The 144,179-nt window shown below is 45.7% G+C and overlaps 2 pseudogenes; one reads left to right on the top strand and one right to left on the bottom strand.

Moving 5' to 3' along the window:
* Positions 1-89,305: 89,305 nt before the first annotated feature.
* LOC134912389 (5S ribosomal RNA) lies at positions 89,306-89,423 on the bottom strand (annotated as a pseudogene).
* Positions 89,424-91,088: 1,665 nt separating this feature from the next.
* LOC134912388 (5S ribosomal RNA) lies at positions 91,089-91,206 on the top strand (annotated as a pseudogene).
* Positions 91,207-144,179: the final 52,973 nt, after the last annotated feature.

Raw genomic sequence — 144,179 nt, 5'->3', positions numbered from 1 at the left:
TCTGTCACACAACTGTGGCTGAAATGACTGGTTGGTTTGGGCCCCCACCAAAAAAGAAGCAATCAATCTCTCCTTGCACAAACTGGCTCGTATGCCGATTGCTGACAAGGTGACCGGCTGCACTAAACACTCTTTCGGAGTACACACTGGAGGGGAGGCAACTTAGTTAAAATAAAGCCAGTTTGTGCAAGGGCCTCCAAATTGCCTCTTTTTCCTGCCAGTATACGTACGGACTGTCTGACGTGCCTACTTGGATGCAGTGACTCATATAATCCTCCACCATTCTTTTATTGGTGGCAGAATCATATGCAGTGACAGTAGACGACATGTCAGTAATCGTTGGCAAGTCCTTCAGTCTGGACCAGATGTCAGCACTCGCTCCAGACTGCCCTGCATCACCGCCAGCGGGTGGGCTCAGAATTCTTATCCTTTTCCTTACAGCCCCAGTTGCGGGACAATGTGAAGGAGGAGCTGTTGACTGGTCACGTTCCGCTTGACTTGACAAGTGTCTCACCAGCAGGTCTTTGTACATGTGCTGACTTGTGTCTACCGGAAAGAGAGATACAACATAGGCTTTAAACCTAGGATTGAGCACGGTGGCCAAAATGTAGTGCTCTGATTTCAACAGATTGACCACCCGTGAATCCTGGTTAAGCGAATTAAGGGCTCCATCCTCAAGTCCCACATTCCTAGCGGAATTGCTCCATTTAAGCTCCTCCTTCAATCTCTCCAGCTTCTTCTGCAAAAGCCTGATGAGGGGAATGACCTGACTCAGGCTGGCAGTGTCTGAACTGACTTCACGTGTGGCAAGTTCAAAGGGTTGCAGAACCTTGCACAACGTTGAAATCATTCTCCACTGCGCTTGAGTCAGGTGCATTCCCCCTCCTTTGCCTATATCGTAGGCAGATGTATAGGCTTGAATGGCCTTTTGCTGCTCCTCCATCCTCTGAAGCATATAGAGGGTTGAATTCCACCTCGTTACCACCTCTTGCTTCAGATGATGGCGGGGCAGGTTCAGGAGTGTTTGCTGGTGCTCAAGTCTTCGGCACGCGGTGGCTGAATACCGAAAGTGGCCCGCAATTCTTTGGGACGCCGACAGCATCTCTTGCACGTCCCTGTCGTTTAAAAAAAATTCTGCACCACCAAATTCAATGTACTGTATGTGCAAAACATGGGACGTGCTGGAATTTGCCCACATGTAATGCACGTACAATATTGGTGGCATTGTCCGATGTCACAAATCCCCAGGAGAGTCCAACTGGGGTAAGCCATTCTGCGATGATGTTCCTCAGTTTCCGTAAGAGTTTGTCAGCTGTGTGCCTCTTATGGAAAGCGGTGATACAAAGCGTAGCCTGCCGAGGAACGAGTGAGCGTTTGCGAGATGTTGCTACTGGTGCCGCCACTGCTGTTCTTGCTGCGGGAGGCAATACATCTACCCAGTGGGCTGTCACAGTCATATAGTCCTGAGTCTGTCCTGGGCTGTCACAGTCATATAGTCCTGAGTCTGCCCTGCTCCACTTGTCCACATGATGCTACTGGTGCCGCCACTGCTGTTCTTGCTGCGGGAGGCAATACATCTACCCAGTGGGCTGTCACAGTCATATAGTCCTGAGTCTGCCCTGCTCCACTTGTCCACATGTCCTTGGTAAGTGGACATTGGGTACAACTGCATTTTTTAGGACACTGGTGACTCTTTTTCTGAGGTCTGTGTACATTCTCGGTGTCGCCTGCCTAGAGAAGTGGAACCTAGATGGTATTTGGTACCAGGGACACACTACCTCAAGCAATTCTCTATTTCCCTGTGAATTAACGGTGGATACAGGACACACGTTTAACACCAACACAGCTGCCAAGGCCTGAGTTATCCGCTTTGCAGCAGGATGACTGCTGTGATATTTCATCTTCCTCGCAAAAGACTGTTGGACAGTCAATTGCTTAATGGAAGTAGTGCAAGTGGTCTTCCGACTTCCCCTCTGGGATGACAATCGACTCCCAGCAGCAACAACAGCAGCATCAGCAGCAGTAGGCGTTACACTCAAGGATCCATTGGAGGAATCCCAGTTAGGAGAGGATTCGTCAGACTTGCCAGTGACATGGCCTGCAGGACTATTGGCGTTCCTGTCTAAGGAGGAAATTGACACTGAGGGAGTTGGTGGTGTGGTTTGCAGGAGCTTGGTTACAAGAGGAAGGGATTTAGTTGTCAGTGGACTGCTTCCGCTGTCACCCAAAGTTTTTGAACTTGTCAATGACTTCTGATGAATGCACTCCAGGTGACGTATAAGGGAGGATGTTCCTAGGTGGTTAACGTCCTTACCCCTACCTATTACAGCTTGACAAAGGCAACACACGGCTTGACACCTGTTGTCCGCATTTCTGTTAAAATAATTCCACAACGAAGAGGTGATTTTTTTTGTAATTTGACCAAGCATGTCAATGGCCATATTCATCCCACGGACAACAGGTGTCTCCTCGGGTGCCTGACTTAAACAAACCACCTCACCATCAGAATCCTCCTTGTCAATTTCCTCCTCAGCGCCAGCAACACCCATATCCTCATCCTGGTGTACTTCAACAGTGACATCTTCAATTTGACTATCAGGAACTGGACTGTGGGTGCTCCTTCCTGCACTTGCAGGGGGCGTGCAAATGGTGGAAGGCGCCACCTCTTCCCATCCAGTGTTGGGAAGGTCAGGCATCGCAACCGACACAATTGGACTCTCCTTGGGGATTTGTGATTGTCAGGAATCGACTTACCAGGCTGACATCCGTCCGCCGCTGCGGACTCCGTCCTGGCTCCCTGCGGTCACCTGTCGCCTATGCCCCTGCCATGGGACATCATCAAGGTCCTGGGAACACTCCTGAGACAGTGGGCGTGTAGCGCGCCGCGTCCTCGCTAGGCCGTGGCGTGGGCGCCGCCATGACAGTCTGCAACAGCCAGTATACTGCGGCCAATCCGGTGCTTGGCCGCACCCACTTTTCCTTCACTCACCCAATCCCTGTGCACCATGGGGTACATAAGAGGCTACAGGTTCAGTCTACAGGCATCCTGGACTTTGTGTCTTTCCAGCGACCTATGTGAAAGGATCGGTTCCTGTTTCTCCTGAGTTCCTGGTTCTCTGCTAAGAACTTGTACTCCTGGTTACTCTGCACTCTTCCGTGGAACTTCAAGGCCCAGCAATACCTGCAACCTGCATAAGGCTTCACACTCATCACCACCTTGTGTGCTTCAGCCTGCAGTTGAAGACTGACTCCAGGTGTGTTCATTCCTCCACCTGTGACACAGCTTGCTGCTGCCAGTGCCTCATCACCTGCACTGTGAAGTCAGACTCCTGCTTATGCTCAGGTTTGCCATTTCCATCTACTGCCTAAGTTTCCTGTTTTAAAACCCTGCACTGGTTTCCAAGCCAGAATCATTTCATAAACATTTGTTCTTCTGATTATATATTTCCGGATATTATTTCTCAATTCATCTGTCATCCATTGCCATAGACTTTCAGCTACCATACTGAGTGATTGACTTTTCATCTGTTATTATTGTTTCTGCTTCAATACTGTTATTATCATCTGCCTAATAAAATACCATTGCGCTCATGCGCAGGAACGTTATCCAACCTCCTCGTTTCCTTCCTTCTACCTCCACTGACCCACTAGCGCCCCCTCCGGGAACACAGACCAAACACAATCTGACAGTAAGTCCAGGATCGATGGACTCGGATGGTGGACGGAGTGTGGGGTCAGAGGCCTTGCAAGATCTGGTCTCCCGTCTGGATGGTCAAGAGGTTGCGCAGCAGCAGATGCTTCACTTCCTGCAAGGGATGTCCTCCCGATTGGATACACTGCAGCAATCCCTGCCTAGTGTACTCTCACCTACTGTTCCTGTTACTCCAGCACCTGCCAGTGCTGTAAGTTCTTCTATGTCGGCTGCATCAGCTCCAGTGTCACGTCTGCACCTGCCCGTGCCGAGCAAATATGATGGCAGTCCTAAATTATGTCGCGGGTTTCTCAATCAGTGTGAAATACAGTTTGAGTTATTGCCACATAACTTTCCCACGCCAAGGTCCAAGGTTGCCTACATCATTTCCTTGCTCTCTGGATCTGCTCTGAGTTGGGTGTCTCCTCTGTGGGAACGTGCTGACCCTCTGATCAACAACTACTCAGACTTCGTGTCAACCTTTAGACGGATCTTTGACGAGCCTGGTCGTGCAACATCAGCTTCGGCAGACCTGATCCAACTTCGTCAAGGTAACCGAAGCATGGGACAATATGTCATCCAGTTCCAGACGTTGGCTGCAGAGATTCAGTGGAACAACCAAGCTCTGGTAGCAGCCTTCTGGATCGGATCAAGGACGAACTGGCAACCCGTGACATTCCTGTTCAACTGTCTGATTTAATCTCCCTGTGCATTAAGTTGGACTCTCGCATCCGCGAACGCAATAATGAACGCGCTCGGAGTGAGCCTCGCAGATCAAGGTTCATACCTTCTGTACAGTTCCAGTCTCCCTCTTCTGACGAGCCTATGCAGATAAATAGGTCCCGCCTAACTCCTGAAGAGCGGGCAAGAAGAATACGTGAGAGACTCTGCCTATACTGTGCTGCTGCGGGCCATCAAATTAACTCCTGCACGATGCGTTCGGGAAACGCCAGATCCTGACTTGTAAGGGAGGAGTCAAGTTAGGATCTTTCAGTCAAGCTCCTTCTCAACAAGATCTCATTCTTCCAGTGACGCTAGAGACTTCCGTTGGGCTCCAGTCTGCGTCAGCATTAGTGGACTGCGGTGCTGCAGGAAATTTTATCACCCAAGCTGCGGTAAATAAATTTTGCCTATCTACCTGTGAACTTTCTTGTCCAGTGTACATTACTGCTGTGGATGGTAGTAGAATCTCCAAGGGGAACATTTCACATCAAACTACCCCAGTGGTTCTGGGAGTTGGATTTCTCCATTCAGAACTGATCAAGTTCCTGGTCATTCCTCAAGCCACCCAGGAGATTGTCTTGGGCATGCCTTGGCTCCAGCTACATAACCCGCAGTTTGACTGGACAACGTTGCAGCTTACCTCATGGGGTTCACACTGTCATCTATCCTGCTTAGCCCAAGTGTGTCCTATTAAGTCTACCGAAGTAAAGACACAGCTAAGTCTCCCAGCAGCTTATCAAGACTTCGCAGACGTCTTCTGTGAAAAGGCTGCTGATATTCTGCCGCCCCATAGGGAATGGGATTGTCCCATCGATCTCCTTCCTGGCAAGAAGCCACCTAGGGGGCGCACCTACCCTTTGTCTGTTCCTGAAACTGAGGCGATGAGTAATTACATCAGAGAGAATCTTCAGAAAGGATTCATCCGTCCGTCATCATCACCCGCTGGTGCAGGTTTCTTCTTTGTCAAAAAGAAGGATGGAGGACTGCGTCCATGCATTGACTATCGGGGTCTCAATGACATTACCATCAAGAATAGTTATCCTTTACCACTCATTACCGAACTTTTCGATAGAGTTAAGGGGGCCCGCATCTTCACCAAGTTAGATCTCCGCGGTGCCTATAATCTCATCAGAATCCGGAGTGGTGACGAGTGGAAGACAGCTTTCAACACTCGAGATGGCCATTATGAATACCTGGTAATGCCATTTGGGTTGAGTAATGCTCCAGCGGTATTTCAACACTTTGTGAACGAAATTTTTCGTGATGTCCTGTATAAGTACCTCGTTGTTTACTTAGATGATATTCTTATCTTTTCCCAAGACCTTCCATCTCATCGCCTACAAGTCTGTGAAGTTCTCCGACGTCTTCGTGAGAACCGTCTCTACGGGAAACTATCTAAATGCACCTTTGAAGTTCCCTCTATACCCTTCCTGGGTTATATAATTTCCGGATCGGATCTTCAGATGGACCCGACAAAATTGGAAGCTATTGCCAATTGGTCCATTCCAAATTCCCTCAAGTCTATCCAGCGGTTCCTGGGTTTCGCCAACTACTATAGAAAATTTATTCGAGGATTCTCCACTCTCATCGCTCCTATTACCAACCTGACTCGGAAAGGGGCAGATCATTCCAACTGGTCAGAAGAAGCCTTGGCAGCCTTCCGGAAGATCAAGCTAGCCTTTATGTCTGCTCCAGTGCTGTCGCAGCCAGATGTCAACAGACCGTTCGAGTTGGAGGTAGATGCCTCTACAGTTGGGGTTGGAGCTGTTCTCTCCCAGAAGGGATCTGATGGGAAAGTCCACCCTTGTGGATTCTACTCTCGCAAGTTTCTTCCTGCTGAAGCTAACTACTCCGTGGGAGATCAAGAGTTACTGGCAATTAAGCTGGCTCTCGAGGAATGGAGATATCTCCTAGAAGGGGCCAAACATCCGTTTAACATCTTCACGGATCATAAAAACCTGCTATATTTAAAAGCAGCTCAGTGCCTTAACCCTCGCCAATCCAGGTGGGCTATGTTTTTCTCACGTTTTAATTTTAAGCTTCATTTCCGCCCAGGTTCACAGAATGTGAAAGCCGACGCATTATCCCGATCCATGGAATCTGAAGAGGGAACATCTGACTCTGTGCCACATTCCATCCTAAGTCCCGTGGTTTTCGCTGCCTCTCAAGTCTCCCCAGCTCCTCCTCCTGGTAAGACTTTTGTTTCCCCAGAACTCCGTCCCAAGTTGCTATCTTGGGCCCATCAATCCAAGTTCACTGGTCATCCTGGTGTCCTGAAGACATTCAAATTCCTTTCTGCGTCATATTGGTGGCCAAAGATGAAAATGGACATCCAGGATTTCGTGGCATCCTGTCCTAAATGTGTGCAGCACAAGACTCCTCGTCAGTCTCCAGCAGGTCAGTTACAACCCTTGTCTGTCCCTAGTCGTCCTTGGTCTCACCTGTCCATGGATTTTATCACTGACCTTCCTCCTTCTCAGGGACATAATACCATTTGGGTTGTAGTGGACAGATTCACCAAGATGGCTCATTTCGTTCCTCTCCAGGGTCTCCCTTCTGCCCCGAAACTTGCCCAAATCTTCCTACAGGAGATTTTCCGCTTACATGGTTTACCCTCTGAAATAATATCTGATCGGGGGGTACAGTTTGTAGCGAGGTTTTGGACATGCCATGCAGGTTAAATTGAAATTCTCGTCATCATACCATCCTCAGACGAATGGGCAGACAGAGAGAGTCAATCAAGAACTTGAGACTTTTTTAAGGTTATATGTGTCATCTTCCCAGGATGATTGGTTCAATCTGCTCCCATGGGCCGAGTTTGCCCATAACTTTCGATACCATACTGCTACTGAAACGACACCATTCTTTGCAGTATATGGGCAACATCCCCGTGTACCTGAATTCCAAGAACTCCCTCATATGGATGTTCCTGCTGCCACTACTGCTCTGACTCAGTTTTCATCCATTTGGAAAAAAATTCATGTTTCCCTCAAAAAGGCCTCCAGTCGATACAAGATCTTCGCCGACCGTAAGAGACGTGCGGTTCCCCATTTGAAACCTGGGGACAAGGTTTGGTTATCAACCCGCAACCTTCGTCTCAGGGTCCCATCCATGAAGTTTGCACCACGCTTCATTGGTCCTTACCCTATCGAGAGTGTCATCAACCCAGTGGCTTACAAGTTGAAATTACCATCTTTCCTTCGTATACCTAACGCTTTTCACATTTCTCTCCTCAGACCTCTAGTCCTAAACCGCTTTCAGAATACTCTTCCAGTAGGTCCCAAGGTTCGAACTCAGCGGGGCGTGGAATTCGAGATCAACAAGATTCTGGACTCCCGTTGCCGGTATGGACGTCTCCAGTACCTGGTCGATTGGTTCGGTTATGGCCCAGAGGAAAGAAGCTGGGTGAATTCATCTGATGTCCATGCTCCTAGGTTGGTCCGTGTCTTCCACAGCACTCATCCCTCCAAGCCACGTGGGTGTTCGGTGTCCACCCCTAAAGGAGGGGGTACTGTCAGGAATCGACTTACCAGGCTGACATCCGTCCGCCGCTGCGGACTCCGTCCTGGCTCCCTGCGGTCACCTGTCGCCTATGCCCCTGCCATGGGACATCATCAAGGTCCTGGGAACACTCCTGAGACAGTGGGCGTGTAGCGCGCCGCGTCCTCGCTAGGCCGTGGCGTGGGCGCCGCCATGACAGTCTGCAACAGCCAGTATACTGCGGCCAATCCGGTGCTTGGCCGCACCCACTTTTCCTTCACTCACCCAATCCCTGTGCACCATGGGGTACATAAGAGGCTACAGGTTCAGTCTACAGGCATCCTGGACTTTGTGTCTTTCCAGCGACCTATGTGAAAGGATCGGTTCCTGTTTCTCCTGAGTTCCTGGTTCTCTGCTAAGAACTTGTACTCCTGGTTACTCTGCACTCTTCCGTGGAACTTCAAGGCCCAGCAATACCTGCAACCTGCATAAGGCTTCACACTCATCACCACCTTGTGTGCTTCAGCCTGCAGTTGAAGACTGACTCCAGGTGTGTTCATTCCTCCACCTGTGACACAGCTTGCTGCTGCCAGTGCCTCATCACCTGCACTGTGAAGTCAGACTCCTGCTTATGCTCAGGTTTGCCATTTCCATCTACTGCCTAAGTTTCCTGTTTTAAAACCCTGCACTGGTTTCCAAGCCAGAATCATTTCATAAACATTTGTTCTTCTGATTATATATTTCCGGATATTATTTCTCAATTCATCTGTCATCCATTGCCATAGACTTTCAGCTACCATACTGAGTGATTGACTTTTCATCTGTTATTATTGTTTCTGCTTCAATACTGTTATTATCATCTGCCTAATAAAATACCATTGCGCTCATGCGCAGGAACGTTATCCAACCTCCTCGTTTCCTTCCTTCTACCTCCACTGACCCACTAGCGCCCCCTCCGGGAACACAGACCAAACACAATCTGACAGTGATTTAGAAGAACGCACAGTTCTTTGCTGTGCTTTTGCCATCTTACTTTTTAGTTATCTAGCAGGAGGATGAGTGCTTCCATCCTCATGTGAAGCTGAACCAGTAGCCATGAACAAAGGCCAGGGCCTCAGCCGTTCCTTGCCACTTCGTGTCGTAAATGGCACATTGGCAAGTTTACGCTTCTCCTCAGACTCTTTTAATTTAGATTTTTGGGTCATTTTACTGAACGCTAGTTTTTTGGATTTTACATGCTTTCTACTATGACATTGGGCATCGGCCTTGGCAGACGACGTTGGTGGCATTCCATTGTCTCAGCCATTATTATTATTATTACATTTTATTTATAAGGCGCCACATGTGTTTCGCTGCGCCGTACAAAGGACAGTACAGGGGACAAAACATTGCATTACAGTAAATAAATAACAGAAATAGAGTACAGGTAACAGAGCACCATACATTCTTAAGACATAATACAGCTAAGATGTAAGTATTGAGGGAGTGATCATCGTACTACTAGAGGCTGGTGGCCATAGATGGAGATGAGCCTTTAATAGCAGGATAAAGATGGTCGTTGAGTAGGGGAGAGCTGTGAGTGAAATGTGTTGAGACGAGGACTTAGATAACAAGAGGAAAGAGGGCCCTGCTCTGAAGAGCTAACAATCTATTGGGGAGGGGCGACAGACAGATGACAAGAGGTGCAGGCAAGTGGGAGGTAGCCTGATGGCAGTATGCCATGGCAATAAGCCATGACTATTGGCAGCAGCTTCAGCACGAGGTGGAAGTGGATCTTGATCTTTCCCTATTGTACCCTCCACATTTTTGTTCTCCATTTTTTATTTGTGAAATTATATGCCAGTATATCAATAGCAATGGCCTACTGTACTGTACTATATATGTTTACTGCTGGTCACCAAAATGCTGCACTGTCCTACTATATACTGCTCACATTAATGCAGCACAGAGATAGTATACTTGACACAGAGCTGCAAGATACAGCAATGGCCTACTGTACTGTACTATATATGTATAGTGCTGGTCACCAAAATGCTGCACTGTCCTACTATATACTGCTCACAATAATGCAGCACAGAGATAGTATACTTGATACAGAGCTGCAAGATACAGCAATGGCCTACTGTACTGTATTATATATGTATACTGCTAGTCACCAAAATGCTGCACTATCCTACTATATACTGCTCACAATAATGCAGCACAGAGATAGTATACTTGACACAGAGCTGCAAGATACAGCAATGGCCTACTGTGCTGTACTATATATGTATACTGCTGGTCACCAAAATGCTGCATTGTCCTACTATATACTGCTCACAATAATGCAGCACAGAGATAGTATACTTGACACAGAGCTGCAAGATACAGCAATGGCCTACTGTACTGTACTATATATGTATACTGCTGGTCACCAAAATGCTGCACTGTACTACTACATACTGCTCACAATAATGCAGCACAGAGACAGTATACTTGACACAGAGCTGCAAGAGACAGCAATGGCCTACTGTACTATATATGTATAGTGATGGTCACCAAAATGCTGTATTGTCCTACTATATACTGCTCACAATAAGCAGTACAGAGATAGCATACTTGACACAGAGCAGCAAGATACACCAATGGCCTACTGTACTGTACTATATAAGTATACTGCTGGTCACCAAAATGCTGCTCACATTAATGCAGCACAGAGATAGTATACTTGACACAGAGCTGCAAGATACAGCAATGGCCTACTGTGCTGTACTATATATGTATACTGCTGGTCACCAAAATGCTGCACTGTCCTACTATATACTGCTCACAATAATGCAGCACAGAGATAGTATACATGACACAGAGCTGCAAGATACAGCAATGGCCTACTGTACTGTACTATATATGTATACTGCTGGTCACCAAAATGCTGCAATGTCCTACTATATACTGCTCACAATAATGCAGCACAGAGATAGTATACTTGACACAGAGCTGCAAGATACAGGAATGTCCTACTGTACTGTACTATATATGTATACTGCTGGTCACCAAAATGCTGCACTGTCCTACTATATACTGCTCACAATAATGCAGCACAGAGATAGTATACTTGACACAGAGCTGCAAGATACAGCAATGGCCTACTGTACTGTACTATATGTATACTGCTGGTCACCAAAATGCTGCACTGTCCTACTATATACTGCTCACAATAATGCAGCACAGAGATAGTATACTTGACACAGAGCTGCAAGATACAGCAATGGCCTACTGTACTGTACTACTATAATTATATACTGGTGGTCCCCACAATGCAGCACACTGAACACAGATATTTGCAGCACACTGAGCACAGATATGGAGCGTTTTCAGGCAGAGAACATAGATATTTTCAGCACACTGAGCACAGATATTTGCAGCACACTGAGCACAGATATTTGCAGCACACTGAGCACAGATACGGAGCTTTTCATGGAGAGAACGCAGCCACGTCCTCTCCGTTCAATCTCCAATGCACGAGTGAAAATGGCAGCGACGCGCAACTCTTTATATAGAATACGAATCTCGCGAGAATCCGACAGCAGAATGATAATGTTCGGGTGCGTTCGGGTTAACCGAGCAAGGCGGGAAGATCTGAGGCTGCCTTGGAACCGTGTAAAATAGGTGAAGTTCGGGGGGTTCGGGTCCCGGAGAACCGAACCACTCATCTCTAATTTTAACAACTGCACCTCTGAATTTTTACAGCATACAAGACAGGGCCAGCACCCCTGTATTTTCACAGCATACAGGACCAGTGTGCTTTTTTTTTTTAACAACTGCACCCCTGAATTTTTACCGAATACAGGACTAGAATGCTTTTATTTTAACAACAGCAGCACCCCTGATTTTTTACAGCATACAGGAGGACAATGCCCCTGCCCCCTGTACAACACTATGACAGCCAGGACAGCAACATCCATGTACAGCTGCAGGACCCATAACTGCACTTGAAATACAAGTGACAGCCAGGACAGCCAGGACAGCAACCCTAACAGCACAGGTATGCCACAGTGACATTATCAGCACCCCTACGGAGCACACACTGACCCCACCCGACACCACCACCCACAGAGAGTCTGTCTCCCTCACTCTCCAAGTTCAGAGTGAAAATGGCAGCGACGCGCGGCTTTTTTATTTGGAATCCAAAACATGTGAGAATCCCACAGCAGGATGATGACGTTATGCCTCGTTCTGGTTTCCGAGTCTGGCGGGAAGTCCTGAGGCGGACTCGGATCCGGGCACGGAGCATGAAGTTTGGGGGGTTCAGTTCTCTGGAAACTGGTCTGAACCCGCTCATCTCTAATAAAAAGGCATTATATAAAGAGCAGTATAAAAATGGGGAGAGTGTATAAAAGGACAGTGTAAAACTAGGAATCATAAGAAACAGCTTCATTCAAACTCTCTATTAAGTCCACTAGGGAGTCGGGACTAAAGTTTGCAGACTGTGTATCTGCTTCATTTCAGATTGGGATAGTCTGTTGTCTGATGTCTGATTTTTGCACCCACATGAATCAGATGTTTGTTCTTATTTGTATTATTTTGATTAATGTGTGCTGACATAGGGGTAATTCAGTCCTGATTGCTAGGCAGCGTTTTCATACAGCCTGCGATCAGGTCTGAACTGCGCATGCGTATGCACTGCAATGCGCAGGCGCACCGCGTGGGTACAAAGCGGATCGCCGCTCAGCGATGGGTTTGTGCAAAGAATCCATTCGCACGGGTGAATGCAAGGAGGTTGACAGGTAGAGGTTGTTTGTGGGTGCTAACTGACCGTTTTCAGGGAGTAGTTGGAAAAATGTAGGCGTGTCCAAGCATTTGCAGGGAGGGTGTCTGACGTAAATTCCGGCACCGGACAGGCTGAAGTGATCGCAGCGGGCGAGTAAGTCCTGGGCTGCGCAGGGACTGCACAAAATCTGTTTGTACAGCTCTGCTACACATGCATTTGCAGACTTGCACAGTGAAAACTCACTCCACCTGTAGGCGGCGACTATCTGATCGCAGCAGTGCAAAAATTGCCTGCTAGTGATCAGGTCTGAATTAGGCCCATAGTTTGGGTTTCCAGACCATTTCTTATATTCTAGATATATTCTACAAGGCGGACTTTCAAATGTCTCCTGGGGGTAAATTTACTAAGATGGGAGTTCGATTTACGATAGGATGTTGCCCATAGCAACCAATCAGATTCCAGGTATTATCTTTTAGAAGGTGCTAGATAAATTAAAAGTAGACTCTGATTGGTTGCTATGGGCAACATCCCAATTTAAATAGAACTCCCATCTTAGTAAATTTAGCCCCTAGTTTTACCAATATAAGAGGACCGCATCTACATTGTAATGCGTGTACAACAGGTTTTGAATTACATGTGATGAATTAACTTATCAGGTAATTTAATCCATTTACAAAAAAAATATTTGAATTTAGTATTCCCACCAACTACCCTGCACATAAAACATAACCGGCATCGATGGAAACCTTAGCTATGAATACTTGTCATCTTATCTTCAGTACTGCTCCTCACTAAGTTTTCTTTCCAGGAAGGAGCCTTCCTACAGATAAAACATGGACCATCAGCTATTTTGTCACCTATAACAGGGTCTGTTTTCAAGATGTTCCAAATCCTTCTGATGATGGACTATTTTTTATGAGGATTTTTCATGAGGATTCAGGATTACAAACTATGACAACATGAAATATATACAGTACAGTATATGCTAGAGATGAGCGGGTTCGGTTTCTCTGAATCCGAACCCGCCAGAACTTCATGTTTTTTTTCACGGGTCCGAGCGACTCGGATCTTCCCGCCTTGCTCGGTTAACCCGAGCGCGCCCGAACGTCATCATGACGCTGTCGGATTCTCGCGAGGCTCGGATTCTATCGCGAGACTCGGATTCTATATAAGGAGCCGCGCGTCGCCGCCATTTTCACACGTGCATTGAGATTGATAGGGAGAGGACGTGGCTGGCGTCCTCTCCGTTTAGAATTAGAATAGATTAGAGAGACACTTGATTTACTAATTTTGGGGAGCATTAGGAGTACTCAGTAGTGTACAGTGCAGAGTTTTGCTGATAGTGACCAGTGACCACCACTTTTATTTATAATCCGTTCTCTGCCTGAAAAAAGCGATACACAGCACACAGTGACTCAGTCACATACCATATCTGTGTGCACTGCTCAGGCTCAGGCCAGTGTGCTGCATCATCTATTATCTATCTATATATAATATTATATATATCTGTCTGACTGCTCAGCTCACACAGCTTATAATTGTGGGGGAGACTGGGGAGCACTACTGCAGTGCCAGTTATAGGTTATAGCAGGAGCCAGGAGTACATAATATATTATATAGTGAGTGACCACCAGACACACAGTGCAGTTTATTTAATATATCCGTTCTCTGCCTGAAAAAAGCGATACACACAGTGACTCAGTCAGTCACATACCATATCTGTGTGCACTGCTCAGGCTCAGGCCAGTGTGCTGCATCATCTATATATATTATATATCTGTCTGACTGCTCAGCTCACACAGCTTATAATTGTGGGGGAGACTGGGGAGCACTACTGCAGTGCCAGTTATAGGTTATAGCAGGAGCCAGGAGTACATAATATTATATTAAAATTAAACAGTGCACACTTTTGCTGCAGGAGTGCCACTGCCAGTGTGACTAGTGACCAGTGACCTGACCACCAGTATATATAATATTAGTAGTATACTATCTCTTTATCAACCAGTCTATATTAGCAGCAGACACAGTACAGTGCGGTAGTTCACGGCTGTGGCTACCTCTGTGTCGGCACTCGGCAGCCCGTCCATAATTGTATATACCACCTAACCGTGTTTTTTTTTTTTTTCTTTATAGTCATACTAGTTACGAGTATACTATCTCTTTATCAACCAGTCTATATTAGCAGCAGACACATTACAGTGCGGTAGTTCACGGCTGTGGCTACCTCTGTGTCGGCACTCGGCAGCCCGTCCATAATTGTATATACCACCTAACCGTGGTTTTTTTTTCTTTCTTTATACATACATACTAGTTACGAGTATACTATCTCTTTATCAACCAGTCTATATTAGCAGCAGACACAGTACAGTGCGGTAGTTCACGGCTGTGGCTACCTCTGTGTCGGCACTCGGCAGCCCGTCCATAATTGTATATACCACCTAACCGTGGTTTTTTTTTCTTTCTTTATACATACATACTAGTTACGAGTATACTATCTCTTTATCAACCAGTCTATATATTAGCAGCAGACACAGTACAGTGCGGTAGTTCACGGCTGTGGCTACCTCTGTGTCGGCACTCGGCAGCCCGTCCATAATTGTATATACCACCTAACCGTGGTTTTTTTTTCTTTCTTTATACATACATACTAGTTACGAGTATACTATCTCTTTATCAACCAGTCTATATATTAGCAGCAGACACAGTACAGTGCGGTAGTTCACGGCTGTGGCTACCTCTGTGTCGGCACTCGGCAGCCCGTCCATAATTGTATATACCACCTAACCGTGGTTTTTTTTTCTTTCTTTATACATACATACTAGTTACGAGTATACTATCTCTTTATCAACCAGTCTATATATTAGCAGCAGACACAGTACAGTGCGGTAGTTCACGGCTGTGGCTACCTCTGTGTCGGCACTCGGCAGCCCATCCATAATTGTATATACCAGTGACCTAACCGTGGTTTTTTTTTCTTTCTTTATACATACATACTAGTTACGAGTATACTATCTCTTTATCAACCAGTCTATATATTAGCAGCAGACACAGTACAGTGCGGTAGTTCACGGCTGTGGCTACCTCTGTGTCGGCACTCGGCAGCCCGTCCATAATTGTATATACCACCTAACCGTGGTTTTTTTTTCTTTCTTTATACATACATACTAGTTACGAGTATACTATCTCTTTATCAACCAGTCTATATATTAGCAGCAGACACAGTACAGTGCGGTAGTTCACGGCTGTGGCTACCTCTGTGTCGGCACTCGGCAGCCCGTCCATAATTGTATATACCACCTAACCGTGGTTTTTTTTTCTTTCTTTATACATACTTACTAGTTACGAGTATACTATCTCTTTATCAACCAGTCTATATTAGCAGCAGACACAGTACAGTGCGGTAGTTCACGGCTGTGGCTACCTCTGTGTCTGCACTCGGCAGCCCGTCCATAATTGTATATACCACCTAACCGTGGTTTTTTTTTCTTTCTTTATACATACATACTAGTTACGAGTATACTATCTCTTTATCAACCAGTCTATATATTAGCAGCAGACACAGTACAGTGCGGTAGTTCACGGCTGTGGCTACCTCTGTGTCGGCACTCGGCAGCCCGTCCATAATTGTATATACCACCTAACCGTGGTTTTTTTTTTCTTTCTTTATACATACATACTAGTTACGAGTATACTATCTCTTTATCAACCAGTCTATATATTAGCAGCAGACACAGTACAGTGCGGTAGTTCACGGCTGTGGCTACCTCTGTGTCGGCACTCGGCAGCCCGTCCATAATTGTATACTAGTATCCAATCCATCCATCTCCATTGTTTACCTGAGGTGCCTTTTAGTTGTGCCTATTAAAATATGGAGAACAAAAATGTTGAGGTTCCAAAATTAGGGAACGATCAAGATCCACTTCCACCTCGTGCTGAAGCTGCTGCCACTAGTCATGGCCGAGACGATGAAATGCCAGCAACGTCGTCTGCCAAGGCCGATGCCCAATGGCATAGTACAGAGCATGTCAAAACCAAAACACCAAATATCAGTAAAAAAAGGACTCCAAAACCTAAAATAAAATTGTCGGAGGAGAAGCGTAAACTTGCCAATATGCCATTTACCACACGGAGTGGCAAGGAACGGCTGAGGCCCTGGCCTATGTTCATGGCTAGTGGTTCAGCTTCACATGAGGATGGAAGCACTCAGCCTCTCGCTAGAAAACTGAAAAGACTCAAGCTGGCAAAAGCACCGCAAAGAACTGTGCGTTCTTTGAAATCCCAAATCCACAAGGAAAGTCCAATTGTGTCGGTTGCGATGCCTGACCTTCCCAACACTGGACGTGAAGAGCATGCGCCTTCCACCATTTGCACGCCCCCTGCAAGTGCTGGAAGGAGCACCCGCAGTCCAGTTCCTGATAGTCAGATTGAAGATGTCAGTGTTGAAGTACACCAGGATGAGGAGGATATGGGTGTTGCTGGCGCTGGGGAGGAAATTGACCAGGAGGATTCTGATGGTGAGGTGGTTTGTTTAAGTCAGGCACCCGGGGAGACACCTGTTGTCCGTGGGAGGAATATGGCCGTTGACATGCCAGGTGAAAATACCAAAAAAATCAGCTCTTCGGTGTGGAGGTATTTCACCAGAAATGCGGACAACAGGTGTCAAGCCGTGTGTTCCCTTTGTCAAGCTGTAATAAGTAGGGGTAAGGATGTTAACCACCTCGGAACATCCTCCCTTATACGTCACCTGCAGCGCATTCATAATAAGTCAGTGACAAGTTCAAAAACTTTGGGTGACAGCGGAAGCAGTCCACTGACCAGTAAATCCCTTCCTCTTGTAACCAAGCTCACGCAAACCACCCCACCAACTCCCTCAGTGTCAATTTCCTCCTTCCCCAGGAATGCCAATAGTCCTGCAGGCCATGTCACTGGCAAGTCTGACGAGTCCTCTCCTGCCTGGGATTCCTCCGATGCATCCTTGCGTGTAACGCCTACTGCTGCTGGCGCTGCTGTTGTTGCCGCTGGGAGTCGATGGTCATCCCAGAGGGGAAGTCGTAAGCCCACTTGTACTACTTCCAGTAAGCAATTGACTGTTCAACAGTCCTTTGCGAGGAAGATGAAATATCACAGCAGTCATCCTACTGCAAAGCGGATAACTGAGTCCTTGACAACTATGTTGGTGTTAGACGTGCGTCCGGTATCCGCCGTTAGTTCACAGGGAACTAGACAATTTATTGAGGCAGTGTGCCCCCGTTACCAAATACCATCTAGGTTCCACTTCTCTAGGCAGGCGATACCGAGAATGTACACGGACGTCAGAAAAAGACTCACCAGTCTCCTAAAAAATGCAGTTGTACCCAATGTCCACTTAACCACGGACATGTGGACAAGTGGAGCAGGGCAGGGTCAGGACTATATGACTGTGACAGCCCACTGGGTAGATGTATGGACTCCCGCCGCAAGAACAGCAGCGGCGGCACCAGTAGCAGCATCTCGCAAACGCCAACTCTTTCCTAGGCAGGCTACGCTTTGTATCACCGCTTTCCAGAATACGCACACAGCTGAAAACCTCTTACGGCAACTGAGGAAGATCATCGCGGAATGGCTTACCCCAATTGGACTCTCCTGTGGATTTGTGGCATCGGACAACGCCAGCAATATTGTGTGTGCATTAAATATGGGCAAATTCCAGCACGTCCCATGTTTTGCACATACCTTGAATTTGGTGGTGCAGAATTTTTTAAAAAACGACAGGGGCGTGCAAGAGATGCTGTCGGTGGCCAGAAGAATTGCGGGACACTTTCGGCGTACAGGCACCACGTACAGAAAACTGGAGCACCACCAAAAACTACTGAACCTGCCCTGCCATCATCTGAAGCAAGAAGTGGTAACGAGGTGGAATTCAACCCTCTATATGCTTCAGAGGTTGGAGGAGCAGCAAAAGGCCATTCAAGCCTATACAATTGAGCACGATATAGTAGGTGGAATGCACCTGTCTCAAGTGCAGTGGAGAATGATTTCAACGTTGTGCAAGGTTCTGATGCCCTTTGAACTTGCCACACGTGAAGTCAGTTCAGACACTGCCAGCCTGAGTCAGGTCATTCCCCTCATCAGGCTTTTGCAGAAGAAGCTGGAGGCATTGAAGAAGGAGCTAAAAGGGAGCGATTCCGCTAGGCATGTGGGACTTGTGGATGCAGCCCTTAATTCGCTTAACAAGGATTCACGGGTGGTCAATCTGTTGAAATCAGAGCACTACATTTTGGCCACCGTGCTCGATCCTAGATTTAAAGCCTACCTTGGATCTCTCTTTCCGGCAGACACAGGTCTGCTGGGGTTGAAAGACCTGCTGGTGACAAAATTGTCAAGTCAAGCGGAACGCGACCTGTCAACATCTCCTCCTTCACATTCTCCCGCAACTGGGGGTGCGAGGAAAAGGCTCAGAATTCCGAGCCCACCCGCTGGCGGTGATGCAGGGCAGTCTGGAGCGACTGCTGATGCTGACATCTGGTCCGGACTGAAGGACCTGACAACGATTACGGACATGTCGTCTACTGTCACTGCATATGATTCTCTCAACATTGATAGAATGGTGGAGGATTATATGAGTGACCGCATCCAAGTAGGCACGTCACACAGTCCGTACTTATACTGGCAGGAAAAAGAGGCAATTTGGAGGCCCTTGCACAAACTGGCTTTATTCTACCTAAGTTGCCCTCCCACAAGTGTGTACTCCGAAAGAGTGTTTAGTGCCGCCGCTCACCTTGTCAGCAATCGGCGTACGAGGTTACATCCAGAAAATGTGGAGAAGATGATGTTCATTAAAATGAATTATAATCAATTCCTCCGCGGAGACATTGACCAGCAGCAATTGCCTCCACAAAGTACACAGGGAGCTGAGATGGTGGATTCCAGTGGGGACGAATTGATAATCTGTGAGGAGGGGGATGTACACGGTGATATATCGGAGGGTGAAGATGAGGTGGACATCTTGCCTCTGTAGAGCCAGTTTGTGCAAGGAGAGATTAATTGCTTCTTTTTTGGGGGGGGTCCAAACCAACCCGTCATATCAGTCACAGTCGTGTGGCAGACCCTGTCACTGAAATGATGGGTTGGTTAAAGTGTGCATGTCCTGTTTTGTTTATACAACATAAGGGTGGGTGGGAGGGCCCAAGGACAATTCCATCTTGCACCTCTTTTTTCTTTTCTTTTTCTTTGCATCATGTGCTGATTGGGGAGGGTTTTTTTGGAAGGGACATCCTGCGTGACACTGCAGTGCCACTCCTAGATGGGCCCGGTGTTTGTGTCGGCCACTAGGGTCGCTAATCTTACTCACACAGCTACCTCATTGCGCCTCTTTTTTTCTTTGCGTCATGTGCTGTTTGGGGAGGGTTTTTTGGAAGGGACATCCTGCGTGACACTGCAGTGCCACTCCTAGATGGGCCCGGTGTTTGTGTCGGCCACTAGGGTCGCTAATCTTACTCACACAGCTACCTCATTGCGCCTCTTTTTTTCTTTGCGTCATGTGCTGTTTGGGGAGGGTTTTTTGGAAGGGACATCCTGCGTGACACTGCAGTGCCACTCCTAGATGGGCCCGGTGTTTGTGTCGGCCACTAGGGTCGCTAATCTTACTCACACAGCTACCTCATTGCGCCTCTTTTTTTCTTTGCGTCATGTGCTGTTTGGGGAGGGTTTTTTGGAAGGGACATCCTGCGTGACACTGCAGTGCCACTCCTAGATGGGCCCGGTGTTTGTGTCGGCCACTAGGGTCGCTAATCTTACTCACACAGCTACCTCATTGCGCCTCTTTTTTTCTTTGCGTCATGTGCTGTTTGGGGAGGGTTTTTTGGAAGGGACATCCTGCGTGACACTGCAGTGCCACTCCTAGATGGGCCCGGTGTTTGTGTCGGCCACTAGGGTCGCTAATCTTACTCACACAGCTACCTCATTGCGCCTCTTTTTTTCTTTGCGTCATGTGCTGTTTGGGGAGGGTTTTTTGGAAGGGACATCCTGCGTGACACTGCAGTGCCACTCCTAGATGGGCCCGGTGTTTGTGTCGGCCACTAGGGTCACTAATCTTACTCACACAGCTACCTCATTGCGCCTCTTTTTTTCTTTGCGTCATGTGCTGTTTGGGGAAGGTTTTTTGGAAGGGACATCCTGCGTGACACTGCAGTGCCACTCCTAGATGGGCCCGGTGTTTGTGTCGGCCACTAGGGTCGCTTATCTTACTCACACAGCGACCTCGGTGCAAATTTTAGGACTAAAAATAATATTGTGAGGTGTGAGGTATTCAGAATAGACTGAAAATGAGTGTAAATTATGGTTTTTGAGGTTAATAATACTTTGGGATCAAAATGACCCCCAAATTCTATGATTTAAGCTGTTTTTTAGTGTTTTTTGAAAAAAACACCCGAATCCAAAACACACCCGAATCCGACAAAAAAAATTCGGTGAGGTTTTGCCAAAACGCGTTCGAACCCAAAACACGGCCGCGGAACCGAACCCAAAACCAAAACACAAAACCCGAAAAATTTCAGGCGCTCATCTCTAGTATATGCATGTATATTACACAATTTACAGGAACTTTAGTAGAACAGTTATAGGCTAATACAGTCGTTCTCAACCTTGGTCCTCAAGTATCCCCAACAGTTCATATTTTCCAGGTCACCTAGCAGTTGAACAGGTGTATTCATTACTCACTGACACATTATAAAAGACCCACAGGTGAAGCCAATTATGTCACTTGCAATCCTGTGAGGAGACCTGGAAAATATAAACTGTTGAGGGCACTTCAGGACCGAACTTGAGCACCACTGGGCTAATAGACTAAACTTGTATGAGTAAAAATGTACATTACATTTGATTTTACATTAGTTTGAATGAGTGCCTAGTACATGTTAATATTCTTCAAATATACTTTAATACATGTACTGTAAGCATACCTCCCAACATGACCCTTTCCAGGAGGGACAAAATGCTCTGTTCCTGGACTTCCCTTTTAATTTGTTATTGTCATAACCTGTGTTATACTAGTTAATGGATAAGAAAGGTGTTTCACCACAGGTGCTGGCAATCATACATTAAGAGGGAAGTCCAGGAACAGAGCATTTTCTCCCTCATGGAGAGGGTCATGTTGGGGGGTATTCTGTAAGGGAGACTTTAATACATGTACTGTAAAGGTCCATACACACGGAGCGATATAGCTGAGCGATTTTGACTATCAGTCAAAATCGCTCAGAAAGTAAGTGCATATCGCTTTGTGTGTACACAGCATCCGATAGTGATGCGCGTCCCCGCCAGGTCGCTATCACTGCTAAAAATAGACTTTGCAGGCAAGTCAATATTGGCTAGGTCGCTGGAAAAGAAAAAGCATCCCCTTGCTTAAATGAGTTAGCCAAAATCGCTGGTAAAGTTAGTCAAAATCTCCTACTGCCAGTTCAAGGGAAAACGCTCAGTCAAAATCTCTCATAGTTAAAATCTGTCCGGGTGTATGCTAGAGATGAGCGGGTTCGGTTCCTCGGAATCCGAACCCGCCCGAACTTCAGTTTTTTTTACACGGGTCCGAGCGACTCGGATCTTCCCGCCTTGCTCGGTTAACCCGAGCGCGCCCGAACGTCATCATCCCGCTGTCGGATTCTCGCGAGGCTCGGATTCTATCGCGAGACTCGGATTCTATATAGGAGCCGTGCGTCGCCGCCATTTTCACACGTGCATTGAGATTCATAGGGAGAGGACGTGGCTGGCGTCCTCTCCGTTTATAGAGAAGAGAGTGAGACTAGAGTAGAGAGAGACACAGTAGTAATTTTGGGGAGCATTAGGAGGAGTACTACTACTTGCTGAAGTGATAGATAGATAGTGTGACTGTATAATGTATATCTGACTTGTGGGGGAGACACTGACAGTGGGGAGCAGTTAGAGTCTGAGAGCAGGACTCAGGAGTACATATAACGTACAGTGCACAGTTTTGCTGCCAGAGTGCCACACTGCCATTGTGACCACACTGACCACCAGTATAATATATATTGTGATTGTCTGCTTAGGAGTACTACTTGCAAGTTGCTGATAGTGTGACCAGTGACCTGACCACCAGTTTAATAATCACCACCAGTTTAATATATTTATATATATATATATATATATATATATATATAATTGTATATAATATATATATAATATTGTATACCACCTACCCGTTTTTTTTTCTTTCTTTCTTCTTCTTTATACATACTACTATAGTAGCTTACTGTAGCAGTCTGCGGTGCTGCTGAGCTGACAGTGTCCAGCAGGTCCGTCATCAGTCATTACATAATAGATATATCTACCTGTCCGGCTGCAGTACTAGTGTGATATTATATATATATATATTGATTTCATCTCATTATCATCCAGTCTATATTAGCAGCAGACACAGTACGGTAGTCCACGGCTGTAGCTACCTCTGTGTCGGCAGTCGCTCGTCCATCCATAATTGTATACCACCTACCCGTGGTTTTTTTTTCTTTCTTCTTTATACATACTACTATAGTAGCTTACTGTAGCAGTCTGCGGTGCTGCTGAGCTGACAGTGTCCAGCAGGTCCGTCATCAGTCATTACATAATAAATATATATACCTGTCCGGCTGCAGTACCAGTGTGATATTATATATATATATATTGATTTCATCTCATTATCATCCAGTCTATATTAGCAGCAGACACAGTACGGTAGTCCACGGCTGTAGCTACCTCTGTGTCGGCAGTCGCTCGTCCATCCATAATTGTATACCACCTACCCGTGGTTTTATTTTTTCTTTCTTCTTTATACATACTACTATAGTAGCTTACTGTAGCAGTCTGCGGTGCTGCTGAGCTGACAGTGTCCAGCAGGTCCGTCATCAGTCATTACATAATAAATATATCTACCTGTCCGGCTGCAGTACTAGTGTGATATTATATATATATATATTGATTTCATCTCATTATCATCCAGTCTATATTAGCAGCAGACACAGTACGGTAGTCCACGGCTGTAGCTACCTCTGTGTCGGCAGTCGCTCGTCCATCCATAATTGTATACCACCTACCCGTGGTTTTTTTTTTTCTTTCTTCTTTATACATACTACTATAGTAGCTTACTGTAGCAGTCTGCGGTGCTGCTGAGCTGACAGTGTCCAGCAGGTCCGTCATCAGTCATTACATAATAAATATATCTACCTGTCCGGCTGCAGTACTAGTGTGATATTATATATATATATATTGATTTCATCTCATTATCATCCAGTCTATATTAGCAGCAGACACAGTACGGTAGTCCACGGCTGTAGCTACCTCTGTGTCGGCAGTCGCTCGTCCATCCATAATTGTATACCACCTACCCGTGGTTTTTTTTTTCTTTATACATACTACTATAGTAGCTTACTGTAGCAGTCTGCGGTGCTGCTGAGCTGACAGTGTCCAGCAGGTCCGTCATCAGTCATTACATAATAAATATATCTACCTGTCCGGCTGCAGTACTAGTGTGATATTATATATATATATATATTGATTTCATCTCATTATCATCCAGTCTATATTAGCAGCAGACACAGTACGGTAGTCCACGGCTGTAGCTACCTCTGTGTCGGCAGTCGCTCGTCCATCCATAATTGTATACCACATACCCGTGTTTTTTTTTTTTTTTTCTTCTTTATACATACTACTATAGTAGCTTACTGTAGCAGTCTGCAGTGCTGCTGAGCTGACAGTGTCCAGCAGGTCCGTCATCAGTCATTGCATAATAAATATATCTACCTGTCCGGCTGCAGTACTAGTGTGATATTATATATATATATATATATTGATTTCATCTCATTATCATCCAGTCTATATTAGCAGCAGACACAGTACGGTAGTCCACGGCTGTAGCTACCTCTGTGTCGGCAGTCGCTCGTCCATCCATAATTGTATACCACCTACCCGTGGTTTTTTTTTTTCTTTCTTCTTTATACATACTACTATAGTAGCTTACTGTAGCAGTCTGCGGTGCTGCTGAGCTGACAGTGTCCAGCAGGTCCGTCATCAGTCATTACATAATAAATATATCTACCTGTCCGGCTGCAGTACTAGTGTGATATTATATATATATATATATTGATTTCATCTCATTATCATCCAGTCTATATTAGCAGCAGACACAGTACGGTAGTCCACGGCTGTAGCTACCTCTGTGTCGGCAGTCGCTCGTCCATCCATAATTGTATACCACCTACCCGTGGTTTTTTTTTTTCTTTCTTCTTTATACATACTACTATTGTAGCTTACTGTAGCAGTCTGCGGTGCTGCTGAGCTGACAGTGTCCAGCAGGTCCGTCATCAGTCATTACATAATAAATATATCTACCTGTCCGGCTGCAGTACTAGTGTGATATTATATATATATATTGATTTCATCTCATTATCATCCAGTCTATATTAGCAGCAGACACAGTACGGTAGTCCACGGCTGTAGCTACCTCTGTGTCGGCAGTCGCTCGTCCATCCATAATTGTATACCACCTACCCGTGTTTTTTTTTTCTTTCTTCTTTATACATACTACTATAGTAGCTTACTGTAGCAGTCTGCGGTGCTGCTGAGCTGACAGTGTCCAGCAGGTCCGTCATCAGTCATTACATAATAAATATATCTACCTGTCCGGCTGCAGTACAATATTATATATATATATATATTGATTTCATCTCATTTTCATCCAGTCTATATTAGCAGCAGACACAGTACGGTAGTCCACGGCTGTAGCTACCTCTGTGTCGGCAGTCGCTCGTCCATCCATAAGTATACTAGTATCCATCCATCTCCATTGTTTACCTGAAATGCCTTTTAGTTGTGCCTATTAAAATATGGAGAACAAAAATGTTGAGGTTCCAAAATTAGGGAAAGATCAAGATCCACTTCCACCTCGTGCTGAAGCTGCTGCCACTAGTCATGGCCGAGACGATGAAATGCCAGCAACGTCGTCTGCCAAGGCCGATGCCCAATGTCATAGTACAGAGCATGTAAAATCCAAAACACCAAATATCAGTAAAAAAAGGACTCCAAAATCTAAAATAAAATTGTCGGAGGAGAAGCGTAAACTTGCCAATATGCCATTTACCACACGGAGTGGCAAGGAACGGCTGAGGCCCTTGCCTATGTTCATGGCTAGTGGTTCAGCTTCACATGAGGATGGAAGCACTCAGCCTCTCGCTAGAAAACTGAAAAGACTCAAGCTGGCAAAAGCACCGCAAAGAACTGTGCGTTCTTCGAAATCCCAAATCCACAAGGAGAGTCCAATTGTGTCGGTTGCGATGCCTGACCTTCCCAACACTGGACGTGAAGAGCATGCGCCTTCCACCATTTGCACGCCCCCTGCAAGTGCTGGAAGGAGCACCCGCAGTCCAGTTCCTGATAGTCAGATTGAAGATGTCAGTGTTGAAGTACACCAGGATGAGGAGGATATGGGTGTTGCTGGCGCTGGGGAGGAAATTGACAAGGAGGATTCTGATGGTGAGGTGGTTTGTTTAAGTCAGGCACCCGGGGAGACACCTGTTGTCCGTGGGAGGAATATGGCCGTTGACATGCCTGGTGAAAATACCAAAAAAATCAGCTCTTCGGTGTGGAAGTATTTCAACAGAAATGCGGACAACATTTGTCAAGCCGTGTGTTGCCTTTGTCAAGCTGTAATAAGTAGGGGTAAGGACGTTAACCACCTCGGAACATCCTCCCTTATACGTCACCTGCAGCGCATTCATAATAAGTCAGTGATAAGTTCAAAAACTTTGGGCGACAGCGGAAGCAGTCCACTGACCAGTAAATCCCTTCCTCTTGTAACCAAGCTCACGCAAACCACCCCACCAACTCCCTCAGTGTCAATTTCCTCCTTCCCCAGGAATGCCAATAGTCCTGCAGGCCATGTCACTGGCAATTCTGACGAGTCCTCTCCTGCCTGGGATTCCTCCGATGCATCCTTGCGTGTAACGCCTACTGCTGCTGGCGCTGCTGTTGTTGCTGCTGGGAGTCAATGGTCATCCCAGAGGGGAAGTCGTAAGCCCACTTTTACTACTTCCACCAAGCAATTGACTGTCCAACAGTCCTTTGCGAGGAAGATGAAATATCACAGCAGTCATCCTGTTGCAAAGCGGATAACTGAGGCCTTGACAACTATGTTGGTGTTAGACGTGCGTCCGGTATCCGCCGTTAGTTCACAGGGAACTAGACAATTTCTTGAGGTAGTGTGCCCCCGTTACCAAATACCATCTAGGTTCCACTTCTCTAGGCAGGCGATACCGAGAATGTACACGGACGTCAGAAAAAGACCCACCAGTGTCCTAAAAAATGCAGTTGTACCCAATGTCCACTTAACCACGGACATGTGGACAAGTGGAGCAGGGCAGGGTCAGGACTATATGACTGTGACAGCCCACTGGGTAGATGTATGGACTCCCGCCGCAAGAACAGCAGCGGCGGCACCAGTAGCAGCATCTCGCAAACGCCAACTCTTTCCTAGGCAGGCTATGCTTTGTATCACCGGTTTCCAGAATACGCACACAGCTGAAAACCTCTTACGGCAACTGAGGAAGATCATCGCGGAATGGCTTACCCCAATTGGACTCTCCTGTGGATTTGTGGCATCGGACAACGCCAGCAATATTGTGTGTGCATTAAATATGGGCAAATTCCAGCACGTCCCATGTTTTGCACATACCTTGATTTTGGTGGTGCATAATTTTTTAAAAAACTACAGGGGCGTGCAAGAGATGCTGTCGGTGGACAGAAGAATTGCGGGACACTTTCGGAGGACAGGCACCACGTACAGAAGACTGGAGCACCACCAAAAACGCCTGAACCTGCCCTGCCATCATCTGAAGCAAGAAGTGGTAACGAGGTGGAATTCAACCCTATATATGCTTCAGAGGTTGGAGGAGCAGCAAAAGGCCATTCAAGCCTATACAATTGAGCACGATATAGTAGGTGGAATGTACCTGTCTCAAGCGCAGTGGAGAATGATTTCAACGTTGTGCAAGGTTCTGCAACCTTTTGAACTTGCCACACGTGAAGTCAGTTCAGACACTGCCAGCCTGAGTCAGGTCATTCCCCTCATCAGGCTTTTGCAGAAGAAGCTGGAGGCATTGAAGGAGGAGCTAAAAGGGAGCGATTCCGCTAGGCATGTGGGACTTGTGGATGGAGCCCTTAATTTGCTTAACAAGGATTCAGGGGTGGTCAATCTGTTGAAATCAGAGCACTACATTTTGGCCACCGTGCTCGATCCTAGATTTAAAACCTACCTTGGATCTCTCTTTCGACCTGTCAACATCTCCTCCTTCACATTCTCCCGCAACTGGGGGAGCGAGGAAAAGGCTCAGAATTCCGAGCCCACCCGCTGGCGGTGATGCAGGGCAGTCTGGAGCGACTGCTGATGCTGACATCTGGTCCGGACTGAAGGACCTGACAACGATTACGGACATGTCGTCTACTGTCACTGCATATGATTCTCTCACCATTGAAAGAATGGTGGAGGATTATATGAGTGACCGCATCCAAGTAGGCACGTCAGACAGTCCGTACTTATACTGGCAGGAAAAAGAGGCAATTTGGAGGCCATTGCACAAACTGGCTTTATTCTACCTAAGTTGCCCTCCCACAAGTGTGTACTCCGAAAGAGTGTTTAGTGCCGCCGCTCACCTTGTCAGCAATCGGCGTACGAGGTTACTTCCAGAAAATGTGGAGAAGATGATGTTCATTAAAATGAATTATAATCAATTCCTCCGTGGAGACATTGACCAGCAGCAATTGCCTCCACAAAGTACACAGGGAGCTGAGATGGTGGATTCCAGTGGGGACGAATTGATAATCTGTGAGGAGGGGGATGTACACGGTGATATATCGGAGGATGATGATGAGGTGGACATCTTGCCTCTGTAGAGCCAGTTTGTGCAAGGAGAGATTAATTGCTTCTTTTTCGGTGGGGGTCCAAACCAACCCGTCATTTCAGTCACAGTCGTGTGGCAGACCCTGTCACTGAAATGATGGGTTGGTTAAAGTGTGCATGTCCTGTTTATACAACATAAGGGTGGGTGGGAGGGCCCAAGGACAATTCCATCTTGCACCTCTTTTTTCTTTCATTTTTATTTGCGTCATGTGCTGTTTGGGGAGTGTTTTTTGGAAGGGCCATCCTGCGTGACACTGCAGTGCCACTCCTAGATGGGCCAGGTGTTTGTGTCGGCCACTAGGGTCGCTTATCTTACTCACACAGCTACCTCATTGCGCCTCTTTTTTTCTTCTTTGCATCATGTGCTGTTTGGGGAGTGTTTTTTGGAAGGGCCATCCTGCGTGACACTGCAGTGCCACTCCTAGATGGGCCAGGTGTTTGTGTCGGCCACTAGGGTCGCTTATCTTACTCACACAGCTACCTCATTGCGCCTCTTTTTTTCTTCTTTGCGTCATGTGCTGTTTGGGGAGTGTTTTTTGGAAGGGCCATCCTGCGTGACACTGCAGTGCCACTCCTAGATGGGCCAGGTGTTTGTGTCGGCCACTAGGGTCGCTTAGCTTACTCACACAGCTACCTCATTGCGCCTCTTTATTTCTTCTTTGCGTCATGTGCTGTTTGGGGAGTGTTTTTTGGAAGGGCCATCCTGCGTGACACTGCAGTGCCACTCCTAGATGGGCCAGGTGTTTGTGTCGGCCACTAGGGTCGCTTATCTTACTCACACAGCTACCTCATTGCGCCTCTTTTTTTCTTCTTTGCGTCATGTGCTGTTTGGGGAGTGTTTTTTGGAAGGGCCATCCTGCGTGACACTGCAGTGCCACTCCTAGATGGGCCAGGTGTTTGTGTCGGCCACTAGGGTCGCTTATCTTACTCACACAGCTACCTCATTGCGCCTCTTTTTTTCTTCTTTGCGTCATGTGCTGTTTGGGGAGTGTTTTTTGGAAGGGTCATCCTGCGTGACACTGCAGTGCCACTCCTAGATGGGCCAGGTGTTTGTGTCGGCCACTAGGGTCGCTTATCTTACTCACACAGCTACCTCATTGCGCCTCTTTTTTTCTTCTTTGCGTCATGTGCTGTTTGGGGAGTGTTTTTTGGAAGGGCCATCCTGCGTGACACTGCAGTGCCACTCCTAGATGGGCCAGGTGTTTGTGTCGGCCACTAGGGTCGCTTAGCTTACTCACACAGCTACCTCATTGCGCCTCTTTATTTCTTCTTTGCGTCATGTGCTGTTTGGGGAGTGTTTTTTGGAAGGGCCATCCTGCGTGACACTGCAGTGCCACTCCTAGATGGGCCAGGTGTTTGTGTCGGCCACTAGGGTCGCTTATCTTACTCACACAGCTACCTCATTGCGCCTCTTTTTTTCTTCTTTGCGTCATGTGCTGTTTGGGGAGTGTTTTTTGGAAGGGCCATCCTGCGTGACACTGCAGTGCCACTCCTAGATGGGCCAGGTGTTTGTGTCGGCCACTAGGGTCGCTTATCTTACTCACACAGCTACCTCATTGCGCCTCTTTTTTTCTTCTTTGCGTCATGTGCTGTTTGGGGAGTGTTTTTTGGAAGGGCCATCCTGCGTGACACTGCAGTGCCACTCCTAGATGGGCCAGGTGTTTGTGTCGGCCACTAGGGTCGCTTATCTTACTCACACAGCTACCTCATTGCGCCTCTTTTTTTCTTCTTTGCGTCATGTGCTGTTTGGGGAGTGTTTTTTGGAAGGGCCATCCTGCGTGACACTGCAGTGCCACTCCTAGATGGGCCAGGTGTTTGTGTCGGCCACTAGGGTCGCTTAGCTTACTCACACAGCTACCTCATTGCGCCTCTTTTTTTCTTCTTTGCGTCATGTGCTGTTTGGGGAGTGTTTTTTGGAAGGGCCATCCTGCGTGACACTGCAGTGACACTCCTAGATGGGCCAGGTGTTTGTGTCGGCCACTAGGGTCGCTTAGCTTACTCACACAGCTACCTCATTGCGCCTCTTTTTTTCTTCTTTGCGTCATGTGCTGTTTGGGGAGTGTTTTTTGGAAGGGCCATCCTGCGTGACACTGCAGTGCCACTCCTAGATGGGCCAGGTGTTTGTGTCGGCCACTAGGGTCGCTTAGCTTACTCACACAGCTACCTCATTGCGCCTCTTTTTTTCTTCTTTGCGTCATGTGCTGTTTGGGGAGTGTTTTTTGGAAGGGCCATCCTGCGTGACACTGCAGTGCCACTCCTAGATGGGCCAGGTGTTTGTGTCGGCCACTAGGGTCGCTTATCTTACTCACACAGCTACCTCATTGCGCCTCTTTTTTTCTTCTTTGCGTCATGTGCTGTTTGGGGAGTGTTTTTTGGAAGGGCCATCCTGCGTGACACTGCAGTGCCACTCCTAGATGGGCCAGGTGTTTGTGTCGGCCACTAGGGTCGCTTAGCTTACTCACACAGCTACCTCATTGCGCCTCTTTTTTTCTTCTTTGCGTCATGTGCTGTTTGGGGAGTGTTTTTTGGTAGGGCCATCCTGCGTGACACTGCAGTGCCACTCCTAGATGGGCCAGGTGTTTGTGTCGGCCACTAGGGTCGCTTAGCTTACTCACACAGCTACCACATTGCGCCTCTTTTTTTCTTCTTTGCGTCATGTGCTGTTTGGGGAGTGTTTTTTGGAAGGGCCATCCTGCGTGACACTGCAGTGCCACTCCTAGATGGGCCAGGTGTTTGTGTCGGCCACTAGGGTCGCTTAGCTTACTCACACAGCTACCTCATTGCGCCTCTTTTTTTCTTCTTTGCGTCATGTGCTGTTTGGGGAGTGTTTTTTGGAAGGGCCATCCTGCGTGACACTGCAGTGACACTCCTAGATGGGCCAGGTGTTTGTGTCGGCCACTAGGGTCGCTTAGCTTACTCACACAGCTACCTCATTGCGCCTCTTTTTTTCTTCTTTGCGTCATGTGCTGTTTGGGGTGTGTTTTTTGGAAGGGCCATCCTGCGTGACACTGCAGTGCCACTCCTAGATGGGCCAGGTGTTTGTGTCGGCCACTAGGGTCGCTTATCTTACTCACACAGCTACCTCATTGCGCCTCTTTTTTTCTTCTTTGCGTCATGTGCTGTTTGGGGAGTGTTTTTTGGAAGGGCCATCCTGCGTGACACTGCAGTGCCACTCCTAGATGGGCCAGGTGTTTGTTTCGGCCACTAGGGTCGCTTATCTTACTCACACAGCTACCTCATTGCGCCTCTTTTTTTCTTCTTTGCGTCATGTGCTGTTTGGGGAGTGTTTTTTGGAAGGGCCATCCTGCGTGACACTGCAGTGCCACTCCTAGATGGGCCAGGTGTTTGTGTCGGCCACTAGGGTCGCTTAGCTTACTCACACAGCTACCTCATTGCGCCTCTTTTTTTCTTCTTTGCGTCATGTGCTGTTTGGGGAGTGTTTTTTGGAAGGGCCATCCTGCGTGACACTGCAGTGCCACTCCTAGATGGGCCAGGTGTTTGTGTCGGCCACTAGGGTCGCTTAGCTTACTCACACAGCTACCTCATTGCGCCTCTTTTTTTCTTCTTTGCGTCATGTGCTGTTTGGGGAGTGTTTTTTGGAAGGGCCATCCTGCGTGACACTGCAGTGACACTCCTAGATGGGCCAGGTGTTTGTGTCGGCCACTAGGGTCGCTTAGCTTACTCACACAGCTACCTCATTGCGCCTCTTTTTTTCTTCTTTGCGTCATGTGCTGTTTGGGGAGTGTTTTTTGGAAGGGCCATCCTGCGTGACACTGCAGTGACACTCCTAGATGGGCCAGGTGTTTGTGTCGGCCACTAGGGTCGCTTATCCTACTCACACAGCTACCTCATTGCGCCTCTTTTTTTCTTCTTTGCGTCATGTGCTGTTTGGGGAGTGTTTTTTGGAAGGGCCATCCTGCGTGACACTGCAGTGCCACTCCTAGATAGGCCAGGTGTTTGTGTCGGCCTCTAGGGTCGCTTAGCTTACTCACACAGCTACCTCATTGCGCCTCTTTTTTTCTTCTTTGCGTCATGTGCTGTTTGGGGAGTGTTTTTTGGAAGGGCCATCCTGCGTGACACTGCAGTGCCACTCCTAGATGGGCCAGGTGTTTGTGTCGGCCACTAGGGTCGCTTATCTTACTCACACAGCTACCTCATTGCACCTCTTTTTTTCTTCTTTGCGTCATGTGCTGTTTGGGGAGTGTTTTTTGGAAGGGCCATCCTGCGTGACACTGCAGTGCCACTCCTAGATGGGCCAGGTGTTTGTGTCGGCCACTAGGGTCGCTTAGCTTACTCACACAGCTACCTCATTGCGCTTCTTTTTTTCTTCTTTGCGTCATGTGCTGTTTGGGGAGTGTTTTTTGGAAGGGCCATCCTGCGTGACACTGCAGTGCCACTCCTAGATGGGCCAGGTGTTTGTGTCGGCCACTAGGGTCGCTTATCTTACTCACACAGCTACCTCATTGCGCCTCTTTTTTTCTTCTTTGCGTCATGTGCTGTTTGGGGAGTGTTTTTTGGAAGGGCCATCCTGCGTGACACTGCAGTGCCACTCCTAGATGGGCCAGGTGTTTGTGTCGGCCACTAGGGTTGCTTAGCTTACTCACACAGCTACCTCATTGCGCCTCTTTTTTTCTTCTTTGCGTCATGTGCTGTTTGGGGAGTGTTTTTTGGAAGGGCCATCCTGCGTGACACTGCAGTGCCACTCCTAGATGGGCCAGGTGTTTGTGTCGGCCACTAGGGTCGCTTAGCTTACTCACACAGCTACCTCATAGCGCCTCTTTTTTTCTTCTTTGCGTCATGTGCTGTTTAGGGAGTGTTTTTTGGAAGGGTTATCCTGCGTGACACTGCAGTGCCATTTCTAGATGGGCCAGGTGTTTGTGTCGGCCACTAGGGTCGCTTAGCTTACTCACACAGCTACCTCGGTGCAAATTTTAGGACTAAAAATAATATTGTGAGGTGTGAGGTATTCAGAATAGACTGAAAATGAGTGGAAATTATGGTTTTTGAGGTTAATAATACTTTGGGATCAAAATGACCCCCAAATTCTATGATTAAAGCTGTTTTTTAGTGTTTTTTGAAAAAAACACCCGAATCCAAAACACACCCGAATCCGACAAAAAAAATTCGGTGAGGTTTTGCCAAAACGCGGTCGAACCCAAAACACGGCCGCGGAACCGAACCCAAAACCAAAACACAAAACCCGAAAAATTTCCGGTGCACATCTCTAGTGTATGCACCTTAAAGGATACTTTAATACATGTACTGTAACGTAACGTTATTGTCAGAAGGTTTATAGATCTTTGTGGAAATTGTATAATTGTTATTACTCATGTTGTAATACTTACTTGTAGTTTTACATTTCCCTCCCATGGAACCATCCATAGAGGAGGTCGGAGATATCTGTAAGAAAAGTAAATGTTCTATTTAATGATACATTGAATTGTCTGGGACATTACTTATGTTATACATATAAGGAGAGCGAAATGACTGCATGGGAATGGAGAGAGTTAAACATCCTGGGAGGGGTGGACCTAGCTGTGAGGAAAGTACAGCCCATGGAAAAAGGGGGAGGGTTAATATATATAGGGAATGCTAGGCCAGCTCGGTCTCTCTTGCTGCTGAATTGCCTGGGTGAGTGCTGCATAGCAGAGTCTCCCCATTATTTGGCTTGTGTACTAATTTAGTTCATTTATTACAAGCCACTTCCCTACATTAAACTCCATTGTTTTGTCATGGCTGCATCTCGCCCTCGCCGTTCCGCCGGGACCCCAGCCCGTTACCGCTCATCAGGCGGTAGGTCTGGGCCCGAGGACGGGCTGGCTTCCTGTCCTCTGGGGCCTACGCGGGCGCTGGTGTGGACTGGGCGCGGCGGACCCGGTCATCCTGGCCGCTTGGTGCTGTGACGGTTTTGCCGGCCGGGCGCGGGCGGCGGGGAGGGCTGGGGGTGCAGGTAGGACGCCCGGAGGTGGACGGGCATCGGCCCTCACCTCCGGGTGTAGCGGTGGAAGCCTCAGTGCCGGGCGCGCGCATGCGCGCCGCGGTGGGTGGCCGTCGATGGAGCCAGAATCGTCCCCAGTCTCTTCCACCTCGTCGCGGCCGCGAAGCGGTGCCAGGCGAGGGGGGCTGAGCCGACGGGAGGCGGCGGCAAGTCGGACGAGGCCCGTCGCGGGGTCTCGTCCGTCAGCTTCTCAAGACGGCACGGCTGGGGGCTTGGTGGCGGGAAGAGGCGGGCCGCGCGCACGGGGTGCGCGCACGCCTGCGCTCTCCACAGGCGGCGCCGTTCGCGCACGTGTGCGTGCAGCGACGCAGCTGGTCTCCCTGTCTCCCCAGCTCACTCCCTTGCAGCCGGAGTCCGGCGGGAAGCGGGGGAGGGGGAGAGGCAGTGTGAGGGGCAGAATAAATTATAATGCACAGGGCAGCGGGGAGTCACGTCGCGGCGCCCTCCCAGCGGGTGGAGGGAGCTCCGGCCTGCGGGGGGAGGGTGCGCGCGGGGGTTTTGGAAGAGGGGGCAGCGCTGGCACCATGAGGCAGGCACTAGGGGAGAGCAGTGACTGGTGGGGGACCGGGCCGCTGGTGGTCAGGGGCGCTGCCGGTTCCCCACCGGGCCAGTCTGAGCTCCGGGCGTCGGGCCCCCTGTTGGCACCTGTCGGGCATCAGGCAGGAAGGCGCGCGCCGGCATCGGCAGGGGAACCCACGCGGGACGGCGATTAGTTTTGGGGTGGTCAGGACCCCTCCGGAGAGCTGGCGTCGGCCCTGTTAACGGTGGTGGCGGCATTGGGCCCGCTGGCCGCTGCCGCATCCCCGGGGGTGGCAAGCGGGTCCGGTACGCGGGCGGTGTCGGTGGCGCAGCGAGTTGCTCGTGCTTGCCGCGAGCTGGGGGCGGCTGCGGCGCAGCTGGGTCATCGTTCCGTGCGGGCCGAGCAGGGGCGCGAAGCGGGGACGCCTGCGCCCCGGGGTGCTAGGCATGCACTGCGATTGTTTTCTGGGTCCTTTGCTCCGTCTTCTTCTTCAGGTGATCGCGGAGAAGTGGAGATGGTGGGGAGCGAGGATGAGGATGTCGCATTTGCCACACCGGAGGATTCCCTGTCCGAGCAGTCGACGGCATCAGGTGAGGTAGAGCAGTCGGGGTCGGGCTCCAGCACGCGCTCTAGTTCTCGTAGCTCTTCCTCTTCTTCTTCTCTGTCGTCGCCGGCGTCCGATGTCAGTAGCACGACTCGGGCGAAAAAGCGCACAACGAAATACGCCAAGAGGGCGGCGGGTCAGCAGGAGAGATGGAAGAGACGTAAGCGGCTTAGCGAGGATGCTCGCAGGGCCAAGAATCGCCACGATTTGCCTGGGGTAGTCCACTGCGATTACACTGCCGTGATGCGGGGACTGAGGGATAGCTGCCATAGGAAAATCGGCAATGGGGATTACGTTGATATGTTCATCTTGACGAAGGACGCAAAGAAGGACTATAAGTCGGCGTCAGCAAAGAAGGGCATCGGGGCCGAGGCTTTCCGTACCTTCGACAACTGGCTGGCCGGTTTTTGTGTCTTCGCGGCTTGTTACCTTGAAGATAGACTGGACGAACATATGAACGTCATCAGATACCTGCATTTAATACATGATATGCAGCGCACATCGTCGGGCATCGAATGGCAGATGTATGACGAGAAATTCCGGGAAAAGCAGGACTGCTTGCAGGTGATAGACTTTGGTTGCAAGGACGTGGAAGTCTGGCTCCAAGTCACCCGGGCTTCTCAGCAGGCTAGGGAGCCCCGGAATCCGGGGGCGGACGGGCACCGCGCAGGATCGTCCGCCCATGGGACGGGCGCGGATGGCGGATCGGCCAATACAGGTAGGTTGTCCGTCCGTGGAGGGGGCAGACCGCCGCAAAAAGGGAAGTGCTTCGCGTTTAACAATGCGTCCTGTTCCTTCGGCAAGCAGTGTCGGTTTCGACATTTGTGCTTGCAATGTGGCGGCTCCCACCCAGCCTCTACCTGCTTTAAAGGCAGTCGCCAGGGCGCCCGGGGTAAGCAAAATTACCCAAGACCTGGCGCGAGTGGGAGCGCTCCGCAGAGCTTCAACGCCAATTAATTTGGATACAATGGCCAAGTGGTTGGATTGGTATCCAAATAGGGCGGACGCGCAGTTTTTGTTTTACGGTTTTCAGTTTGGTTTTCGCTTGCCTGTTGCGAGCAAGGTTTCGGTCCGGGCCCAACGGAATATCCAGTCTGCTCGTGCCTTGCCGTCGGTTCTGAGGGAGAAAGTGGATAAGGAAATTAGGCTGGGTAGGATGGAGGGACCGTTTATCTCACCCCCGGTGGACGGCTTGGTCATCTCCCCAGTGGGGGTAGTTCCCAAGAAGACTCCAGGTGCTTTTAGGCTCATTCAGCATCTTTCTTACCCGTTGGGGTCGTCGGTCAACGACGCGATACCGCCGGCTCATTGCTCGGTGGTGTACCAGTCGTTCGACGAGGCGCTAGAGTTGGTCCATAGTTACGGCCCTGGGGCTCTGATGGCTAAGATAGATGTGGAATCCGCGTTTCGGTTGCTGCCGTTGCATCCGGACTCATTCCGTTTTATGGGTTTTCGGATTGGAGCGGAGTATTTCATCGACAAGTGTTTGCCGATGGGATGTTCATTTCCTGCTCGTTTTTCGAACGGTTTAGCACATTCCTACATTGGTGCGTGGAGTCTTCATCAGGGGGTCACGGAGTCGCCCATTACCTCGATGACTTCCTGTGTGTGGGTCCGGCGAATTCACCACGCTGCGGCGACTTGCTGTTCAGCATCCGAGCTGTTTTTTCACTTCGGCGTTCCTGTGGCCGAGGATAAAACGGAGGGGCCGGTCTCCTGTTTGCCATTTTTGGGGATAGAAATCGACACGGTGGCGGGATCGTGTCGACTGCCTCCGGACAAGGTTGCGAAGCTCCGTGAGGCTATCTGCCGGTTCGTAAGGTCGCGCAAAGTCACGCTGCGGCAGGCGCAGTCCTTGCTGGGCATTTTGAACTTTGCTTGTCGGGTAATCCCGATGGGCAGGGTTTTCTGCCGGAAGCTGGAAAGGGCGACTGCGGGGTGTGCCAGACCGCATCATTTCATACGCTTGTCCTCCGAGATTAAGAGGGATTTGGCCGTATGGGCCTCGTTCCTGGAGGACTTCAACGGCGTGTGTATATGGCAGGCCCCAACAGTCGACAGCGCTGGGCTGCAGCTGTTTACAGACGCGGCAGGTTCCTCTGGGTTCGGTTGCTATCTGGAGGGATCTTGGTGCGCGGCCTCGTGGCCGGCGGAATGGCATCGCGAGGGTTTCACTAAGGACCTTTTGCTGCTGGAGCTTTTCCCCATTATGGTGGCGCTGGAGGTTTGGGGTGATCGTCTGGCGCATCGCAGCATCTAGTTTAGATGTGACAATCTGGGCGTGGTGCATGCGATAAATAACCAGAGGGCAAAATCGCTGGTGGTCCTGCGGGTACTGGGGCAGTTGCTGTTGACATGCTTGCATAGGAATGTGTGGTTCCGCACGCAGCATGTGCCTGGGCTGGAGAACGGAATTGCCGACGCGTTGTCACGAGGTCAATGGGAGAGGTTTTGTTTGTTGGCACCCGAGGCCGATGAGCAAGGTTTTCAATGTCCCGGTTATGTCTGGCAGGTGATCGGGCCGGACTGGAGGGTCTAGCGATGCGGTCAGTCGCTCCGAACACGCTCAAGGCTTACGGACAAGCTTGGAGCGAGTGGGAGGAGTTTGTCCAAGGACGAAGTCAACAAGGTGTGAGCGGGCATCGGCTAATGCTTTCTTTTATTTGGCAGCTGTTTGTTACGGGTAGGTCCAGAGCGGTGGTATCCCGGTACTTGGCTGGTATTTCGTTCTTTAACAAAATCAAGGGTGTCCCTGACGTGACAAAGAGTGGGATTCTGCTTAAGGCGATGAAGGGGTGGGCGCGCGTGGCGCCGCCGCCGCCTGAGAGAAGGCGGCCCATTGATGCGGCCTTGCTTCCGGCTGTCATTATGGCGGTTGGCAGTATCGCGTCGTCTATTTTTGAGTCGCTGCTGTTCCGTTTGGCCTTCTCAATGGCTTATCACGGTGCCTTTCGGGTGTCGGAGCTGGTGGCGCCTTCTAAGCGAGCAGATTCGCGCATGCTTCTCGAGGACGTGGTGGTGGGTGAGAGGTCCTTGCTGTGCAGATTGCGTCGCTCTAAGACGGACCAAGTAGGTAGAGGGCGATGGGTCACCTTGGTTTCGGCGCTGGAGGAGAGCATTTGCCCAGTGAGGTTGGCAGTTCAGTATGCGGCAGTACGGTCCGATGGTCGGGGGTTGTGGTTGCTGCATTATGACGGTCTGCCAGTGACGAAATATCAGTTTAGTTGGATGCTGGGTCGCTGTCTGGCGAGCTTGGGCCTTCCACCCGCTGCTTTCGGGACGCATTCCTTCCGCATCGGGGCTGCGACGTCGGCTGTGTCGGCAGGGTTTTCCGTGGCTGAAATCCAGGCGGTGGGGCGATGGAAGTCGTCAAGTTACAGACGATATATTCGCCCCGTCGCATGAGATGTTTGCTTGAATATGGTTTTGTTTATTTGTAGTTGTAATCGTCCTGTCCTAAAGTTCAGTACGTCCTTGTGTGGTATATCGGTTTGTCTCCCCTGTTTATCCAACTCAGGAATTAGCTACTCGCCGCTGCTGGCAGCGGGGGTCTGGAGTTCTTTTGCGATTTTTTGCCTGACTTGACGGACTGAATTCTAATCTACAATTCGGCTTATCAGTTCTAATCAAAGTCCCTCAGCAGGTTTTTACGCTTTCACCTCCAGCTGAGTTCTTACATGTTTTTCCCATTTTATACCCCCCCCTGTTTATTTTCTTAATTTAATTTTGATTTTCCCATTGTGTGTTTATGTTCTGCTTCAAATTGGTCGGAAGCTTGTGCAGATAGGCTAGGCCATTACGTCTGCAAGACACGAAAATCCAAATTTTCTTTTGGCAGATCCTTCAGGTTAATGCATTTACTCTACTCTGTTTTAGAATTTTATAACCAAATTTTTACCCCTTTTCCTTCTCTTCAGGTTGGGTAGACGATGATTTGGCAGTCTGGGTGGTTGGCCACTCTTATGTATACTAGGCAGCCAGGTTTTTGGCTTCGGAGGGGGCGCAGATGTTTCCTAGAGCTCATGGCATTCGTTGGCTTGGTTGGCGGGGAATGATGTGGAAAGATCTGAAGAGTAGATTAGTCAGTCAGGCCAGCGAGCATGGAGTCCCTAGGGTACTGGTTGTCCATTTAGGTGGCAATGACCTGGGAAAGAGGACATCTTTGGAGCTGCGGTGGGCCATGATGAAGGATCTGGCCTGTGTGGCTGCAGCATGGACCAATTGTGTTTTGGTGTTCTCAATGATGGTGCCAAGGTTGAGTTGGCGAGGTGTGGCGGACGGTCGCCTGATTGATGAGGCCAGGCAGAAGGTGAATGGGGCGGTGGCGAAGTGGGTGTTGTCCCACGGAGGCAAAGTGGTTCGCCACCCTAGGATTCGGTTTCGAGACAGTCACCTTTTTCGGCCTGATGGCGTGCATCTGTCCAATGAGGGGATGATGCTTTTCCTGGAGGATCTGTTTCTTGTGTTGCAGGAGTTAGGTTGAGGTTATGGTGGCTGTGCGAAGACTCTGGGGAGGAGTCTTTCGCTGTTGGCGGAAAATAACGGCAGGTTGTAGTTTGTCTGGTTAGCTGTAGTGATTTACAGTTTGGTGTGGTTTAGGTGCACTCACCTCCATTGACTTTTAAGGCCGCTCGACCACCCGTCCAGGGGCAGCGACATCACCCATCAGGGTGGGTAGTCACTGTGGGGGTTGAGTTGGGCACCTATTACCGATTTTATAGTTTGTATTAAAATTAGGATAGTTTTGAATTTTAACGTTTTAAGGTTAGCGTCAGTTTAATAGAGCCGTTCTTTTTTCTGCCACCATATGCCGGCTGAATCGGCATGTTAAATAAATTTTCCAATTTACAGGTTTACTAATGGTTAGGGTACAATAAATAGCTAACAATTTTCTGCCAAATTCAAGTCTCCGTGTCATTATTTCTTGGTATTAAAGGTAATGAAGGTTTTACTTTTGAATAAGGGTTCCACAAATTATCACTAGGAGGTTTAGGAGAGCGAAATGACTGCATGGGAATGGAGAGAGTTAAACATCCTGGGAGGGGTGGACCTAGCTGTGAGGAAAGTACAGTCCATGGAAAAAGGGGGAGGGTTAATATATATAGGGAATGCTAGGCCAGCTCGGTCTCTCTTGCTGCTGAATTGCCTTCCCGCCCTCCCACCCTGTTTGGTAGAGGTTCTGGCACGGAGTGCCTTGGCTTTGAATTGTTAGTCTGGTGTTATCGTTGGCTATTTGTTGGCGGAAAAGAACGGCAGGTTGTAGTTTGTCTGGTTAGCTGTAGTGATTTACAGTTTGGTGTGGTTTAGGTGCACTCACCTCCATTGACTTTTAAGGCTGCTCGACCACCCGTCCGGGGGCAGCGACATCACCCATCAGGGTGGGTAGTCACCGTGGGGGTTGAGTTGGGCACTTATTGCCGATTTTATAGTTTGTATTTAAATTAGGATAGTTTTGAATTTTAACGTTTTAAGGTTAGCGTCAGTTTAATAGAGCCGTTCTTTTTTCTGCCACCATATGCCGGCTGAATCGGCATGTTAAATAAATTTTCCAATTTACAGGTTTACTAATGGTTAGGGTACAATAAATAGCTAACAATTTTCTGCCAAATTCAAGTCTCCGTGTCATTATTTCTTGGTATTAAAGGTAATGAAGGTTTTACTTTTGAATAAGGGGTCCACAAATTATCACTAGGAGGTTTAGTGACTGTTAACAAAGCAATTAGGAAAAAAATAGGTTTTTCCCAAGCAAACCCCAAATCACATAGGAACAGTATAACGTTGTACACATAGCTTGGATGGAGGCATATATCAAAATGGGGTGGTCTTCAGTATGCCCGCGGTCGGGCTCCCGGCGACCAGCATACCGGCGCCGGGAGCCCGACAGCCTGCATACCGACACTTATTCTACCTCGTGGGGGTCCACGACCCCCCTGGAGGGAGAATAAAATAGTGTGGCGAGCGTAGCGTGGCGAGCGCAGCGAGCCCGCAAGGGGCTCATTTGCGCTCGCCACACTGTCGGTAAGCCGGCGGACGGCCTCCCGGCGCCGGTATGCTGGTCGCCGGGAGGCCAGCCGCCGGTAGATCGTAGTGAACCCGTCAAAATGTAACCAAGTCCTCAGCTGTAGTAAACAAGGGGTTACACAGTGATAAGCCTCTATAGCTGGTATATAAGTTCAGGTTTGTGGTGTAGACAACTGGTGTGGACAACTGTCTAAGTGAAATCCCCAGCAAACATTTAAATTGGGCAGACCTGCCAGTACACACATGATTAGTTATGGAAGCAATGCATTTACAGTAGTTTATTATATTAGCATAGTGATTGTCTGTTCCTTAGTATGTATGATCCCATTGGTTAGCTAGAACCTTTGTTTTAATCTTGTACTACTGCTTGTCCTACTGTCACCCTCCATTCATAGCAACGTGGAATCTTAACCTACCTAGAGAGGTGCATCTACATCATCTATAGCAGTAATGATAAGTGCATGAAGTCCAATGCGGTTCCTAATGAGGGAAGAGGATCCTGCAGACTCACAATATTACAGCCGGCACCATATATCTGTCCTCTGACGTGCAGCCTTTACCACTTACACCTTAATAAAACCTGCATCACTTTACACAGTCATTTCCTTCCTTCTACTGTACATATTCCATAAATATTATTGTGCTACAGCCTATGATACTACCTACCATCTGTTGTAAAAGGTCTTTGTATATTAATATATATATATATATATATATACATACATACACATATACACAGTATATACCTTAAGCACAATGTCACTTGTCAGTCCATTCTTTCTATCTTTATGAATTCTGAAGTACTTTTATAGAAGGGATTTTAAAGGTAGAAAACAATCTTCAGAGATTAATTATTCTAAATCAGAATTATTTTTGGTCGCATGCATTTATCTGTCCGCAATGAATTATTTCCCCCTTGTACATGGAATGAAGAAAATGTCCCCAGGTGACCCTAAGGAGAAACAGAAGAATAATCAGTCATTTGTGATGAGAGATAACTTGTTAGGATGTATTAACCATGTAACTGGCTGATATTTTTTCCAAAAATTGCTCAGAGATTGACTGTTTTGTTATGATTGAATTAGATCAAGAATCGGGATGTGCACCGGCCCCCGACATGGGTTTTGGTTTTGGATCTGTATCTCCTTTGTGTTTCAGATCTGTATTTGGTTTTGACAAAACCGTCCTTGCATGTTTTGGATCTGTATTTCGTCTTAAAAAAAATTATAAAAACAACTAAAATAACATAATTTGGTCGTTTTTGTTTCTTCAGTATTAGTAACATCAATAACATTCATTTCCAGTCATTTCCAGACAATTTTGACCACCTCACAGCTCACAATTATGTTCGCCAACATAGGCCAAAGGCTGGGTGGCTAAACCAAGCAACCGAGCAGCGGCACAAACACCCGGCAGTTACAAAATGTATGGAAAACTAGTAATGTATTAGCAATAACCAACTGAACAAACTCGCAAGTACTTTCAATTGAAAACAATCCAATACAGAATTCTACTAACAATCGTGGGTGCAATATCATTGCTCAAAACAAAAGTAGTATTAGTTAACAAGCAGGAAAAAAAAAAAACCTTGACCATGTGTAAAATAGCAACAGCACAGCAGACGTGAATGCCCCCCTAGACAAGTGCACATGTCCCCAGCACATGCCTATTCTCAGAGTGCAATCTGTACTTCCTTCCTGAGGGCCCTGGGCCACTGATAACTGGCACTCTGTGCCCATGTAAAGCCCCAATCAATTAACCTTTTTGTTAAGCAGTTTCCCAAAATATCCCCATCCATAAAAACAGTGCAGGTCAGATACAGTGCGGGTCGGATACAATGCAGATTACAGAGTGGGTCGTATACAGTGCAGAATATAGTGTGGGTTGGATACACTGTGGGTTGGATAAAGTGCAGGTCAGCTACAGTGCAAATTGGATAAAGTGCAGGTCGGAAACAGTGTGGGTTGGATACACCAATAGTGCACTAACTGTGATGGTGATGTCGGCAATGCCAGCTGTGTCCTCAGTGCGGGGTGCCAGCGGTGTTGGCATAGCGGGGTGCTGCTAATGTCAGCAGAGCAAACGTGCCAGCAGTGTCAGTGTTGGTGCATGGGTGCTGTCAGTGTCCTCAGTTTGGGACTGCTCTTAGTGTCCTCAGTGTGGGGTTGCCTTTGGTGTCGGCAGTGCAGGTTCCAGCGGTGTTGGCAGTGCAGGGTTGCTGACAGTGTTATCAGTGCAGGGGGCAGCAGTGCTGGGTGCCATCAGAAATCAGGGTTGCCGGTGGTGTCGGCAGTGTGGGGGTGTCGGCAGTGCAGGGTTGCTGATGGTGTCATCAGTTCAGGGGTTGCCGGCAGTGTCAGCAGAGCAGGGATGCCCTTGGTGTCACCAGTGCAGAGGTGCTAGCAGTATCAGCAGTGCTGTGTTGCTGATGGCGCCCAGTGTTCTTCATTCAGGGTTGCCGGTGGTGTCAGCAGTGAGGGGGTGCTGGTGGTGTCCTCCGTGCGGGGGTGTTGGCAGTGTTCTCAGTGTGTGGGGGTGCCAGCAGCAGCAGGGGTGGAGGTGGAGTCTCTTTGGGAGGATGAGCGGCAGTCGCAGCACTTTATTTTTTCAAAGTCCCATTGAGTTCAAAGGGTTACCGCTGACTGGCTGAGAGCTGTGACAGACAGCTGTCTCAGCAAATCAGCGGTAAGCCCATTGAATTCAATGGGACTTTGCAAATTGTCACCCGAATTAAAACTGCGAGATCGGACAGTGGGATGTCACGGTTTTGCCTCAGGTGAGAATATTGGGCAGGCTGAGAGATCTGAGCTGTGTCTCAAGTCCCCCTGGTTCCTGGAAGTTCAGGTGGGCTTGGTTCTCTGAAAACCGGGACCGCTCATCTCTAGTCAGGAACATGTATTTAAAATTGAAAACTTATATAACACAATTTTATTAAAAAAAAATGTAAGCACAGTATACCATAAAAACAGCAGTTTTTATGGTATACTGTAGCAATGGTACTCATTGGCTGCACATTTGGTGGCCAATGGTTTATAACCTTCATTAGAAAACATTAATAATTTAGGAACAGTGGTTGGGTATTCTGCAGGCACAGACCTTGGTCATGGTGCTGGCATCGCTGATGTTCCCATGACATCAGAGCTACCATTGATGTTAAAAAACAACAACTTTGCCATTGGACAAATACCAACAATGTTTGCAAACCATTAATGGTCAGTGTCCATCCCTAACATATTGTGCTGTGTTTAAAACTATTGTATTTAATATAGCTGCCCATTCCTAATCAGAGGCCCCATACCAATAGTATTAATTAACATGGCATTGCCAAAATCAAAATCATTTTCTACATTAATACTGATTAAAAAAATATTAAAAAATAAATAATATTAATCTGGGCTAGCTTGGGGAAAGAGGTGCTACTCTGCTTTTATTTCCTCGGAAGATCCTCTCATCCGCAATGGCAGGACTGGATTTTCCTGCCAGCTGCTTGTCCATGCACTCACTGGATATCAACAATTGAGGCAAACATGTAGCACTGGCATCTCTGCAGCTGCTGGATATACACAATGAGGGAAAGCATACATTTCTGGCTTTCCCTAGTGCACAGGTTCTCAAACTCGGTCCTCAGGACCCCACGCGGTTCATGTCTTCCAGGTCACCTGTAGATTTTTAAAATGTGACAGTTGGTGATGCACAGTGCAGCTGCTGGGTTACATGGAAAATGTGTACCGTGTGGGGTCCTGAGGGGCGAGTTTGAGAACCACTGCCCTAGTGTTTGCTCCTCTCTGCAGCTGCCATGAGTGGCAGTACCACCAGGATGCTCTATCACTGCTGGCCACAGTTGATTGGACACCCTATGGGAAAGAGCCATGGGTACAGAGAGGCCTACCTCTGAGATTGGCAGATGCTGGAAGATTATTTTCCAAGAACCGCCCATTGAGTGTTTCCGACTAGATGCATCTCATGTGACCAAGTGGTTAATGGACTAGAAAATATTTTTGTAACTACTTTTTGTACCCATACATATTTAGCAAAGCTCTTTGGAATTGATTGGTTGCAGCTATAGCCAATGTAATATTGCACAATTCCTCATTCATTTCCTCTCCTGCTACCATGCCACCCGGCCTGAGTTGTACAGATCAATGTGCATATAGCAAGTTTTTGCATATTTCCATGCCACTGAGGATGGTATGGTACATGGCTGGATCTGACTATCTGTGACATTGGGTGTTTCAGGAAGACAGCAATGCAATCACACTAAACCACCTGTCTTGTCTTGTGGGAGTGTCATGGGAGATTTGTGGGTGTGTGTCTAAAGCTCCATGTTACCACAGTTGCATGCAAATACAACCACTTTGCGTGTGACTCAAAATCTATTTCATTGTGTTACTTTATGTTGGGGCTATTGGTGAAGTTCGTATCACTCCATCTGCATCATATTTGCCAACCATATTTTTTTTTTATTCTTGCAGTCACATTAACCTGAGAGACTTATAGTCTTTGTCTTCCTTTTACGTATTCTCTTTTTTGACTGCCTTTTATTCTGCCTTCTTTTTTCGTTTTCTTCCTCTCCTTCTTGTACATGTTCCCCACATGGGGCAATTGTATTAAACATTCAAAAGAGTGGGAAAGTTACACATAGCAAGTCAACCTCTACCTATCATGTTATAGAATGCACTTGTACTTAACCCTCTTGATTGCTTTACAGTATTTCTCAACACTTTGGCATTAATTCCCATTTTTATGCAAAGTTTCTGTTAGGAACCTTCGACTTGCTTGGCATTGAGACTCTTGGACTTATTTAAAATTGTGGTTCTTGGTCTTGATGAGAGTGAATACACTTGGACTTGATAAACATGAAGATACTTAGACTTGATAAGTGTACAAATACTTGGACTTGATAGATGTGAAGATACTTGGACTTGCTTGCTGTTAAAGGGAACTCTTACCATTGGGGTGAGACACCTAGAGCCCTGAAGAGGGATTTTACCAATAGCAACTCAATGTTGCTCCCTTAGTGATTGTTGAGCATATAGGTATTTAGGGGGCCCCCTGGACTTGATACCTCCAGTGGTAGAAGCTCACCCAATAGACTGTGGACCCACTATGTAGCAGATGAGAATGAGGCACCCTGCTGCCCAAGGTCTGAGGCAGAAGATGGCTTAACCTCCATCTGGGCAGTTGACTACCCAGTGCTGATGGTATGTAGCTTCCAGCCGGGGAGCTGGCAGATGGTGATTGCCACACTAAACCTGGATGCATCAGGCTTAGGTAGGATATAGGATACTGAGAAGCAAGGATTCTGGCAGAATTTTCCACAGGACAGTGATCAGGACAGGTAACAGGACCCAGTGGTTTACACAGCAGGCTAAACTATAACCAGCACTGAGGGAGTGGCATGGAGAGGATATATAGGGTTATACAGTTACTAGATGCCCAGCTGCTCCCAGAAGGCAGAGTGGCTGCCATGTCAGGTGCTGGGCGGGAGCTGTGGACTCAGGCGGCCAGAAGTGGCGCAGCATCCTGGTCATCTGGCAATGACCGGGACCTGCATTCGAGACTGCCCACCCAGCGGGTCATGACAGTTTCTGCCCCATCATGCTCTATACCCAACCTGCTCCTAAACCTTGCCAGTTTACCAATTGCACCTTCTTATTCTAAGCTATTTATATCACATATGTTAGGCTACAATGTGAGCGTATGTTTCTGTTTTATTCTTGGCTGGGGGTCCCTTATCATCGACGCTGGTTTTTGACTAAAAGATGCTGGTCTGACAATGGTCCAGCCAGAGTGAGTATGCATAGTAATACATCCCCTCACTGATGGCATTGCTGATCCTAGCACCTGCCTGCTCCCAGTAGGAAAGAAAGCATTCCCAATGCCACTCCTCCTTTTGGTTTGGTACTGCACATCTGATACTCTTTTGAATCTCCATAGTCATCTTTGATGTGCTCCTTATTGTTCTCTGCTTTACCTGCTGGGTAGTGGGCCATTAGACAAAGTGCTGCTGATGAACCTGTTTCTCCTCAACCTGTGTTGGTTACTGACCTCCCACCCCTTCCTTCCACTAGTAGGTTTCCTAGAGTGCCAGTAGATCTATGGCTTTCCCTAGAGAGTCTATCCAGCCTATCTAAATTAAAGCTGCTATTACTTCGTCCTCATCATGGTGGCAAGAGTTCTAGCACAGGTGGCTTCAGCATCATGTACATTATTACAAAGCAATTAAGGAGATTCTGCCACCACTTCTGCTCCAAACTTTGAATCAGATTTTGGACACCTGTCATTTGTCTCAACAATCCCTGGAAGCACATGTAATGGTCATCCTGAAAAAGACTAAGCATCTTACACTCTGCTCCAGTAATTGGACCATATATTTGCTAAATATTAGTGTAAAACTCTTGGCAAAATAAATGTTATCTGCCTTAAACCACTTATCTCAGGAATAATCCATCAGGATTAAGTGGAGTTTCTCCAGGGACAAGAGACCACGAACAACACCACCAAGGTCATTAACCTCATTTACCATGTTTCCAGGTTCTCTAGGTTTCCAAAAGTGTTTTTTTTGTCCACAGATGCAGAGAAAGCATTTGACCATGTTGACTGGTGGTTTATGAATAAAGTATTGCATGGATTAACCCTTCCTATCTCTCCAAGATTCACCCCTTTACCAAACAAGCTTTGCTAAAATTAGGGTGAATAACACTCTCACAACCCTCTTCCATTTCCAATTAAATGAGGCAGGATCTTTTGTTTTACCTCTGGTATTTATTTTGTGCATGGAGGCCTTGGTTAGGTAAATCCAGAAAACTTAGATAGAGTGGACGGCAGATTCGGTTTTCGAACATATCATAACATTTATGCTGATGACCTCTTATCCATAATCTTAAATCTTATATCTCCCATGTCTCGATGGGGAGTTTAAGAGGCTTGTGTTACGTCCAACTTCAAAATTAAGCATTCCCAGTACGTTGCATTATATAGTAATGCCTCTTGATCTATTATGGAAGGCTTGATGCAGGCTTTTCAGTTGGATTCGCACCCCATTTAACAGTGTTTTTAGCTCGTTACAAAACGGTCCTTGTTTAATAGAAGTTTGGCCCCACCCTTGGTAAAATATTGGTGAACTTGCAATTCTGGGCCTCTCTATAAACTTAATGGTTAGGTCAAATTACTATAATTAAAATGCCGGTCCTCCCCAAGATACTTTATTTGTTACAAACTTTGGTTTTGCCTTGTAAATGATTGCAGCTTTAAAAATATGGGCATTCTCGCACAAAGTCCTACACCTCTGGCTTATCGTACCTTATTACCGTTACCTAATTGCCTACACACATACCACCTCCTTTCTTCAGGGATCATTCATGGGAATTTTGGAGCAGTAAAGGAACTAGTTTCAACCACCATGTCCTCTACAAATGCAATTGTGCCCCCTACAGTAGCTCATGAATTCTTTGAGTTACTATCATGCAGTTCTAAGTAGAATAATTAATTGGTGTAGAGGTTTGAAGGCAAAACAATGAATTCCAATTGAAGAAATAATCCTGAAGGTGCCTATCAAGGATGCTTCTTGAATTACAGTTATTCCAAATTCGACACGCACAATGATGCTGTACTGCTAGAAACATTGCAAATGACTTAATTAGATTTCCTCACATATGTCTTCTCTTACATATACAGGTGCAGCATTTCATGCATATGCTCATCTGTGAAATCCTCTTACCTCAGGTCATCAATTAGCTTGAATTACAGTAATGCACACTGATTCTGTGGTACTCTGATATGTTCTCTGCAATAAACAATATAAAACTGCTAGCTAAGGATAATTTTAGCTTCCTGCCCAAAATTCACTTTGACCTGGCATAGTGAACAAGTCCTTACCATTTCTGACCATCAATGGTAAAATAACTTCTTATTCACACAATGATTGTAGAGTGTTTAAGTAGTTTCAGTAGTTGAAACCCACTTTATATTTTCCAAAGTGGTATAGATAAACAAGTATAGCCTATAAATTCTTTCTAGGCCTTCCAGATGGGATGTGGTCAGGATACGGTCAGTCGTGATCCCGACAGTCAGAATACTAGTGGAATCAAGATGGTCAGAATGTCAATGGATACAAACGGTAGTGTAAGTACCGGCTGGGTTAAAGGTTAGACACTAGGGTGAGGTTTAGGGCTAGGCTGAATTGGAGGAAGATAGGGTTAGGCTGCAGGGAGGGGGGACAATTAGGGATAGGCTGCGGGAAGGGACAGTTACAGTTAGGCTGCAGGAGATGTGGGTTAGTTTTGGGATTAGGGGTAGTGTTAAAATACCTACTGTGATTCATCAGGATTTTGATTGTTGGGATACAGCTGTCAGCATTCTGACTGCCAGGATCCTGATTTTAGGGATTTCATACCCAACCCTTTCGGTATACGGTTGTTAGGTCAACACAGCTTAGGTCGACAGTCATTAGGTTGACCACTGAATGTCGACATGCATTAGGTCTTCATGGTCATTAGGTTGATGTGGTCATTAGTTCGACATGTACTAGGTTGACAGGTCAAAAGGTCAACATTCATTTTTCACTTTTTTTATTTTTGGGATTTTTTTCATACTTAACGATCCACGTGGACTACGATTGGAACAGTAACCTGTGCCGAGTGAAGTGGTAGTGGAGTGAGGCACCTTTCCCAAAGCATGGCGAAAACTAGATAATCGGTCCAGGCCTTCTCGGTGTCTAGGGACATAATATTCACGGGGATCACCTACGGTTTATGATTTAAATATGGTCAATTGCTCTCCTGGTATTATCCCTGGTTTGTTGGCCTGGGATGAAACCCACTTGATCATATTGCACTAGGTCAGGAAGAAACCTGTTCAAACAGATGGACAAAAATGTAGAATAGTGTTATATGCTGTATGTCAGCAGCCACTGGGAGAAGGGAATTGCCAATCCCTTATAACAAAGCACACAATAATAATAGATCCAAGTTGCACTTAACAATACAAAGATTTTTTAAGATTTATTAAAACAAAACACAATATCAAAGAACCTCCCAGGGGTTTATTACAGGTTGATTCACAAATATACAGTATAAAGAAACATTAAAGATACAATGTATACTAAAACTTACTAGAATGACTAGTTATTAGATACATGTCACAATATATAGCAGTCAATGTGTGGAGGCTCTTTTTCATGAATTGCAAAGTACTTCAAAGGCAGCGTAGTAAAGTGAAAGCTCCAATAGTATTGCGTGATTAAAGTAATACATATGTATACTTTAATCACGCAATACCATTGGAGCTTTCACTTTACTATGCTGCCTTTGAAGTACTTTGCATTCAACCTGTACTAAACCTCCGGGAGGTTCTTTGACATTGTGGGTACAGGATGGTTGAAAATGTCTTGTATTAGGCTGCAAAATAGCCTTCTGTGCCAGAAGCTTTAGAAGACTTTTGAGCTGCAATGAACACAGCAATTTCCTTAGTAGAAATTTTCTCGCTCAGCTTTTGGGTTACTTCTTCTGAATGTTTGGGAAGGTGGCCATGTGAGAGGAGATCGATGACAGCATCCTGCAAGGATCTGAGTCCATTGCTAAGACTAAGACTCAAGAAAAAAAAGAATGGAATCCTTGGATCATGACAGTAGGAGTATAGGAGAGGGCACCTGTTTTTTTATGGCTAGGATGTTTTTCTTGGGAAATAGATACCCTTAGCCTGGAGACTAAAAGTCTATCCGCCGTATCATGTTACTCCTTTTGTTATATTTCTCCAGTGAAATCTTTATTCACATACTGTAAATCTACCTTTCTGTTAAATCTGTCTAAAGACAGAAAAAGATTTGGATATTGATCCGTGTTAATGCATATCCTTCTACTATTAGAGTCTGTGTAAGAGCCGGTATTCATGTTACTGCACATTCCATAAGTAAGCTGATAGCATGTATGTTAGAGGAGGCGCAGGGTGAGAACCATCACGTACACACCAGCAATCTACTCTCTCATTCTAAGCCCACCTTATTCCCTCTGCTATGCACACATGAAACATTCAGAAAATGTTCAAGGTTTTTACGACAGGCAGGCCTAATGCCGACACATTTTTTGCTGTTGGTTTGTCATAGGCAGAAAAGATTGTCAGGATTCTCAATCATTTTACAGTATATGCACTTTAAATAATGGCATTTAGTGAATAGCAGCCTTTACCTTGGTATATCATTCATTCGGGTGTGGATTAAAGATAAATAGTATATAGGTACAGTAGATAACAAGTTAAAAGGTAGACACTACATGGTTGACAGTCAGTAGGTTGACAGGGTAAAAAGATTGACAGTTAAATAGACAACATTCACTTACAGTAAATTGACAGTGTCCAAATGTCAACAGGGTCAAAAACCTTCACCCTAGTGCCTTGCCCTAACCGACACCCTAATGCCTAACCCGAACCCTCCCCAAGTGACTAAATCTAACCATCCCCTTCCAAAACCTACTCCTAACCATCTCCTTCCACAGCCTACTCCTAACCATTATCTTCCACAGCCTAATCCTAACCATACACTTCCACAATCTACTCCTAACCATCACCTTCCACAGCCTACTCCTAACCATCCCCATCCACAGCCTAATCCTAACAATCCCCTTCCACAGCCTACTCCTAAACATCTCCTTCCACAACCTACTCCTAACCATCACCTTCCACAGCCTACTCCTAACCATCCCCATCCACAGCCTAATCCTAACAATCCCCTTCCACAGCCTACTCCTAACCATTCCCTTCCACATCCTAATCCTAACCATCACCTTCCACATCTAACTCCTAACCATCTCCTTCCACAGCCTACTCCTAACCATTATCTTCCACAGCCTAATCCTAACCATACACTTCCACAATCTACTCCTAACCATCACCTTCCACAGCCTACTCCTAACCATCCCCATCCACAGCCTAATCCTAACAATCCCCTTCCACAGCCTACTCCTAAACATCTCCTTCCACAACCTACTCCTAACCATCCCCTTCCGCAGCCTAATCCTTACCATCCCCTTGCACAGCCTAATCCTAACCACCCCCTTCCACAGCCTACTCCTAACCATCTCCTTCCACAGGCTACTTCTAACCATACCCTTCCACATCCTAATCTTAACTATCCCCTTCCACATCCTACTTCTAACGATCCCCTTCCACAGCCTACTCCTAACCATCCACATCCACAGCCTAATACTAACTATCCCCTTCTACAGTATAATTCTAACCATACCATTCCACATTCTACTGCTAACCATCTCCTTCCACTGACTAATACTAACCATCCCCTTCCACAGCCTAATCCTAACCACCCCTTTTCACATACTAACCCAAGCCATCCCCTTCAACAGCCTTCTCCTATCCATCACCTTCCACATCCTAATCCTAACCATCCGCTTCAACTGCCTAATCCTAACCATCCCCTTCCACAATGTAATCCTAACCATCCCCTTCCACAGCCTAATCCTAACCATCCCCTTCCACAGCCTACTCCTAACCATCTACTTCCACAGACTACTTCTAACCATCTTCTTCCACATCCTAATACTAACCATTTCCTTCCCCATCCTACTCCTAACTATCTCCTTCCACAGCCTAATCTTAACCAACCCCTTCCACAGCCTACTCCTAATCATCCCCTTCCAGAGCCTAATCCTAAACATCAACTTTCACAGCCTTATCCTAACCATCACTTTCCACAGGCTACTCCTAACCATCCCCATCCACAACCTGATCCTAACCATCCCCTTCCACTGCGTAATCCTAACCATCCCCTTCCACAGCCTAATCCTTACCATCGCCTTCCACATCCTACTCCTAACTTTCTCCTTCCACATCCTACTCCTAACCATCCCCTTTCACAGCCTACTTCGAACCATCCCTTCCACAGCCTACTCCTAATCATCCCCTTCCACAGCCTACTCCTAACCATCCCCTTCCACTGTCTAATCCTAACCAGCCCCTTCCACAGCATAATCCTAACCATCACCTTCCACAGCCTTCTCCTAACCATCCCCTTTCACAGCCTATTCTTAACCATCCCCTTCCACAACCTTATCCTAACCATCCCCTTCCACAGCCTATTCCTTACAATCCCCTTCCACAACCTAATTCTAACCACCCCTTCTACAGCATACTCGTAACCATCCCCTTCCACAGCATACTCCTAATTATCCGCTTCCACAGCCTAATCCTCACTATCCCCTTCCACAGCCTACTCCGAACCATCGCCTTCCACATCCTACTCCTAACCATCCCCTTCATCAGCCTAATCCTGACCATTCCCTTCCACAGCGTAATCCTAACCATCCCCTTCCACAGCCTACTCCTAACCATCCCCTTCCACAGCGTAATCCTAACCATCCCCATCCACAGCCAAATCCTAACAATCCCCTTCCACAGCCTACTCATAAACATTCCCTTCCACAGCCTACTCCTAACCATTCCCTTCCACATCCTAATCCCAACCATCCCCTTCCACATCTTACTCCTAACCATCCCCTTTCACAGCCTACTCCTAACTATCTCCTTCCACAGTCGAATCCTTACCAATTCCTTCAATAGCCTAATCCTAACCAACCCCTTCCACATCCTTCTCCTAACAATCCTATTCCACAGCCCACTCCTAACCATCCCCATAACAGCCAAATCCTTACCATCCCCTTCCACTGCCTAATCCTAACCACCCCTTTCCACGGCCTACTCCTAACCATCTCCTTCCAAAGGCTACTTCTGACCATACCCTTCCACATCCTAATCCTAACTATCCCATTCCACATTCTACTCCTAACCATCCCCTTCCACAGTCTAATCCTAACCATCCCCTTCCACAGCATAATTCTAACAATACCCTTCCACTTCCTAATACTAACCATCCCCTTCCACAGCCTTATCCTAACCATCCCCTTCCACAGCCTAATCCTAACCATCCCCTTCCACAGCCTAATCCTAACCATCTCCTTCAACAGCCTAATCCTAACCATGCTCTTCCACAGCATAAACCTAACCATCCCCTTCCACAGACTAATTCTAACCACCCCTTTCCACAACCTAATCCTTACAATCCCCTTCCACAGCCTATTCTTAACCATCCCCTTCCACAACCTAATCCTAACCATCCCCTTCCACAGCCTAAACCTAACATCCCCTTCCACAGCCTAATCCTAACCATCCCCTTCCACATCCTACTCCTAACCATCCCCTTCCACAGCCTGATCCTAACCATCGCCTTCCACAGCCTAATCCTAACCATCCTCTTCAACAGCCTAAACCTAACCATCCCCTTCCACAGACTAATCCTAACCATCCCCTTCCACAGCCTAATCCTAACAATCCCCTTCCACAGCCTATTCTTAACCATCCCCTTCCACAACTTTATCCTAACCATCCCTTCTACAGCATACTCGTAACCATCCCCTTCCACAGCATACTCCTAATTGTCCGCTTCCACAGCCTAATCCTCACTATCCCCTTCCACAGCCTACTCCGAACCATCGCCTTCCACATCCTACTCCTAACCATCCCCTTCATCAGCCTAATCCTGACCATTCCCTTCCACAGCTTAATCCTAACCATCCCCTTCCACAGCCTACTCCTAACCATCCCCTTCCACAGCTTAATGCTAACCATCCCCTTCTACTGCCTAATACTAACCATCCCCTTCCACAGCATAATCCTAACCATCCCCTTCCACAGCCTAATCCTATCCATCCCCTTCCACAGCCAACCCCTAACCATCCCCTTCCACAGACTACTTCTTACCATCTTCTTTCACATCCTAATCCTAACCATCCCTTCCACAGCCCACTCCTAACTATCTTCTTCCACAGCCTAATCCTAACCAACCCCTTCCACAGCCTACTCCTAACAGTTGCCTTCCAGAGCCTAATCCTAACCATCCCCTTACACAGCCTTATTCAAACTATCACCTTCCACAGCCTACTCCTAACCATCCCCATCCACAGCCTTATCCTAACCATCCCCTTCCACAGCCTAAACCTAATCATTTCCCTTCCACAGACTAACCCTAAAAATCCCCTTCCACAACCTAATCCTAACAATCCCCTTCCACATCCTATTCTTAGCCATCTCCTTCCACAACTTACTCCTAACCATCCCCTTCCACAGCCTACTCCTAACCATCCCCTTCCACAGCCTACTCCTAACCATCCCCTTCCACAGCCAAATCATAACCATCCCTTTCCACAACCTAATTCTAACCACCCCCTTATACAGCATACACGTAACCATCCCCTTCCACAGCCTACTTCTAACTATCCGCTTCCACAGCCTAAACCTAACCATCCCCTTCCACATCCTAATCATAACCATCCCTTTCCACAACCTAATTCTAATCACCCCTTTATACAGCATACACGTAACTGTCCCCTTCCACAGCCTACTCCTAACTATCCGCTTCCACAGCCTAATCCTGACCATCCCCTACCACAGCGTAATCCTAACCATACCCTTCCACAGCGTAATTCTAACCAATTCCTTCCAAAGACTAATCCTAGCCAACCCCTTCCACAGCCTACTCCGAACTATCCCCTTCCACAGCCTACTCCTAACCATCCCCTTCCACATCCTAATCCTAACCATCCCCTTCCACTGCCTAATCCTAACCATCCCCTTCCACAATGTAATCCTAACCATCACCTTCCACAGCCTAATCCTAACCATCCCCTTCCACAGCCTACTCCAAACCATCTCCTTCCACAGACTACTTCTAACCATCTTCTTCCACATCCTAATCCTAACCATTTCCTTCCCCATCCTACTCCTAACTATCTCCTTCCACAGCCTAATCCTAACCAACCCCTTCCACAGCCTAATCCTAACCAACCCCTTCCACAGCCTACTCCTAACTATCTCCTTCCACAGCCTAATCCTAACCAACCACTTCCACAGCCTACTCCTAATCATCCCCTTCCAGAGCCTAATCCTAACTATCCCCTTCCACAGCCTAATCCTAACCATACCCTTCCACTGTCTAATCCTAACCAGCCCCTACCACAGCATAATCCTAACCATCACCTTCCACAACCTACTCCTAGCCATCACCTTCCACAGCCTTCTCCTAACCATCCCCTTTCACAGCCTAATCCTAACCATCCCCTTCCATTGCCTAATACTAACCATCCCCTTCCACAGCGTAATCCTAACCATCCCCATACACAGCCAAATCCTAACAATCCCCTTCCACAGCCTACTCATAAACATTCCCTTCCACAGCCTACTCCTAACCATTCCCTTCCACATCCTAATCCCAACCATCCCCTTTCACAGCCTTCTCCTAACTATCTCCTTCCCCAGTCGAATCCTAACCAATTCCTTCAACAGCCTAATCCTAACCAACCCCTTCCACATCCTTCTCCTAACAATCCTATTCCACAGCCTACTCCTATCCATCCCCATCCACAGCCAAATTCTAACCATCCCCTTCCACTGCCTAATCCTAACCACCCCTTTCCATGGCCTACTCCTAACCATCTCCTTCCAAAGGCTACTTCTGACCATACCCTTCCACATCCTAATCCTAATATCCCCTTCCACATTCTACTCCTAACCATCCCCTTCCACAGTCTAATCCTAACTATCCCCTTCCACAGCATAATTCTAACAATACCCTTCCACATCCTAATCCTAACCATACCCTTCCACAGCCTTATCCTAACCATCCCCTTCCACAGCCTAAACCTAATCATACCCTTCCACAGCCTAATCCTAACCATCCCCTTCCACAGCCTACTACTAACCATCCCCTTCCACATCCTAATCCTATCCATCTCCTTCAACAGCCTAATCCTAACCATGCTCTTCCACAGCCTAAACCTAACCATCCCCTTCCACAGACTAATTCTAACCACCCCCTTCCACAACCTAATCCTGACAATCCCCTTCCACAGCCTATTCTTAACCATCCCCTTCCACAACCTAATCCTAACCATCCCCTTCCACAGCCTTATCCTAACCATCCCCTTCCACAGCCTAAACCTAACATCCCCTTCCACAGCCTAATCCTAACCATCCCCTTCCACATCCTACTCCTAACCATCCCCTTCCACAGCCTTATCCTAACCATCGCCTTCCACAGCCTAATCCTAACCATCCTCTAAACCTGACCAGCCCCTTCCACAGACTAATCCTAACCATCCCCTTCCACAGCCTAATCCTAACAATCCCCTTCCACAGCCTATTCTTAACCATCCCCTTCCACAACCTAATCCTAACCATCCCCTTCCACAGCCTAATCCTTACAATCCCCTTCCACAACCTAATTCTTACCACCCCTTCTACAGCATACTCGTAACCATCCCCTTCCACAGCATACTCCTAATTATCTGCTTCCACAGCCTAATCCTCACTATCCCCTTCCACAGCCTACTCCTAACCATCCCCTTCATCAGCCTAATCCTGACCATCCCCTTCCACAGCCTACTCCTAACCATACCCTTCACACATCATAATGCTAACCATCACCTTCTACTGCCTAATCCTAACCATCCCCTTCCACAGCATAAGCCTAACCATCCCCTTCCACAGCCTAATCCTATCCATCCCCTTCCACAGCCTACCCCTAACCATCCCCTTCCACAGCCTACTTCTAACAATCTTTTTTCACATCCTAATCCTAACCATCCCTTCCACAGCCTACTCCTAACTACCTTCTTTCACAGCCTAAACCTAATCATACCCTTCCACAGCCTAATCCTAACCATCCCATTCCACAGCCTACTACTAACCATCCCCTTCCACAGCCTAATCCTATCCATCTCCTTCAACAGCCTAATCCTAACCATGCTCTTCCACAGCCTAAACCTAACCATCCCCTTCCACAGACTAATTCTAACCACCCCCTTCCACAACCTAATCCTGACAATCCCCTTCCACAGCCTATTCTTAACCATCCCCTTCCACAACCTAATCCTAACCATCCCCTTCCACAGCCTTATCCTAACCATCCCCTTCCACAGCCTAAACCTAACATCCCCTTCCACATCCTAATCCTAACCATCCCCTTCCACATCCTACTCCTAACCATCCCCTTCCACAGCCTTATCCTAACCATCGCCTTCCACAGCCTAATCCTAACCATCCTCTAAACCTAACCAGCCCCTTCCACAGACTAATCCTAACCATCCCCTTCCACAGCCTAATCCTAACAATCCCCTTCCACAGCCTATTCTTAACCATCCCCTTCCACAACCTAATCCTAACCATCCCCTTCCACAGCCTAATCCTTACAATCCCCTTCCACAACCTAATTCTTACCACCCCTTCTACAGCATACTCGTAACCATCCCCTTCCATAGCATACTCCTAATTATCTGCTTCCACAGCCTAATCCTCACTATCCCCTTCCACAGCCTACTCCTAACCATCCCCTTCATCAGCCTAATCCTGACCATCCCCTTCCACAGCCTACTCCTAACCATACCCTTCACACATCATAATGCTAACCATCACCTTCTACTGCCTAATCCTAACCATCCCCTTCCACAGCATAATCCTAACCATCCCCTTCCACAGCCTAATCCTATCCATCCCCTTCCACAGCCTACCCCTAACCATCCCCTTCCACAGCCTACTTCTAACCATCTTTTTTCACATCCTAATCCTAACCATCCCTTCCACAGCCTACTCCTAACTACCTTCTTCCACAGCCTAATCCTAACCAACCCCTTCCACAGCCTACTCCTAACCATCCCCTTCCAGAGCCTAATCCTAACCATCCCCTTACACAGCCTTATACAAACTATCACCTTCCACAGCCTACTCCTAACCATCCCCATCCACAGCCTTATCCTAACCATCCCCTTCCACAGCCTAAACCTAATCATTCCCCTTCCACAGACTAACCCTAAAAATCCCCTTCCACAACCTAATCCTAACAATCCCCTTCCACATCCTATTCTTAGCCATCTCCTTCCACAACCTACTCCTTACCATCCCCTTCCGCAGCCTACTCCTAACCATCCCCTTCCACAGCCTACTCCTAACCATCCCCTTCCACAGCCAAATCATAACCATCCCTTTCCACAACCTAATTCTAACCACCCCCTTATACAGCATACACGTAACTATCCACTTCCACAGCCTACTCCTAACTATCCGCCTCCACTGCCTTAACCTAACCATCCCCTTCCACAGCCTAATCATAACCATCTCTTTCCACAACCTAATTCTAACCACCCCCTTATACAGCATACACGTAACTGTCCTCTTCCACAGCCTACTCCTAACTATCCGCTTCCACAGCCTAATCCTGACCATCCCCTAACACAGCGTAATCCTAACCATACCCTTACACAGCGTAATTCTAACCAATTCCTTCCAAAAACTAATCCTAGCCATCCCCTTCCACAGCCTACTCCGAACTATCCCCTTCCACAGCCTACTCCTAACCATCCCCTTCCACATCCTAATCCTAACCATCCCCTTCCACTGCCTAATCCTAACCATCCCCTTCCACAATGTAATCCTAACCATCCCCTTACACAATGTAAGCCTAACCATCCCCTTCCACAGCCTAATCCTAACCATCCCCTTCCACAGCCTACTCCAAACCATCTCCTTCCACAGACTACTTCTAACCATCTTCTTCCACATCCTAATCCTAACCATTTCCTTCCCCATCCTAATCCTAACTATCTCCTTCCACAGCCTAATCCTAACCAACCCCTTCCACAGCCTACTCCTAATTATCTCCTTCCACAGCCTAATCCTAACCAACCACTTCCACAGCCTACTCCTAATCATCCCCTTCCAGAGCCTAATCCTAACCATCCCCTTTCACAGCCTTATCCTAACCATCATCTTCCACAGCCTACCCCTAACCATCCCCATCCATAACTTAATCCTAACCATCCCCTTCCACTGTGTAATCCTAACCATCCCCTTCCACAGCCTAATCCTTACCATCGCCTTCCACAGACTAATCCTCACCATCCTCTTCCACAGCCTAATCCTAACCATCCCCTTCCACATCCTACTCCTAACTTTCTCCTTCCACATCCTACACCTAACCATCTCCTTCCACAGCCTACTCCTAACCATCCCCTTCCACAGCCAACTCTTAACCATCCCCTTCCACAGCCTACTCCTAACCATCCCCTTCCACAGTCTAATCCTAACAATCACCTTCCACAGCATAATTCTAACCATACACTTCCACATCCTACTCCTAACCATCCCCTTACACAGCCTAATCCTAACCATCCTCTTCCACAGCCTAAACCTAACCATCCCCTTAAACAGCCTATTCCCAACCACCCCCTTCCACAACTTAATCCTAACTATCCCCTTCCACAGCCTATTCTTAACCATCCCCTTCCACAACCTAATCCTAACCATCCCCTTCCACAGCTTACTCCTAACCATCCCCTTCCACAGCCTAATCCTAACCATCCCCTTCCACAACCTAGTTCTAACCACCCCCTTCTACAGCATAATCCTAACCATCCCCTTCCACAGCCTACTCCTAACTATCTGCTTCCACAGCCTAATTTGAACGATCCCCTTGCGCAGCCTACTCGGAACCATCCCCTTCCACATCCTACTCCTAACCATCCCTTTCCACAGCCTAATCCTGACCATCCCCTTCCACAGTGTAATCCTAACCATACCCTTCCACAGCGTAATCCTAACCAATTCCTCCCAAAGACTATTCCTAGCCATCCCCTTCCACAGCCTACTCCAAACCTTCCCCTTCCACAGCCTACTCATAACCATCCCCTTCCACAGCCTACTCCAAACCATCTCCTTCCACAGCCAACTCCAAACCATCCCCTTCCACAGCCTACTCCTAACCATCCCCTTCCACAGCCTACTCCTAACCATCCCCTTCTACATCCTAATCCTAACCATCCCCATCAACTGCCTAATCCTAACCATCCCCTTCCACAATGTAATCCTAACCATCCCCTTCCACAGCCTAATCCTAAACATCCCCTTCCACAGCCTACTCCTAACATCTACTTCCACAGACTACTTCTAACCATCTTCTTCCAAATCCTAATCCTAACCATTTCCTTCCTCATCCTACTCCTAACTATTTCCTTCCACAGCCTAATCCTAACCAACTCCTTCCACAGCCTACTTCTAATCATCCCCTTCCAGAGCCTAATCCTAACCATCACCTTTCACAGCCTTATCCTAACCATTACTTTCCACAGCCTACTCCTAACCATCCCTATCCACAACCTGATCCTAACCATCCCCTTCCACTGCGTAATCCTAACCATCCCCTTTCACATCCTAATCCTTACCATCGCCTTCCACAGACTAATCCTAACCATCTTCTTCCACATCCTACTCCTAACTTTCTCCTTCCACATCCTACTCCTAACCATCCCCTTCCACAGCCTACTTCGAACCATCCCCTTCCACAGACTACTCCTAACTATCCCCTTCCACAGCCTAATCCTAACCATCCCCTTCCACTGTCTAATCCTAACCAGCCCCTTCCACAGCATAATCCTAACCATCACCTTCCACAACCTACTCCTAGCCATCACCTTCCACAGCCTTCTCCTAACCATCCCCTTTCACAGCCTAATCCTAACCATCCCCTTCCATTGCCTAATACTAACCATCCCCTTCCACAGCGTAATCCTAACCATCCCCATCCACAGCCAAATCCTAACAATCCCCTTCCACAGCCTACTCATAAACATTCCCTTCCACAGCCTACTCCTAACCATTCCCTTCCACATCCTAATCCCAACCATCCCCTTCCACATCTTACTCCTAACCATCCCCTTTCACAGCCTACTCCTAACTATCTCCTTCCACAGTCGAATCCTTACCAATTCCTTCAACAGCCTAATCCTAACCAACCCCTTCCACATCCTTCTCCTAACATTCCTATTCCACAGCCCACTCCTAACCATCCCCATAACAGCCAAATCCTTACCATCCCCTTCCACTGCCTAATCCTAACCACCCCTTTCCACGGCCTACTCCTAACCATCTCCTTCCAAAGGCTACTTCTGACCATACCCTTCCACATCCTAATCCTAACTATCCCATTCCACATTCTACTCCTAACCATCCCCTTCCACAGTCTAATCCTAACCATCCCCTTCCACAGCATAATTCTAACAATACCCTTCCACATCCTAATCCTAACCATCCCCTTCCACAGCCTATTCCTAACCATCCCCTTCCACAACCTAATCCTAACCATCCCCTTCCACAGCTTACTCCTAACCATCCCCTTCCACAGCCTAATCCTAACCATCCCCTTCCACAACCTAGTTCTAACCACCCCCTTCTACAGCATAATCCTAACCATCCCCTTCCACAGCCTACTCCTAACTATCTGCTTCCACAGCCTAATTTGAACGATCCCCTTGCGCAGCCTACTCGGAACCATCCCCTTCCACATCCTACTCCTAACCATCCCTTTCCACAGCCTAATCCTGACCATCCCCTTCAACAGTGTAATCCTAACCATACCCTTCCACAGCGTAATCCTAACCAATTCCTCCCAAAGACTATTCCTAGCCATCCCCTTCCACAGCCTACTCCAAACCTTCCCCTTCCACAGCCTACTCATAACTATCCCCTTCCACAGCCTACTCCAAACCATCTCCTTCCACAGCCAACTCCTAACCATCCCCTTCCACAGCCTACTCCTAACCATCCCCTTCCACAGCCTACTCCTAACCATCCCCTTCTACATCCTAATCCTAACCATCCCCTTCAACTGCCTAATCCTAACCATCCCCTTCCACAATGTAATCCTAACCATCCCCTTCCACAGCCTAATCCTAAACATCTACTTCCACAGACTACTTCTAACCATCTTCTTCCACATCCTAATCCTAACCATTTCCTTCCTCATCCTACTCCTAACTATTTCCTTCCACAGCCTAATCCTAACCAACCCCTTCCACAGCCTACTTCTAATCATCCCCTTCCAGAGCCTAATCCTAACCATCACCTTTCACAGCCTTATCCTAACCATTACTTTCCACAGCCTACTCATAACCATCCCTATCCACAACCTGATCCTAACCATCCCCTTCCACTGCGTAATCCTAACCATCCCCTTTCACATCCTAATCCTTACCATCGCCTTCCACAGACTAATCCTAACCATCTTCTTCCACATCCTACTCCTAACTTTCTCCTTCCACATCCTACTCCTAACCATCCCCTTCCACAGCCTACTTCGAACCATCCCCTTCCACAGACTACTCCTAACTATCCCCTTCCACAGCCTAATCCTAACCATCCCCTTCTACTGTCTAATCCTAACCAGCCCCTTCCACAGCATAATCCTAACCATCACCTTCCACAACCTACTCCTAACCATCACCTTACACAGCCTTCTCCTAACCATCCCCTTCCACAGCCTATTCCTAACCATCCCCTTCCATTGCCTAATACTTACCATCCCCTTCCACAGCGTAATCCTAACCATCCCCATCCACAGCCAAATCCTAACAATCCCCTTCCACAGCCTACTCCTAAACATCCCCTTCCACAGCTTACTCCTAACCATTTACTTCCACATCCTAATCCCAACCATCCCCTTCCACATCTTACTCCTAACCATCCCCTTTCACAGCATACTCCTAACTATCTCCTTCCACAGTTGAATCCTAACCAATTCCTTCAACAGCCTAATCCTAACCAACCCCTTCCACATCCTTCTCCTAACAATTCAATTCCACAGCCCACTCCTAACCATCCCTATCCACAACCTGATCCTAACCATCCCCTTCCACTGCGTAATCCTAACCATCCCCTTTCACATCCTAATCCTTACCATCGCCTTCCACAGACTAATCCTAACCATCTTCTTCCACATCCTACTCCTAACTTTCTCCTTCCACATCCTACTCCTAACCATCCCCTTCCACAGCCTACTTCGAACCATCCCCTTCCACAGACTACTCCTAACTATCCCCTTCCACAGCCTAATCCTAACCATCCCCTTCCACTGTCTAATCCTAACCAGCCCCTTCCACAGCATAATCCTAACCATCACCTTCCACAACCTACTCCTAGCCATCACCTTCCACAGCCTTCTCCTAACCATCCCCTTTCACAGCCTAATACTAACCATCCCCTTCCATTGCCTAATACTAACCATCCCCTTCCACAGCGTAATCCTAACCATCCCCATCCACAGCCAAATCCTAACAATCCCCTTCCACAGCCTACTCATAAACATTCCCTTCCACAGCCTACTCCTAACCATTCCCTTCCACATCCTAATCCCAACCATCCCCTTCCACATCTTACTCCTAACCATCCCCTTTCACAGCCTACTCCTAACTATCTCCTTCCACAGTCGAATCCTTACCAATTCCTTCAACAGCCTAATCCTAACCAACCCCTTCCACATCCTTCTCCTAACAATCCTATTCCACAGCCCACTCCTAACCATCCCCATAACAGCCAAATCCTTACCATCCCCTTCCACTGCCTAATCCTAACCACCCCTTTCCACGGCCTACTCCTAACCATCTCCTTCCAAAGGCTACTTCTGACCATACCCTTCCACATCCTAATCCTAACTATCCCATTCCACATTCTACTCCTAACCATCCCCTTCCACAGTCTAATCCTAACCATCCCCTTCCACAGCATAATTCTAACAATACCCTTCCACATCCTAATCCTAACCATCCCCTTCCACAGCCTATTCCTAACCATCCCCTTCCACAACCTAATCCTAACCATCCCCTTCCACAGCTTACTCCTAACCATCCCCTTCCACAGCCTAATCCTAACCATCCCCTTCCACAACCTAGTTCTAACCACCCCCTTCTACAGCATAATCCTAACCATCCCCTTCCACAGCCTACTCCTAACTATCTGCTTCCACAGCCTAATTTGAACGATCCCCTTGTGCAGCCTACTCGGAACCATCCCCTTCCACATCCTACTCCTAACCATCCCTTTCCACAGCCTAATCCTGACCATCCCCTTCCACAGTGTAATCCTAACCATACCCTTCCACAGCGTAATCCTAACCAATTCCTCCCAAAGACTATTCCTAGCCATCCCCTTCCACAGCCTACTCCAAACCTTCCCCATCCACAGCCTACTCATAACCATCCCCTTCCACAGCCTACTCCAAACCATCTCCTTCCACAGCCAACTCCTAACCATCCCCTTCCACAGCCTACTCCTAACCATCCCCTTCCACAGCCTACTCCTAACCATCCCCTTCTACATCCTAATCCTAACCATCCCCTTCAACTGCCTAATCCTAACCATCCCCTTCCACAATGTAATCCTAACCATCCCCTTCCACAGCCTAATCCTAAACATCTACTTCCACAGACTACTTCTAACCATCTTCTTCCACATCCTAATCCTAACCATTTCCTTCCTCATCCTACTCCTAACTATTTCCTTCCACAGCCTAATCCTAACCAACCCCTTCCACAGCCTACTTCTAATCATCCCCTTCCAGAGCCTAATCCTAACCATCACCTTTCACAGCCTTATCCTAACCATTACTTTCCACAGCCTACTCCTAACCATCCCTATCCACAACCTGATCCTAACCATCCCCTTCCACTGCGTAATCCTAACCATCCCCTTTCACATCCTAATCCTTACCATCGCATTCCACAGACTAATCCTAACCATCTTCTTCCACATCCTACTCCTAACTTTCTCCTTCCACATCCTACTCCTAACCATCCCCTTCCACAGCCTACTTCGAACCATCCCCTTCCACAGACTACTCCTAACTATCCCCTTCCACAGCCTAATCCTAACCATCCCCTTCCACTGTCTAATCCTAACCAGCCCCTTCCACAGCATAATCCTAACCATCACCTTCCACAACCTACTCCTAACCATCACCTTACACAGCCTTCTCCTAACCATCCCCTTCCACAGCCTATTCCTAACCATCCCCTTCCATTGCCTAATACTTACCATCCCCATCCACAGCGTAATCCTAACCATCCCCATCCACAGCCAAATCCTAACAATCCCCTTCCACAGCCTACTCCTAAACATCCCCTTCCACAGCTTACTCCTAACCATTTACTTCCACATCCTAATCCCAACCATCCCCTTCCACATCTTACTCCTAACCATCCCCTTTCACAGCATACTCCTAACTATCTCCTTCCACAGTTGAATCCTAACCAATTCCTTCAACAGCCTAATCCTAACCAACCCCTTCCACATCCTTCTCCTAACAATTCAATTCCACAGCCCACTCCTAACCATCCCCATCCACAGCCAAATCCTAACCATCCCCTTCCACTGCCTAATCCTAACCACCCCTTTCCACAGCCTACTCCTGACCATCTCCTTCCAAAGGCTACTTCTGACCATACCCTTCCACATCCTAATCCTTACTATCCCCTTCCACATTCTACTCCTAACCATCCCCTTCCACAGCCTAATATTAACTATCCCCTTCCACAGTTAAATTCTAACCATATAATTCCATATCCTGCTCCTAACCATCTCCTTCCACTGCCTAATCCTAACCATCCCCTTCCACAGCCTAATCCTAACCATCCCCTTCCACAGCCTTATCCTAACCATCCCCTTCCACATCCTAACCCTAACCATCCCTTCCACAGCCTACTCCCAACCATCCCCATCCACAGCCTAATCCTAACAATCCCCTTACACTGCCTAATCTTAAACATCCCCTTCCACAGACTAATCCTTACCATCGCCTTCCACAGACTAATCCTAACTATCCTCTTCCACAGCCTAATCATAACCATCCCCTTCCACATCCTACTCCTATCTATCTCCTTCCACATCCTACTCCTAAACATCTCCTTCCACAGCCTACTCCTAACCATCCACTTCCACAGCCAACTCCTAACCATCCCCTTCCACAGCCTACTCCTAACCATCCCCTTCCACAGTCTAATCCTAACTATCCCCTGCCACAGCATAATTCTAACAATACCCTTCCACATCCTAATCCTAACCATCCCCTTCCACAGCCTTATCCTAACCATCCCCTTCCACAGCCTAAACCTAACCATCCCCTTCCACAGCCTACTCCTAACCACCCCCTTCCACAGCCTAATCCTAACCATCTCCTTCAACAGCCTAATCCTAACCATGTTCTTCCACAGCCTAAACCTAACCATCCCCTTCCACAGACAAATCCTAACCATTCCCTTCCACAACCTAATCCAAACAATCCCCTTCCACAGCCTATTCATAATCATCCCCTTCCACAACCAAATCCTAACCATCCCCTTCCACAGCCTAATCCTAACAATCCCCTTCCACAACCTAATTCTAACCACCCCTTCTACAGCATACTCGTAACTATCCCCTTCCACTGCCTACTCCTAATTATCCGCTTCCACAGCCTAATCCTCACTATCCCCTTCCACAGCCTACTTCGAACCATCGCCATCCACATCCTACTCCTAACCATCCCCTTCATCAAATTAATCCTGACCATCCCCTTCCACAGCGTAATCCTAACCATCCCCTTCCACAGCCTAATCCTAACCATCCCCTTCCACAGCTTAATGCTAACCATCCCATTCTACTGCCTAATCCTAACCATCCCCTTCCACAGCATAATCCTAACCATCCCCTTCCACAGCCTAATCCTATCCATCCCCTTCCACAGCCTACCCCTAACCATCCCCTTCCACAGACTACTTCTAACCATCTTCTGTCACATCCTAATCCTAACCATCCCTTCCACAGCTGTTAGGGTCTCCTGCTCTGTGCTGCCACGTCGTCATGGCAACCGGGAGACAAGTGCTAGCGGAGTAACCTGAACGTTGCTGATACTCCGGTTCGGGTCTTTTGCTGTGCAGTGGTTACAGGCTCTGTGCACGGCAGGGGATCCGGTGCTGGTTTTTGTGCTCACAGTCTGTGAGGTCTGAGTGGGGCGTGGACAGCACCTGCTATATAAATCCTCTTCTCAGGTTAGGCAGATGCAGCTGAATCTTTGTTGGTTAGTCAGTTCCTGAAAGCTAGCTAGTACTGTGTAAACTTTGTATTTGTTTGTTGCTTACTGCAAATAGGCCTTAGGATTTGGTATTACACTCTGCCAATCCAGACCTAGCAGTAAGACTGGAGTCAGTCGTTTAACCTGCTGGGGTTCTTTTGCTACTCTGTGAACCTAGCAAGTTTGCGGCTGTATTCTCAGACTTGCCTGCCAAAATCCTTTCTCACTGTGCAAAGTGTTCAGGTGTCAGTTTAGTGGCAGTAAGCTGAACCAGTGCACTGCAAGTGAAGACTAGGATTGTGGAGACTCTCCTTGTGTCTATTATTCCATCTCTGACCAAGGAGTTTACTGCCACACCAGTTGGTAACCCTTTAGGGTTTTGCTGTTGCCCTTAGCAACAGCATTTCGGGTTCTCTACGTATTAAATCACAACATCTCGCTTCTTTCCATCTGAGCATTCCTAATACTAGGGAGACACCCAGTTTCTTAGCCTTTGGGCTTCTCTGTTCACTTTGTGTTTATTTTGTTACCCTATCACCTTCTGTGTATGTAATGTCATATTCCCCAGTCTGTCTGTGAGTTCATTTGTTTTGCATCCCTCTCCGTTCAGACACCAGTACATTCCTGCTGGCACTGGTGTGCATAACCACAGCCTACGCCTAACTGTCTTCTTCCACAGCCTACTCCTAACCATCTCCTTCCAGAGCCTAATCCTAACCATCCCCTTACACACCCTTATTCAAACTATCACCTTCCACAGCCTACTCCTAACCATCCCCATCCACAGCCTAATCCAAACCATCCCCTTCCACTGCCTAATCCTAACCATCCTCTTCCACAGCCTAAACCTAACCATCCCCTTCCACAGACTAACCCTAACCATCCCCTTCCACAACCTAATCCTAACAATCCCATTCCACATCCTATTCTTAGCCATCTCCTTTCACAACCTACTCCTAACCATCCCCTTCCACAGCCTACTCCTAACCATCCCCTACCACAGCCTACTCCTAACCATCCCCTTCCACAGCCTAATCATAACCATCCCTTTCCACAACCTAATTCTAACCACCCCCTTATACAGCATACACGTAACCATCCCCTTCCACAGCCTACTCCTAACTATCCGCTTCCACAGCCTAAACCTAACCATCCCTTTCCACAGCCTACTCATGACCATCCCTTTCCACAACCTAATTCTAACCACCCCCTTATATAGCATACACGTAACCGTCCCCTTCCACAGCCTACTCCTAACTATCCGCTTCCACAGCCTAATCCTGACCATCCCCTACCACAGTGTAATCCTAACCATACCCTTCCACAGCGTAATCCTAACCAATTCCTTCCAAAGGAAAATCCTAGCCATCCCCTTCCACAGCCTACTCCGAACTTTCCCCTTCCACAGCCTACTCCTAACCATCCCCTTCCACATCCTAATCCTAACCATCCCCTTCCACTGCCTAATCCTAAACATCCCCTTCCACAATGTAATCCTAACCATCACCTTCCACAGCCTAATCCTAACCATCCACTTCCACAGCCTACTCCAAACCATCTCCTTCCACAGACTACTTCTAACCATCTTCTTCCACATCCTAATCCTAACCATTTCCTTCCCCATCCTACTCCTAACTATCTCCTTCCACAGCCTAATCCTAACCAACCCCTTCTACAGCCTACTCCAAAATATCTCCTTCCACAGCCTAATCCTAACCAACCCTTCCACTGCCTACTCCTAACCATCCCCATCCACAACCAAATCCTAACCATCCCCTTCCACAGCCTACTCCTTACTATCCGCTTCCACAGCCTAAACCTAACCATCCCCTTCCACAGCCTAATCATAACCATCCCTTTCCACAACCTTATTCTAACCACCCCTTTATATAGCATACACGTAACCGTCCCCTTCCACAGCCTACTCCTAACTATCCGCATCCACAGCCTAATCCTGACCATCCCCAACCACAGTGTAATCCTAACCATACCCTTCCACAGCGTAATCCTAACCAATTCCTTCCCCATACTACTCCTAACTATCTCCTTCCACAGCCTAATCCTAACCAACCCCTTTAACAGCCTACTCCAAAATATCTCCTTCCACAGCCTAATCCTAACCAACCCCTTCCACAGCCTACTCCTAATCATCCCCTTCCAGAGCCTAATCCTAACCATCCCCTTTCACAGCCTTATCCTAACCATCACCTTCCACAGCCTACTTCTAACCATCCCCATCCACAACCTAATCCTAACCATCCCCTTCCACAGCCTACTCCTTACTATCCGCTTCCACAGCCTAAACCTAACCATCCCCTTCCACAGCCTAATCATAACCATCCCTTTCCACAACCTAATTCTAACCACCCCTTTATATAGCATACACGTAACCGTCCCCTTCCACAGCCTACTCCTAACTATCCGCATCCACAGCCTAATCCTGACCATCCCCTACCACAGTGTAATCCTAACCATACCCTTCCACAGCGTAATCCTAACCAATTCCTTCCAAAGAAAAATCCTAGCCATCCCCTTTCACAGCCTACTCCGAACTATCCCCTTTCACAGCCTACTCCTAACCATCCCCTTCCACATCCTAATCCTAACCATCCCCTTCCACTGCCTAATCCTATCCATCCCCTTCCACAGCCTACCCCTAACCATCCCCTTCCACAGACTACTTCTAACCATCTTCTTTCACATCCTAATCCTAACCATCCCTTCCACAGCCTACGCCTAACTATCTTCTTCCACAGCCTAATCCTAACCAACCCCTACCACAGCCTACTCCTAACCATCCATTTCCAGAGCCTAATCCTAACCATCTCCTTACACACCCTTATTCAAACTATCACCTTCCACAGCCTACTCCTAACCATCCCCATCCACAGCCTAATCCAAACCATCCCCTTCCACTGCCTAATCCTAACCATCCTCTTCCACAGCCTAAACCTAACCATCCCCTTCCACAGACTAACCCTAACCAACCCCTTCCACAACCTAATCCTAACAATCCCCTTCCACATCCTATTCTTAGCCATCTCCTTTCACAACCTACTCCTAACCATCCCCTTCCACAGCCTACTCCTAACCATCCCCTTCCACAGCCTACTCCTAACCATCCCCTTCCACAGCCTAATCATAACCATCCCTTTCCACAACCTAATTCTAACCACCCCCTTATACAGCATACACGTAACCATCCCCTTCCACAGCCTACTCCTAACTATCCGCTTCCACAGCCTAAACCTAACCATCCCCTTCCACAGCCTACTCATAACCATCCCTTTCCACAACCTAATTCTAACCACCCCCTTATATAGCATACACGTAACCGTCCCCTTCCACAGCCTACTCCTAACTATCCGCTTCCACGGCCTAATCCTGACCATCCCCTACCACAGTGTAATCCTAACCATACCCTTCCATAGCGTAATCCTAACCAATTCCTTCCAAAGAAAAATCCTAGCCATCCCCTTCCACAGCCTACTCCGAACTATCCCCTTCCACTGCCTACTCCTAACCATCCCCTTCCACATCCTAATCCAAACCATCCCCTTCCACTGCCTAATCCTAACCATCCCCTTCCACAATGTAATCCTAACCATCACCTTCCACAGCCTAATCCTAACCATCCACTTCCACAGCCTACTCCAAACCATCTCCTTCCACAGACTACTTCTAACCATCTTCTTCCACATCCTAATCCTAACCATTTCCTTCCCCATCCTACTCATAACTATCTCCTAACATAGCCTAATCCTAACCAACCCCTTCCACAGCCTTCTCCAAAATATTTCCTTCCACAGCCTAATCCTAACCAACCCCTTCCACAGCCTACTCCTAATCATCCCCTTCCAGAGCCTAATCCTAACCATCCCCTTTCACAGCCTTATCCTAACCATCACCTTCCACAGCCTACTCCTAACCATCCCCATCCACAACCTAATTCTAACCATCCCCTTCCACAGCCTACTCCTTACTATCCGCTTCCACAGCCTAAACCTAACCATCCCCTTCCACAGCCTAATCATAACCATCCCTTTCCACAACCTAATTCTAACCACCCCTTTATATAGCATACACGTAACCGTCCCCTTCCACAGCCTACTCCTAACTATCCACATCCACAGCCTAATCCTGACCATCCCCTACCACAGTGTAATCCTAACCATACCCTTCCACAGCGTAATCCTAACCAATTCCTTCCAAAGAAAAATCCTAGCCATCCCCTTTCACAGCCTACTCCGAACTATCCCCTTCCACAGCCTACTCCTAACCATCCCCTTCCACATCCTAATCCTAACCATCCCCTTCCACTGCCTAATCCTATCCATCCCCTTCCACAGCCTACCCCTAACCATCCCCTTCCACAGACTACTTCTAACCATCTTCTTTCACATCCTAATCCTAACCATCCCTTCCACAGCCTACGCCTAACTATCTTCTTCCACAGCCTAATCCTAACCAACCCCTACCACAGCCTACTCCTTACCATCCATTTCCAGAGCCTAATCCTAACCATCTCCTTACACACCCTTATTCAAACTATCACCTTCCACAGCCTACTCCTAACCATCCCCATCCACAGCCTAATCCAAACCATCCCCTTCCACTGCCTAATCCTAACCATCCTTTTCCACAGCCTAAACCTAACCATCCCCTTCCACAGACTAACCCTAACCAACCCCTTCCACAACCTAATCCTAACAATCCCCTTCCTCATCCTATTCTTAGCCATCTCCTTTCACAACCTACTCCTAACCATCCCCTTCCACAGCCTAATCCTAACCATCCCCTTCCACAGCCTACTCCTAACCATCCCCTTCCACAGCCTAATCATAACCATCCCTTTCCACAACCTAATTCTAACCACCCCCTTATACAGCATACACGTAACCATCCCCTTCCACAGCCTACTCCTAACTATCCGCTTCCACAGCCTAAACCTAACCATCCCCTTCCACAGCCTACTCATAACCATCCCTTTCCACAACCTAATTCTAACCACCCCCTTATATAGCAATACACGTAACCGTCCCCTTCCACAGCCTACTCCTAACTATCCGCTTCCACGGCCTAATTCTGACCATCCCCTACCACAGTGTAATCCTAACCATACCCTTCCACAGCGTAATCCTAACCAATTCCTTCCAAAGAAAAATCCTAGCCATCCCCTTCCACAGCCTACTCCGAACTATCCCCTTCCACAGCCTACTCCTAACCATCCCCTTCCACATCCTAATCCTAACCATCCCCTTCCACTGCCTAATCCTAACCATCCCCTTCCACAATGTAATCCTAACCATCACCTTCCACAGCCTAATCCTAACCATCCACTTCCACAGCCTACTCCAAACCATCTCCTTCCACAGACTGCTTCTAACCATCTTCTTCCACATCCTAATCCTAACCATTTCCTTCCCCATCCTACTCCTAACTATCTCCTTCCATAGCCTAATCCTAACCAACCCCTTCCACAGCCTTCTCCAAAATATTTCCTTCCACAGCCTAATCCTAACCAACCCCTTCCACAGCCTACTCCTAATTATCCCCTTCCAGAGCCTAATCCTAACCATCCCATTTCACAGCCTTATCCTAACCATCACCTTCCACAGCCTACTCCTAACCATCCCCATCCACAACCTAATCCTAACCATCCCCTTCCACAGCCTACTCCTTACTATCCGCTTCCACAGCCTAAACCTAACCATCCCCTTCCACAGCCTAATCATAACCATCCCTTTCCACAACCTAATTCTAACCACCCCTTTATATAGCATACACGTAACCGTCCCCTTCCACAGCCTACTCCTAACTATCCGCATCCACAGCCTAATCCTGACCATCCCCTACCACAGTGTAATCCTAACCATAACCTACCACAGCGTAATCCTAACCAATTCCTTCCAAAGAAAAATCCTAGCCATCCCCTTTCACAGCCTACTCCGAACTATCCCCTTCCACAGCCTACTCCTAACCATCCCCTTCCACATCCTAATCCTAACCATCCCCTTCCACTGCCTAATCCTATCCATCCCCTTCCACAGCCTACCCCTAACCATCCCCTTCCACAGACTACTTCTAACCATCTTCTTTCACATCCTAATCCTAACCATCCCTTCCACAGCCTACGCCTAACTATCTTCTTCCACAGCCTAATCCTAACCAACCCCTACCACAGCCTACTCCTTACCATCCATTTCCAGAGCCTAATCCTAACCATCTCCTTACACACCCTTATTCAAACTATCACCTTCCACAGCCTACTCCTAACCATCCCCATCCACAGCCTAATCCAAACCATCCCCTTCCACTGCCTAATCCTAACCATCCTCTTCCACAGCCTAAACCTAACCATCCCCTTCCACAGACTAACCCTAACCAACCCCTTCCACAACCTAATCCTAACAATCCCCTTCCACATCCTATTCTTAGCCATCTCCTTTCACAACCTACTCCTAACCATCCCCTTCCACAGCCTAATCCTAACCATCCCCTTCCACAGCCTACTCCTAACCATCCCCTTCCACAGCCTAATCATAACCATCCCTTTCCACAACCTAATTCTAACCACCCCCTTATACAGCATACACGTAACCATCCCCTTCCACAGCCTACTCCTAACTATCCGCTTCCACAGCCTAAACCTAACCACCCCCTTCCACAGCCTACTCATAACCATCCCTTTCCACAACCTAATTCTAACCACCCCCTTATATAGCATACACGTAACCGTCCCCTTCCACAGCCTACTCCTAACTATCCGCTTCCACGGCCTAATCCTGACCATCCCCTACCACAGTGTAATACTAACCATACCCTTCCACAGCGTATTCCTAACCAATTCCTTCCAAAGAAAAATCCTAGCCATCCCCTTCCACAGCCTACTCCGAACTATCCCCTTCCACAGCCTACTCCTAACCATCCCCTTCCACATCCTAATCCTAACCATCCCCTTCCACTGCCTAATCCTAACCATCCCCTTCCACAATGTAATCCTAACCATCACCTTCCACAGCCTAATCCTAACCATCCACTTCCACAGCCTACTCCAAACCATCTCCTTCCACAGACTACTTCTAACCATCTTCTTCCACATCCTAATCCTAACCATTTCCTTCCCCATCCTACTACTAACTATCTCCTTCCACAGCCTAATCCTAACTAACCCCTTCCACAGCCTACTCCAAAATATCTCCTTCCACAGCCTAATCCTAACCAACCCGTTCCACAGCCTACTCCTAATCATCCCCTTCCAGAGCCTAATCCTAACCATCCCCTTTCACAGCCTTATCCTAACCATCAACTTCCACAGCCTACTCCTAACCATCCCCATCCACAACCTAATCCTAACCATCCCCTTCCACAGCCTACTCCTAACTATCCGCTTCCACAGCCTAAACCTAACCATCCCCTTCCACAGCCTAATCATAACCATCCCTTTCCACAACCTAATTCTAACCACCCCCTTATATAGCATACACGTAACCATCCCCTTCCACAGCCTACTCCTAACTATTCGCTTCCACAGCCTAATCCTGACCACCCCTACCACAGTGTAATCCTAACCATACCCTTCCACAGCGTAATCCTAACCAATTCCTTCCAAAGAAAAATCCTAGCCATCCCCTTCCCAGCCTACTCCGAACTATCCCCTTCCACAGCCTACTCCTAACCATCCCCTTCCACATCCTAATCCTAACCATCCCCTTCCACTGCCTAATTCTATCCATCCCCTTCCACAGCCTACCCCTAACCATCCCCTCCCACAGACTACTTCTAACCATCTTCTTTCACATCCTAATCCTAACCATCCCTTCCACAGCCTACGCCTAACTATCTTCTACCACAGCCTAATCCTAACCAACCCCTACCACAGCCTACTCCTAACCATCCCTTTCCAGAGTCTAATCCTAACCATCCCCTTACACACCCTTATTCAAACTATCACCTTCCACAGCCTACTCCTAACCATCCCCATCCACAGCCTGATCCAAACCATCCCCTTCCACTGCCTAATCCTAACCATCCTCTTCCACAGCCTAAACCTAACCATCCCCTTCCACAGACTAACCCTAACCATCCCCTTCCACAACCTAATCCTAACAATCCCCTTCCACATCCTATTCTTAGCCATCTCCTTTCACAACCTACTCCTAACCATCCCCTTCCACAGCCTACTCCTAACCATCCCCTTCCACAGCCTACTCCTAACCATCCCCTTCCACAGCCTAATCCTAACCATCCCCTTCCACAGCCTACTCCTAACTATCCGCTTCCACAGCCTAAACCTAACCATCCCCTTCCACAGCCTAATCATAACCATCCCTTTCCACAACCTAATTCTAACCACCCCCTTAGTTAGCATACACGTAACCGTCCCCTTCCACAGCCTACTACTAACTATCCCCTTTCACAGCCTAATCCTGACCATCCCCTACCACAGTGTAATCCTAACCATACCCTTCCACAGTGTAATCCTAACCAATTCCTTCCAAAGAAAAATCCTAGCCATCCCCTTCCACAGCCTACTCCAAACTATCCCCTTCCACAGCCTACTCCTAACCATCCCCTTCCACATCCTAATCCGAACCATCCCCTTCCACTGCCTAATCCTAACCATCCCCTTCCACAATGTAATCCTAACCATCACCTTCCAAAGACTAATCCTAACCATCCACTTCCACAGCCTAATCCTAACCACCCCCTTCCACATCCTACTCCTAACTTTCTCCTTCCACATCCTACTCCTAACCATCTCCTTCCACAGCCTACTCCTAACCATCCCCTTCCACAGCCAACTCTTAACCATCCCTTTCCACAGCCTACTCCTTACCATCCCCTTCCACAGTCTAATCCTAACAATCACCTTCCACAGCATAATTCTAACCATACACTTCCACATCCTACTCCTAACCATCCCCTTCCACAGCCTAATTCTAACCATCTCCTTCCACAGCCTAATCCTAACCATCCTCTTCAACAGCCTAAACCTAACCATCCCCTTCCACAGCCTATTCCCAACCACCCCCTTCCACAACCTAATCCTAACTATCCCCTTCCACAGCCTATTCTTAACCATCCCCTTCCACAACCTTATCCTAACCATCCCCTTCCACAGCTTACTCCTAACCATCCCCTTCCACAGCCTAGTCCTAACCATCCCCTTCCACAACCTAGTTCTAAGCACCCCCTTCTACAGCATACTCGTAACCATCCCCTTCCACAGCCTACTCCTAACTATCTGCTTCCACAGCCTAATTTGAACGATCCCCTTGCGCAGCCTACTCGGAACCATCCCCTTCCACATCCTACTCCTAACCATCCCTTTCCACAGCCTAATCCTGACCATCCCCTTCCACAGTGTAATCCTAACTATACCCTTCCACAGCATAATCCTAACCAATTCCTTCCTAAGACTATTCCTAGCCATCCCCTTCCACAGCCTACTTCAAACCATCCCCTTCCACAGCCTACTCCAAACCATCCCCTTCCACAGCCTACTCCTAACCATCCCCTTCCACAGCCTACTCCTAACCATCTCCTTCCACAGCCTACTCCTAACTGTCCCCTTCCACTGCCAACTCCTAACCATCCCCTTCCACAGCCTACTCCTAACAATCCCCTTCCACAGTCTATTCCTAACCATCCCCTTCCACAGCATCATTCTAACCAGCCCTTTCCACAGCCTAATCCTAACCATCTCTTTGGTGCCTAGCCCTAACCATCCCCTTCCACAACCTAATCCTAACTATCCTCTTCCACAGTCTAATCCTAACCTTCCCCTTCCACAGCCTTATCCTATCTATCCTCTTCCACAGCCTAATCCTGACCATCCCCCTGATGCCTAGTCCTAACCCTCTTATAGGTGCCTAAACCTAACCAAAGCCTATTCCTAACCTTCCCCATGGTGCCTAGCCCTAACCCTCCTCCGGGTGCCTAACGCTAACCGTCCCCCAGGTGCCTAAACCTAACCATCTTCTTCAACAGCCTAGTCCTAACCATCCCCCTGGTGAATAGCCCTAACCCTCATCCAGTTGCCTAACCCTAACCATCCCATTCCACACCCTAACCATAACCCTCCACCAAGTTTGTAATGCTAACCGGCCTTTCCAGCAGCCTAACCCTCCCCAAGTGCATAACCCTAATCCTAACCCTAACTTTAAAAATCATGAAAAAATATGTGTCTGGCTTTTCTGTGTCAACAATATGACCTTTTGAACCTGTCAACATTTCTACCCAGTTGAGATATTGACTGTCGACCATTTGGTGTCAACCTATTGACTGTCTATTTACTTTCTATCTTCCATCTGTAAACAATACACTTGTACATTTATCACATTGGGCCTGATTTATATTTGTAAGTAAAGCGAAAAAGCAAGCAACTGGGCAAAACCATATTGCAATACAGTTGGGCAGATGTAACATGTGCAGAGAGATTAGATTTGGGTGGGCTGTGTGCAAGCTGAAATCTAAATTGAAGTAGAAAAATAAAGCTGTCTAACATTTGTGGGCTACATGCAAAAGCAGCCCATAGTTACCCTGCACAGAAAGAACACAAATGTATGTGCTCCCCTTGCATGGCAACTTGGGTTGTTCCAGACACAAAGTTACTTACTTTTACTTATTTATATTCAAACATGAATAAGGTCCATTGTCATAATTCTGCATGTGTAATACTTTATATTGTTGGTAATTATACGGTTTAGTTATTGCTTCATTCTTTATATCAATCACATTGTAAGGACTGCTGTAAATGATAGCATTGTGTATGTTTACATTGACATTGTAAACTCTCATATTGATATTTCAATCAAGGCCAGCAGGGGAGTAGAGAGCCACGCAGCGCTCTGCTAATGTAATGGGGCATGGCCTAAATAGGAGACTACACCCCCCAAATTAATTTAATTAACTAGTAATTGCAGGGCCGCACGCTCCACATGGGGTGCTATTTATTCAATGGGGGGCAGGCAGGGCATGGGGGAGGGCACCCGCTTCTTACCTTGTTTGCTCAGGAAGTGGGTTCCTCCTCCTCGGCCATCTTTCCAGTGATATTTGGGAAGATGGCGCATTTGCACTAGAGAGCAAAGACTCTGGCACAGTGCCAGAGTCTTTGCTTTCATAGAGTGATGGCCATCTTCCCAATGTTGTCATTGGAAAGATGGTGCCAGCCTGCACTGGCCAGCTCGTTAGTATATTCAGGGGTTGGAACAACAGACCAGGGCTCTTCCAGCATCCCGGGACTGGGTAATTAGTACCCACTCTCTTGAACAGCCCCCCTCCCTCAGCACCACTGAAGGCAGTAGCCAAAATAAGACACCGAGGTAAGTATAGAGATGTACAGTAGAATATCTTTCCTTTTTTCCATGGCACCTGGATGAATCATCGCGTGAAGGAATATGATGCTTCAGCTGCTCATTGCCTGCTAGATAAAGCAACTGGCCATGGCATTGATGGATATTTTTACCTGTTTTTCTTCTTAAAATCAAACTTCAAAAAAATATAGTCAAGAAAGGTAATGTACCTGAATGTTTTTTTTCCATGGGTTTTGCTATCAGATCAAGTTCCTTTTCCTCTTATTTCCTTTCCTACTCACTACTTTCTCCATCCACTCTTTTCCCTGTTCATCTTGAAGCTGGGGTTGACAGTTTTTGTTGTCGTTCACTAGTGGCCGACTCTGTTATTTACTGATTATTTGTTTTTTCTTACAGGTGCTTTTGTGGACAGTAGGCCACAAAAGCACTTTTTCGTGTTTTGGATGTCTAGACCTCTTTAACCTCAAACAGTTCACAGATCCTGTTTCTTCTATGATGGGTAATGTATTTCATCTGTAAGCCAAGTCACTGGACAGGACAGGGCTATTGATGGGCTTCAAAGTTTATATTAAGCTAGCTCAAATCAACTGAAGCTACTTTGAATCAAGCCAGCCAACAAAAAAGTCCCATATAATGAGTAGCCTCCAGTGGAGGCTCAAGAGGTGGGACTGCAGTCCAAAGTTTAAAAGGGGGAGTCCCACCAACTGCCAGTGAGTCAGTTCGGGATGACAGTTGGGAGCAGTTATTTATACTATTTGAACTTTGGACTATACTACAGCCCCACATCTGGAGCCACCACTGATGGCCTCTGTTTTTGGTAAAATGCTGCAGACATCCAAGCGGACATTTTTTTGTAAATAACAAAATATGCAAAAAGCTTAAAAATAAATAAATAAAAAAAAAACAGAATGGTTCCCCACAGATTGCCTAGACTGTTGTGGATAAATCAGGGGGACAAAGAGAATAGTCTACCCCCTCATTTCCACATACCTGCTCTAGGCTTTAACAGCCATACTGTAGCTTGCTGCAATTCAGAATATGAGATACTTAGCATGCAGCGGCACTGTCATAGTGCCAACCAACCCTAAGCTGGTAAACTCTGGGCTGTTATCCTGTGGAAAGGAGTACCTGCAAAATGAAAAATGTGCACCCTCCCCAGGGACAACCAACCTTGTGTTGATAGCATGAGAACTATTCCCCAAGCCCCTTGAGTGGTGGGTTTGGGGTTAATAAATATGTTGCAATGAAAGATTGAATATTTTTATTTACTGGCTTGTCCTCTTCATTCCATTAAGGCATTACATGAACTTGGTAAAATGGTAAAAACATAAGAAAATGCAACTGCCTCAGATGAGCATCGATGTTACTGGCAGGTCACTCACAGACACAATCGTAGGAATGAGCTGGAAAGCTGTGATTGGACACTCATGAGAAATAGGTTAATATTACACTTTGGAATACACAAAATGTATGTTATAGATGGTAGGTCATCCAAAACCCCATATCTGAGGTCCCTTGCAGTGGTTTAGAGTGTTTTGTCTTTTTCTCAAATTAAGTAGATCATTTTGGGACAACACATGTTGATGTAGAGAAAGCACTTATATATAATGCTGTGATGTTGACCATGTACAGTATGTGCTATTTGCACAGACTTGTTACTGTATTTTCATAGGTGTTTATAGCTTTGTAAAACCTAACCCATTTTTACTGGTTGCTAACATGATTGTCTACATTTTTGAGAGAGCTCTGTCTATCCTGCCTCCATATGAATGGAACCTGCCTTGCTTTATTTTGTACAAAACTACTACAGTAGGATTAATTTTCCAATTTTACATAGTTGTAGCTCTACATGGACCAGCATGATGTGTAGGTAGTATCCGTATAGTAATTCCCGTTGCCCTCTCAGGAAACTGCTAAAGATTCAAAAGCTACAATATGTGGATTGTTCGCTGTCTCAATTGCAAACCTTATTTGATCATTATTCATATTGGGAATTTAAAACATCTTTGCTCTCAGGTACATTTTATTTTCTGTTCTGAAATGACACAAGGATGGCATAATTATCCTCTCCATGATGTAGAAGACTTGGTCAGAATTATCTTAAATGCCTCTTTTACTTCATTATTTCTCAGGCTGTAAATAAAAGGATTTAACACTGGTGTCATAACACCATAAACTAAGGTAAAATACTTCAAAATGGATGAAAAACTTTTGGTTTGTCCTAAATACGTGGTCATACTGGTCCCATAAAACATAGACACCACGGTCAGGTGGGAAGCACATGTAGAAAAAGCTTTAGACCTTCCACCTGCTGAGTGGATGTTTAATATAGATACAATGATTCGGATGTAAGACACCACAATGCAAACAAATGGTGTTAATATTGTAAATAAACTCATTACATATATAGTTATTTTATAGAGGCTGAGATCACCACATGCCAGCTGTAGAAGTGCCAATATCTCACAGACAAAATGGTCCAATATGTTTTCTTTACAGAACACAAGAGGCTTTGCGATTGTGGGAATAGTTGTTATAAGGAAATTTCCTGACCACATAATGACTGTAATGATATTACATGTCCTCCAATTCATACTTATGGTATAATGTAAAGGGTTGCATATGGCTATATAACGGTCATATGCCATCACTGTTAGTAGTAAACACTCGGTACTTCCTAAGAACAGAACAGTGTTCATCTGTGCCAGGCACCCAATGATGGAGATTCTCCTTCTCTTTGAAAATATATCTATCAACATCTTTGGAAGAGTGCTGGACGAGAAGAACAAATCAATGAAAGATAAATTGCAAAGAAAATAGTACATAGGCGTATGCAGCTGTGAATTGATGATAATAGTACATATCATAAAACTGTTTCCCAATATGGTCAGTGTATAAATTAGCAACAAAAGTACAAAAAGTAAAATACAAATCTGCAGGTTCTGACAAATTCCAGTGAAGATGAATTCTTTCAATAAGGTTTGGTTCCCAAATTCCATGACACAGATCACTATTAGGAGCTCATATCTGTGTAAAAATAATAATAATAATAATAATAATAATAATATTAATTTTATAAAGCAATAACAGTAGTTTGGTTTACTTTAAAAGGTTACTGAATGGCAGATTCAAACTGAGTAAATGACCTGGCTGAGCAGGGATTAACATCCTGTCCATTATACTTTATGGCTGCTTTTTGATGCAGGAAAATTGTAACACTTATAAAGTACATACTGTACCAATATCTCCACAGCTTATCGCTGTTCTTGACCAGCTGTTTGTTTCTATAGGAAGCTGAGTTTACACTCTTGGAATTTCAGTTTTCTGCCATGCTGTACATTGTGTGTCTCTTCTTATACCTTTTCTTGTTTCCAGTACTGGAAATTATTAGGTTTAAACGATAGAACTACAGCAAGTGTTCCCAAAAACTACATCAGGCAAGAAATGTGACAATAATGTCTTCCATGTGGTTGAACCCACTTGGTATGTGGCACAGTATTAAATATTAATAAGCCCTTACAATTGGACATGCCATGTCTTGCTAGAAGCTGTAGTGTACCAGCATAGGACAAGTTTATTTGTATGATTGACATTATAGTAACCCCACAACCAAACCCCCAGGGATAAAATTGCCACTTGGCCTTGTTAAACCAGGAGGGCAATACTGTACATTTTTTTTTGTACTACTGGCTACTTGTGGAACAAACCTAGAACCAACTTGCCTTGGGCTGGTTGGAAACATGGTTGGAGGGACTTCCCCACACTTCAGGTCTCCCTTATATGTTTTCATCAGCCTTTGCTGGTTAAGCCTAGTGCTGGTTAATGAAAAATTAGGAGTACCCCCATGGTCTTTGGACCATTAATATTTTTAACTAATACCTTTGGCATTTTTAGCATATTGTCAAAATTTAAAAAAATTCAGGTCTGCATATACCTTAGAGACCTGTGGAGTATAGCCTCACTTGGCAAATCTTGCTCTTGGTCAAGAAGCACTGCTAGTAAAGATGGTTCTTGTCACACTTCATGGTTATTTTTCTTTGCAAAATACCAAAAAGCAGATTATGTATATACAGTATTAAAACAATTCTCCTTTGGATTCTTCTGTAATATTGCCTATTTCAAAGAGGCTGTCATAACTGTCAGTCTGATTCTCTAGATATGTCAATCTGCAAATCGCCACCAGTGACTTATGGCTACCTCAGCATGTGTGGTTAATGAAAACCTGGTAACTGCCACCAGCAAAAGAAACACAAAACAATAATGTACGGATACCAGTCTTTTGCAGCTATCTGCATCAAGAATTATTACTTGCATACCCACTTACAATAAAGGTGCCCTAACACTTAAATATTTATCTTCCAATCTGGCTGGTTGAAATGAAAATCTTGTAATGGATGTGAGCAAATGACAGTTGACCATTTGAAATGGTCAACTGTCATTTGCTCCCATCCATGTCATTTGCTCCCATCCATTACCAGATTTTCATTATAACCATCCAGATTGGCAGATAAATCTTTGGGTGTATGGGAACCTTTAGGGATGTAGCTTCGGAATCAAAGGCTTGCAGATTCACCAAGAGACATGGGAAATACTCTAAAATTAATTATATTTTAATTCAAACAAAATAATCCAAGGTATGATATAAAAAATTATAAGATTACAAATATGAAAGGACATGCAGTACATGATTCATTTCCCAACTCCCGTGCTGAATCCCCAAATAAAATTAACCTTAGCATTGAGGGAGAAGTGAAAATATACTTTCACAGCTGTCCTCCTACCTCCCACCTTTTTGTTTTTTAACTAACTCAATGCTGAACACTGGACATGTTAATGAATCCCGCCTCACTCCAAAGTAACTGTATTCAATAAATAGGGGAGGGGGAAGTAGCGCAATGATCACAAAAATTCCAGCCCTCCCTGAAGGTGAAACTCTCATAACCTTGTTACAATTTCCAGACCTGGTCTGGTTGTTGGAGACCTCCAGTTTATTGGAGTTCTGAGTAAGATATCATTATCTAATATTCTGAGTCCAAGAGACATCAATTCCTTTCTCCAAGGCCTGTTATACATAGGGTTACATATAGAGCACATACTATTTATCCATATAGGTGAAATAAAACCATTTCTTAACAGACTCTTACATTAGGTACAATTCTGATACTGCTGACTTCGTATAACTGTCCCATCTTTGTCAGTCATACTGTTAGTAAAATTGCAAACAAAAATCTCTTATTTTCAACAGTGAGTTACACAGTTCCACCTTTACCTGTTATGTCACTGTGTGCACTACAGTGTAAACAGTAGATATTCAAACTAGAAAGAATCAGGGAATTGTGTGGTGTGCTCCCGGGGCTGCACCACACCACTATGTGATGGCTGGTCACCTGATTGGCTCAATGGGTTTTCTGTAGTTGGTCTTCTGTTTTGAAAAAGTGCTGGCCTGATTGTAAGCTCCAGCAAATGGTGACATTTTACACACAGCATGCAAAAGTGTACCATCCACTGTTCTTCTTGAGAAGCTTCCACAGTAGAACCAGAAAGCTTCTCTTTACCTGAGGTATCTGACTCATATTCATTTTCACATTTTCATTATGGGGGTATTCTGTGAAAAATTTTGATGGGAAAAAATAATTGATTCCATTTTGGAATAAGGCTGTAACATAACAAAATGTGGAAAAAGTGAAGTGCTGTGAATACTTTCCGGATGCACAGTACTAATCTCAGTCCCTGTTTCAATTCTCTTCATTTCCCAAAATAAAAGTTCTGTTGGATGTCCACCTAGAATTTGCAAAGGCTCCAGAGCTCTGTCCCTTTGAAGTGCAGTGCTTGCAAAGTGCAGGACATGGAAAACGAATAGAACTCTATGTGGGTAAATAATAGTATTATGGTATCAACTAATGGTTCTTTACTGCATTGGAATCTATCATGACATGTTTCCCAGTGCACACCAACTGTAAACATAATTTCTTATGGCCTAATCTTATTAATACCCGCTTTCTTATCGCTGCTGATCATGTGATATTTGGGATCCAATCAGATTTTTTTATTTTCAACATCAGATCTGTAAACCATACTAAAAAGTCATACACACTAATAAGTCATAGGAATGACAGATGGGCAATCATTCTCAACACATACATGACTTTAATGCCCCAAATTCGCCACTCAATGAAACACCAGCAAATGCACACTGTGCATCTACAGTAACTAGTATGAAAACCTTATTACACAGTCACCCTATGAAGACAATCATTGAGCACAGTGGTCCAACAGAGGTTACATTTGAGCAACATTTTAAACATATTGTGATGATCTGGTTTAATTTTTGGTAGAGGGGTGTGTTGGTTCAATGTGTAGGTTCTTACTCAGGATCCAAACACAGGAGTTATGGTGCTTCACTGTCAGCATAAAAAGAGCTGAAAATAACAAACATCCTAGCCTCTGTGTAAGGCAATATCTCACTTCTTCACCACTGACGATACTCGGGCAGCTAGTCTGCAAACAAAGTCTATCACAAAAGTCTCAGTCTCTGACAGGTAAAGCACCTCCTAGCTTACTCACACTCAAGGCCTCCTGGCCCCCAGTGGCACCCTAGCACACTCAGCTCTTCATTTGGGTCCTGCAGCATGACTGGCTTTCCCAACCACACCTGGGCTGTAAGTAACAGTTGCTGCAATCAAAAAGTTGCCGTCCAGAAATTGAGAAAAAAACACCCATTGCAGAAAATGCGAATGCATCCCAATATGCGGCTTTTTCACAGAACCATGCGCAATTACCAGAACATTGAAGATGTTTCCTATCTGTGCCAGGCAAGGTCGTCCACAATCTTGCGGCACAAGAGGCTGGAGGTGTTCATCGCTGATGTCAGAGGCCCTCCTTAAATACACCTGGACATGCCTGCATTTTTTCTGTCACATCCAGAAAACGGCGGGTTTACACCCAGAAACGCTGATTTTCTGTCAGTCAAACAGCGGCTGCATTGCAATCACAGTGTGTATGTGTTTCCTGTCTCTATATTTACTCGCGTTTGCGCAATGCAAAAGCTGCACATGCACAGTCGTTCGATAATCGGATGGATTGTGATTCACAAATTTTGCAATCTTTACTGAATGAGGTCCTTAGTGGATGAGAGTATCTCAAATGGGTGTCAAATGTAATACATTAAACGTATCTATGCAGTCTTGTGTCCCAGTATTCTCTTGCATCCATAAACCCAAATTTACAGTATATAACAAAAATAGAATCACTACGGGGAAGAACAATTGTGTATAGAACGCATCTTGTGTATTTTTACACTGAGCATACAGACAACTACACTACAGTATGTGTATTTTCTGTGCATGCAGTCCAGAACATACCTGTATACTAGAGGATGCAGTTTGGATGTCTAGGGTCAAAGGGGGTAATTCAGAGTTGATCACAGTAGCAAATTTGTTAGCAGTTGGGCAAAACCATGTGCAGGGGGGAGAAGATGTAACATGCGCAGAGAGAGTTAGATTTGGGTGGGGTGTGTTCAAACTGAAATCTAAATTGCAGTGTAAAAATAAAGCAGCAAATTAGTTAGGAGTTGGGCAAAACCATGTGCACTGCAGGTGGGGCAGATATAACATGTGCAGAGAGAGTTAGATTTGGGTGGGTTATTTTGTTTCTGTGCAGGGTAAATACTGGCTGCTTTATTTTTAGACTGCAATTTAGATTTCAGTTTGAACACACCCCACCCAAATCTAACTCTCTCTGCACATGTTACATCTGCCCCACCTGCACTGCACATGTTTTTTTTTAACTGCTAACAAATTTGCTGCTGCGGTTAGATCTGAATTAAGCCCTGCGTCCCCATCTGCTTCCCGGACGTTTGGAGGATTAAGTGAGTTACGTCATCCTGCAAATGGTGGCTGATTGTATGTTTTCCTAAATACCATTTTGACTGTATTCTGATATGGCCTCCAGTGGACGGTGCAGGCAGTGGTAAGCCTGCCCAGAATCCAGCATCCTCTCCTGCTGCAGCCAGGACTCTATTCATGGCATTATACTGGAGGACATTATGTGTAAGTGGCCCTATACTGGGGGACAGTATGTGTAACTCGCACTATATTGGGGGCATTACTAGTATCTGGCCCTATAGTGGGGAAATATACAGAATAATCCATTATCCAAAATACTTCTGGTCCCAAGCATATACACATATATAGAGAGAGTTTTATATATATACATTTGTTGTTACATTTCTGTATATGCATTAAATCATTTCAATAAATGTAGATATGAATGTACAGTACCGTAATCATGTTCTCCCTGGTCAGACAAATCTTTGTGTCTTTTTTTTTTTTATTTCCGAAGGACTTTTATAAGCGATTTTAGAGGGAGAAAATGCTCTTAAGAGATTAATTAATACAACAGACTTATTTTCAGTCGCAGGCATATACAGCATGTAATTGCCCACTATGAATTATTTCCCCTTTGTACATAAAATTAAGAAAAAGTCCCCTGGTGACTCCAAGGAGGAGAAGAAGATAATTTGCTTCCTTGTTACTAGACAACATTTCTCAATTCTGATATGTGCTGTTTAAGCTTAACCCCTTGCCTAGGGTGGTTGCATGATATGTGACCATACCACAAAAAGAGGATTTGATAGAGTCTGCACAGGATCACTCAATAGAGGTGATAAATGTTATAGAATGATATTATTAGAGAAAAAGCTCTAATATGTAAACCAACATCTGGCCAATATACACACAATAAGTTAGTATTAGGCGCTGGGTTGGTGGTGCTCCCAGAGATAGTTCAGTAAACTGATACACAAAAAGAGGGGGATGGTTCCCGTATAGTACCGGAGCCAAAAGAAAAAAAGAAAGACTGTATATCTTTTCTGGGGCACACTTGTAATACAGATGAAATGATAAGTTTCATTAAAATATAACTTTTATTGTCAACCTTCATAAAATATTGACTATAGGCAATGGGAGGGGGGGATAAGGAGGGCACTAAGTTACAGAAGTGGTTAAATTACTAAGCTATAGTCTAAATAAATCAAAATATTGTTATCCAGATGAATCATTAATGTAATGATGATAACAAATTGGCTTAATGGTTCTGTGAGCAAAATATAGATGTCTCCAAATAATTGATATTGTGAAAACCATGTACATTGGTATGAAATTTTCTCCCTGAAAATGTGGCAATTAAATATATAATGAAAATATCACTGGAAGAAAAAATCAAAAAACTGATGACCAAATGATAGGTTGTGCCTGGCTCAACACCGATTTCCGAATGTGTCTTGAGGGGGAAAAAAAGGGAAGAAAAAACGGGAAGAAAAGGATTCTTGGTCCTGTGTCCTGTGTTTGGATAAAAATACCTGCAGTACCCGGTATTCCCTGGTGGTCTCCCAACCAGGTACTGACCTGGCCCACAGTGCTTGGCTTCCAAGATCAGACGAGGTTGGGCATACTCAGTATGGTCTGACCGCAGGTAGATATATCCCACACCTGATGACACCAGGAACTTTGTGTCCTAGATTCTGTGGGAGTTTCACAGAATTTCCTTGTAGAGGCCCGTAGTCATGTGATGATGTTGTGGGCACTCTTAAATCTTGAAAAGGAGTGGTGTCAAATGAGATCCGATATTCTCCCACACCTGAGGGATAGCGTGAAGTCTGCCAGATCAAGGTTTCGAGGACGAAATATTTCAGTGTCACCTCTTTTCTGAGGAGAGTCTTTAAACTCAATGGTGATAGCTGAAAGTCCTATTTTTTGCAGAAGCAGTCACGGGTTATGATGTCAAAAAATATATTATGTATATCTCAAAAAATAATTTAATGGAGTATCCCAGGTTAGTGGAGGTACTGAGACTTTAAAGGTGTGGCCCTGCTGTATATGAGATGAGCAAAGGCTGAGAAGTGATAGAAAGAGAGTGAGAGAAAGAAGCGGAACTTCCGGTCGGCGGACCGCGGACACCGGCGTCTCCACGCCTGGCTCACCGTCTCCTACGGACTCTCTGAAGCTGCGATCAGCGACCAGTGAGGGTATTCCATTCCCCCACGGAATAGTAGGTCCCTGGTTTTGTTTTTTGAACTAACTTTAGTTACAATTTTTACGGACTATTTGTCAGTTGCTGCAGTTCTCAAAAATTATCAGAATATACCAGCATCTATTAGAAACGTCCTGCTTTTCCTGACAATCAAGTTAACAAACCAGGTTGACCTGCATAATGACAATATCCTAGCAGCACGAGGGCCCTATTGTTTTTGTTAACATTATTATCAATATTATTATTATTTTTCATGCATCAGTATCTATCCTATTTTCACATAGGGGATTTTTTGGGATATACTAGGCATCTGAAATGGGTTGCACACATGATCCATCTGAGTGTAATATTGTAGTATTTCTCTAATACATTTACTCAGCATATAATCACTTCCATTGATGAAGTAACTATTGCCAAGGCAAACCCATTTTTGGAACACCCTCTCATTCTGTTAAAATTTTTTGGTGGCTCTGCAATGCAATTTGGCAACAGGGCACCATTTTAGTTACAAAACAGGACAGCAGAAGTGTTCTTCTAACTTTCTTCGGCATTAGTGTCGTTTCACACCACCCTCTCATTTTTTCATTCGATGCCTTGGCAGATGATAAAACAGCAGAAGTGGTGGGTTACTGTACCTGATCCCCTTTGTTTTTCCGCTTCTTTCTCTCACTCTCTTTCTATCACTTCTCAGCCTTTGCTCATCTCATATACAGCAGGGCCACACCTTTAAAGTCTCAGTACCTCCACTAACCTGGGATACTCCATTAAATTATTTTTTGAGATATACATAATATATTTTTTGACATCATAACCCGTGACTGCTTCTGCAAAAAATAGGACTTTCAGCTATCACCATTGAGTTTAAAGACTCTCCTCAGAAAAGAGGTGACACTGAAATATTTTGTCCTCGAAACCTTGATCTGGCAGACTTCACGCTATCCCTCAGATGTGGGAGAATATCGGATCACATTTGACACCACTCCTTTTCAAGATTTAAGAGTGCCCACAACATCATCACACGACTACGGGCCTCTACAAGGAAATTCTGTGAAACTCCCACAGAATCTAGGACACAAAGTTCCTTGTGTCATCAGGTGTGGGATATATCTACCTGCGGTCAGACCATACTGAGTATGCCCAACCTCGTCTGATCTTGGAAGCCAAGCACTGTGGGCCAGGTCAGTACCTGGTTGGGAGACCACCAGGGAATACCGGGTACTGCAGGTATTTTTATCCAAACACAGGACACAGGACCAAGAATCCTTTTCTTCCCATTTTTTCTTCCCTTTTTTTCCCCCTCAAGACACATTCGGAAATCGGTGTTGAGCCAGGCACAACCTATCATTTGGTCATCAGTTTTTTGATTTTTTCTTCCAGTGATATTTTCATTATATATTTAATTGCCACATTTTCAGGGAGAAAATTTCATACCAATGTACATGGTTTTCACAATATCAATTATTTGGAGACATCTATATTTTGCTCACAGAACCATTAAGCCAATTTGTTATCATCATTACATTAATGATTCATCTGGATAACAATATTTTGATTTATTTAGACTATAGCTTAGTAATTTAACCACTTCTGTAACTTAGTGCCCTCCTTATCCCCCCCTCCCATTGCCTATAGTCAATATTTTATGAAGGTTGACAATAAAAGTTATATTTTAATGAAACTTATCATTTCATCTGTATTACAAGTGTGCCCCAGAAAAGATATATAGTCTTTCTTTTTTTCTTTTGGCTCCGGTACTATACGGGAACCATCCCCCTCTTTTTATGTGACCATACCAGTCAGGGCTTTCCCTGACATGGTCGCATCTAATATGACCATGTCAAAAGAGCCTGGTGGTGGCTGCTAGAAGCTAATCTTCCAGCAGCTGCCAGTCTTGTCCCACCCTTGATTGCCGCCCCCTCTTCTAGCAGGCTAGTCTGTGTTAAGAAGGGAGTGTGTCCTAAAGGGAACCTTTTGTGATGAGAGTTCAGAAGGTAAAAGAAAAAGGAAAAATGGAGGCTACAACAAGGTGGGAATGGTTTGCAGTGATTTTTGAGAGAAATTCCCTGACACCTGGCACAAAAGAAAGCCATGCAGAGGGGTCGTGGTTCTACAGTACCCTATATTCCCTGGTTATCTCCCAATCAGGTACTAGTAGGGTCCAACATTGTATTGCTTCCAAGATCGAATACAGTCGGGCACATTCAATGTGGTATGACTGTAGATAAGGGAAATCCCTTTTCACAGGTGTTCTATACACCTGTGAAAAGGGAGTCCAATATCTACAGTCATACCACATTGGATATCACACTTGCAAACAATGTGATGTGCAATTGTTATATACCCACACTGGGGCTCATTCCGAGTTGATCGCTAGCTGCCGTTGTTTGCTGCGTAGCAATCATTTAAAAAAATGCCAAACCTGCGCATGTGTACAGGCCGCAATGTGCATGAGTGGTGTATGGGTACAAAGAGCATCGTTGTTTTACACAGGTTCTAGCGACGATTCCATTCGCACAGCCAATCGCAAGGAGATTGACAGGAAGTGGGAGTTTACGGGTGTTAACTGGCCGTTTTCTGGGAGTGTTTGGAAAAATGCAGGCGTGGCCAGGCGTTTGCAGGGTGGGCATCTGACGTCAATTCCGGGACCTTCGTCGTGGCAAACATTGCACAGAATAAGTAACTACAGGGCTGGTGTTGTTCTGCACAAAATGTGTTTGTATCCGCTTGGCTGCACAGGCGTTCGCACTCTTGCAAAGCAAAAATACACTCCCCCGTGGGCGGCGACTATGGGTGTGCGTGGCTGCTAAAAGTAGCTAGCGAGCGATCAACTTGGAATGAGGGCCCTTGAGCCAGAACCATACAATAGCAAGGGCTATATTGGTATCCTCCTGCTTAGAGACGGCAAATTACTAAAGCAGTAAATGTGCTTGCAGGGGAGATTGCCTTGATGAATAAATATGCCACAGCCTCAGTTAAATGCTAAGTAATAAATATAGAGTTTTTGAGTATTTAGCAGTTACTGTAACTGTTCTGACTAACATCACACAAAGAAAGTAACATTTGGAAAAATACATGGTTTTACCAGGAGTTGGCTTCTGAGACAGTCCCTATAGGTAGAGCCAGATTAACAATGGGGTGGATGGATCTACAGCTCCAGGCCTCCACATAAAAATAGGCCCATCATCATGACAGCATAATGCTGACCAGCCACTAGCTGCACAGCTGGCCACACGGTCGACCACAAATCATAAGCATTAAATTGTATTTCTATTTTCCACACAAAAATTATGCATTTTTTTGTACTTTTACATATTTAGGGAGACATTGGGGCTGATAGTGTAGAGGGTCTACATGTCGACATGGCACTGGCCACGCCCACACATTATTGGTCACACCCCCTCTGCTTCTTGCAGTAGGCCCTTGTACATTTTCAGCACCAAGCCCATGAGTCCCTTAATCTGGCCCTTTATATAGGAATTAGGATCCAGTTGTTGGACGTGTGTTTAGCCAGTTTGTGGGCTTGATCACCAGTGTCCAGGAGGTGCCTTGTTGCCTCTTATATACCTAAGGGGCAAGAGTTCTCGCCGTGAGATCTAGCGATTCTGGTTCGGGCACTAATTTCAAAAATCCCATTGAAATCAAAGGGATCACTGTTTATTGGCTGAGAGAGCCGTCTATCACAGCTCTCAGCCAATCAAAGTGTTCCCATAGACTACAATGGGGCTAAATGGCAGCTCCACCACACTAATGACACCGCCGCCTGCACTGCCGCCACCGCCACACTGTATCCCGCACTATATCCAAACCACACTGTATGCAACCAGCAATGTATCCCACACTGTATCTGACCTGCACTGTATCCCGCACTGTATCTAACCCGCACTGTATTCAACCAGCAATGTATCCCACACTGTATCCGACCTGCACTGTATCCCGCACTGTATCTAACCCACACTGTATTCAACCAGCAATGTATCCAGCACTGTATCTGACATTAACTGTATCCAACACACACAGTTTCCAACCCACACTGTATCCAACCCTCAGTGTATTCCGCACTGTATCCAACCCACACAGTACCTAACCAGCACTGTATCCAACCCACACTGTAACCCACACTGTATCCAACTCACACTATATACCGCAGTTTAGCCAGCCAGCCTTTGGCCAATATTGGTGAAAACAATATTGTGAGCTGTGAGATAGTCATATTGAGTGGAAAAAACTAGAAATAAATGTTATTGAGGTTAATAATACTCTAGGAACAAACAAAGACCCAAATTAAGTGATTTTAGTCAATTTTTTTGTCGATGTTTGAAAAAAAATCTGAATCCCAAACCAGTCACGATGCTTTGGAAAATCCAAATGTAGAGCCAGACGATGAATCAGAGCAAAATCCAAATCCAGCAAAAATGGTCCGGCGCACATTTCTAATATACTGTATATATAGGTAATAGTAAATAGAAACTCCAGAGGTGCGGCACTCAAGCTTATTTATAAAAGAAAAGCAAACAAAAGTCCTGTGCTTTCAACATTTCAATTTATCAGTCAAATTGTCATGAAGAAATTTGATTCCCTGACGACAATTTGATTGATAAATTGAAACATTGAAAGCAAAGGACTTTTGTCTGCTTTTCTTCCATAAATAATAAATAAGCTTGAGTGCCACACCTCTGGAGTTTCTATTTACTATTGCCTGTGAGGGCACCGGTGAAGTTACCACAAGACTTATTGGGAGTACTTTGGACGCAATATATATATATATATATATATATATATATATATTTATTTTGGTGTGTTTTTTTTCTGTTTGATAGAAGTATTTTCTTACAGGTAAAGGGTTGCACAATGGGTTCAAGTGCAGCCTCGGATTATGCTTTTATGGTAGAAAAAGATTTGTTTTTTTTCAGAATCCTCAGAATATTGTCTTAATTACACGCTTCATTGATGATCTGTTTATCATCTGGCGTGGAACCAAGACTTTGAGGAGGTGATACAAATGCAGAGGTTAATCCGTGAGCCACGAGGCTATACGTTTTTTATATCTAAATCTCTATTGAGGGACCACATTGTACACAAAACCAACTGACAGGAATATTCTGTTACAAGCCACAAGTTGTTGCCCTAAAAGCTTAATCAGAGGAGATGGCTTACACACGGTGATATGGTATATTAGGTATGTAATTGGTTCACTCTTGTTGTAAGCTGTCAACAGTGAATAACACTGAAACATTGTTAAAGCCAGCAGCCTGCTTGTGTTCTTTTGTGAAGCCAATTTTGTCTGTGTGTGTATATATATATATATATATATATATGGAAAAACCCTCACTCACTCACTCACTGATTTACTGACTCATCACTAATTCTCTTACTTCCCAATATGTTAGGAAGGGTTCAGTATGATTTCCCAATGGACGGGATGCCAGAGGCCAGAATACTGACAGCTGCATTCCAACCATCATAATTCCGACAGCCCCCTGTGAAGTACCCTACACCTCCCCTGCCCCCTACCCTAACCCTCCCTTGTTGGTACTGAGAAAGACAGCATTATGTTAAAATAGCTTTCAGCCATTTTGTATAACAGTAACCATATGTTTGAATATAAAGAAACTCTTTTGCTTTAAGGTCATAAGTAATGCTGACATTTTAGAAATAAGTTCCTCTGAGAACCAAGGTTAAGCTAATCACTTATCTCCTGGAACATGTTTTGAGAACAGTAATGTTACGGGAACAGTGTCTACAGACTGACTCTCACGGATTGTAATGTCTCATAAATTCTATGTGTGAGAAATTACGCTTATACTTATGTTTTGTGACGTGTAACAAATTCCTGTGTATGCCTATAAGAACCCTAGACAATAAACTGTTGCAGGCTCATTCTGATCTACATAACCAAGCGTGATGTGTGTTGATTGAGTCTGCCAATCGATTGGTTACAGGTATTTAAACAGACAACCGAAAGAACTTGATATGGGAGAAGGTTTTTATCTCCAACAGTACCTAAACCAAACCCTACCCGAGGGTGCCTATCCCTTACCCTCCCGCGTGGTGCCTGACCCTAACCCTTCCTGTCCCGCAGCCTAATTCTAACACTCCCTGCTGGGTGCCTAATCCTAACCTTCCCTTTTCATGCCTAAACCTAACCTTCCCCCACCCTGCTGCAGGACGCCCGCGCATCCCACTGAATGGACATTTGGCATCCCAGCTGTCGATATTTCGATGCCGGTATTCCGAGCAGTGTCATGGATGAAAATGGTGTTGACATAATGACATCATTACCGATGCGTGGCTTGCGTTGCGAGACCGATAATGCCCAAACGGACAATCAGATCAAAATTTGGATTGTGTTATCTGGTTTATAAGTTGTATTCTGTATATTATCTTCTAATTTCTTCTACTAGATATGCATACTCTTTGTGTCTTATTATTGTAGAAGTTGGTGGATATTTGTAATCTGATGTTTCAGTGATGTATCTTTATCTATGAAATTTTTATATAGAATTTTTGTGAAAAACTAATAAAATCTAATAAAATCTAAAATTACTAAATTGGATTGCACCTCCAGTGTGTAAAATTTAATAAACTACAATAATGGTTCTGCCACTTTTTACCATATCTCCTTAGGTAACACCAAGAATGTGAATTAATATTTACTTACATAAAGATGTCTCAAATTTACATCTCTATAGGTTTACCAAATTTTTAACACTCAAATATATTTACAACCATGAAAATCAGAAACTCCTATGCGAAGAAAGGGTAGAACAACTATATATATATATATATATATATATATATATATATATGATTTTTTTTTTCATTGATGTGTGCATCCTGATGACAATTTTCTAGTAAAATTGAAATGTTGATGATCTCTCTACTGTGCTCACATAAAACTTTTATATACCTGAGTGCTGCACACATCATTGAATATTTATACCCTACAGACAGTGAGGGGACCGGGGACAGCATTCATTGAATATACTGGAGTGCGGGAACCCCTGCATGTTATATATATATAAATATGAGTTGAAGTTACTATCCTGGTGGTTGGGATCACGGTGGGAATAGAACCTGTAAGAACTTCTTACCAGTATTTACCTGGCACTACCCATAGGGTATCTACTTCTTTTAAAATACATTTGACAATTTTTTACTGTTTTTTTCCAGATGTAATTCTCTCACGGTGGGCTTATTGGTAATACTGAAGTATTCATTACCTACTGAGGAATATCTTATTTTTAATCTTTTTGAACTTTATGTATGCTGCCCATATGGCTATTTTTGGTTGCTGTGTGTAATTGTAAATAACATAGTAACATAGTCACATAGTATCTAAGATTGAAAAAAGACAATTGTCCATCGAGTTCAACCTATGTGTGGTCTCCTATTTGGTATAAAATTTTGACTGATGCTGATGTCTGCCGTTATGTTTTATCCCTCTTTTTTATAATAACTATAGTGCGTGACTATGCACCATAACCCTGGATATCCTTATCCATTAGGAATTTATCTAATCCATTCTTAAAGGTGTTGACTGAGTCCGCCATTACAACTCCCTCAGGCAGGGAATTCCAAACACTTATCGTCCTTACCGTGAAAAAGCCTTTACGCAGTATTGTGCGGAAACTCCTCTCCTCTAACCTGAGCGAGTGTCCACGAGTTCTCTGTGTTGAACTAACCAAAAACAGGTCCTGCGCAAGATCTGTGTATTGTCCCCTTATATATTTGTAGATGTTGATCATGTCTCCTCTTTTTCAATGTAAACATGCCTTGCCTTGCAAGCCTTTCCTCATATTCCAGCATCTCCATACCCTTAATTAGTTTGGTCGCCCGCCTCTGAACCTTTTCTAGCTCCAGGATATCCTTTTTGTAGTATGGTGCCCAGAATTGTACACAGTATTCAAGGTGTGGCCTCACTAGTGATTTATACAACGGGAGTATAATACTCTCATCCCTAGCATCAATTCCCCATTTTATGCATGCTAATATCTTATTAGCCTTCTTTGCTGCAATCCTACTTTAGGCACTACTGCTTTGCTTGCTATCTATGAGGACACCTGAGTCCTTTTCCAATACAGAATCCCCTAATTTTACCCCATTTAGTATGTAGGTGTTATTTTTGTTCTTGTTACCACAGTGCATTACCTTACACTTGTCTGTATTGAAGCGCATTCTCCATTTCACTGATCATGCTTCTAATTTAACTAAGTCGTTCTGAAGCGACTCAGCATCCCCCTCCATATTTATAACTTTACACAATTTGGTATCATCTGCAAAAATTGACACCATGCTCTAGACCTTCTGTTAGGTCATTAATGAAAATATTGAGCAATAGCGGTCCTAATACTGAGCCTTGCGGCACACCACTTAGCACTTCAGTCCAAGTTGAAAAAGATCCACTAACCACAACGCGCTGCTCCCTATTATCTAACCAGTTTTTGATCCAAGTGCATATTGTGCTTCCTAGCCCTATTTCTTGTACTTTGTAGATAAGTCTCATGTGCGGTACAGTGTCGCAAACCTGTACCGCACATGAGTCCCATTTGTTATATTTCTATACTGTGATGTGGAATAGTGTTGGAGCAAAATGGAGTATTAATTTGATACCTTGAGTGTCTGGATACCTGCTGAAAGTCCTTACCCACATCTATCTAAAGGGATATCATTGAGGCACAAAATATTACGATATCTGGTACGCATATCGCATTTAGCCTTTTAAAGAGGTCACTAATTGCTGCACTATCAGTATCTTCATATATGTTAATAAAATTGAACACGACTTGTGCTTAAAAAGCTCTTATTTACATCATCTGACAATTTAAAAAAATCAACAATGGAGGAAACAATATTAGTCGGTTAAGCATTTATTAGTAAATGTAACCTGTTTTTTTGTGTTCATTTTTGTTGAAGTTGAGACTTTGTGATGCCGCAACATTCCTCATTTAGTTCCTATGTAGCTACACATAGGCAAATGCAGGGGGGGGGGGGGTTCTGGTTGCCCGGAATGCCCCCTTCTCATGGCAAGGGGCTGAAATTGTGCCAACAATAGCAATAGTATATAATACGTTTACTAGAGCTGCCACCACATCATGCAGTTTAAGGGACAGAGCAGAGCTCCTGCACATGCCCAGTGGAAGCAGCTTATTGTACCAAGTATGCTGTGTGTGTGGATCTGAACCCTCAATCAGTGCACTAGACCAGAGAGTAACTGCCAGAAAGAAGAGACAGGAGCCTTACCATGAGGTGGGAGAATGTGTGCTTAGAAAGTACAGTACTGGTTCTATTGGGATCAGTACGAGATCCCGGCCTCTATTATGTTCGTGTATTTATTATGGTATGTTTAACATTTTCCTGACCACTTATTTATATAATTTAAATGTTTGATACAGCCTATACTAGAAACTAAATATTAATACTGTATTCCATACAGTATCCAGTGTATAAAAAGACCAATGTTGAAATTAATTTACAGGGTCATTACTAGAGATGTGCACTTGAAATTTTTCGGGTTTTGTGTTTTGGTTTTGGGTTTGGTTCTGCGGCCGTGTTTTGGGTTCGAACGCGTTTTGGCAAAACCTCACCGAATTTTTTTTGTCGGATTCGGGTGTGTTTTGGATTCGGGTATTTTTTTCAAAAAACACTAAAAAACAGCTTAAATCATAGAATTTGGGGGTCATTTTGATCCCAAAGTACTATTAACCTCAAAAACCATAATTTCCACTCATTTTCAGTCTATTCTGAATACCTCACACCTCACAATATTATTTTTAGTCCTAAAATTTGCACCGAGGTCGCTGGATGACTAAGCTAAGCGACCCTAGTGGCCGACACAAACACCTGGCCCATCTAGGAGTGGCACTGCAGTGTCACGCAGGATGGCCCTTCCAAAAAACACTCCCCAAACAGCACATGACGCAAAGAAAAAAAGAGGCGCAATGAGGTAGCTGTGTGAGTAAGATAAGCGACCCTAGTGGCCGACACAAACACCGGGCCCATCTAGGAGTGGCACTGCAGTGTCACGCAGGATGTCCCTTCCAAAAAACCCTCCCCAAACAGCACATGACGCAAAGAAAAAAAGAGGCGCAATGAGGTAGCTGTGTGAGTAAGATAAGCGACCCTAGTGGCCGACACAAACACCGGGCCCATCTAGGAGTGGCACTGCAGTGTCACGCAGGATGTCCCTTCCAAAAAACCCTCCCCAAACAGCACATGACGCAAAGAAAAAAAGAGGCGCAATGAGGTAGCTGTGTGAGTAAGATAAGCGACCCTAGTGGCCGACACAAACACCGGGCCCATCTAGGAGTGGCACTGCAGTGTCACGCAGGATGTCCCTTCCAAAAAACCCTCCCCAAACAGCACATGACGCAAAGAAAAAAAGAGGCGCAATGAGGTAGCTGTGTGAGTAAGATAAGCGACCCTAGTGGCCGACACAAAAACCTGGCCCATCTAGGAGTGGCACTGCAGTGTCACGCAGGATGTCCCTTCCAAAAAACCCTCCCCAAACAGCACATGACGCAAAGAAAAAAAGAGGCGCAATGAGGTAGCTGTGTGAGTAAGATAAGCGACCCTAGTGGCCGACACAAACACCGGGCCCATCTAGGAGTGGCACTGCAGTGTCACGCAGGATGTCCCTTCCAAAAAACCCTCCCCAAACAGCACATGACGCAAAGAAAAAAAGAGGCGCAATGAGGTAGCTGTGTGAGTAAGATAAGCGACCCTAGTGGCCGACACAAACACCTGGCCCATCTAGGAGTGGCACTGCAGTGTCACGCAGGATGTCCCTTCCAAAAAACCCTCCCCAAACAGCACATGACGCAAAGAAAAAAAGAGGCGCAATGAGGTAGCTGTGTGAGTAAGATAAGCGACCCTAGTGGCCGACACAAACACCGGGCCCATCTAGGAGTGGCACTGCAGTGTCACGCAGGATGTCCCTTCCAAAAAACCCTCCCCAAACAGCACATGACGCAAAGAAAAAAAGAGGCGCAATGAGGTAGCTGTGTGAGTAAGATAAGCGACCCTAGTGGCCGACACAAACACCGGGCCCATCTAGGAGTGGCACTGCAGTGTCACGCAGGATGGCCCTTCCAAAAAACCCTCCCCAAACAGCACATGACGCAAAGAAAAAAAGAGGCGCAATGAGGTAGCTGTGTGAGTAAGATAAGCGACCCTAGTGGCCGACACAAACACCTGGCCCATCTAGGAGTGGCACTGCAGTGTCACGCAGGATGTCCCTTCCAAAAAACCCTCCCCAAACAGCACATGACGCAAAGAAAAAAAGAGGCGCAATGAGGTAGCTGTGTGAGTAAGATAAGCGACCCTAGTGGCCGACACAAACACCGGGCCCATCTAGGAGTGGCACTGCAGTGTCACGCAGGATGTCTCTTCCAAAAAACCCTCCCCAAACAGCACATGACGCAAAGAAAAAAAGAGGCGCAATGAGGTAGCTGTGTGAGTAAGATAAGCGACCCTAGTGGCCGACACAAACACCTGGCCCATCTAGGAGTGGCACTGCAGTGTCACGCAGGATGGCCCTTCCAAAAAACCCTCCCCAAACAGCACATGACGCAAAGAAAAAAAGAGGCGCAATGAGGTAGCTGTGTGAGTAAGATAAGCGACCCTAGTGGCCGACACAAACACCGGGCCCATCTAGGAGTGGCACTGCAGTGTCACGCAGGATGTCCCTTCCAAAAAACCCTCCCCAAACAGCACATGACGCAAAGAAAAAAAGAGGCGCAATGAGGTAGCTGTGTGAGTAAGATAAGCGACCCTAGTGGCCGACTCAAACACCGGGCCCATCTAGGAGTGGCACTGCAGTGTCACGCAGGATGTCCCTTCCAAACCCCCCCCCCCAAACAGCACATGACGCAAAGAAAAAAAGAGGCGCAATGAGGTAGCTGTGTGAGTAAGATAAGCGACCCTAGTGGCCGACACAAACACCTGGCCCATCTAGGAGTGGCACTGCAGTGTCACGCAGGATGGCCCTTCCAAAAAACCCTCCCCAAACAGCACATGACGCAAAGAAAAAAAGAGGCGCAATGAGGTAGCTGTGTGAGTAAGATAAGCGACCCTAGTGGCCGACACAAACACCTGGCCCATCTAGGAGTGGCACTGCAGTGTCACGCAGGATGGCCCTTCCAAAAAACCCTCCCCAAACAGCACATGACGCAAAGAAAAAAAGAGGCGCAATGAGGTAGCTGTGTGAGTAAGATAAGCGACCCTAGTGGCCGACACAAACACCGGGCCCATCTAGGAGTGGCACTGCAGTGTCACGCAGGATGTCCCTTCCAAAAAACCCTCCCCAAACAGCACATGACGCAAAGAAAAAAAGAGGCGCAATGAGGTAGCTGTGTGAGTAAGATAAGCGACCCTAGTGGCCGACTCAAACACCGGGCCCATCTAGGAGTGGCACTGCAGTGTCACGCAGGATGTCCCTTCCAAAACCCCCCCCCCAAACAGCACATGACGCAAAGAAAAAAAGAGGCGCAATGAGGTAGCTGTGTGAGTAAGATAAGCGACCCTAGTGGCCGACACAAACACCTGGCCCATCTAGGAGTGGCACTGCAGTGTCACGCAGGATGGCCCTTCCAAAAAACCCTCCCCAAACAGCACATGACGCAAAGAAAAAAAGAGGCGCAATGAGGTAGCTGTGTGAGTAAGATAAGCGACCCTAGTGGCCGACACAAACACCGGGCCCATCTAGGAGTGCCACTGCAGTGTCACGCAGGATGTCCCTTCTAAAAAACCCTCCCCAAACAGCACATGACGCAAAGAAAAAAAGAGGCGCAATGAGGTAGCTGTGTGAGTAAGATAAGCGACCCTAGTGGCCGACACAAACACCGGGCCCATCTAGGAGTGGCACTGCAGTGTCACGCAGGATGTCCCTTCCAAAAAACCCTACCCAAACAGCACATGATGCAAAGAAAAAAAGAGGCGCAATGAGGTAGCTGTGTGAGTAAGATAAGCGACCCTAGTGGCCGACACAAACACCTGGCCCATCTAGGAGTGGCACTGCAGTGTCACGCAGGATGGCCCTTCCAAAAAACCCTCCCCAAACAGCACATGACGCAAAGAAAAAAAGAGGCGCAATGAGGTAGCTGTGTGAGTAAGATAAGCGACCCTAGTGGCCGACACAAACACCTGGCCCATCTAGGAGTGGCACTGCAGTGTCACGCAGGATGGCCCTTCCAAAAAACCCTCCCCAAACAGCACATGACGCAAAGAAAAAAAGAGGCGCAATGAGGTAGCTGTGTGAGTAAGATAAGCGACCCTAGTGGCCGACACAAACACCGGGCCCATCTAGGAGTGGCACTGCAGTGTCACGCAGGATGGCCCTTCCAAAAAACACTCCCCAAACAGCACATGACGCAAAGAAAAATTAAAGAAAAAAGAGGTGCAAGATGGAATTGTCCTTGGGCCCTCCCACCCACCCTTATGTTGTATAAACAGGACATGCACACTTTAACCAACCCATCATTTCAGTGACAGGGTCTGCCACACGACTGTGACTGAAATGACGGGTTGGTTTGGACCCCCACCGAAAAAGAAGCAATTAATCTCTCCTTGCACAAACTGGCTCTACAGAGGCAAGATGTCCACCTCATCATCATCCTCCGATATATCACCATGTACATCCCCCTCCTCACAGATTATCAATTCGTCCCCACTGGAATCCACCATCTCAGCTCCCTGTGTACTTTGTGGAGGCAATTGCTGCTGGTCAATGTCTCCACGGAGGAATTGATTATAATTCATTTTAATGAACATCATCTTCTCCACATTTTCTGGAAGTAACCTCGTACGCCGATTGCTGACAAGGTGAGCGGCGGCACTAAACACTCTTTCGGAGTACACACTTGTGGGAGGGCAACTTAGGTAGAATAAAGCCAGTTTGTGCAAGGGCCTCCAAATTGCCTCTTTTTCCTGCCAGTATAAGTACGGACTGTGTGACGTGCCTACTTGGATGCGGTCACTCATATAATCCTCCACCATTCTTTCAATGGGGAGAGAATCATATGCAGTGACAGTAGACGACATGTCCGTAATCGTTGACAGGTCCTTCAGTCCGGACCAGATGTCAGCATCAGCAGTCGCTCCAGACTGCCCTGCATCACCGCCAGCGGGTGGGCTCGGAATTCTGAGCCTTTTCCTCGCACCCCCAGTTGCGGGAGAATGTGAAGGAGGAGATGTTGACAGGTCGCGTTCCGCTTGACTTGACAATTTTCTCACCAGCAGGTCTTTGAACCCCAGCAGACTTGTGTCTGCCGGAAAGAGAGATCCAAGGTAGGTTTTAAATCTAGGATCGAGCACGGTGGCCAAAATGTAGTGCTCTGATTTCAACAGATTGACCACCCGTGAATCCTTGTTAAGCGAATTAAGGGCTCCATACACAAGTCCCACATGCCTAGCGGAATCGCTCCGTGTTAGCTCCTCCTTCAATGTCTCCAGCTTCTTCTGCAAAAGCCTGATGAGGGGAATGACCTGACTCAGGCTGGCAGTGTCTGAACTGCCTTCACGTGTGGCAAGTTCAAAGGGCAGCAGAACCTTGCACAACGTTGAAATCATTCTCCACTGCACTTGAGACAGGTGCATTCCACCTCCTATATCGTGCTGAATTGTATAGGCTTGAATGGCCTTTTGCTGCTCTTCCAACCTCTGAAGCATATATAGGGTTGAATTCCACCTCGTTACCACTTCTTGCTTCAGATGATGGCAGGGCAGGTTCAGGCGTTTTTGGTGTTGCTCCAGTCTTCTGTACGTGGTGCCTGTACGCCGAAAGTGTCCCGCAATTCTTCTGGCCACCGACAGCATCTCTTGCACGCCCCTGTCGTTTTTTAAAAAATTCTGCACCACCAAATTCAAGGTATGTGCAAAACATGGGACGTGCTGGAATTTGCCCAGATTTAATGCACACACAATATTGCTGGCGTTGTCCGATGCCACAAATCCACAGGAGAGTCCAATTGGGGTAAGCCATTCCGCGATGATCTTCCTCAGTTGCCGTAAGAGGTTTTCAGCTGTGTGCGTATTCTGGAAACCGGTGATACAAAGCGTAGCCTGCCTAGGAAAGAGTTGGCGTTTGCGAGATGCTGCTACTGGTGCCGCCGCTGCTGTTCTTGCGGCGGGAGTCCATACATCTACCCAGTGGGCTGTCACAGTCATATAGTCCTGACCCTGCCCTGCTCCACTTGTCCACATGTCCGTGGTTAAGTGGACATTGGGTACAGCTGCATTTTTTAGGACACTGGTGACTCTTTTTCTGAGGTCTGTGTACATTTTCGGTATCGCCTGCCTAGAGAAATGGAACCTAGATGGTATTTGGTACCGGGGACACAGCACCTCCAACAAGTCTCTAGTTGGCTCTGCAGTAATGATGGATACCGGAACCACGTTTCTCACCACCCAGGATGCCAAGGCCTCAGTTATCCGCTTTGCAGCAGGATGACTGCTGTGATATTTCATCTTCCTCGCAAAGGACTGTTGGACAGTCAATTGCTTGGTGGAAGTAGTAAAAGTGGTCTTACGACTTCCCCTCTGGGATGACCATCGACTCCCAGCAGCAACAACAGCAGCGCCAGCAGCAGTAGGCGTTACACTCAAGGATGCATCGGAGGAATCCCAGGCAGGAGAGGACTCGTCAGAATTGCCAGTGACATGGCCTGCAGGACTATTGGCATTCCTGGGGAAGGAGGAAATTGACACTGAGGGAGTTGGTGGGGTGGTTTGCGCGAGCTTGGTTACAAGAGGAAGGGATTTACTGGTCAGTGGACTGCTTCCGCTGTCGCCCAAAGTTTTTTAACTTGTCACTGACTTATTATGAATGCGCTGCAGGTGACGTATAAGGGAGGATGTTCCGAGGTGGTTAACGTCCTTACCCCTACTTATTACAGCTTGACAAAGGCAACACACGGCTTGACAAATGTTGTCCGCATTTCTGTTGAAATACTTCCACACCGAAGAGCTGATTTTTTTGGTATTTTCACCAGGCATGTCAACGGCCATATTCCTCCCACGGACAACAGGTGTCTCCCCGGGTGCCTGACTTAAACAAACCACCTCACCATCAGAATCCTCCTTGTCAATTTCCTCCCCAGCGCCAGCAACACCCATATCCTCCTCATCCTGGTGTACTTCAACACTGACATCTTCAATCTGACTATCAGGAACTGGACTGCGGGTGCTCCTTCCAGCACTTGCAGGGGGCGTGCAAATGGTGGAAGGCGCATGCTCTTCACGTCCAGTGTTGGGAAGGTCAGGCATCGCAACCGACACAATTGGACTCTCCTTGTGGATTTGGGATTTCGAAGAACGCACAGTTCTTTGCGGTGCTTTTGCCAGCTTGAGTCTTTTCATTTTTCTAGCGAGAGGCTGAGTGCTTCCATCCTCATGTGAAGCTGAACCACTAGCCATGAACATAGGCCAGGGCCTCAGCCGTTCCTTGCCACTCCGTGTGGTAAATGGCATATTGGCAAGTTTACGCTTCTCTTCCGACAATTTTATTTTAGATTTTGGAGTCCTTTTTTTACTGATATTTGGTGTTTTGGATTTTACATGCTCTGTACTATGACATTGGGCATCGGCCTTGGCAGACGACGTTGCTGGCATTTCATCGTCTCGGCCATGACTAGTGGCAGCAGCTTCAGCACGAGGTGGAAGTGGATCTTGATCTTTCCCTAATTTTGGAACCTCAACATTTTTGTTCTCCATATTTTAATAGGCACAACTAAAAGGCACCTCAGGTAAACAATGGAGATGGATGGATACTAGTATACTTATGGATGGACGAGCGACTGCCGACACAGAGGTAGCTACAGCCGTGGACTACCGTACTGTGTCTGCTGCTAATATAGACTGGATGATAATGAGATGAAATCAATATATATATATATATATATAATATCACTAGTACTGCAGCCGGACAGGTATATATATTTATTATGTAATGACTGATGACGGACCTGCTGGACACTGTCAGCTCAGCAGCACCGCAAACTGCTACAGTAAGCTACTATAGTAGTATGTATAAAGAAGAAAGAAAAAAAAAACCACGGGTAGGTGGTATACAATTATGGATGGACTGCCGAGTGCCGACACAGAGGTAGCTACAGCCGTGAACTACCGTACTGTGTCTGCTGCTAATATAGACTGGATGATAATGAGATAAATCAATATATATATATATAATATCACTAGTACTGCAGCCGGACAGGTAGATATATTTATTATGTAATGACTGATGACGGACCTGCTGGACACTGTCAGCTCAGCAGCACCGCAGACTGCTACAGTAAGCTACTATAGTAGTATGTATAAAGAAGAAAGAAAAAAAAAAACCACGGGTAGGTGGTATACAATTATGGATGGACTGCCGAGTGCCGACACAGAGGTAGCTACAGCCGTGGACTACCGTACTGTGTCTGCTGCTAATATAGACTGGATGATAATGAGATGAAATCAATATATATATATATAATATCACTAGTACTGCAGCCGGACAGGTAGATATATTTATTATGTAATGACTGATGACGGACCTGCTGGACACTGTCAGCTCAGCAGCACCGCAGACTGCTACAGTAAGCTACTATAGTAGTATGTATAAAGAAGAAAGAAGAAAAAAAAAAAACACGGGTAGGTGGTATACAATTATGGATGGACTGCCGAGTGCCGACACAGAGGTAGCTACAGCCGTTGACTACCGTACTGTGTCTGCTGCTAATATAGACTGGATGATAATGAGATGAAATCAATATATATTATATCACACTAGTACTGCAGCCGGACAGGTATTTATTATATATTTATTATGTAATGACTGATGACGGACCTGCTGGACACTGTCAGCTCAGCAGCACCGCAGACTGCTACAGTAAGCTACTATAGTAGTATGTATAAAGAAGAAAGAAAAAAAAAACAACCACGGGTAGGTGGTATACAATTATGGATGGACTGCCGAGTGCCGACACAGAGGTAGCTACAGCCGTGGACTAACGTACTGTGTCTGCTGATAATGTAGACTGGATGATAATGAGATGAAATCAATATATATGTATATATAATATCACTAGTACTGCAGTCGGACAGGTATATATTATATATTTATTATGTAATGACTGATGACGGACCTGCTGGACACTGTCAGCTCAGCAGCACCGCAGACTGCTACAGTAAGCTACTATAGTAGTATGTATAAAGAAGAAAGAAAAAAAAAACAACCACGGGTAGGTGGTATACAATTATGGATGGACTGCCGAGTGCCGACACAGAGGTAGCTACAGCCGTGGACTAACGTACTGTGTCTGCTGATAATATAGACTGGATGATAATGAGATGAAATCAATATATATGTATATATAATATCACTAGTACTGCAGCCGGACAGGTATATATTATATATTTATTATGTAATGACTGATGACGGACCTGCTGGACACTGTCAGCTCAGCAGCACCGCAGACTGCTACAGTAAGCTACTATAGTAGTATGTATAAAGAAGAAAGAAAAAAAAAACAACCACGGGTAGGTGGTATACAATTATGGATGGACTGCCGAGTGCCGACACAGAGGTAGCTACAGCCGTGGACTAACGTACTGTGTCTGCTGATAATATAGACTGGATGATAATGAGATGAAATCAATATATATGTATATATAATATCACTAGTACTACAGCCGGACAGGTATATATTATATATTTATTATGTAATGACTGATGACGGACCTGCTGGACACTGTCAGCTCAGCAGCACCGCAGACTGCTACAGTAAGCTACTATAGTAGTATGTATAAAGAAGAAAGAAAAAAAAAACAACCACGGGTAGGTGGTATACAATTATGGATGGACTGCCGAGTGCTGACACAGAGGTAGCTACAGCCGTGGACTAACGTACTGTGTCTGCTGATAATATAGACTGGATGATAATGAGATGAAATCAATATATATGTATATATAATATCACTAGTACTGCAGCCGGACAGGTATATATTATATATTTATTATGTAATGACTGATGACGGACCTGCTGGACACTGTCAGCTCAGCAGCACCGCAGACTGCTACAGTAAGCTACTATAGTAGTATGTATAAAGAAGAAAGAAAAAAAAAAAAAAAACACGGGTAGGTGCTAGGTGGTATACAATATTATATATATATATTATATACAATTATATATATATATATATATATATATAATATATATTAAACTCATAAACTGGTGGTGATTATTAAACTGGTGGTCAGGTCACTGGTCACACTATCAGCAACTTGCAAGTAGTACTCCTGAGTCCTAAGCAGACAATCACAATATATATTATACTGGTGGTCAGTGTGGTCACAAACAATGGCAGTGTGGCTGGCACTCTGGCAGCAAAAGTGTGCACTGTTCGTTATATGTACTCCTGAGTCCTGAGTCCTGCTCTCAGACTCTAACTGCTCCCCACTGTCAGTGTCTCCCCCACAAGTCAGATAATACAGTCACACTATCTTTCTCTATCACTTCAGCAAGTACTAGTAGTAGTAGTACTCCTCCTAATGCTCCCCAAATTACTACTGTGTCTCTCTCTGTCTCACTCTCTTCTCGAATCTCTATAAACGGAGAGGACGCCAGCCACGTCCTCTCCCTATGAATCTCAATGCACGTGTGAAAAATGGCGGCGACGCGCGGCTCCTTATATAGAATCCGAGTCTCGCGATAGAATCCGAGCCTCGCGAGAATCCGATAGCGTGATGATGACGTTCGGGCGCGCTCGGGTTAACCGAGCAAGGCGGGAAGATCCGAGTCGCTCGGACCCGTGTAAAAAATGGTGAGGGGGTTCACTTGGGTCTGCAGCTAATCTCCTCTAATGATTCTCTATTAGTTCCTGTTAAGATTTCCTTTGGCAGCCTCAGTTCATTGGTGTCGGCCTTCGTCGACAGTGGAGCTGCAGGAAATTTTATGGATTTAGCTTGGGCTAAGGCTTTAGGCATTCCACAAATACCCATAGATAAATGTATCACCATGCACGGCTTGGATGGGGGTCCGCTTTCCAATGGGATAATTACTCACCGCACACCTCCAGTATTGCTGACAGTGGGGGCCCTATATTCAGAAGATATAGAATTTTACCTTACACATTGTCCGGCAGTTCCAGTAGTTTTGGGTCACCCCTGGCTTGCCTTTTATAATTCCACTATTGATTGGCGGTCTGGGGAGATTTCCCAATGGGGTCCTTTTTGTGTTAAGGAATGTATTTCCCATCCAGTCCAGGTTGCGGCAGTAATCCCAGAATTTATTCCTGTGGAATATCAGGATTTTGCCAATGTTTTCTCCAAAGGCAATGCGGACGTTCTGCCTCCCCATCGGTCCTATGACTGTGCGATAGATTTAGTTCCAGGTGCCACTTTACCTGAGGGGAGATTATATGCCCTGTCCGGGCCAGAAACCATGGCTATGGATAATTACATTCAGGAGAGCCTGAAAAAAAAGGCTTCATTAGGCTTTCGAAATCTCCATTGAGTGCAGGTTTTTTTGTTGTTGAGAAAAAAGATGGGTCGCTCAGACCATGTATTGATTTTCGGGCTCTGAATAATATTTCTGTTAAGAACACCTACCCTTTGCCATTGATTTCAATACTTTTTGATCAGTTACGCTCCGCTGTTATCTTCTCAAAAATCGATCTTATAGGAGCTTACAACCTCATCCGAATAAGATCTGGGGATGAGTGGAAGACGGCTTTCAGCACTCAGTCGGGTCACTATGAATACCTGGTGATGCCGTTTGGGCTGTCAAATGCTCCTGCGGTATTTCAAGACCTCATCAATGATGTTCTTCGTGACTTCCTTGGGAAGTTCGTAGTCGTTTATTTAGACGACATTTTGATATACTCTGAGTCTATGGAACAACATATTACCCAGGTGCGTCTGGTCCTTCAAAAACTACGGGAGAATCATTTATACGCTAAGCTTGAGAAATGTGATTTTCACATCACAGAAGTGTCCTTCTTAGGGTATATTATTTCTCCCCAGGGATTTTTCATGGAACCGAAAAAACTCCAGGCCATCCTTAATTGGGCGCAACCCACAAATTTAAAAGCAATTCAGCGCTTTTAGGGTTTGCAAATTATTATAGGCGGTTCATTCATACCTTTTCTGATCTGGTCGCTCCTATAGTAGCATTGACTAAAAAAGGAGCGGATCCTTCCAATTGGTCGCCTGAAGCTGAGTCTGCCTTTCGGGCATTGAAGCAGGCCTTTGTCTCAGCTCCTGTCCTCAGACACCCTAATCCGGAGCTCCCCTTTATTGTTGAGGTTGATGTCTCAGAGATTGGAGTGGGGGCTATCCTTTCTCAGGAAGATCCGGAGTATCAGGAATTACATCCTTGTGCCTTTCTGTCCAGGAAATTCTCCTCTGCAGAATCCAACTATGACGTTGGTAATCGAGAATTACTGGCAGTTAAATGGGCTATCGAGGAGTGGAGGCATTGGCTGGATGGAGCTAGGCATACTTTTACAGTATTTACTGACCATAAGAACCTGCAATATATTGAATTAGCTAAACGGCTCAATGCTCGGCAGGCACGTTGGGCATTGTTTTTTACTCGTTTCAGGTTTATTATCACCTTCAGGCCTGGTTCCAAGAATACGAAAGCTGATGCCCTGTCACGTTGCTTTCTTCCTGTTCACAATAGCAATCCTGTTACTACCCCCATAGTTCCATCATCTGTCATCCGGGCAGTCCTCACACAGGATTTATTTACTCAGTTAATCCAGCTTCAACAGCAGGCTCCTAGACTTACTCCTGCTGGTAGTCTCTTTGTCCCTGAATTTTTGAGAGGCACTGTTTTAGCTGAGTTTCATGACAACATAGTCTTTGGTCATACAGGTATCACTAAGACCTTGGAGTTAGTCTCTCGCTCGGTGTGGTGGCCTAGTCTTTCTAAAGACGTAAGGGAATATGTCCATTCCTGTCAGGTTTGTGCACAGCATAAGGTGCCTTGTTCGTTGCCGATCGGGCAACTCATACCTTTAGCCGTTCCTCTCAGGCCATGGTCTCATATATCCATGGATTTCGTGGTGGACCTTCCCCTTTCAGCCGGATTTCGATTCATTTGGGTGGTAGTGGATCGTTTTAGTAAGATGGCTCATTTCATTGCTCTACCCCGATTACCCTCTGCTTAAGGGTTGGCAGTCTTGTTTCTCCGTCATGTGTTCAGGCTCCATGGGTTGCCCAGGGATATTGTCTCTGATCGGGGTCCGCAATTCATTGCTCGTTTCTGGAAACGTTTTTGTGCCTCATTAAGTATGAAACTCTCTTTTTAACATCTGGGTACCATCCACAATCTAACGGACAAACCGAACGAGTTAACCAGTCATTAAAACAGTATTTACGGTTGTATTCGGCCAAACTCCAGAATGATTGGTCTGAATTTCTTCCTTTAGCCGAATTTGCTTATAATAACTCTTGTCATTCTTCCACCAAGGAGTCCCCATTCTTTTCAGTCTTTGGTTTTCATCCTAGAGCCAACTCTTTTTTCCATCATTCTCCAGTCTCCTCGTTGACCTTAACCTCCCATCTCAGAACAATTTGGAGAAAAGTGCACCTTGCCCTGAGAAAAGCTGCCTTCCGAGAAAATAAATTTTCTGATAGGCTCCAATGTCCTTGCACTTTTAAGGTGGGAGATAAGGTGTGGTTGTCAACTCGCAACATCAAGCTCTGACATCCCTCAGCTAGATTGGGACCCAAATTTATTGGACCATTCCTTATCATTAAGAAGGTCTACCCAGTTGCTTTTCGGCTACGCTTGCCGAGATCTCTCAGAATTGGCAATACTTTTCACTGTTCCCTTTTGAAACAGTATTTTTCTTCCAGGAGATTTCCTCGGAGGACTTCCCAGGGTAGATCTCCGTGGATGTTCAGGGGCAACAAGAGTTCTTGGTGGAGAAGGTTTTAGACTCAAAAGTTTCCCGGGGCCAGCTTTATTTTTTGGTTCACTGGAAAGGTTATGATCCGGAGGAAAGGTCTTGGGTCCTGGAAAAGGATCTACATGCACCTAAACTCAAGAGATTATTCTTTCGGGAATTTCCTCAGAAACCTGGCTTTAGGGGTTCTTTAACCCCTCCTCAAGGGGGGGTACTGTTAGGTGCAGCGATCCGTGGCGCCGCTCGGTCTGTTTCCGAGCGACGACCGCGACTGCTGCACCTTCCTCCCTGCCCGCCCGGCGCCTAGCAACTGGGGACATCATGCGCGCTGAGCCGCCAGGTCCCTAGCAACGCTAGGACGCTTTGTGCGCCGAGCCGCCGGGTCCATAGCATCGGGGACGCCCCGTTGCAGTAATTAATTATTTACACATGTTTTCTCTGGTCGTGCAGCAAGGCAGCTGCACGACATTTTGTGTAATTAGGCTCTGTACTCTTATTGGAGGGCTCCCTGTTATATGCCTCCTCATTGCCTCACACAAACGCCGGTGATAGCTTCCTGTTTGCTGTTCCTGCCTTGCAGAACTCTTTTCCTGTAAGCTGTATTTGGTGGATCTTGCTCCCTGCCCTCTTGTACCTTGGAGATCCGAAGCCGGTGCTGGGAATCCTTCTAGTCCTTGTGAACCTGTGGCTGTCATCTGGGGTTCTAACCCGGTTTCATGAGTAGCGGCATCTGTCACGTGTTGCGGCCTATGCCGATTAGTATTTACTTCTTTGAATTGGTGCATCTGCGGAGGTTTCCGCTTTCACTGTCCTCCCCGGACCTCGGCGGTGCAGTGTGGGGGAGTGGACGGTGGTTTTCTTTGTAGTTCTTTTCCTTTGGTGGCGTGCCACGCATACTTTTAGTTTTAGGTTGGCCAGTAGCCCCTGGCCTTGTTGTTTCAGTTAGAAGGCCCCTTGTTATTACCCTGTCTCAGTTCACTCTTTGTCTCTCCTTAAGACCTGAGGGGGCATCGAAGTTGGGCAGACTTAATCCGCCCTTCAAACGCGGCTGCCATGGGCCCAAGAAACCATAGTCTCGCAAGAGTGAATTGACAGCACGGGTAAAACAACGGAGGTAGGGTGCCATGGGCTATTCCCATTCCGTTTCCCTTTCCCAGCATTACGTCCTGGTACTCAGGTCTCACCGTATAAGACCTCCCCTGTCCTGAGCATCAGGATCATAACAATCCTTGGATCAGGGTCAAGAAGACCTCTCCAGTCAGGGAATTCTCCCTGAGCCATACGTATCCATTAGGTGTGACCCAAAACCTCAACATTTAAAACCATATGGTCCAGGATGGACCAGATGGAGAAACAGAAACCTGTGAGATTTGTAACTGTACTGAACACTTTTGAAAGCCATATGTCACCTTATTACATGTTCTTTTGAAGCCCCAGTTTTAATGAGTGTTACTTTGCTGGATTTCCAGGCTACTTCATGCTTGTTTGAATTACTCTAGTTTCCTGTTAATACTTAAAACCCTTTTGCATTGCTTTTTAAATTTTCATGGCTACAGTCCTATTACCTATTCAGGTATGCTCTCTAAATTACTGTTGATTGTAATATTGTAATCCAAATCCTCATATCTCAGGCCCCTTGCAGTGGTATAGAGTGTTTTGGCTTTTTCTTTCATGAAGTAGTTCACTTTGGAACAACACATGTTGATGTAGAGACAGCACTTATATATAATGCTGTGCTGTTGACCATTTTTGTGCTATTTGGTCGTTCTTGTTACTGTATGTTCATTAGTGTTTATAGCTTTGTAAAAATTGGTGGTATGTTTTTGGTTTGTCAGTTTTCGACTTGAACCATTTTTTAACTGGTTGCTAACATTTTTGAGATAGCTCTTTCCCTCCTGCCTCCATGTGAATTGAACCTGCCTTGCTTTACTTTGTATTAAACTACTACTGTACAGTAGGATTAATTTTCCAGTTTTACGTACTTGTACAGTAGCTCTACATGGACCATCATGATGTGTAACTAGTCTCCTTACAGTAAATTACTGTTGTCATCTCAGGGAACTACTGAAGATTCTTAAGTCACTTGGACTCTTCATTGTCACAATAACCAAACTTATTTGATTATTATTCATATTGAGCATTTAAAACATCTTTGGTCTCAGGTACATTATATTTTATGTTCTGAATTGGCATAAGGATGTCATAAGTATCCTCTCCATGATGTAGAAGACATGGTCAGCATTATCTTAAATGCCTCTTTTATTTCATTATTTATCAGGCTGTAGATCAAAGGATTTTAACACAGGTGTCATAACACCATAAACAAAGGTAAAATACTTCAAACTGGATGAAAAACTTTGGGTTTGTCCCATATACATGGTCATACTCAGTGCCGTAACTAGACATTGTAGCGCTGTGGGCAAGAAACGGCATCGGCACCCCCCTTATGCAAACCGGGCAGTGCGCGCCGCTAAAATTTTATAGGGGCGTGGCTTCATGGGGAAGGGGTGTGGTCACAAAATAATAGCAGTTTATATTACGGTGCACAGTAATCTTCATTATTCAATTTACGCCGCACAGTAGCGCCACTACACCAGGTAGAGCCCCTTTTGCACATTACAGCCGACAGTGTTCCCTTTTTACACAATACGGCAGACAGCGTCCAACTTTTTACACATTACGGCAGACAGCATCCTCTTTTTTCAAGCACACAGCCACCCATTTATCACACACACATAACCCCTATAACCCCGTCCCCCCACATACACCCCATATTCTTCTAACCCCTCAAACCCCTTAGACCCCCCCCAGCCCCCCCCCCCAGTTTGGGCCGGAGCTCCTTCAGCAGTCATGCTGGCATAGGCGCGCCGCGGCTTAGTCCATGATATATATAGTATATATGTGGCACTTTAACTTCCATGTACTGAGCAACAGGTGATACCACAGTTACCATGGACAACTTAAGATATGCAGCAGGCAGTGAAGAATATACTGAAAAAGCCACATGGATATCACAGACCCTGTGAACAAGCCTGTGCAGTCAGGGCAATGGACACTGATAGAACAGAAGACGATTAGATTTGGCCAGCCTAGATGTCGGCAGAGGGCTATACTAAACAGCCTAGACTGGAGCCACAGTACCAGAGAGCAGAGCTGGATTAAGATGTCATGGGGCACTATGTAGGTCTTTGGCTCAGGGCCCCATCTGTGTGGTTGTGTATTTAATTTGCAGTACATAAATATATACTGTACATGCATACTGTGGTTGCAGTGGTACTTTAGAGCTGTAGATCTAGATTTGAAGATTACTTTTGTATACATTTGTAGTACAAACTAATTTTGTCAATGTAAAACATATATTCTGGCAACCATGGGCCCTTTTCACCTTATGTTTCTATAACTGCCCCCCCCTCCTCCCCAAAAAAAAAAAGCAACACACAAAACTTCAATACTGCTCCATCCCTCCCACAAGTGGCAATAATACAGTGCTCTATACACCTCCCAAGAAACTTACTTCTTCCTGAAGGGGCATTACCCTGTCACATCTCTGGTGCTGCAGTTTCAGAGCTGTAGAGGAGGTGAGATGAGGAGGGGCCAGGGTCTCAGGAAGGAAGAGGAAAACGGGGCAGAGGCGGCTCTAGTGTCAGCTTAGTACTGCAGTAGCAAGCAGCTACTGTATGACTGCCTGTGTAGTGTCTACCTTCTGGTGCCCCGAGTCTGTCTGAAATATGTACTAAGGCACAAGCAGCATGATCAGCGTGCCAGAGCCACCTGTTTGCCCCCTCACTAAGGACAACTAGTGTGTCCCTCTGTACACTAATCAGTAACTGAAGGAGCAATCAGCGCACCTCCGTCCTCCGGCTCATTAACTCCAGGCGATTGAGCGCAGGGACTTTACCAGCTGGCCCTTGAACGCACTTGACTCAAGTTAATTCAGTGACCCTGAGCTAAAAGTGAGTGCTTTGAGGTGATGCTTGTTAGAGAGGTCGCCTCCCTGTAACATCCGGTAGTCCATATGCACCGTCCTTCCAGCGGGGTATTGGGGAATCTGGGGGATTCATTTAGCTGTATGGGGCAGCGGATGACTCTGCAGTGGACTCTGGCCGGATGCTAGCAGCGCCTCCTCTGGGAAGGAGGGTCGAACGAAAGGAGGAGTTTACATAACACGGGGGTAAGAAGCAGTAGCAGAGGAGGTTGTTGTGGGTTCCCTGCAGCTGCGCTGGCCGCTTTGAGCTCCGGCTTGGGGAGGTGGGAGGCGGAGCTGACACTTAGACACCGGCGCTGTCTAGTATAGATAGCTGCTGGTTGCGCCCCAGCTCATCCTGCGCTGTGTGCAAGGCACACAGCGCACATAGCTAGTTACGGCTCTGGTCATACTGATGCCATAAAACATAAACACCATGGTCAGTTGGGAAGCACATGTAGAAAAAGCTTTAGACCTTCCACCTGCTGAGTGGATATTCAATATAGACATAATGATACAGATGTAGGACACCAAAATGCAAACAAATGGTGTTAATATTGTAAATAAACGTATCACAAAAATTATTAAAAGAATACCATATGTATTTGCGCTTAGACACAAACAACACAGATATACTTAACACACTGTTGTTTTTGGTGTGTTGTAAATCCACAATTCCCTGGTTCCCATATCACTCCTGATATATGTAAAATAAAAACAATAGAAGCAATATGGTGTAGTATTTTTGGATCAAAACAAGTCCGACAGTAGATAGCCACTCAGTGTATACAGCAAGAGATGAGTCGTGGGCCCTTTTTCAAGAGGTTTTCTTCCACCAATTGTTGCTGCCCTTCAATCCCTGGGAAAGACACCACGTGTACCACCGATATACATATATGCATACATAAAGCTTACTTGTAAGCCTGTTTGGTAAATGCCCATAAAGGTTTCTTTTAGTGATGTGCACCGGACATTTTTCGGGTTTTGTGTCTTGGTTTTGGATTCGGTTCCGTGGCCGTGTTTTGGATTCGGACGCGTTTTTGCAAAACCTCACTGAAAATTTTTTGTTGGATTCGGGTGTGTTTTGGATTCGTTTTTTTTTTACAAAAAACCCTCAAAAACGGCTTAAATCATAGAATTTTGGGGTCATTTTGATCCCATAGTATTATTAACCTCAATAACCATAATTTCCACTCATTTTCAGTCTATTCAGAACACCTTACACCTCACAATATTATTTTTAGTCCTAAAATTTGCACCGAGGTCGCTGGATGGCTAAGCTAAGCGACCCAAGTGGCCGACACAAACACCTGGCACATCTAGGAGTGGCACTGCAGTGTCAGGCAGGATGGCACTTCAAAAAAATTGTCCCCAAACAGCACATGATGCAGAGAAAAAAAGAGGCGCACCAAGGTCGCAGTGTGACTAAGCTAAGCAACACAAGTGGCCGACACAAACACCTGGACCATCTAGAAGAGGCACTGCAGTGTCAGGCAGGATGGCCCTTCAAAAAAATTGTCCCCAAACAGCACATGATGCAGAGAAAAAAAGAGGCGCACCAAGGTCGCTGTGTCACTAAGCTAAGCGACTAGAGATGAGCGGGTTCGGTTCCTCGGAATCCGAACCCGCCCAAACTTCAGCCTTTTTTGCACGGGTCCGAGCAGACTCGGATCCTCCCGCCTTGCTCGGTTAACCCGAGCGCGCCCGAACGTCATCATCCCGCTGTCGGATTCTCACGAGACTCGGATTCTATATAAGGAGCCGCGCATCGCCGCCATTTTCACACGTGCATTGAGATTGATAGGGAGAGGACGTTGCTGGCGTCCTCTCTCCGTTTAGATTAGATTAGAGAGACACTTGAGTTGATTGATTTACTACTAATTTTGGGGAGCATTAGGAGTACTCAGTACAGTGCAGAGTTTTGCTGATAGTGACCACCAGTTTTATTTATAATCCGTTCTCTGCCTGAAAAAAAACGATACACAGTCACATACCATATCTGTGCTCAGCCTCAGTGTGCTGCATGATATATCATCTATGTATATCTGACTGTGCTGAGTGCTCACTGCTCACACAGCTTAATTGTGGGGGAAACTGGGGAGCAGTTATAGCAGGAGTACAGTGCACACTTTTGCTGCCAGTGACCACCAGTATATTGTCTGCCTGAAAAAGTTAAACACTCCTGTGGTGTTTTTTTTATTTTTATTCTATAAACGCATTCTCCTGACAGTGTCCAGCAGGTCCGTCGTTCATTATATTATATAAATATTTACCTACAGTAGTGTTATATATTTTTTTTCCATCTCTATCATCTTTATCATCTCTATATTAGCAGACGCAGTACGGTAGTCCACGGCTGTGGCTATCTCTGTGTCGTCAGTGCTCGTCCATAATTGTATACCTACCTACCTGTGGTGGGGTTTTTTTTTCTATCTTCTTCATACTAGTAGTTTAGGAGTCTGCTGACAGTGTCCACCAGGTCCGTCATTATATTATATACCTACAGTAGTAATATATTTAGTATATTATCTATACTAGCAGACGCAGTACGGTAGTCCACGGCTGTGGCTATCTCTGTGTCGTCAGTGCTCGTCCATAATTGTATACCTACCTACCTACCTGTGGTGGGGTTTTTTTTCTATCTTCTTCATACTAGTAGTTTAGGAGTCTGCTGACAGTGTCCACCAGGTCCGTCATTATATTATATACCTACAGTAGTAATATATTTAGTATATTATCTATACTAGCAGACGCAGTACGGTAGTCCACGGCTGTGGCTATCTCTGTGTCGTCAGTGCTCGTCCATAATTGTATACCTACCTACCTGTGGTGGGGGGTTTTTTTTCTATCTTCTTCATACTAGTAGTTTAGGAGTCTGCTGACAGTGTCCACCAGGTCTGTCATTATATTATATACCTACAGTAGTAATATATTTAGTATATTATCTATACTAGCAGACGCAGTACGGTAGTCCACGGCTGTGGCTATCTCTGTGTCGTCAGTGCTCGCCCATAATTGTATACCTACCTAACTGTGGTGGGTTTTTTTTTTCTATCTTCTTCATACTAGTAGTTTAGGAGTCTGCTGACAGTGTCCACCAGGTCCGTCATTATATTATATATACATACAGTAGTTATATATATTTTTTTTTTATATCATTAATTATCATCTCTATACTAGCAGACGCAGTACGGTAGTCCACGGCTGTAGCTACCTCTGTGTCGTCAGTCACTCGTCATCCATAAGTATACTAGTATCCATCCATCTCTATTGTTTACCTGAGGTGCTTTTTAGTTGTGCCTATTAAAATATGGAGAACAAAAATGTTGAGGTTCCAAAAATAGGGAAAGATCAAGATCCACTTCCACCTCGTGCTGAAGCTGCTGCCACTAGTCATGGCCGAGACGATGAAATTCCATCCACGTCGTCTGCCAAGGCCAATGCCCAATGTCATAGTACAGAGCATGTAAATTCCAAAACACAAAATATCAGTAAAAAAAGGACTCAAAAATCTAAAATAAAATCGTCGGAGGAGAAGCGTAAACTTGCCAATATGCCATTTACCACACAGAGTGGCAAGGAACGGCTGAGGCCCTGGCCTATGTTCATGGCTAGTGGTTCAGCTTCACATGAGGATGGAAGCACTCAGCCTCTCGCTAGAAAAATGAAAAGACTTAAGCTGGCAAAAGCACAGCAAAGAACTGTGCGTTCTTCGAAATCACAAATCCACAAGGAGAGTCCAATTGTGTCGGTTGCGATGCCTGACCTTCCCAACACTGGACGTGAAGAGCATGCGCCTTCCACCATTTGCACGCCCCCTGCAAGTGCTGGAAGGAGCACCCGCAGTCCAGTTCCTGATAGTCAGATTGAAGATGTCAGTGTTGAAGTACACCAGGATGAGGAGGATATGGGTGTTGCTGGCGCTGGGGAGGAAATTGACAAGGAGGATTCTGATGGTGAGGTAATTTGTTTAAGTCAGGCACCCGGGGAGACACCTGTTGTCCGTGGGAGGAATATGGCCATTGACATGCCTGGTGAAAATACCCAAAAAATCAGCTCTTCGGTGTGGAAGTATTTCAACAGAAATGCGGACAACAGGTGTCAAGCCGTGTGTTGCCTTTGTCAAGCTGTAATAAGTAGGGGTAAGGACGTTAACCACCTCGGAACATCCTCCCTTATACGTCACCTGCAGCGCATTCATCATAAGTCAGTGACAAGTTCAAAAACTTTGGGCGACAGCGGAAGCAGTCCACTGACCAGTAAATCCCTTCCTCTTGTAACCAAGCTCGCGCAAACCACCCCACCAACTCCCTCAGTGTCAATTTCCTCCTTCCCCAGGAATGCCAATAGTCCTGCAGGCCATGTCACTGGCAATTCTGACGAGTCCTCTCCTGCCTGGGATTCCTCCGATGCATCCTTGAGTGTAACGCCTACTGCTGCTGGCGCTGCTGTTGTTGCTGCTGGGAGTCGATGGTCATCCCAGAGGGCAAGTCGTAAGACCACTTTTACTACTTCCACCAAGCAATTGACTGTCCAACAGTCCTTTGCGAGGAAGATGAAATATCACAGCAGTCATCCTGCTGCAAAGCGGATAACTGAGGTCTTGGCATCCTGGGCGGTGAGAAACGTGGTTCCGGTATCCATCATTACTTCAGAGCCAACTATAGACTTGATTGAGGTACTGTGTCCCAGGTACCAAATACCATCTAGGTTCCATTTCTCTAGCAGGCGATACCGAAAATGTACACAGACCTCAGAAAAATTCTCACCAGTGTCCTAAAAAATGCAGTTGTACCCAATGTCCACTTAACCACGGACATGTGGACAAGTGGAGCAGGGCAGACTCAGGACTATATGACTGTGACAGCCCACTGGGTAGATGTATTGACTCCCGCCGCAAGAACAGCAGCGGCGGCACCAGTAGCAGCATCTCGCAAACGCCAACTCTTTCCTAGGCAGGCTACGCTTTGTATCACCGCTTTCCAGAATACGCACACAGCTGAAAACCTCTTACGGCAACTGAGGAAGATCATCGCAGAATGGCTTACCCCAATTGGACTCTCCTGTGGATTTGTGGCATCGGACAACGCCAGCAATATTGTGCGTGCATTATATCTGGGCAAATTCCAGCACGTCCCATGTTTTGCACATACCTTGAATTTGGTGGTGCAGAATTATTTAAAAAAACGACAGGGGCGTGCAAGAGATGCTGTCGGTGGCCAGAAGAATTGCGGGACACTTTCGGCGTACAGGCACCACGTACAGAAGACTGGAGCAACACCAAAAACGCCTGAACCTATCCTGCCATCATCTGAAGCAAGAAGTGGTAACGAGGTGGAATTCAACCCTCTATATGCTTCAGAGGATGGAGGAGCAGCAAAAGGCCATTCAAGCATATACATCTGACAACGATATAGGAGTTGGAATGCACCTGTCTCAAGCGCAGTGGAGAATGATTTCAACGTTGTGCAAGGTTCTGCAACCTTTTGAACTTGCCACACGTGAAGTCAGTTCAGACACTGCCAGCCTGAGTCAGGTCATTCCCCTCATCAGGCTGTTGCAGAAGAAGCTGGAGACATTGAAGGAGGAGCTAAGACAGAGCGATTCCGCTAGGCATGTGGGACTTGTGGATGGAGCCCTTCATTCGCTTAACCAGGATTCACGGGTGGTCAATCTGTTGAAATAAGAGCACTACATTTTGGCCACCGTGCTCGATCCTAGATTTAAAACCTACGTTGGATCTCTCTTTCCGGCAGACACAAGTCTGCAGGGGTTCAAAGACCTGCTGGTGGGAAAATTATCAAGTCAAGTGGAACTTGATCGGTCAACAGCTCCTCCTTCACATTCTCCCGCAATTTGGGGTGCGAGGAAAAGGCTCAGAATTCCGAGCCCACCCGCTGGCGGTGATGCAGGGCAGTCTGGAGCGACTGCTGATGCTGACATCTGGTCCGGACTGAAGGACCTGCCAACGATTATGGACATGTCATCTACTGGCACTGCATATGATTCTCTCTCCATTGAAAGAATGGTGGAGGATTATATGAGTGACCGCATCCAAGTAGGCACGTCAGACAGTCCGTACGTATACTGGCAGGAAAAAGAGGCAATTTGGAGGCCCTTGCACAAACTGGCTTTATTCTACCTAAGTTGCCCTCCCACAAGTGTGTACTCCGAAAGAGTGTTTAGTGCCGCCGCTCACCTTGTCAGCAATCGGCGTACGAGGTTACTTCCAGAAAATGTGGAGAAGATGATGTTCATTAAAATGAATTATAATCAATTCCTCCGTGGAGACATTGACCAGCAGCAATTGCCTCCACAAAGTACACAGGGAGCTGAGATGGTGGATTCCAGTGGGGACGAATTGATAATCTGTGAGGAGGGGGATGTACACGGTGATGAATCGGAGGATGATGATGAGGTGGACATCTTGCCTCTGTAGAGCCAGTTTGTGCAAGGAGAGATTAATTGCTTCTTTTTTGGTGGGGGTCCAAACCAACCCATCATTTCAGTCACAGTCGTGTGGCAGACCCTGTCACTGAAATTATGGGTTGGTTAAAGTGTGCATGTCCTGTTTATACAACATAAGGGTGGGTGGGAGGGCCCAAGGACAATTCCATCTTGCACCTCTTTTTTCTTTAATTTTTCTTTGCGTCATGTGCTGTTTGTGGAGTGTTTTTTGGAAGGGCCATCCTGCGTGACACTGCAGTGACACTCCTAGATGGGCCAGGTGTTTGTGTCAGCCACTTGGGTCGCTGAGCTTAGTCACACAGCTACCTCATTGCACCTCTTTTTTTTCTTCTTTACGTCACGTGCTGTTTGGGGAGTATTTTTTGGAAGGTCCATCCTGCGTGACACTGCAGTGCCACTCCTAGATGGGCCAGGTGTTTGTGTCGTCCACTAGGGTCGCTTAGCTTACTCATACAGCTACCTCATTGCGCCTCTTTTTTTTCTTCTTTGTGTCATGTGCTGTTTGGGGAGTATTTTTTGGAAGGGCCATCCTGCCTGACACTGCAGTGCCACTCCTAGATGGGCCAGGTGTTTGTGTCAGCCACTAGGGTCGCTTAGCTTACTCACACAGCTACCTCATTGCGCCTCTTTTTTTTCTTCTTTGCGTCATGTGCTGTTTGGGGAGTATTTTTTGGAAGGGCCATCCTGCCTGACACTGCAGTACCTCTCCTAGATGGGCCAGGTGTTTGTGTCGGCCACTAGGGTCGCTTAGCTTACTCACACAGCTACCTCATTGCGCCTCTTTTTTTCTTCTTTGCGTCATGTGCTGTTTGGGGAGTATTTTTTGGAAGGGCCATCCTGCCTGACACTGCAGTGCCACTCCTAGATGGGCCAGGTGTTTGTGTCGGCCACTAGGGTCACTTTGCTTACTCACACAGCTACCTCATTGATCCTCTTTTTTTTCTTCTTTGCGTCATGTGCTGTTTGGGGAGTATTTTTTGGAAGGGCAATCCTGCGTGACACTGCAGTGCCACTCCTAGATGGGCCTGGTGTTTGTGTCGGCCACTTGGGTCGCTTAGCTTAGCCATCCAGCGACCTCGGTGCAAATTTTAGGACTAAAAATAATATTGTGAGGTGTTCAGAATAGACTGAAAATGAGTGGAAATTATGGTTATTGAGGTTAATAATACTTTGGGATCAAAATGACCCCCAAATTCTATGATTTAAGCAGTTTTTTAGGGTTTTTTGAAAAAAACACCCGAATCCAAAACACACCCGAATCCGACAAAAAAAATTCGGTGAGGTTTTGCCAAAACGCGTTCGAACCCAAAACACGGCCGCGGAACCGAACCCAAAACCAAAACACAAAACCCGAAAAATTTCCGGTGCACATCTCTATAAGCGACACAAGTGGCCGAGACAAACACCTGGCCCATCTAGGAGTGGCACTGCAGTGTCAGGCAGGATTGCACTTCAAAAAAATTGTCCCCAAACAGTACATGATGCAAAGAAAAATGAAAGAAAAAAGAGGTGCAAGTTGGAATTGTCCTTGGGCCCTCCCAGGGCAATTTAGGTAGAATAAAGCCAGTTTCTGCAAGGGCCTCCAAATTGCCTCTTTTTCCTGCCAGTATACGTCCGGACTGTCTGACGTGCCTACTTGGATGCGGTCACTCATATAATCCTCCACCATTCTTTAAATGGTGAGAGAATCATATGCAGTGCCAGTAGACGACATGTCAGTAATAGTTGGCAGGTCCTTCAGTCCGGACCAGATGTCAGCACTCGCTCCAGACTGCCCTGCATCACCGCCAGCGGGTGGGCTTGGATTTCTGAGCCTTTTCCTCGCACAAACAGTTGCGGGAGAATGTGAAGGAGGAGATGTTGACGGGTCACGTTCCGCTTGACTTGACAATTTTCTCACCAGCAGGTCTTTGAACCTCTGCAGACTTGTGTCTGCCGGAAAGAGAGATACAAGGTAGGTTTTAAATCTAGGATCGAGCATGGTGGCCAAAATGTAGTGCTCTGATTTCAACAGATTGACCACCCGTGAATCCTGGTTAAGCGAATTAAGGGCTCCATCCACAACTCCCACATGCCTAGCGGAATTGCTCTGTTTTAGCTCCTCCTTCAATGTCTCCAGCTTCTTCTACAAAAGCCTAATGAGGGGAATGACCTAACTCAGGCTGCCAGTGTCTGAACTGACTTCACGTGTGGCAAGTTCAAAGGGTTGCAGAACCTTGCACAACGTTGAAATCATTCTCCACTGCGCTTGAGTCAGGTGCATTCCCCCTCCTTTGCCTATATCGTGGGCAGATGTATAGGCTTGAATGGACTTTTGCTGCTCCTCCATCCTCTGAAGCATATAGAGGGTTGAATTCCCACTCGTTACCACCTCTTGCTTCAGATGATGGCAGGGCATGTTCAGGAATGTTTGGTGGTGCTCCAGTCTTCGGCATGCGGTGGCTGAATGCTGAAAGTGGCCCGCAATTCTTCGGGCCACCGACAACATCTCTTGCACGCCCCTGTCGTTTTTAAATAATTCTGCACCACCAAATTCAATGTATGTGCAAAACATGGGACGTGCTGGAATTTGCCCAGATGTAATGCACGCACAATATTGCTGGCGTTGTCCGATGTCACAAATCCCCAGGAGAGTCCAATTGGGGTAAGCCATTCTGCGATGATCTTCTTCAGTTTCCGTAAAAGGGTGTCAGCTGTGTGCCTCTTCTGGAAAGCGGTGATACAAAGCGTAGCCTGCCTAGGAACGAGTTGGTGTTAGCAAGATGCTGCTACTGGTGCCGCCGCTGCTGTTCTTGCTGGGAGAGGCAATACATCTACCCAGTGGGCTGTCACAGTCATATAGTCCTGAGTCTGCCCTGCTCCACTTGTCCACATGTCCGTGGTTAAGTAGACATTGGGTATAACTGCATTTTTTAGGACACTGGTGATTCTTTTTCTGAGGTCTGTGTACATTTTCGGTATTGCCTGCCTATAGAAATGGAACCTAGATGGTATTTGGTACACAGTACCTCAATCAAGTCTCTAGTTGCCTCTGAATTAACAGTGGATACCGGAACCACGTTTCTCACCGCCCAGGCTGCCAAGGCCTGAGTTATCTGCTTTGCAGCAGAATGACTGCTGTGATATTTCATCTTCCTCGCAAAGTACTGTTGGACAGTCAATTGTTTACTGGAAGTAGTACAAGTGGTCTTTCAACTTCCCCTCTGGGATGACAATCGACTCCCAGCAGCAACAACAGCAGCCCCAGCAGCAATTGTCGTTACACTCAAGGATGCATCGGAGGAATCCCAGGCAGGAGAGGACTCGTCAGACTTGACAGTGACATGGCCTGCAGGACTATTGGCTTTCCTGGGTAACGAGGAAATTGACAATGAGGGAGTTGGTGGTGTGGTTTGCAGGAGCTTGGTTACAAGAGGAAGGGATTTAGTTGTCAGTGGACTCCTTCCGCTGTCATCCAAAGTTTTTGAACTTGTCACTGTCTCCTGATGAATGCGGTCCAGGTGACGTATAAGGGAGGATGTTCCTAGGTGGTTAACGTCCTTACCCCTACTTATTACAGCTTGACAAAGGCAACACACGGCTTGACACCTGTTGTCTGCATTTTTGTTGAAATAATTCCACACCGAAGAGCTGATTTTTTTTGTATTTTGACCAGGCATGTCAATGGCCATATTCGTCCCACGGACAACAGGTGTCTCCCCGGGTGCCTGACTTAAACAAACCACCTCACCATCAGAATCCTCCTTGTCAATTTCCTCCCCAGCGCCAGCAACACCCATATCCTCATCCTGGTGTACTTCAACAGTGACATCTACAATTTGACTATCAGGAACTGGACTGCAGGTGTTCCTTCCAGCACTTGCAGGGGGCGTGCAAATGTTGGAAGGCGCAAGCTCTTCCCGTCCAGTGTTGGGAAGGTCAGGCATCGCAACCGACACAATTGGACTCTCAATGGGAATTCGTGATTTAGAAGAACGCACAATTCTTTGCTGTGCTTTTGCCAGCTTAAGTCTTTTAATTTTTCTAGCGAGAGGATGAGTGCTTCCATGCCTCATGTGAATCTGAACCACTAGCCATTAACATACGCCAGGGCCTCAGCCATTCCTTGCCACTCCGTGTACTAAATGGCATATTGGCAAGTTTACGCTTCTCATCAGTCGCTTTCAATTTTGATTTTTGGGTCATTTTACTGAACTTTTGTTTTTTGGATTTTACATGCTCTCTACTATGACATTGGGCATTGGCCTTGGCAGACAACGTTGATGGCATTTCATCATCTCGGTCATGACTAGGGGCAGCAGCTGCAGCACAAGGTGGAAATGGATCTTGATATTTCCCTATTTTAACCTCCACATTTTTGTTCTCCATTTTTTAATGTGTGGAATTATATGCCAGTATCAATAGCAATGGCCTATTTCTATATATACTGCGCACAACTGAAATGCACCACAGGTATGGATGGATAGTATACTTGACGACACAGAGGTAGATCAGTGGCCTACTGTACCGTACTGCTATATATTATATACTGGTGGTCAGCAAACTGTGCAAAACTGAAATGCACCACAGGTATGGATGGATAGTATACTTAACGACACAGAGGTAGGTACAGCAGTGGCCTACTTTACCATACTGCTATATATTATATACTGGTGATCAGCAAACTGTGCAAAAATGAAATGCACCATGGGTATGGATGGATAGTATACTTGACAACACAGAGGTAGGTACAGCAGTAGCCTACTGTACCGTACTGCTATATATTATATACTGGTGATCAGCAAACTGTGCAAAAATGAAATGCACCACAGTTATGGATGGATTGTATACTTGACGACACAGAGGTAGGTACAGTAGTGGCCTACTGTACCGTACTGCTATATATTATATACTGGTGGTCAGCAAACTGTGCAAAAATGAAATGCACCACAGGTATGGATGGATAGTATACTTGACGACACAGAGGTAGGTACAGCAGTGGCCTACTGTACCGTAATGCTATATATTATATACTGGTGGTCAGCAAACTGTGCAAAACTGAAATGCACCACAGGTATGGATGGATAGTATACTTTACAACACAGAGGTAGGTACAGCAGTGGCCTACTGTACCGTACTGCTATATATTATATACTGGTGGTCAGCAAACTGTGCAAAAAGGAAATGCACCACAGGTATGGATGGATAGTATATTTGACGACACAGAGGTAGGTACAGCAGTGTCCTATTGTACCGTAATGCTATATATTATATACTGGTGGTCAGCAAACTGTGCAAAACTGAAATGCACCACAGGTATGGATGGATAGTATACTTGATGACACAGAGGTAGGTACAGCAGTGGCCTACTGTACTGTAATGCTATATATTATATACGGGTGGTCAGCAAACTGTGCAAAACTGAAATGCACCACAGGTATGGATGGATAGTATACTTTACAACACAGAGGTAGGTACAGCAGTGGCCTACTGTACCATAATGCTATATATTATATACTGGTGGTCAGCAAACTGTGCAAAAATTAAATGCACCACAGGTATGGATGGATAGTATACTTGACGACACAGAGGTAGGTACAGCAGTAGCCTTCTGTACCGTACTCCTATATATTATATACTGGTGGTCTGCAAAATTATGCACTGTACTCCTACTATATACTGTCTACAATGCAGCACAGATATGGAGTGTTTTTCAGGCAGACAATGTATACTGGTGGTCCCTGGTCAGCAAAACTCTGCACTGTACTTCTCCTATATAATATTATACTGGTGATCCCCAGTCCCAACAATAAAGCAGCACACTGAGCACAGATATGGAGTGTTTTTCAGGCAGACAACGTATACTGGTGATCACTGTCAGCAAAACTCTGCACTGTACTCCTGCTATATATACAGCTGCTCCCCAGTCCCCACAATTAAGCAGTGTGAGCACTGAGCACAGATATATGCAGCACACTGAGAACAGATAAGGAGCATTTTTTTCAGGCAGAGAACGGATGAAACTGGTGGTCACTGATCAGCAAAACTCTGCACTGTACTCCTCCTATATTATACAGCTTCTCCCCAGTCCTCCCCACAATTAAGCAATAAAGCACAATCAATCAAGTTCAACAATAAACGGAGAGGACGCCAGCCACGTCCTCTCCCTAAAATTTACAATGCACGAGTGAAAATGGCGGCAATGCGCGGCTGCTTATATAGAATCCAAATCTCGCAAGAATCCGACAGCGGGATGATGACGTTCGGGCGTGCTCGGGTTAACCGAGCCATACAGGAGAATACGAGTATGCCTCGGACCTGTGTAAAATGGGTGAAGTTCGGGTGGGTTCGGTTTCCGAGGAACCGAATCCGCTCATCACTAGTTTCTTTATCTTCTAAAACGTTTGGATCAGACCACATGAATCCACATCCAAATGCCAGGTACTTAAAAACACAAAAGGAATTTCATTTCCTTGACAAAGATGCCAGGAGCATCGAAATGCGTCATAAAAGTGACCTAATGGACATAGTACACCAGTCTTGCCAGCACAACATCGGTCTAGAATCATCAGGAGGGTGAGATTATCCAGAGATTGCACTCTTCAGGGAATGGTGATTATAACATAAATTGAGCGGTTGAAGCTGATGAGAAAGAGATGGAAATGTACCTGTATTTTTAATTATATGTCAAATCATGTTTGTGGAATAAATGTCAGTGTTTTTAAATACCTGGCGTTTGGATGTGTATTCATGTGGTCTGATCCATAAATTTTAGAAGATAAAGAAACCTTTAGGGGCATTTACCAAATGATGATGATGATGATGATGATGATGATAATAATATTTATATAGCACTTTTCTCCTAATAGGATTCAAAGGGGGTAATTCAGAGTTGATCGTAAATGTGCTAAATTTAGCACAGCTACGATCAGGCACACTGCCCGGCACGGGGCTAGCCAGCCCCACATGTCTGTCCCTGTCCAGTCACAGAAGTACAAAAGCATCACACAGCAGCAATGCTTTTATACTTCAGGAGTATCTCCCGGCCAGCGCAGTTCCTGCAACATGCAGCTGACGCAGTCCGCCCCCGGGACGTCCAGCCACGCCTGCATTGGACAGGCCGTGCCTCATAAATGGCAGCTTAATGCCGTCGTCCCGCCCCCTCCAGCCCAGCTACCGCTTCTGCCTGTCAATCAGGCAGATGCCATCACTGGCCTAAAACAGCCGTTGGTGGTCTGCCGTGCGCCAATGCACTGCGGCGCTGGCACATGCGTAGTACAGACCTGATCGGCTGCTGTGCGAAATCAATCACGCAGCACCAATCAGGTCTGAAATAGGCCCAAAGTGCTTTACAATTGTCTTTACAGCTCAAAATACAAAACAAGCTTAACAGTAGATTTTGAGACTTCCGGTTCCGGCTTCATGGAGACCTGAGCTCCGTTTTGAGCTCCGTCCCCCGCTCCTCTCTAAACATAATTTACTAGGCTTTTAAAGCCCCGTTTGATCCCGGGAGCCAGCCCGCAGTGCATCCACTCCTCCTGCCGCTCAGATGGACCACTTTCTAGCGCCACTGGCGCTGCAGCCCCAGCCGGACTAGCAGCAGCAACAGCCGCAGCCTCCACGTTAGGAGAAGCGGCGGGCTGCGGGGACCATGCATGCAGACTCTGCTGTGGAGAGCGCTCCCCCCCTGCACAAGAAAGCCGTGGCCAAGGGACTCGCATCTGGGGGACACGTGAGTGTGGGCAGCGATGCCCCTGTGACTTATGCTGAGGTGGTGGCGGCCATTACAGCCACTATGACTCCCCTACTATCTAAAGCAGTGGCTGATATCACCAGTCAGCTGCAACATCTGACACAAAGGGTTTCTACAGCAGAACAATAGCTCAGTGTAGCCTCCCACGATATAGGAGATATACAGCATAATGTGAAGCGCCTCATGAATGATTCCTATCAGCTGTGGAATAAGATCGACGACATTGAGAACAGATCGCGTCGAAATAATATTAGGCTGGTCGGCCTCCCTGAGTCTATAAAGGGGCCAGCATTGGCCCATTTTGTCAGCAACACTCTACCCTCGCTCTTAGGCATAGAGGCGGTTTGCCAGGACATAGTTATAGAGAGGGTCCATAGGGTGGGCCCCGACACCGACCCCTAACAGGCCGAGACCCCGCGTTACCCTATTCCGCTGCTTAAATTATCTACACAAGATGGAGATATGGTCGGCCTCTCGTAAAGCTAAATCTTTGTCGTGGGAAGGACATAAGCTCTATATATTTCAATGCAAAAGAGAATTGAAGCGCTGATTGGTCATATATGAGAGAAGAAGGTCACATGAAAAAACACATATTTATTTGAATAATAAAAGAGAATAAAAAATGTTAAAAAAACACAATGTGAAAAAAATTGGAGAACACAATTGGTTGTTAGATCTCGAAACAGCTGTGCCCCTCCCAGTCTCAGTGGGAATTAATGAATAGAGTTCAGACCTGTTCCAAAAAACAGTCCCCTATTGATAGACTCTGGGTTTCCCGTTAGAAATCCATCGTGTATAATATTTACCACCAGCAGTTGTTCAAGGTGTTTAAGCGGTTGGCATCCGCAGAAGCTTGTCCCTTGTATGGCTGTGTAAAGGTTCCACGGTGAAAAGGTGTCCTTCTAACGGGGTCCGCAAGTCGAGGCAGTGGTGGGGACCTGGTCCAGGTAGAAATTCCTCAGGAGATTGAATTGTAGACAGTGGGCACGCACAGCAACAATCACCAATGCGTTTCGTTGCGTTCACGCAACTTTTTCAAGGTACAATTCAATCTCCTGAGGAATTTCTACCTGGACCAGGTCCCCACCACTGCCTCGACTTGCGGACCCCGTTAGAAGGACACCTTTCCACCGTGGAACCTTTACACAGCCATACAAGGGACAAGCTTCTGCGGATACCAACCGCTTAAATACCTTGAACAACTGCTGGTGGTAAATATTATACACGATGGATTACTAACGGGAAACCCAGAGTCTATCAATAGGGGACTGTTTTTTGGAACAGGTTTGAACTCTACTCATTAATTCCCACTGAGACTGGGAGGGGCACAGCTGTTTCGAGATCTAACAACCAATTGTGTTCTCCAATTTTTTTTTCACATTGTGTTTTTTTAACATTTTTTATTCTCTTTTATTATTCATATAAATATGTGTTTTTTCATGTGACCTTCTTCTCTCATATATGACCAATCAGCGCTTCAATTCTCTTTTGCATTGTGTTTGTGGTTTGGGGGTCTGACCCACCCCTTTTGTTTTAGCTGCTGTGTTGCACCTCCCCAATCAGCGCCTGGAGTAAATCCACCTTTGGGTGTTTTTCCTTCTCTATATATTTCAAGACTACTCCGCTGAGTTATCACGGGCCAGGAAATCCTTTTCCCCTGTTTTGCTATCGATTAGTTGCTGAAGGGCGCAAATTTGGCCTACTGTACCCAGCCAGGCTTCACATTTATGATGGGACTTCATTTAAGGACTTCTCCACCCCACCTGATGCTTTGTCCTACCTCCAGGAGCTGTCCCAGGCCAGGAATGCAGACATCTCTGACTCCACAGAATGAGGGACTGCACTCCGTGTTCTAAATTGCCTTACTACGCTATTCCTGCCATGCATGTTTTCCTATTTGAATAGTGTTTTCTACATTTATAACACTGCCTTTTTTCCTCTTCCTTTTCATATTTTATGGCTCATTCTCTGTATACTACATGTTATTTTATGGTCCTTTTGCGCAATACGCTGCGGGATCCTCCGGGGTCCAGTTATACAGTTACATTTTGCTGCATTTTGAGGATCGGGGACGGATACGCCCCTTCTTGCTGGATGTATAACCTTCTTGTTCAGTTATTATGTGTACATTTGCTCGGAAGTATGGCTTCAAATGCTAGCGTTTGTTTGCCTCTTTCTATCTGTGCTCCCTTTTCCCCCACCCGTACACTCCCCCCTCCCATTATATGTGGTGTCCTCCTCCTACTCCTTTGAGCGCTGTCCTGTACTGTCTAAATAGGTCAGTTTTCCTGATGTCCTTTGGCATCCTTGTACTGAAAGTTCCCCTTGTTATACTTTTATGTTTTAAACCAATGTTTCTTTTTTTCCCTGTTTCCTCGGGGGATGCCTAGTCTATGCTACGCAACCTGGAACGTTGGAGGGATTAACTCTCCGGCGAAACGCAGGAAAATTCTGATTTTCTTACAAAAATCTGGCGTGGATGTGGCGTTCCTCCAGGAAACTCATCTGACTCCTTCTGAGTCTGTGAAACTGGGAATGATGGGCTGGTCTGTATTGGCATCTTCCTCCTACAGCTCCAAGGCACGTGGAGTAGCAATCCTGGTAAAACGCTCCTTGGCCTATGAAATTCACAGCGTCACTACTGACGGTACGGGTAGATATGTGGTGATCTCAGTTGATATGCTGGGCAAGAGGCTCACACTGGCTAATATATATATTCCCCCTCCCTATTCTAAGTCATACTTCCAGCGCTTGATTACCCTTCTGACCCCCTTCATGGGAGATAATTTGATTATTGGTGGGGATTTTAACCTGATCTCTTCCCCCCTACTTGATAGATCGAATACGCGAGGGACCCCCCCTCCTCTTCCTAAAGTAGGCATCCCCCTCCTCACTTCTACGCTACAAGTTATTGACCTGTGGCGAGCCCTGTATCCAACGGAGCGAGAATACACCTGTCTATCGGCGGCCCACGGCTCTCTCTCCCACATCGATTATTTCTTCATCTCACATGCTCTTTTTCCCCAGGTAACAGACTGTTCTATTACCTCCATCTCCCTGCTAGACCATGCTTTGGTATCTATGGATATCCATTTTCATGACGACAGAGACTCGACTAGGTTATGGAAATTCCTCTCCAGGTTTTGTCGCTCCTCTACTTTCAAGACCTTCTTGGAAGCTACTTGGGATGATTATTGCAATACCAACTCTGAACATCTCCAGACGGATCCTTTCCTGTTCTGGATGTCAGCAAAAGCTGTTCTCAGAGGAGCAATTATGTCTTTCACTGCATCTTCCAATAAGAAATTCTCCAAGCAGTACCTGGGGCTCCAGGACGCTCTCACAAAGGCCTTCCAGGCATACAAACAGACACCTTCACCGGCCACTAAGCAAGCATATGTGCTCACTAAAATCCACTTTGACGAACACATTTCCGAAATGGGGGATAGGTACCTTTTTTCTGTCCATTATAAATTTCATAAATTCGGGAACAAGTCTGGCCGGTTACTCTCCAATTTGCTTCGAGGCACATTTTCACCTGCAGTGGTCCACCCCCTTCGCACACAGCAAGGCACGCTGACTTCCACAAACAAACAGATTGCTCACATCATGCAGTCCTACTTTTCCCAATTATACTCATCTACTCTTTCAAACACCTTACACCCATCCTCGCCAACTACGCATTCCCCGACATCTTGCCCTCATCCACCACATTCTCCCACCACCCCCACGGGCACTTCTCCCACCACTCCTCTCTCCTGGGAAGCTCTGCCTTACCCTGCTCTCTCTGATAATATGGCTTCTCAACTTTTATCTCCGATCACTCTCGCTTAAGTCCGCTTAGCGATCAAACAGTTGAAACCCAACAAGTCCCCAGGCCCTGATGGCTATAATGGAGAGTTTTACAGACTTCTCTCTTACAAATTTGACTTCATCCTGATAGACATTTTTAACTCCTTAATGCTAGCTAAGACTCCCCTGCTCCACTACTACTCGGCACTCCTCAAACTGCTCCCTAAACCGGGCAGAGACTTATCCCTCCCAGGCTCCTACCGACCAATATCTTTGTTAAACTTGGATTATAAGTTATTCGCCAAGATATTGGCCGATTGCCTAAAACTCATACTTCCACACCTCATCCACCCTGACCAGACGGGCTTTATAGCAGGTAGACAATCGACGATTAATGTAAGGAAGGTGATAGCGGCTCTACATTCCTGACAGGGAAGCTTGCCCTCATCGGAATATGCCATTATTTCCTTGGACGCGGAAAAGGCCTTCGACCTTGTCGAATGGCCACACCTATACACAACCTTGATACGTTTTAACTTTCCTGATGCGTTCATTCAGGCTATCCATGCAATATATACGTCCCCGGCCACTCAAATTTCTTGCAATGGTTCTCTTTCCGACCCCTTTTATATAGAAAAAGGCACAAGACAGGGCTGCCCACTTTCCCCCCTCCTTTTTGCTATCCTTTTTGCCATCCTCCTTCTTGCCATTTTGCCATTTTGGAATAAGGCTGTAACATACTTTAGCTTTAGCTGTAACAAACTTTAGCAAAGCAAATTTTGAAAAGATGAGGGTATTTTTCAGGGATATTGAATGGGAAGGTTTGTTTTTAGGAAAAAATACTACGGAGAAATGGGAGGTACTAAAATTCCTGCTAGTTAAAAAAATACTCAAATATATTCCTATGAGTAGCAAAAAAGGGAATAAAAATTATAAACCGATGTGGCTTAACAAAAAGATTAAGGAACTTATGGGCAAGAAAAGGCGAGCATTTAAAAAATACAAATCTGATGGGGAAGCAGAGTCATTTCAGCACTATAAGGAATGTAACAAAAATTGCAAAAAGGAAATAAGAGCGGCTAAAGTAGAAACTGAAAAACTAGTAGCAAAGGAATGCAGAGCGAATCCCAAAAAATTCTTTAAATACATTAATAGCAAGAGATTAAAAAAGGAGAGTATAGGCCCTTTAAAAGACAAGTTGGGAGTCTTAAGCAAAAATGATAATGACATAGCGGACACACTAAATGAGTTTTTTTCAACAGTATTCACTAGAGAGGACCCAATTCAGGGACTGACACACAATCTCAATAATGAGAATATCACACTGATAGGTACTTATTTAAGCGAGGAAGTAGTCTGTGACCGATTAAAATATTTAAAGATTAATAAATCACCAGGGCCCGATGGTATTCATCCAAGGGTTCTAATGGAGCTTCACTCTGAACTGGCAAAACCGCTATCTTTGATCTTTGAGGATTCAGTTATATCAGGTATGGTTCCCAAAGACTGGCGTATAGCGGAAGTAGTGCCTATATTCAAAAAGGGAAGTAAAGCTGAACCAGGTAATTATAGACCAGTTAGTCTTACATCTATAGTGGGGAAAGTACTGGAAGGTATTCTAAGAGATAGTATTCAGAAGTTCCTTGAAACCAATAAGGTCATTAAAAGGAATCAACATGGGTTTATGAAGGACAGATCCTGTCAAACCAACTTACTTGGCTTTTATGAAACAGTAAGCGCAAACCTAGATCAGGGTAAAGACGTGGATGTAATCTTTTTAGACTTTGCCAAAGCGTTCGATACTGTACCACACATGAGACTTATCTACAAGCTACAAGAATCAGGGCTAGGAAGCACAATATGCACTTGGGTCAAAAACTGGTTAGATAATAGGAAGCAGCGCGTTGTGGTTAATGGATCTTTTTCAACTTGGACTGAAGTGCTAAGTGGTGTGCCGCAAGGCTCAGTATTAGGACCGCTATTGTTCAATATTTTCATTAACGACCTAACAGAAGGTCTAGAGAGCATGGTGTCAATTTTTGCAGATGATACCAAATTGTGTAAGGCTATAAATACAGAGGAGGATGCCGAGTCTCTTCAGAACGACTTAGTTAAATTAGAAGCATGGGCAGCCAAATGGAGAATGCGCTTCAACACAGACAAGTGTAAGGTAATGCACTGTGGTAACAAGAACAAAAATTACACCTACCTACTAAATGGGGTAAAATTAGGGGATTCTGTACTGGAAAAGGACTTAGGTGTCCTAATAGATAGCAAGCTAAGCAGTAGTACCCAAAGTAGGACTGCAGCAAAGAAGGCTAATAAGATATTAGCATGCATAAAACGGGGTATTGATGCTAGGGACGAGAGTATTATACTCCCGTTATATAAATCACTAGTGAGGCCACACCTTGAATACTGTGTACAATTCTGGGCACACTACTACAAAAAGGATATCCTGGAGCTTGAAAAGGTACAGAGGAGGGTGACCAAACTAATTAAGGGCATGGAGACGATGGAATACAAGGAAAGGCTTGAAAGACTAGGCATGTTTACATTGGAAAAGCGGAGACTAAGAGGGGATATGATCAACATCTACAAATATATAAGGGGACAATACACAGAGCTTGGGCGGGACCTGTTTTTGGTTAGATCAACACAGAGGACTCGTGGACACTCGCTCAGGTTAGAGGAGAGGAGATTCCGCACAATACAGCGTAAAGGCTTTTTCACAGTAAGGACAATACGTGTTTGGAATTCCCTGCCCGAGGGAGTTGTAATGGTGGATTCTGTCAACACCTTTAAGAATGGGTTAGATACATTCCTATTGGATAAGGATATCCAGGGGTATAGTGCATAGTCATGCATTATAGTTACTATAAATAGGGATAAAATGCAATGGCTGACAGCAGCATCAGTCAGAAATTTTAGTCAAATCATCATGCATAGGACACCACAAATAGGTTGAACTCGATGGACAATTGTCTTTTTTCAACCTCAGATACTATGTCATAACAAAATGTGGAAAAAGTGAAGCGCTGTAAATACTTTCCGGATGCTCTGTAGAAAGTAATATTGTAATCTTCTTCTTCTTATAATACATATTTTGCTGTAATCATATCCTGACTATAATAAGATTTCCTTGGTGGCAGCTCTGTAAATCACACTTTATCTGGTCTCCCACGTAAAATGTAAGAAGGGGAGAGTTTTGCTGATCACTAAAGTATAATGCTTATTGAAAACATGACCTATGAAATGGTGTCTCACCATGTTTCAGATTCTGTTTTGGGGGGCAGGATTGCTGGTTTTATTTAAATATTCAAATATACAGTTCTGCCTCACCTTGGTTATTGAGTAGCTGCTATTTGATAGACAATACTTCACACATTAATCATTTTATCTGTATTTATATGATCACTTCGAAGTTTGCACTTGGCATTGAAGTACAGCCACCTATATATGAAGTAATGTAGCATCTACGAGCTGAACTACCATTCTGTGATATGAAGTAAAGAACTAGTACAGTTTCTCTATGGCCCCAAAGTCATGAACTACTCTGAATGCTTATTGTGAATTTGTGTAGATTAGTATTTCCCAACTCCAGTCTTCAGGGACCTCTAACAGTGCATGTTTTTCAGATTTTGTCAGTATCACAATTCAAATAGTTTGATCCACCTTTGAATTTTTTAGTATGTGACATGAAAATAATGCAGTAATGCACATACCTGCACACCAACTAGGAGATCTGTACAACATGCACTATCAGGGTACTGTGTGGACCTTAATTTGGAGACACTAGCATATATGCTTTCAGTTTGAATTTAATGTAGTGGATCCTGATTATAGCAACATTTTAGACAGATGTACACTTAGGAAGGTAGTCGGCCTCAGCGCAAGTCCATGTATCATATCCTGTATGTAGATTCCCCTTCTCATAACAGAGGCATGAGATTCCTCAAATTAAGTGACATATGAATTAGGCTAGGGAGTGTCAGTGAGGTCTGTCATTGCTGTCATGGCTTGGACTATAACATTGTAAGGGAACAGCAAGGTGAAGAACATTGTGGTTGGAAATTAATTAACCGTGTTAATTTATCATGGGCTAATTGATCACCCGGGGCTATACAATTAGCCCTGAAAACAGCCCGTCAGCAGCTCATGTAAGATTTTTGGGGGGGATGTCAGCAAGCCCTGAAAAAAGAAATCTCATTTAAGTAGCCTGTTTTTATGAATCTGCCAGTGTTAACACATAGGTCTATAAACTTAGGTATTTAATTTGTCAATGCCCAAAAACAAACTATTTAATGGGTGCAAAAAATGGGCTGTAACTGAATAGCTTGAAGGTAAAAAGTGCTCAAAATTGCAAAAATAGCATGAGCTTAAAAAGTTGGGGAGTTTTCACACCTGCAAAATTTGATGCCTCACAATTTACAACATTACATTTTAGAAAAGCTATCTCCCATTACTTTGTATATTTTTTTCAAAATTATGAATCATCCCAAAAAAATTACATTTGATTCTTTGCTTTTATTCTGGCTACTGAGTTTACTTTTACAAATTCTAAGTGTTATATAATTCCATTTAATCTTTCAATCCATATATCTGATATAAAATAACATTTATGTCTTTACCTTCTGTTACATATAAATGGCAGCTACTGTATAATAAATGAAAGTATAGCATACAGAAATGTCCTCATATATCATTCCAGCAGTCACGCCAATCTAACCATCTCGGCTCGCCATGTCTGATGAGACACTTGCTAGTGTTGGCATCTTTTTGGAAAAAATGTTACAGATTCACAACACAATGCGACTATTATGTACCAGAAGACTATGCTGAGTAATATGATATGCAAAAATGTACATTTGTGTGCGACTGAGTCTCTGAATCTGTATACAAATTGATACAAGGCTTTTTACCATGCCAAGTTCCTCTGTGCTCAATATACAGACTCAGTCACACACATATACAAGTGTCATATCAAATTAATCAGCAAATCCTCCTTGTGCTTTCTAGTAACATCTCATTGACACTAGCAGAGTTGCTTGTAACTTGGTGGCTTACTCCCACTAGGCATCTCACGCTGCATGGTGTATTGAGGCTATATATATGAGGACACATGTAAAAACTGATTATACAGTATATACTTCAATGTGTTAAAATAAAAAAACATAACAAGCTTACTGATGTAATTAACACATTTTTGAGCTGGTGATATCACTAAATATTTTTAAAAGTAATACAACCACTTTTGTTGTTTTTACAGATATATGCGTTTCTATTAGTTATTTGTAACATGGAATTTATTAACCAAACCTTCTTGACGGAGTTCATCCTAATTAGTTTTCCTCAGAATTTGGATATTTGTATTTTGCTTTTTATATTTGTCTTATTAATGTATGCGCTGACTCTTTTGGGGAACAGTCTTTTGATATGTGCTATTATCATTAGTAATCAGTTACACACGCCTATGTACTATTTTCTTTGCAATTTATCCTTTATTGATTTGTGCTTCTCATCTATCTGTCTTCCAAAAATGTTACTAGATATATTTTCAAAGAAAAGAAGAATTTCAATCACTGGGTGCCTGATACAAATGAACATGACTCTGTTTCTAGGAGCTACAGAGTGTATACTACTGGCAGTGATGGCGTATGACCGTTATATTGCTATCCGCATCCATTTACATTATACCAAAATTATGAATTGGAGGACGTGCAAAATAATTACAGTCATCATGTTGTCAGGAAGTTTAATTGGAGATACTATTTCCACTTTGACAAAACCTCTTGTGTTCTGTAAAAAAAAACAATTAGACCATTTTGTCTGTGAGATATTGGTACTTCTAGAGCTGGCGTGTGGTGATCTCAGCATTAATAAAATATCTATATTTGTAGCATGTTTATTTACACTATTATTGCCATTTGTTTTCATCATAATGTCTTACACCTGTATTATTATATCTATATTACACATCCACTCAGCAGGTGGAAGGTCTAAAGCTTTTTCAACATGTACTTCCCACCTGAGACCTGACCGTTGTGTTTATATTATATGGGACCAGTATGATCATGGACATGGGATAAACCATAATTTTCTCATCCAAACTGAAGTATATTTCAATAGAATATGCTGTTATGACACAAGTGTTAAATCCTTTCATCTATAGCCTAAGAAATAATGAGGTGAAAGCTGCATGTAAAAAAATGTTGACCAAGTTTTCTAGGGCAGTATAGTACCAGCAGGAAAATAAAATACTATTATCCATGAATTGTAAACTGTAAATACATTTAACCAAAACTTAGATATGTTGCTTGCATTTTCAATTTGGGAGAAGTGACAGGAGCAATAGCAGCTTCTGTCCGTGGGCTGCCACACAGACCACACATTGCATGTGGGGGTGGTTATCAAATATAAACACACATGTAATGTTGTATGTATTATATATGTTGGCTGCCTGTCCCTAGGCATCAGCATCAATGTGCGTTTAACTGCTGCTGCTGTACCCAGAACACAGTATTTGGCTCCACGTCTCCTGCATAAGCCCACCACCAGACTTCCATTGGCTAGTTTCACAGTAGTCTGGGATTGGGATTATAGAGAAGGAGAAGTGAAGCAGTATGCGGTTTCCCGGGTGCAGTAGCAGATTAATGAAACACAGTGGTGGTGCGAATCCCCAGGTTAAGGCATCCAGCACATATACAGATGTGTTCATTGACATCTTGCCTCCCAGCATATTAAACAGCCCCTCTAGTCATGCTATACCGTGGTATGATTAGGATGCACAAGCAGCTTTTGTTTGTTAAAATGATATGCGGCACACATATATTCTGTGTGCGACCGCGGCTGTATCTGTAAACTAAATGCTATGCTACAGTGTTTTCCTAGAAAACACTGTAATGTACCATTTCGTATGCGGATACAGCCGCAGACACACAGAAGATATAGGCATGCAACATATCATTTTCATCAGCAGAGTCTGCCTGTGCATCTTATTTGCATAGTGATGCATATAAGATGCATTTTTGCAACAACAAAAAAAGACACCCAATGCTTATGGAGTTGCACGGCTCACTCATTTCAAGCAACTCCCGCTGCGTGAGGGCATTGAGGCATGGGGGGTAATTCCAAGTTGATCGCAGCAGGAATTCTGTTAGCAATTTGGCAAAACTATGTGCACTGCAGGGGAGGCAGATATAACATGTGCAGAGAGAGTTAGATTTGGGTGTGGTATGTTCAATCTGCAATCTAATTTGCAGTGTAAAAATAAAGCAGCCAGTATTTACCCTGCACAGAAACAAAATAACCCACCCAAATCTAACTCTCTCTGCACATGTTATATCTGCCTCGCCTGCAGTGCACATGGTTTTGCCCAACTGCTAAAAAAATTCCTGCTGCGATCAACTTGGAATTACCCCCATGATGTATAAGGATGCATCTGTATTGCATACAAAACTGCATGTATGTCTATATGTTTTAACCAGTCCTTCTATGTGTTTGGTTGGTGCTGAAGCCCACGGACAACAACCACCATTGGACAAGAAAGAAAGTGTTTTGTTAGTGTTTCTTGTAAGAACAATTAAGTATGAGTTTTAATTATATTGCTTCTTTATTCAGCAATTATCAAACTACAACACTCACACTACATTACACCAGTATACACCCACTTCCCAGCAACAACTATGGTCCAGGGAAGATTTAGCCTTTCACATCAACTGAGTGTCTGTAAATATTATACATATCTATTGTATTGCAATATCATCTTTTCCTCTTTCCTATGACAATAAGCACTTTACACTTCAGTGCTACAATTCAATATTTTTATATATATACACTGAGAACATCAAGTAACATATTTAGAATAGTCTCTGTGGTCTTCAAATTTCTATTTTGGGCTTTCAAGCATACTGTATTGCAAAATTTACTAAGTGGCTGTGTCAGGACCTGCTGGCCAAATCTCCAGATACGTCAATCTTGGTATCCCACCAGTGACTTTTGGTAACCTCAGCACATGTGGTTAATGAAAACCCAGTTACTGTCACCAGCAAAAGTCAGTTTACTGATACCAAACTAGGTAAACTCTTGCTCTTACCTTCATACAAAATTATTAATTGTCCACTCACTCACACCTCGGTAGCAGCTTTGGCCTCACAGGCTCATAGATTCACCAAGAGATAGAGAATACACTAGAATTAATTATCTATTAATTCAAACAAAATAATCCAAGGTTTGATTATAAAACAAATTACAAATGGACAGGAAATACAGTACATATAAATCTCAGAAAAAAAACAGGAAGTAATAATTCAGAAGTCTAACACTTACACAGAGAAATTAGGATTCTGATTTGGGGGAGTGTACATTTGAACTTAATCGTTTCACCTCCAACGAGGCTAGAAAATTAACTTTGAGTTTTCAGGGAGAGGTAGGAAATTAAACTTTTCCTAACTCCCACCTTTGTTTTTTTTTAACTAGCTCACTTCTGGACACTGGACATATAAGGTATCATCTCCACCCAAGTCTGTAATTTAGCAGATAGGGCAGGGGGATTAAGCCCAGATGTGACATAGAGAGTACATCCAAACTCACACTATAGAGCAGTGAACGACTCCCATAAAGGTATATTCAACCACCAGTCTCCAGCAGGTGTGTGTATGTTCTGCTAATCTACACATCTGGCTACTGGTGGTTAAAGATACCTTTATGGGAGTCATTCACCGCTCTATAGTGTGAGTTTGGTATGCAGATCTTCTGTCACACTGACCTTTTTCAGCTCACGTTGGTGTAATCGCTCAATTACAAACGTACTACACTATGCATTTTGTATTTGTTTTCTTTTTAGGTATATCCCTAACTGAAGGAACCATATGGTGATATGAACAGAAGGTAACAAGTTCTCTACAAGCTGTTCACCGATTGCAAAGGATACGTCCAGAAAAGGTCATATTTGGACACTTATTTATGTTGGAATGGGATTGAGCGCTGATCTATACTCTTTTTTTTCTTCACCTTCCATGTATGCCTGGCTGACTAGGGTCTGTGTGCTGCTCTATTTTAAAGGTATCAATTCTCATGAGCTGATCGGGGTGTGGAAACATATGGTTACATTTACAAAAATTTGTGTTTCCGGTGATTTCAATTGAGATTGAATATGACTGACATCGGCAGTGCGAGATTGTAACTTTTTTTGGGAAAAAAACAGTAATTTACTAAGCTACTGTGTTTGTGAAATTCATGTTTTCCAATGTCATTCATATTTGTGGTGTCTGTTTTATGGCCGCATTTGTCATTTTTCCAGATGAACATGGGTCTTTGGGGCCTGTTTTGTACTTTTCAAGTGTGGCA

This window comes from Pseudophryne corroboree, chromosome 4 (assembly GCF_028390025.1).
Source record: "Pseudophryne corroboree isolate aPseCor3 chromosome 4, aPseCor3.hap2, whole genome shotgun sequence".
NCBI classification, from domain to species: domain Eukaryota; kingdom Metazoa; phylum Chordata; class Amphibia; order Anura; family Myobatrachidae; genus Pseudophryne; species Pseudophryne corroboree.
The sequence above is the reverse complement of the archived record's forward strand: the minus strand, read 5'-3'. Positions and strand labels throughout refer to the sequence as shown.